Raw genomic sequence first — 140,919 nt, 5'->3', positions numbered from 1 at the left:
AAAAAGGACAGTCTCTTCAACAAATAGCGTTGGGAAAACAGGACAGCCACATGAAAAAGAATAAAACTAGACCACTATCTGACACCATATACAACAATGAACTCAAAATGGGTTAGACGCTTGAATGTCAGATCTGAAACCATAAAACTCTTACAAGAAAACAGGCAGTAAGTTCCTTGACATTGGTCTTAATGATGATTTTTTAATCTGACAGAGAAATTAATAGTAACAAAAGCAAAAAAAAGACAAGTGAACTACATTAACTAAAGACCTCCTGCAAGAAAAGGAAACTACAGCAAAATAAAAAGGCAACCTACCAAATGCAAGAAAATATTTGCAAATCATATATCTAATAAGGGGTTTATATCCAAAATATACAAAGGATGCACACAATTCAATAGAAAAAGAAAAATTGGTTAAAAAATGAGCAGAGGATCTGAAATGAGCAGAGGATCTAAAGAAGACACACAGATTGTCAACAGGTACATGAAAAGATACTCAACATCACTAATTGTCAGGGAAATGCATCTCAAAACAACAATGAGATACCACTTCACACCTTTCAGAAGGGCTATTATCAGAGAGATAAGAAATAAGAAATGTTGGCAAGATGTGGAGAAAATGGAACTCTTGCGCACTGTTGGTGAGAATGTAAATTGGTGCAGCCACTGTGGAGAAGAGAATGGAGGTTCCTCAAAAACTTAAAAATAGAGCTTCCATATGACCCAGCGATTCCACTTCTGGGCATTTATTTGAAGAAAATGAAAACACTAATTTCAAAAGATACATGCACCTTTTATCTTCATTTCAACGCCATTTACAATAGCCAAGATATGGAAACAACCTAAGCGTCCATCAAGAGATGATTGAATAAAGAAGTTGTGATGTATACATACATTGAAATACTATTCAGCCATAAAAAAAGAAGGAAATTTTGCTATTTGTGACAACATGGATGAACCTTGAGGGAGTTAATATTAAGTGAAAAAAGTCAGAGAAAGACAAATAGCATATGATCTCTCTTATACATGGAACCTTAAAAAAAAAAAAAATCAAGCCCATAGATAAAGAGAACAGAGGGATGGTTGCCAAAGGTAGGGGTTGGGGGATGGGAGAGATGGAGGAAAGGGTTAAAGGTAAAAAACAAACAAACAAAACATTTACATAGAAAGGTAAAGCAACTAGCATAGTCAAAATAGTTTTGCAGAGGAAAACAACCTGATTTCAAGACCTACTTTAAGGCTAAAGTAATCAAAACAGTGTGGTGTTGGCATAAAGATGGACATACAGATCAATAGAGCAGAATAGAGAGTTTCGAAATAAACCTATACGTATGTGGTCAGTTTATTTTCAACAAGGTACCCAAGGTAGTTCATTACCAAGAAAACTTCTTAAAAGTACACCTCAAAAAGTTAGAAAAGTTTTCATATATGAAGTTCTGAGCATCATAATGAGAGATAAGAAACATGTAAATGTATAGGACTACTAAAAAATGGTGGAATTGTCTAAAGAATCCACCAAGTTTTTGGTAGCATTGGTTTCTAAAGTACTTACATATAATAAGGGTATAATTCCACACATTTGATTAAATCAAATATCGAGTCCTCTACTGTGTGAATAATTTAAGTAATAACAGAAGAAGCTATATTTAAGAAAATTATTTTCTTTAATAATTTATTAATATATGACACTTCTGTTGCATATTTTTCATATTTATTTGTCCAAAAAATTGTGATCTCTCAGAAAAGACTTTAGTGTCTTTATTATATGAAATTGTACTGTAATCACTTTTCTTAAAATGAGAGCACACTATTGCATGAACTTTTCCACATAGATTTCATATGCATGCACACACACACACACACACACACACACAATCACCAACACCAACATCCCACCATCACCACCAGCAATAAAAACTTCTAAACAGTGATCTGTAGTCTTGATCAACCTCCCTGAACTGCTAAGGCTCCTGGATTACTGGGGAAAAAATGCTCAGTATTCAGTGTGAAATTCCCAGCTGTCTGCTTCTTAGAGGAACATGTATTTGGTTTTGATGTCAGCTAACTATGACTTCGTGGCTGTAACACAACTGCTGAATCAACAGCCAACACTAACATGTCTTTCAGCTGGGAGAAGGTCATGAAGGATTAGGCTGGGATGTTGAGACAAGGGTTATGAAGGTAAGTTTCTATAATCCATGAAGTTCATTGGTAAGGACCAACATGGCGACTAGCAATGACAGGAACACAATCTTACACTGAGTGGTGTAAGAGAAGTGTTTTACAACATTCTTTAGGCCTTCGGTTTCTCTCATCTGCCTTTTCTCAAGACATCTAGATTAATGGATGAAATTTTTAAATTAATTTTCATTTTCCCATACTTTTATTATAATTCTCATAGCCTGGACCTGAATAGGGAATTGAAATTAATGAGAAATATCATGAGTTGTATCATGACATGGTTAACAATACAATCATCACCAGAGACAGTGTGGGTTGGAATCCTGTCTTTGCCACTTGAGTCAATTAAGAGACACTTTTCCAGGCACTGGGAATGTGGCAGTAAACAAGAGACAAAAATCCTCGCCTTCACAAGCAATATTTAGTAGCTTTAGGACATGAACTACTCTGTAACACAGCTTCCTCCTCAATGGGATCTATAAAGGAACCTACTTCTTAGGCGTGTTTTAAGCCTTAATTGAGTAATGTACACAAAATGCTTAGACCAGAGTTTAGCACGTAGAAAGCATTTAATAAATGTTATCTATTACATCTAAGACCTTTTTTGGGGGGATGTTGTTAACTTGTACTTTTGTAAAATGTCACACAAGCTTTTATACCCTGGTCCTCTTCTTAGGCTCTGCTTTCAGGAGAACCCAAACTTTGATACAACTCTTCATTCATGTTGTGTGTTCCCTGTATTTTCACCTACTCTGTCACTTGCAATTTACCTTTTTATAGAATCTTTTAATGAAAAGTTCTTAATTTTAATATAAACTAATTTGTCAATCTTATGTTAAATGTTTTTTTGTGTCCAGGTTATGAAATCATTTACCACCCTAATATCATAAAGATGTTCTATATTTTCCTCCAAAACTTTATTTATTTTTAGAGTTACAGCTCATCGGGAATCAATTTTGTGTATGGTAAGAGGTAAAGGAAGTATTTCTTATTTTTTTACATAGGGATGCCTAGTTGACTGTTGTAGGCAGAGTGATGGCTTTACAAAGATGTTCGTGTCCCAATCATGGACATTTTCATGGCAAGAGGGATTTTGTGGATGTGACTTTGAGATGGGGAGATTATCCTGGATTTTCTCAGTGGGCCCCATTTAATCAAATGAGTCCCTAAAACAAGATAACCTTTCCAGGCTATGGTCAGAAAGAGATGTGATTAGGGAAGAATTATCAGAGAAATGTAATATGACTGGCTTTGAAGATGGAGGAAAAGGGACCATGAGTCAATGTGAAACAGTGAGTGGGGAACACAGGTGGCTTATAGAAACTTGGCATGGAAAGGGAATGGATTTTCCTTTCGAGTCTCCAGAGAATAACATAGCCCTGCCAATACTTTGATTTATCTCAATGTGACTTGTGTTGGACATCTGACAGAAAGAGCCATAAAAAATAAATTTGTGCTGTTTTAAGATAAGTTTGTGGCTATCTGTTATGACAACTACAGAAGATTAATGCATCGACCCAGCACCATTTATTGAAAAGACCATCTTTTACCTACTTTTCCGCAGCACTACTTTTGTCATAACTATGTAACCATCTAAGCATTATCTGTTTCTGCATTTTTTATTACGTTCCAGTTGTCTTTTTGTTCATTTTTGTGCCAGCACTCCTTTAACTTGTATAGCTTTTTAATATCTTGAAAATAATTTAAGGGGTGCATGGGTAGCTCAGTTGGTTGGGAGACCAACTTTGGCTAAGGTCATGATCTCGCAGTTTGTGAGTTTGAGCCCCACGTCGGGCTCTGTGCTGACAGCTGGGAGCCTGGAGCCTCCTTCAGATTCTGTGTCTCCCTCTCTCTCTGTCCCTCCCCTACTTGTGCTCTCTCTCTCTGTCAAAAATAAATAAAACATGAAAAAAATATTTTTTAAGAAGAATTTAATAATTCTCCTAATTCTCAGTAGGGCAAAGTTTCCCTGGTGGGAAAACCTGGTGGTCTTTAGGAGTGTTTTGGCTCCCCTTACCTCTTTATATTTCAACATAAATTATATAATTGCCATGCCAATTTCAACAACAATAACAAAAACTTACTAGAATTTTGGTTGGTATTGCACTTGCTTCATAGATCAATTCAAGAAGTTGATGTCTTCAAAATACTGATTTTGAAAAATCCATTTATAGCACTTGCATTTATTTGATCTTCTTAATTTTTCTTAATGATGCTTGTAGTGTTCTATGTAGAGGACTTGCACAACTTTGTTAGATTTATTCTCAAGCATTTAATCTTATTTTATTATAAACAAATAAATACAAATTTATTGTATTTTAGATTATTTCCATTTTTTGCTAATGCATATAATTTATTTTCGTATACTGTATATATAGTTTTTATATATCGACTTTTCCAGTGTCTTTGCTAATAATACATTTATCAAAATTAAAATTTGTCTGTAGATTCTTTTGGAATTTACATATACAACCACATGATTCGTGAATATGACAGTTTTCTAAAAATATTTTTTAATGTTTTATTTATTTTTGAGAGAGAGAGTGAGAGTGGGGGAGGGGCAGTGAGAGAGGAAGACACAGAATCTGAAGCAGGCTCCAGACTCCAAGCTGTTAGCACAGAGCCCGATGCGGGGTTCAAACTCACAAACTGTGAAATCATGACCTGAGCCGAAGTCGGACACTTAACCGACCGAGCCACCCAGGAGCTCCATGAATATGCCAGTTTTCTATTCTGTCCTTGTAACTTTTATTTTTTGTTTTGCTTTATTCCTCTCATACAGTGGTGAATAAAAGTGAGGAAAGAGGCATTTGTTTTGTTCTTTATATTAAAGTTCAATATTTCCTCAAGAAATACGATGTTTGTTGTTATGTTTTTTAGAACTACTTTTGATTAGTTTTGGAAATTCTCATCTATTACTAGTTAGTTAGGAATTATTTTTTAATGACACTTTTTATTTTGAGGTAATTTGTAGGTGAATATGCAGTTGTAAGAAATAACACAGAGAGATTCTTTGTACCCTTTATTGAGTTCCTTTTAATGATAACATCTTGCAGAGCTATCGTATAATATTCCAATCAGTTAACATTACAATCTACCCATTTTACTCAGATTTTCCAAGTTTTACTTGTACTCATGTGTATTTAGTTCTATACAATTTTATCTCATATGTAGTTCCTGTATATACCACTGTATTCAAAATACAGAACAGCAGCATCACCACAAAGATTGCTTCTGGCGCCCTTTTGTAAGCAAAACTTTTTCCCTTCCATTCTCCTCCTGCTTACTATCGCTAACTTCTAGTAAGCACTAATCTGTTCCTTATTTCTAAAATTTTTAGTTTTAAAATTTTTATGTAAATCAGGGGCACCTGAGTGGTTCAGTCGATTAAGCTTTCAACTCTTGATTTAGGCTCAGATCATGATCTCATGGTTTATGGGTTCGAGCCCCACATCGGGCTTTGCGCTCTATCATGGAGCCTGCTTGGGATTTTCTGTCTCCCTCTCTCTCTGCCCCTCTCCTGCTCATACTCTCACCCTCTCAAAAATAAAATAAACATTAAAAATTCTTATATAAATCAAGTAAGTCATACAATATGTACTCTTTGGGGAGGGGCTTTTTTCTTAGTGTAATTCCTTGGAGATTCATCCAAGTTGTTTCATATATAAATATGGTAGTTCATTTCTTTTTATTGGTGAGTAGTAGTCCATAGTACAGATACATCACATTTTGTTTAATATTCACACATTGAAGGGCATCTGGATTGTTGCCTTTTTTGATTACCATCAGTAGAGCTGCCGTGAACATTTATGTATAGATTCTTGTACAAACCTAAGTTTTCATTTCTCTGGGATAAATGTCCATGAGTGTAATTGCTGAGTAATATGGTGCCTTTATATTTAGTTCTGTAAGTAACTGCCAAATTATTTCCCAATGTAGCAGTACCAAAGAGGTGTTTTTTGTTTTTGTTTTTATTATTATTTTTTAATGTTTCTTTATTTTTGAGAGAGAGAGAGAGAGAAACAGAGTGTAAGCAGGGGAGGGGCACAGAAAGAGGGAGACACAGAATCTGAAGCAGGTTCCAGGCCCTGAGCTGTCAGCACAGAGCGTAGTGCAAGGCTCCAACTCACCAACAGTGAGATCATGACCCGAGTCAAAGTGGGACACTTAACTAACTGATCCACTCAGGTGCCCGTTTTTTTTTGTTTTGTTTTTTTTTAAATCAGGAATAAATGTTGAAGTTTGTGTGCTTTTATCTTCTCTTGTTTAGATGCTTTTTTTTTTAATGTGCATATTGTTTGAAGGAAAGAGAGACAGAGAGTGAGTGGGGGAGGGGCAGAGAGAGAGGAAGACACAGAATCTGAAACAGGCTCCAGGCTCTGAGCTGTCAGCACAGAGCCTGATGTGGGGCTCAAACTCATGACCCACGAGATCATGACCTGAGACGAAGTCGGTCACCCAACCAACTGAGCCACCCAGGAGCCCCTCTTGTTTAGATGTTTTACGATTTTTCTCCTTTATTCTGTTGCTGTGATGAATTATGTTGCTTAATCTTTGAATTTAAAGGAACCTTACATTCTCGGCTAAATGTATCTTGTTCAGGATAGATCATCCTTTCTCTATATTTTTGGACTTTGTCAATGTTTTGTCCAGAAATTTTGCCCTGTGTCGATTAGTGCAGTTGTCTTCAAATTTTCCTTTCTCATGGTGTCCTTGTAGTTTGGTATCAGGGTTATGTTGCTCCACAGAATGAGTTAGGAAGTATTTCCACTTTTTAAAATGCTCTATGAGTGAATTGGTGTGAGATCGGTGTTACTTTTTTTTAACTATTTTATAATATTCACTGCTGAAGTCTACTGGGCCCAGAATATTTTGTGGAGACGTTTTATATTTCAGATTAAGTAATCACAGATTTATTCATACTTTTTATTCATCATATTTGGAAAGTTGTATTGATTTTGACATTATCAATTCCATGTGTATGTTCAAATCCATTGGCATAAAAGTGTTCAGAATTTCATAGAACCCTATCTTTATTGTCTGTTTAGTTTGTCCATTTTTTATTCCTTTTATTATCTCTTTGTGCTTTCTCTCCATTTTTTCTTAACAGTCTTACCAGGGAATTATAATTTTTTTCAGAGAAACAACTTTGACTTTATAAACCTTTTAAGTTGAATTTTGTTTTTTCTATTTCATCATTTTCCATGCTCATTATGATTTTATTCCTTCTGCTTTCTTTAGGAATAAGTTGCTTTTTTTTCACTTGTAGAGAAGAATGCTTAGATAATTAATTTAAGGCTGTTTTCTTTTTCTCATCCTTGCATCCAAGGATATAAAATTCACTCTAAACCTCTTACGTGGATTTACATTTATCTGAGGAGTTTCTAGAAATGTTAGCAATGCAAGTTCATTTGATATGGTATCATAATGGAGATAGTATAAAGCTAGGCTAAATCTTAATCTCTATATTCGTATGGTTTAGACTCTAGGGTATTTACTAGGACCCCCTTGGCCCCCGCCCCATTCTTTGGTTAGTCCTCTTATCCAGTTTTTGTCCTCCATCCAGATGAGGGTATCAAAAACTCTATTCAACTTTTTACTCATCTCTTCCATAGTTGGTATATACCCTTAGGACAAAAGTGCCTAAACTGGCAGGTTCATCTCTATTATTCCACCCTTATTCTTTTCCTTCCTTTCCTCAATCTTGGCCCTAATGATCTTCACTGCCTTGTTAGCTCTTCAATACCTACAAGGAATTTTTTTTTTTTTTTTTTGAAAAAAGCTTGTCTAGATTTTCTGAGTATTTTCTGTGGGAGCAATTGGTCAAAATTATTCTGTCGGTCATTACCAGAAATTTAAAGTTAATTATGGATGGTAAGAAATATACCCCCTCTAGCTGTCTTTCAGCTTACCAAGGTCCCTATTGTAGGCTACTACTTCTTAAATCAGTTCCCAGAAAGTGTGTTAGATCCTTAGATGTTTTAACAAACATTTAATCATTGTTAATCTAATTTTAAAGAAGAATTCATTGGTCACTTACAATATGTGTCACCTAGGCTAGGTCTTATTGGAAATAAGAGAAGTACAAAACTAATTTTATGCTGTTCGGTGTCTAAGAAACAGGGAACAAAAAGCAATTTCTAGGCAATGAGGTATTGCATCATCCCACCAGGATCTATATAATAAAAAAGACAAATACTAATGAGTCTCAACAAGGATGTGGAGAAATTGAGATGCTGGTGGGAATGATACAGTTCCTTTGCAAAATAGCCTGGCAATTCCTTAAAAGGTTAAATAGAGGGTTACCATATGACCCAGCAATTCTACTCCTAGCTATATACCTAAGAGCAATGAAAATTTATGTCCCTAAAAAACTTGTATATGGATGTTCAAAATAGCGTTATTTATATAATGGCCTAACAGTGGAAACAACACAAATATCCATCAACTGATGAATAAATACATAAAATGGGGTATATCTACACAAGTGAATATTACTCAGCAATGAAATACAATGAAGTACTGTAACGTACTACAACATGGATGAATCTGGAAAATATTACACCAAGTGAAGAAAGCCAGTCACAAGGCACCACACATTTTATGATTCCACTTATAGGAAATGGTCAGAATAGGAAAAATCTTTAGAAACAGAAATTAGGTTATTGGTTACCTAGGTCTGAGTGGATTGAAGAGAATGAGAAGTTACTGTAGTAGGTACAGAGTTTCTCCTTAGGATCATGAAAATATTCTAAAGTTGGTTATAACAATGATTGTACAACTCTGTCAATACGTTAAACCTAAAAAAAAAATTACCCTTTAAATGGGTGAATTGTAGAGTATGTGAATTATATCTCAAAAAACTTGTTATATACAAAAAGCACAAATAAGTTATAAAATTTGCTATTGACTCCAAATTCAGAAAGTATGAGATTTGTGGTAATAAAAGAAAAAAAAGCGCTAAAATCCATGCTACATTCAATACTCTCTCTTCTGTTGGTTAAAATGAGTTGTTTTTCATATGTGTATCTATCTATTTTATACTTTCTGAGTAAAGTGATTTGGATGGTTTCAGATTTTAACATTGAATCATTTGGGTATAAGATTTTAAATATCGTTTGAAAATGCCCATGAATAGACTCCCAAGAGAAAATAAAATTTCAAAGAAAGATATTTGCTGTAAATTTTTCTTATGAAATGTTAGCCAAATAACTCCTTGACACTTTTCTGACCAGAAGTCAGCTGATGAACATCTATAGAGTTACTGGCTGCTTCTGTGGTGTAATTTAAAAATATGTAATGGGACTAGGCACTGAGTAAAGAGTATTTGAATAAATGCTTATTTCCTGGGTTTGCTTCTTAGTATTCTGCTTTCTCATACTGTAAAACATTTTGTTATGACTTTAGGGTTAGGTTTTACTTTTAGTAAGCTTTAGGGAAAATTAATTCATTTCAAAAAAATGCCATGTAGTTAATGGCAAATACACTTCTTTTGTCTTTTCAAATATGATGTGAAAATTAAGGGTCTAAGAAAGAATGTCCACTAGTAAATGCTGAAAGTGCATTCAGCACACCTGTACCTAGATCTTCAAGGCTCATATATAAAAACATTTTTTCCAAAGGTGTTTATTTGCAAACTACTACTCTGGGGAGCCCCCGAAAGAACAGTAGTAATAATGAAGTGAGTTCATTTACTCTTGGACCAAAATTAGCAAGTTCATCTCACCTCTTGCAGAGTGACTATGGGAACAATAAGAATTGATGAGCTTTTAAAGAGTGTTTTAGGGAACTCCATGTCAATTCATGTGAATAATATTGTCATAAATATGATGATCATATTCTCTAAACCTCAAATTTGAACACATTATCAGATAACTTAGAGTGTATTTATGGGATAGTTCTGGAAAATCCAGGGACTATAGTCAGAGCAAACATCAGCGTTATGACACTCTAAGTCAGGATCATGCTACATACCAAGTGTGCTGTTACTTCTCCCACCTGTACTCATGGCTGACAATAAGGCAATTGTGATATTCTTCTTTGCTGAGTGTGATGTGGCCACACAACCCGTTAGTTGGAGTTGGCCCTAATCAACAAGAAGCCTCTTTACCATCTTGTTTAGAGGTAGTTTTTGTGACCTCTTGATCAGTTGGCACCATATAGAAAAGATTAAGCCAATTGGCCAGTGGGGAAATAAGATCATTTGGAATATGATAAGTGTGTGTGTAAAGATTGCTCAAACTTACCCTTTGCTACTCGTTTGGGTTTTCTTTTTTTGTATTCACATGGAAGCAAGTTAGTCACTTAGAAGATACTTCAACTGAATCTTTAGTGAACTTGAAGGTCTGCATAGTTTTTATTCTCTTCTTCCATTTGGCCATGGTTCTCATCCTCAAAGAGCTTGCTGCCTAGTAAGAGGGAACAAACTGTAAACAAATAACTATGTTGCAAGGTATAATATGAACAAATTCTATGAGAATGATTAGGATGTTCACAAAAAGGAGCACTTCTATTCAAGATGAACAGGTAAATCCCTCTTGTAGTTCATTTTCTATTTCTCCAATTTGTTTTTGTTTCTCTATTCCTCCTTGTTTCCTTCTCTTGAATTAATACAAAAATTTGGCATTCTATCTTAATTTTTCTACTGTATTTGTAGGTCTAACTCTTTGTTTTTTTTAACTGGCATTCTAATAATCATATTATTCATCCTTCAATTATCACAATCAACTTGGAGTTAATATTGTAATACTTCAGGTAAAGTTAAGAACATTACAACAGCATAATCCAATATACTTCCTCCCTCATCCTTTGTGCTAATGTTTTCATAGATTTTATATATACATATGTTAGAAACCAACAGTACAATGCTATTTTTGCTTTAAGCAATTAGTTCCTTTTTTAAATTAAGAAATAAAAGTAGTCTTTACAGGGCACCTGACCAGCTCAGGTCATGATCTCATGGTTCCTTAGTTCAAGCCCCACATCGGACTCTCTGCTGTCAACACGGAATCTGTGCTTCACTCCTCTGTCTCTTTCTCTGTGTCTCAGCCTTTTCCCCACCTCAACAATAAACATAAAAAAGTAGTCTTTGATCATCTAATAATGATTAATTTTTTCAGTTTTTATTTATCTGCAAATTTATTTTCTCTTCATTTTTGAGGAAGATTTTCATTGGATATAGACCTTGGGGTTGATAGATATTTTTCTCTTGGAACTCTAATATGTAATTTCATTGTTTGATGGTCTCCATTAGAAGTCAGATATTTTTCATATTATTTTTCTTTTTGTATGAAATATGCCTTTTATCTTTGGTTTCTTTGGAGATATTCTCTTTATTTGGTGATCATTAGTTTGACTATAATTTCCAGGAGTGGTTTTCTTTGTATTTATCCTACTTAATGTTTGCTGAGCTTCTTATATTTATGAACTGATGTTTTTCATCAAATGTGGGGAAATTTGGGCCATTATCTCCTCAAATATTTTTTCTGCCCATTTCCTCCCTTCTCCCCCACGCCTGCTTTCTCTCCCTTTGACTATAAAGATATATAGACTTCTTGATATTGTCTCACAAAATTGAGGTTCACTGACGCTCTATTCATCCTTATTTCAATCATTTTTTTCTGTTGTTCAGTTTCTATTGAATTTGAATTATAATTTCTATTGATTTGTCTTCAAGTTAACCAATTTCCTTTTTATAAAATCTGCAATCAGTTGTGAAGCCCATTCACTGAATTTTTCATTTCAAGTATTTAAATTTCCAGTTTTAGCATTTCCACTTCACTAACCTGGGTTAATTTCAGCTGGTCTGGACTGACCAAATGTTGATCTGCAGAGACACTTACCCTTGGTCAAGGCTATATAATTAATTATTTACAGATAAAAAATGTTCTTTAACCATCTAGAGTTGTAACAGTCATGAGAAACAAACACTTCTGCTATGAATGTTTAAGGGAAAGCAATCTAAAAATTTTGTAACTAAAGGCAGATTACAGTACTGAATATTGGTGTCTGATTCATTCTCCACTTTGTTCTTAACAAATGAGTTAATTTCCACATTAATGAAAATTTATCATAGTTATTCCAGAATAAAAAGGCAGAGGAGAAGGAAAGAAATAAAGACTAAGACAGCCCAGAATTAGAGTGGATTCTAAAAGAAAAGGGAAGATATCTATAGAAAAATTTAACCCCTTACAAATTTTTATTAAGTTGGTCTATCAGAGAACCATCCCAGGGAAAAAACTGATCGTTTTTAAATAACCGTTATCAGGCACTGTGCTAAACAGCTAGTATATCTTATTTCCTTTTATTCATATAACAACACTGAAAAATCTTTCTTATTATCTGCACTTCATAGGCAAAGAACAGAGGTTCAGTGAGGTAAGTTATGAATAGAAGTTGCTGGGGTGCCTGGGTGGCTCAGTCGGTTAAGCCTCCAACTCTGGCTCAGGTCATGATCTCGTGGTCTGTGAGTTCGAGCCCTGCATCAGGCTCTGTGTTGACAGCTCAGAGCCTGGAGCCTGCTTCGGATTCTGTGTCTCCCTCTCTCTCTGCCCCTCCCTGGCTCATGCTCTGTCTCTCTGTCTCTCTCTCTCTCTCTCAAAAATAAATAAAGATTTAAGAAAAAAAAAAAGAATAGAAGTTGCTAGGCAATAAAAAAAGAATGAAATCTTGCCATTTGCAGCAACATGGATGGAACTGGAGAGTATTTTGCTAAGCAAAATAAGTTAGTCAGAGAAAGACAGATATCATATGATTTTACTCATATGTGGAATTTGAGAAACTTAACAGATAAACATAGGGGAAGGGAAGGAAGGATAAGATAAAAACAGAGAGGGAGGCAATAAGAGACTCTTAAATACACAGAACAAACTGAGGGTTGATGGAGGGGGTAGGGTGTGGTAAATGGGTGACGGGCCTTAAGGAGGGCACTTGTTTGGATGAGTACTGGGTGTTATATGTACGTGATGAATCACTGGATTCTACTCCTGAAGCCAAGATTACACTGTATGTTAACTAACTTGAGAAATAAATAAATAAATAAATAAATAAATAAATAAATAAATAAAAATAAATAAAACAGCACCTTAGAATTAAAAAAAAAAAAAAAAAGAATAGAAGTTGCTAAGAACAATAATGAACTGAATCAGGTGGGTACACATTTCCTGGACCAGGTAAGTTTTGAGTTTGATTTTGAACATAGATAAAAAAGTGAGAAAGATTATGTGGTGTGCTTCACTTGGATGGGTGGGGGGCACCAAATGTGGGGCATTCCAACTGGGTGTGGGCTAGTGGCATGGGCCAGTGAAAGAATTCCCCCAAGACAGAACAAAAGAGATAGAATTTTGTTGAATACACTGCAAGGGAATGGTGGGCAGGACAGCAAAGGAGAGACTGTCTGCCACAAGGCAGTGATGAGGGGCCATAGTTGAAGGATGGAGTGAAGGAGTATGGGGATGTATGGAATTCTCCTTTTTTTTGGTAACTTGAGGAACTGTGCCTCGTTGTCACTGGTCACTTAGGGCCTATGGCGATTTAGAGGTGTGTTGCTTAAGGAGCCTGTTTGCACTCAGCAGTGTGGTTGTCGTGGGCCCTTTTCCTTGCTCAAGTTTCCACTGCTCAAGCCTGTTGCCTAAAAGCAACCTCTATAGGTTGGAACTAGGGAATGTTTCTCCCATGAATTATCAGGAAATTGCCCTGTTGTTTTCTGTCTAAATTACTGACCTTCACAGTGTCTGCTGGGAAAAGCACCTTTGTGTTTAACTGGTAAAGACCTTTAATGCATGTTTGATAATGCCAAGGACGATGCTGACTAATGGTTGGGAGAGCTGAAGGTCTCCACTTCAAAGCAAGACTATAATTCATAGCTTGCTTTGATTGTCTCCAGACAGATAAGTAGCTTTGCTACATTAAACAAATTCTAGGCAGGAGACACCAAAGTTCCAAAGTTTATATCTCTTCCTATTGGAAATCCTCTTCTGGATCTAAGTCAAATCTTGTCCTCACTCCTCGTACATTCCAATTTGTCTTGTTCTTCTTGACATACTGATCCAACTCCAAAGAAACCATTAAGAAAATCCTTTCCAAATTCTGTTCTCTACCATGAATTTGAATAGTAACTTCAGTTTTATTTCTATGCATGCCCCCAATTGCCTTTACACTCTACCCAAATAATCAGTATCTCTTTGGGCCCCTTTTTTGTCCTCTGTAAAATGGGAGAATTGGTTTAATCGGGACTTTTCTTCTCTCTAGTCCCAAGGGGTTTGAAGAATGAAGTCACATGATATGATGTGGGAAGTCTGACAACCAGGAGAGGCAACTGCCAGCCAGAAACCACCTTCAATAGAAACAGCTCTTTCCGTTCCCATCTTAATTGGACTTTTTCACACGATTTCATTTCAAGGAATCTGATACCAAAACAATTTGAAAGCCACTGGATTAGGTTCTAGCTCAGTCTAAGATAATGGCTTATGATTCTGCAATCTTCAAAACTGTAACAGAGGGAAGAGCTCTTTTAGCTAATTACATTTTGCATGTTTTCAGAGACTTAAAAACAGATATGTTTCTAAGAGACACAGAGACTAGATATGAAGCTTGGCTCAGTGCACAAGCAGGAACTGATACAGCAGAGCCGCCCCCAGGGATAAATTCCTTCCTCATGAAGTCATACAGTCACTCTTCAGGTAGCTATTTTCCCTGGCACTGTTGACCCTGCTGATTTGACGGTAGCAGAACCCTGCTGGTGAATTCCAGGCAGAGCCAAGGTGGAGACTGTGTCCTCCCCTGTCCTCTCCTCCCCTGCGCAGCTCCTCCCACACTGGCTTGGGACGTGAGGGGGCAGAACTAAAGTTTATTCCTCTTAGGTCAGACGCTTCAAAGTTGCCATGGTTCCTGGAAATCTACCCCGCCATCTACAAGATCACCAAGCGAGATGCAGAAGTATCATCTCCCTTCTGAGCTTCTGGTGCTGTGGTGAGCAGTCCGGTTTTTCCTTGGTGACTGCAGAGCTTCCATGAGTCCTATTTGCAGGATCTGTGGCTTCAAAACCTAGAGAGAACGCCTACTGGGTACTGTATAGTATACAGTGCATGTAAGTCAGCGCGGGGGAGTGGAGAGAGAGTGTTTTATCACAAACTTGACTCTATTTTGAGCTCCTAAAAAGAAAGGACTTACGAGGTTCAAACTGTTATTATTAGAGTCACTTGTGTGAATAACCCCAATGCTTTCTAGAGACTCTCCCTTGGGAAGAAAAGGGAGCAGCCTTGCATCTTCCTGAGCTCTTCTATCCACCTGTCTCCAGCCTCCCCCTCACATTCCATTCTGCTTACAGAATGATCTATCTCAAATGTAAATCTGATCGTGCCACCCTCTGCCTCAGTGCCTTCACAGGATTTCCACTGACTCCTGAATACAGTACCAGTTCTTTGGCAGAACATGCGAATGAACGTCAGCCTTGTTTTGCCTCATGCATCCTGCTCCTTTGGTTCCTGCCGTTCCGTTATCACTCAGCTGAGGGGCAGAACCTGAAGTCTTAGCCTGGCTGCACAGACTATCAAGAGTATATCTTTTTTTCCTTTTAAAAGTAGTCATGTGTTTCTCAAATCTTCCCACAACAAAATCAGTGAATATCTTTACCAAAAATAACGCTTGTAAAATAGAGTGAATATTTATGGCCAGGCACTAGGTTGTATGTTTTAAGTTGGCTCATTTAATCATTACAACAACCCTAAGAGGTAAGTGCTATTTCTAACTTCATCTGATGGATGAGAAACTGAGCACAGAGGTTTGTTAAATAATTATTTACGCTCACAAGTAGCAAAACCAGGTTTCAAACCCTGGCAGTCAGGCTCCACAAGTCATGCTCTTTACCGTGCTCTCCTATAGCCTCTCATTAAAAATGAAGATTCTCAGGCCTCTCCACAGCCCAAAGGTATACATTTTAAACAAGATTCCAAGATGATTCTTCTACGCACTGATTTGAAAACCATTACTGTAAATTTTGTTCAAACAGAAAATAGTAGATGAGTGCCCTCTAGTGTATACATATGAGCATTACAGACTTGTTGGTGTTGGATCTGATCTTTTATCAATTTTGTACAAAACAGCCAAATTTCATGATGTACAAATTTTAAGGACTGTATTAGGATAAGTTATTTACATTTCAATGTCTTAACTTGTTAATACTATCTTAAACTGATTTTTGTCACAGAAGTATTATATAAATATTGCCAGATAACTGTCTCTCTCATCATACCTCAATAGCTCCTGGGAATTCAATTGAAATATTGGAAGGCTCCAATCCCACAAGTCTGGTTGTTAGGAATGGAGGCTCATATCCTTAGTGCACAGTAAGTGTTTATGGTAAACACCAAAACCTCTCTGTGCAAGAGGCAGATTTTGCTCGTCTTATCTGTGGTGGTTTCATCACATCATTAATTGTCCTCAGTAGGTCCTACTCAATTTGTTATGTCAGAAGGGGATTGGACCAAGACCCATCTGTTTTTCTCTTGTCCCTTCTAACTACTTGCAGAAGTATCTCCCTTCTGAGTTTCTTAAAGTTAGAAGGGGGGAGAATCCATTAACTATTTAGTATGATGTGTACAAATCCCCTGTATGACTATGACAGGCTATTACTTATTCCCAAAAAGGAAGCCATCCATGTGTTTTTGTTTTTTTTTTTTTAGGTTAGAGTTAAATGTCTGCAACAAAAGACCCTACAATGTAATGGCTAAACAAAGTTGACATTTATTCTCTCTGATATAACTGTCCAGAAATAGTAGTCTATATAGGGGAGTTCTGACACCTCCACTCAACACACAGATTCAATTTCTGGGTTCAAAGTGTCTGTTCCACTTCCTGCTCTTGCATCTGTATACCAGCCAGTGGAGAAAAGGCCAGGGAAGAGAACATCCATTCCTTTTAAGGACAAACCCAGAAGTGGCATTCAACAGCTTTGCTCACAACCCACTGGCCAGAATCTGGTCAAAAGCTTTAAGAAAAGATGGGAATGTGGTCCTTAGTGAGGCAGCTGTATCCCCACTAAACCTGGAGTACCATCATTAAAGGGAGAAAGGGAAAATAGATTCTTAGTAGTTGTCTCTACCGCAAACCACTTCCTAGATTTGGACACTTCTTATGTGATTCTCTAAGCAGCCAGTTATTCACAGAAAATAGTAAAGAAAATAAGTGTCAGGTATCTCAAGAATACCAGTTAATAAAATGATAGAACTTTTATAGAGATGCTGCTGATTCAGTTGAGAACCTTGTTTTCTTTGCTTTACGGTCCTTAATGGAAAAGGTTTCTAAATTATAGATCTAGACAACTGGCTTAAAAGTAAATACAGGCAGTCCTTGCATTGCATGGTTTCAATATGCACAAATTACAGTTAGTTACTGTGGCTTAGTTAAATACCACGAGGTCTCCAACAACACAGTTCAAATTTCAGTTACCACATCATATAACTGTGGGTACTTGCATGAAGTACACACTTTGTGCTACCTCTTCAGTCCGCAAATAACAACATAAATAACAGGCGCACACAATGTTCACTGACCAATCACGTTATTTTTCTGCAAGTCTGTTAGTGATCGGTCACCAAATGTCTGTTATTTAGTTTATGCACAGAGAGCAAAGTATGTAGCTATGTTGCTTCCTCGTTTCTCAGTGATAAGTCCACCTGACATTTTGCCAAATGGATTAAGGAAAGTGGTAATTGGGCAACACAGATGAAAGTGTAGTAAAGAAACAAAAAGTGGTAACGCTGGAAGTGAAATCCTAATTGAATGTACATGAAATTATAGAAGAAATAGCTGACCATGGAAATTTCATTCCTCCCACATTTTGAGACAGATATTCAGCCATAGGAACTGTATTAGTGAGGGTTCTCCAGAGAAACAGAGCCAATTAGGGGTGTGTGTGTGTGTGTGTGTGTGTGTGTGTGTGTGTGTGTGTGTATGTGTGTGTGTAAAGAGACATTTACTTTAAGGAACTGGCTCATGATTATGAAGGCTGGCAAGTCAGAAATCTGCAGTGAGCCAGCATGCTGGACCCAGGCAAAAGCTGATGTTAACCAAATATCTGGCACCATGGCCCCAACCAAGTTGAGACATAAAATTAGGTATCAGAGGAACTTGGTGAAGGAAAACATATTAATATAAAGGAATAAAGTGGTTATGGCAAGCCAGAAGTGATACTGATAAAACAACAACAATTTCACATTAAAGGAACTCTTGGGGGTGTGGGAGGGGCACCTGGCTGGCTCAGTCAGGAGAGCATGTGACTCTTGATCTCAAGGTGGTGAGTTCAAGCCCTGCATTGGCTGTAGAGATTACTTAAATAAATAAAAACTGAAAGGAACTCTTGGAATATTCCACAACTTTGAAGGCACAAGGGACAAAATGTTGGAAGGTAATTTAAACTTAGAAAGAGCATGACACTTCACTAAGGTATAGAAAAGATGCTCACTCTGGGTCAGAAATTACAGAGTAAGAAGAGAAGCCCAGCACTTTTCAAACTATTCTTGATAAGTACAGAGAAATAAGACACTTGAATTCTGAATATTTCTAAGCCTTTAAATAGTAGTGTACCAAATAAATATGAATTTTGATATTTTTTTTTCATTTCTAACCTACAGTAACTGAATTCTTAGTGTTTTGGCAGAAAGTTTTAAAGGTCACAGAACAATCATAATTGTTTCACATTGATTATTAAGATTGATTTGTTTGGCTTCTGTTTTCACAGTGATTTTTATGGTCCTGAAGTACCCGGCAAGGTGGGAACTGCCTGTATAGTATTTCACTGGAAGAGATTATCTGGTGGCTCAAATGGAATATCCATTTCTGGGAGGATAGGAAAAGGGAGGTAACTTTTTTGTGTACCCTGGTTCCTGGTAAGGTGTAGGTGTTAGATAATACTGCTTTCATTGTTTTAGTGGAAAACAACTCTGGATAAGATAAAGAACAGTGGAATGATGTTAAAAGAGCATTAGAAACAAGGTCCACTTTAGAAACTTGGTCTATGCCTAAACATAAGCTTCAGTTTCCTGATCCAGCAGGTAAGGGCAATACCAGTGTTTCCATCCACTTTATGTGGTTGTTTTTAACATAGCACATGAAAGTGTTAAATAAATGTCTACAGGAAAAATGAATGATCCAGGACTTAGTTTGACCAAGAATAGTCACCCCTACAAAGTTCTCATAGCCCTTCTATTACAGTTGAGCCTAGAATAGTAAGGCTGCTGGTTAGGGTGAGAGTGAGGGTGGGGGCAAACATTTGGAGTAAGAAGTCCAGATCCCTTGAAGGTACATATGTTAGGACCAGGAGCATTGAATCTTCTGGCCCAGCCCTCATTCCCATGCCCCCTAATCTTTGTGCTATCTGAATGGAGATTAAATGGTTCAGTTTGGGAAAAGTAGCAGAGAAAGCAAAGCTTGGTTCTGGCCATAAGGCTTCCTAGTGGTGCATATTCTTGAATTTTTAGTCTCGTTCAGTTGCTTCACTCCTTTCAGCAAAAAACATGCTCAAGTTTTCCACCTCAAACCAAAGATCAATCTTATAACTAACCACTCTGAGTTACTATTGTTCTATATACCCTTTCAATTTAGCATCCACCTCATCCAGTTCTCTGAAGCTCTGTCTCAAAGGCAGCCAGTGACTTTATAATTTTCATAATCTGGTACTCAGCACTTGTGTTCTCTGAGCAGAGAGTGCAGATCTCTGCCCACAGACCACATTCTCCTCTTTGATGACTTCTCCCCTTCATACTTCTGTGACATGGCACCAAAGGCCCTACGACTTCTTGTTTCCCTTGTCCCTAAATGTGTCTTATGCGCTGTGTTCTGACTTTGAACCCTTTATCCTTTTCTTCTAAAGGTTCCTCTGTGAACTTTCCATCATTCCAGCATGGTGGGTATCTCACAAATCTTTACCCTTCCAGCCCTCACTCCTCGGGATTCATATTTCCATTTGTAACCCACCAGCATCTCAGCATGTCTTGCAATAAAAGAAAATATTTCAAAAGTGCCTTTTTCTCCCTCTGTATTCATTCAACCTCTAGCAGCAGGTCCTGCTCTTTGCTAAACTGTTAGACATGGAAGAAAATGTTTAGATAGACGTAGAGAACAAAGGGAACTAATTCTTGACTCCTAAGTTTAAAAAGATGTTCATATGGGCTTAAGTTAAAAAGCCTTAGATGTGTGTTTTCCAAGAAAGCATTCTAGTTCACCAGATAGGATGAATTTGCCATGACGTGAGTGAAAGCAGCTTTGCATCTCTTGAGCAAATAACATTAGTTGAAAGTGCCACGAAAACACCATGGAAGCAGATACACATGACATTGGTTAAATGTCTTTCTTACTGCTGTCTGATGTCTTTATTGCCCTATGCCCATTGTCCCTTGATTGCCTAAACAGAAGAGATACCTGCATATACCCAAACACGTTGTCCCCAACATCTTCCCTAACGACTCTCCCTTTCAGTTGACCCATAGTGTTCTAAAGCCTCCTAGAATGGTTGCTGAGAGCATTATATGGTGAAGGGGCAGGGTGGCCAGGAAACTATCGTACCTAAGGCAAATGGAACAGCTGGATAGCTTTGGCTGAACCGGTAGAAATAACTTTTAATAACTGTCTAGGTTAAACCTATTACCTTCTGTCACACCTAACTTGTTAGTTCTTTCTGAATTCCATATTTGTGTTCATCTTAGATTCATAAGCTCAATACCCCAGAATTATCTTCAAAAATTTATCTCTATCCTGGGCATCAACTGTATTATCTGCTTACCATATTTCCCTTTTTTCTGGAAACGATATCCCATACTGACCATTCCCCTCAATTATAGTGGGAGGTCATCATGTTCTTTTTTTTTTTTTTTGATGTTTATTTATTTTGAGAGAGAGAGAGAGAGCACAGGGGAGGGGCAAAAAGAGGGAGACAGAGAATCCCAAGCAGGTTCCACACTGCCAGCATGGATCCCCTCACAGGGCTCAAATCTACGAACCATGAAATCATGACCTGAGCCGAAATCAAGAGTTGGACACTTAACCGACTGAGCCACCCAGGCATCTCTGGAGGTCATCATGTTGTAACACGATTCCATCCTCTACCCCTGGCCATTGTTGGTTGGCTCCAGGGTAGACATCGAATCAAGATGGGATAATTAGGATATTAGAAAGACTTAAGCTGAAGATACTGAAAATCTGACAAATTAATTTATTTATTTTTCTCATATAACAAAAACTCCAGCCCAGGAGTTCCATCTGCTCAAGGAAGTATCAGGATCCAGGCTCCTTCTATCTTACTGCTCTGCAAATTTTTTCATGTGATTTTTATAGTCTTCATCACAAATGGTTGCTGCAACTCCAGATATCACATGCATATTACTATAGAGAAGAAATATGGAGGGGCTAAAGGCAAAAGGTGAAGGACTAAGGAGCAGGCACCATGATTCCTCCCTTTCATAAAACTTTTCTTGACTATTTGGGTGGTATCTATACCTCTATGAGAAGCTAATCTTAAAATTACTTCAGATAAAGAAAAAGAAAGTCAGTAACAACAAATTGCATTGGATATTTAACCTACATTTAACTATAAGAACCAATTATTTTAATGAAATATGTAAATATTTGCCTCTAAAGACCTAAACATTTCTGGACACCTGGGTGGCTCAGTTGGGTTAAGCATCCAAATATTGATTTCCACTCAGGTCATGATCTTATGGTTTGTGAGACTGAGCCCTGCATTGGGCTCCACACTGAGCATGGAGCCTGCTTAAGATTCTTTCTCTCTCTCTACCTCTGCCCCTCTCCCCAACTCACACACACGATCTCCCTCTAAAATAAAATTATATAAAGACCTAAACATTTAAAATATAAATTCTAAAAAATTGAGGAAAAATATCAAAAAGTCCACTTCTTTGCTATCTCACTACCACTATATATATATAGTGGTATATATATATATATACATAACCACTATATATATACATATATACATACATATATACACGTATATACATGTATGTATATACGTATATATATATGCCTCATGAGTTTGTACAAGGCTATTCAAAATCTTTTTGTTTTGCAGGATCATATAGAACATAAAGCAGTGCAGGAAACCAGGCTCAAAAAAGGATGAGAAGCCTTACATTTTATGTTTTGTACCTTATTATAAACTTATTATTTGTCCTCACTAGCTTTAAAAAGCTTGAAATTGCTTGAATAGGGGATGTTTTTTTATTCCATGCTGACAAATAGGTCTTAAATCTCTTGGAGACTATTTGTAGCCACAGGAAGGTAATTTACATTCATACTAACCAGGCTGTGTGAAAATGAATAAATGAAACCCAATCCAAAATCAGGTCAGGAAAAAATTAAGGGATGGTTCTTATTCAGTATCAGTTACATCTTACTTTGCATACCCCTTCAGGAAGGAGGAAGATTTACTCTTCACCCAGCAACAACCCAGCCAATGAGAAACTGTCACAACTCAGCCAATGGGAAGCCACCACAACTCTGAACTCTCTTTCTCCTCCTATGAAATTTCCTTCCAAACAACCCTTCCCAACTCTCTCCTCTATAAAAGGAAGCTCCTTTTCTTTGTTCCTCTGTATTGTTGTTCTTGTCTATGGTGTGGTGTAGTTTGTATGTCTGGAGTTACAATTCTTCCGCTATGCCCAGATAAACTCATTTTTGCTGATTAAATAACTAGCTATTTTATTTTTAAGTTTGAAAGTTATAAAGGCCTTTCTTTAGCATAGCATAATAAGGTAAGGGTATGGAAGTCTCTGGAAACCGGAGGAAAGGAGAGCAAGCTCTTTGCAAAGAGAGGCCAAGGATGGGGAGGGATGGAAACCTGCAAATTAGTACACAGTTGGCTCAAGACCAGACTATCTGACTGTGCATATGTTCAAAGCGGCCTGTGTCTGCTGATCTTTTCCTAGCTTTATGAGTATTCTCAGAATCAGAGCAATAATGAATGGGGTTCTTACAGAAAAATGTGCTAGAGAGGTTCTTTCCATTAATGAGGTTCAATTGCTATCCCCAGGCCCAGCCAAACCCTATCACAGGCATCTAGGAGAGGCAAACAACTCTTACTGCAGTGATAGTTCTTATCTTCCCTTTCCTCCTGCAACTCAGCCTCCCAGCATGTTACACTATGGCTAAAATCCAATGGTATTCTTCCACCGAAGTAGTCTATTCACTTCTCAATCCAAACCTTTATCTTTTATTGAATCTGCTAGTGAGTCAAGCATACCTACCCAGCTAATGTTGTGTCCCACTTTGAGAGTTGCCAGATGCAATTGTGGATGGATAAGATACACTGGTTTGAACAGCTTGTCTGACCCATAGCCATGAAGTTCCATCACTGCATCTAGCCACTAAAAACTTGTAGAGACCACCACAAGTGGCTTAAATTATTATCTACTACTGGAAATTAAAATCATTCCATGACAGTCTTTCTAACACTTTCATGTTCAGACAACGCAAAACTGTGGTATGTTACAGGAACAATAAGAACAAAAATCTGTCAAATCTATGTTAGCTTCTTACATCTTTTTTGAAGTGTGTGTGTGTGTGTGTGTTGGTAGTAGCAGGGAGAAAGCAGGGCAAATGTTTGCCCCGCCTAGCTTACATGAGTTGTTGAAAGTACTAAAAGGTGAGAAATACTTGGCAGCACGCCACAGTTGTAGGGTGATATGTATTTTTAAGTCTAATGTTATTCTTTGATCACCCAAACACACCAGGGCATTACTTTTACGGGTGTTTAGTAAAATGATCACTTTGCTTTTCCTATTTCTAAAAGAATCAACTGGTTAGTGCAGGATCAAGAACTGGAAAGACTGCAATGATGAACTCTCTTAAAGTCTTTTACTAGGATTTTTTTAGCATCCCTTTACTACCTTGCGGACTCGCTTTAAAAACTGTTGGTACGGAAGGAGTCTCTCAGGCTCCGCCCCAAGCCACTCCTGCAAATTCTAGAAAGTCTCCTGGACTGGAAACGGGGCACGAAGGGGCCACCTATACACTCAGAGCCAGAATTTTCAACTCTGTTTGAAAATGTAACTTGTAAATTGTAAATGTAAATGGGGAAGGACTCTGGCCATATTTCTGCTCCATTGGTCCTCAGCGTCCTCAGTGTACTTTGTCTACACCCTGTGGTTGATTGGATAGCAGACCAGAGGTTGTACGTGACCAGAAAGCCTCTTATCTCATTACTTACACAGCCCTCTCGCACGTTCGGCATCCAGGTCCCTTGTCTTGGCACCCGCCCTTCTGGGGACTGGATTCTTTATCTCCCCGGCGCGCCCCTGCAGGCGGCGACAGGAGCCGGACTACAGCTCCCAGCATCCCCCGCCCCTCCGCCCGCCGCCCGAGAGCCGACCCGGTAGTAGCTCTTGCCCGCCAAGGTTTCCACTCCCAGAGCTGCTCCCCAGCTTGGGACATCCAGAAGCTCTGGGACCGATCTCCGAGACGTGGGCATTGCTAGAGGTGACAGCGCGGCAGTATGGCCTTGCACCTGGGCAGGCTGAGCGCGGGCTCCTGCTGGCAAGCTGCGCGGGGCGGTCGCGGAGCGCTGTGCGCCTGGCCGGGGCGCTGCGCCGCGGGACGCATCTGCCGGCCCCCGGGCTCCGCTGGCACCGAGCAGTGCCGCGGGCTGGGGCACGGCCGGACCGCGGGAGGAGCCTCCCGGTTGGGGACCGGGCTGACCACGGCGCTGGCGGGGCTGGCCGGGCTGGCGGGGCTGGCCGCCGCCGCCTTCGGGCACGTACAGCGGGCGGAGATGGTGCCCAAGAGCTCGGGGGCGCGGAGCTCTTCGTCGGGGAAGCCTGAGGAGGAGGACGAGCTGGCCCGTCGCTGCAGCTGCTTCATGGCCTTGCCTGTGACCGACCTGCGCGAGCTGCGTGGGAGACCGAGCGACATGAAGACCAAGATGGAGCTGCTGATCCTGGAGACCCAGGCCCAGGTGTGCCAGGCTCTGGCACAGGTAGACGGGGGCGCCCGCTTCTCCGTGGACCGGTGGGACAGGAAGGAAGGTGAGGAGGCCGGCGCCTAGCGGGAGGTGGAGACGGGGGTTAGAGATCGAGATTTAGGTTGCTGGCAGCAGATGACGGAGAATAGGGGCTGGGAGTAGGAAAGGGGTACCTACAGAGCGGCTGCTAGGTTAGAAGGGACACCTTTAGGAAGATTGAGACTGTAAGGGTCATCAGGCTTCTGTTTGCAGACCTCTAGATGCAGATCTGTTACTCTATTCCTGGACGTTTCAAAGTCTATGCGATTTTTTAATGGCGCTTTTCGTAATAGTTTTAGGGTTATTTTTAGCCAACAGACTTGGGTGTCCATATTTGTAATTGAGCATCGATTTTCCTCACATTTCATCCGCTTCTCTGGGTGCATTTCCCCCTTCTCCTCCTTCTTTAGAGATGGAAAGATTAACTTGCCTCCTATTTGCTAAGTGTTGGCCAGACTCCTCCAACTGAGGTTGTCATTGTGTCATTATGTCTTTTTCCCAAGTTGTGCAAGAAATATTTGGCTTGTCAGTAGTTCTACCAAAAGCACCCCTCAGACTTCCTGCTAGGACAATCTTCCCTTCCAGTGGCAAAACCCAGTTCTTCAGATTAGTAGTTACCAGATAGGAGGGGGGTGAGGAGAATGGGCAAAATGGGTGAAGGTACAAACTTCCAGTTATAAAATAAATAAGTCATAAGGATGTAATGTACAGCATGGTGACTACAGCCAAAAATATCGTATTGCATATATTACTGAGAGAGTAGATCTTGACAATTCTCATCATGAGAAAAAAAAAAATTTGTAACTCTCTGTGGTGTTGGATGGTAACTAGACTTATTTTGCAATGTATACAAATATCGAATCATTGTGTTGTACACCCGAAACTAATATAATGTTATGTGTCAATTGTACTTCAGTAAAGAAAAATCCAGTTTTTATAGAATCATGTATTTATGACCTTGTTATTGCCTATGTAGGGAAAGCCCACATCTTGGTCATAAACTTGAAGAATTCCTGGCTTCTTAGCTAGGAATACTACAGCATCCTTCTCCTCAGCTTTTGAGCTGTGATGCTGCCTCATCTCTATTAAGTGAGGTTAAATCTGATCTTTTGTAGTGTTATCTATCTTATAATGTTTTCAAGTGAAGACCATTGAACAAGGACCCAACCACAAGTACTAGAGTAACTTTGTGGCCTTCAGAAGTTACTTAATTTTTGATGTGCCTCTGTGTCCTCTTCTCTGAAATGAGATTAGATACTATATGAGGGGATTGTAGGGATGATGATATATGAAGTGCTTAAAATATTATCTGATGCATAGAAAGCACTAAAACAAATTGGACCACTTGCCAGCTGTGTGATGTTGGATAAAGTGTTTTGTCTTTCTGGGCCTCATTTTCTCACTTGAAATGTACAGGGGTTGCACTGGATAGTCTTATGTCCCATCCAGCTCTAAAAATTCTTAGAAATAAAGACAAACAAGTACCTCTATGAACAGTTGCCTTTGTGGTAACTCTAGTGTCTTAAGAAAAAAAACCTATTAGTAGTAAATCTCATCTACCTAAATATTAATGTGTATCTTATTCAGTTTAAAGGCCCAAATCCCTGAAGAGTTCAAATGTCTACTGTTTTTTAAGTGCCTATAAACAAAATTAAATGGTACACAGCACACTGAGAAAAAACAATTAATACAGAGCTCTTAAACTTGGTAATAACAGAACATTCCTCAAACATACCCATACCTGTTTTTAACTTTGGACTTCTCTCATGTATCATAAGCAATGGATGCCATTGTGAACAGTAGTATTTGAAGGGAAAATATTCCAGTGATTTATTTTATTTTTAAAGTTTATTTATTTATTTTGAGCGAGCAAACTTGGCCAGGGGAGGAGCAGATAGAAAGGGATTGAGAGAGTCCCAAGCAGGTTCTGAGCTATTAGCACCGAGCCCTTTGGGTGGGGGCTCCATCTCACAAACCTTGAGATCATGACCTGAGCAGAAATCAAGTCGGATGCTTAACTGACTGAGCCACCCAGGCACCCCTCCAGTGATTTATTTTAGATGTAGAAGAAATACTCAGTTTAGTGCTGTGGGAAAGATAGAATATTTGCCCACTAGGCAGTCGCAGTGTCATCAAGCTACGCTAGTTATCTAATTTCATTGTACTTTAAAATGCTAAATATCCTGATGGTCTAGAAGATTTGGACAGTAGAGGAGGAAAGTCACTCCCAATCCCACCACCTTCATGCAAGCGTTGTTTTCGATTTTGCATACACCCTTACCTTCTCTCCTCATCTTGTATTTCTATAAAAACAGGAGGTGGTGGCATCAGCTGCGTACTTCAAGATGGGCATGTTTTTGAAAAGGCTGGGGTGAGCGTTTCTGTTGTTCATGGAAATCTTTCTGAGGAAGCAGCGAAACAAATGAGAAGCAGAGGGAAAATTCTGAAGACGAAAGATGGTAAATCAGGCAGTCTCGACAGCCTTTAAAAGTCCCTGCAAACCTTTATTCCCCATGAGTTCTATTTGTACAATAAATATTGCTTCTGTGGAAAAAAAAAAACACGTTAGGGTGCACATGCCAAAGAAGCATGTTCACATTTACTTTTTAAAAATTGTATTTTAAGAGACAAAAAGGAGCTTTTGAAAATTGGTCCCGAAACCCAGTTGGAGTGATTTAAGCCCGATGAGTAAGTGGAGCTCACCACGTGTTTTGCTTTCCAGGTAAATTGCCGTTTTCTGCTATGGGTGTGAGCTCTGTTATCCACCCCAAGAATCCTCATGCTCCTACTATCCATTTCAACTACAGATACTTTGAAGTAGAAGAAGCTGATGGTAAGCATCCCTGGAGCTGTGGAAAATATTATTGTGCAAATATGAATTTTAAAACAAGCCGGGGGGCATAATTTAAGAATGTGAGAAAGAATATATAAATCTTAACGAGGTTTTCAGGAGGCGTATTAAGCCTTATTCCTTGGCAGGTGCAATGGATGATGCACGAGAGGTGAAAAGTGGAAATAGCATTGGCTGGGCTCTGAACTTCCCCATATTTCCTCCAACGCAGAAGGAATGATTTAATGAATCTCAGCCTCAAAGTGCACACAGGGTTCTTTGCACAGGAAAGAAAATCCAAAGGAAAACCTCGTGTATAAGGTCAAGTCGAAATGGAGAACTTGCTTTTGTGAAAATGTGAAAATATCTTCCAAATGTATTGCTCTGCTAGTCACCAGCGTGTTATTAGTGGGTTTAAGATAAGGTGGAGTTGATCATGCCTCATTAAGGACGTGTAGTTCAGCCCATGTCTCCAAATTAGCCGGACCTACTGTTACCACCCTGCGGAGCGTCTGTGCAGTGCCGCTCTATGGCTGGTGGTCTCTCTGGAGGTGGTGGTATTTAAAGTCGATGTATTTAACTTTCATTTTGAAGACATTTAGTTTGGTTCAACCTTTTAATGTTAGAAGTTGGTAACTGGCACTGACAGCCTATAGACCCAACTAAACGCATGTAATAGTTATTCTCAAATGGTAAGTTGTGTCCCTCTGTAAGTGTTTTTGCCCTTTCTGGGCTTAAGGCGGGACGGGCAGTGGTTTTTAATACAGGGAACATCAGAATCTCCTGGGGAACTTTTATAAACTGCAGATACCTGGGCCAGAGATTTGCTTGTTGTTTGTTTTTTGTTTGCTTGTTTGTTTTTTAATTGTGACCCAGCAGAGGCATTTTATGCTCCTCGTGTGATTCTGATATGCAGCCAGAGTTGAGATCTACTTCCTGGTCCACCCATGTGGTGTTTCATCATTCTCTGCCATGCATATCATTTTCCTGCCTGGACCTACTCTGTCACTTTTTGATTTCATACTTCTTTTACCTTTTCTTTCCTGCCTAGGCTTTACTGGCCATTCAGAGCTAAATTTAGTTAAATTATATATATATATAAATGTTTATTTACGTTTGAGAGAAAGACAGAGCATGAGCCGGAGAGGGACAGAGGGAGGGAGATGCAGGCTCCAGGCTCTGAGCTGTCAGCACAGAGTCCGATGCAGGGCTTGAACCCATGAACCATGAGATCATGACCTGAGGCAAAGTTGGATGCTTAACCTACTGAGCCACCCAGATGCCCCTAAATATTATTTGAGTGTCACCCACTTCATGTTAAACTAAGCTGATAAATTAAGTTTGCTAATACAGTGAATAGTGTGCTACATCTCAAAGTCCGAAGTCTGCATGAAAATCACACGTCTCGATTTTGTAGGTAACAAGCTGTGGTGGTTTGGTGGTGGATGTGACCTCACTCCAACATACTTGAACCAAGAGGATGCTGTCCATTTCCACAGAACTCTAAAGGAGGCTTGTGACCAGCATGGTCCTGATCTCTACCCTAAATTTAAAAAATGGTAGGTAAAGATGTCATAACACCTAAAATATATTCTGTTGCTTCCTCCTGTAGATCCTGAAGGCAATATTATGTCACTGAATATGTTTTTCAGCTTATGAAGATTGATCTGGTTTTTTTTTTGGCACCAGAAGTAGAATGCTAGTTTGAAGTGGTTTTATTATGTTGTTTATTTAGGAATATTTGAATAATTGGGTAGCAGTGTATTGTTTGATCCCAAATGATTTGGAATATAAATTTTAAGGTGATCTATGCTTGAGAATCAGAGGCTTTTTAATCCTGGGGTAGGCTTTTAACTTCTCATCCCAGATGAGAATGTTTGTTGCCATGGGAATATTCAGACATGGGAAGAGTCAGAGAACTTTTAGGGAAAGATACAGATATACCAGAGATTTGGACAAGAAGAAGACTGGGATTGGAAACTTTGGTTAAGGAAACTCTAATGGTAAAGAAAAGGGAAACAAATGAGTTGTGAGGAGATCCAAGATATTTGGCAGAAGTGAAATGGAGTATAAGCATAAATTGTTTGGAATAAGAATAACGTACTCAACTCTGCCTAGAGCTAATTGACATTCTTGAAAAAGGAAGAACAGGAAAGGTTTTGGTGTTTTTGTTGTTGTTGTTTTGCATTGTTTTTAGAGCTAATAATTGTGGGATGTTGATATTATGTAAGGGTATGGAGTTCAGCTTTAAAATTCTCAGAAAAGATATATTCTTTTGATTGATACTACTAATGAAAATTGCACAGCTATGGAAGCATGAATGTAAGATGGAGGGATTTTCTCTCTCTCTCTCTCTCTCTCTGTCTCTCTCTCGCACACACACACACACACACACAAACACACACTCACACAAATCAGCCTCCTTCCAGGAAGAGGACTGGTTTGGGTGACATTCTCTTTTTTTGGTTTCCTCTTATTGCCATTATTGAGATGACTTTATCTGAGTAATACTAGTTACTAAGACATCTAGGATGCAGACTAGCTAAAAAAGAAGTTTTTAGTATAAGTATTTAGCAAACTTCTTAATTTTCTGGTGATTTTGAAATAGTGTGATTTGGTTAAAGCTGACTTCACAGCCTTGCCCAGGATGGTCTTCAACTATGTTAATAAAATGTGCCTGTAAAGGACAGCCAACAAGTCACAGTCAAGGTGAATTATACCATTGCATCAGTTCTAGGGATTTGCATCTGCTACTGGTTTTGTGTTTTTTTGTTTTGTTTTGCTGGTTTAAACTATTAAGGCTATTTTTAATGGAACCTTTTAAATAGCTTTTAGTTTTTGTTTGTACAGGTTTTTCTGTTTATAGAGATCATCTAAAAAGTTGTTTCCACAATGTAAACTATTTTCTACAAATTGAGCATTTAGGAAATGACTTTTTAGGAAAGCTGGTCTAGTGGGCACAGAGGGGAAAGCCTCAGGAGCAGATGGATAGTTTCATGTGCTGCCTCACAGGGGTAAGCTTTCATACGTCCCTAGACGTTCTCTGAACCTCTCCTTCCACCAGCCCTTCTCTCAGTCATGCCCGCTATGGAGACTCCGCATTGTATTGCTGAAAGGAACCTTAGAGATTATTTGCTGTGCTTCCTTTGGCGAATAAAGGACCTGACTTGAGAGCCGAAGGGTTGGCACCCAGTCAGACCTGGTTGGTGTTGTTGGTGGAGGATTCCTGTCCTGCCTCTTGCAAAAGCCCCAGTGCTGCTGAAGGCAGCAGCATCACTTGTTTTAAGAAATACACTGTTGGGGCGCCTGGGGGTGCTCAGTCAGTTAAGCATCCAACTTTTGATTCCAGCTCAGGTCGTGATCCCAGGGTCATGGGATCGAGCCCTGCATCCAGCTCCATGCTGAGCGTGGAGCCTGCTTAAGATTCTCTCTCCCTCTCTCTCTCTGCCCCGCCCCCCACTCATGCTCGAGAGCACATGCACTCTCTTTCTCTCTCTCAAAATAAGTAAATAAAAAACACACTCTTAATACTGGACTCTGTTTCTTTTTCACTAAAGTTCTTAGAATTCCACATCCTTTAGATATGTGTTCTATTCCTTGCTTTGCAGATGAAAGCATAAGCATTTTCTACATGGTTGCTACTTACAGGAAATGTGTCTAAAGCCCTAGTTTCATTTTTCATAGTTGGGCAGAAAAGTAAGGACATTGCTTTGGCATCAGTCAAGGATAAGCTGAAATGCTCACATTGACATTCATGCCTTTTGTTCCCCCTTTGATCCCTGACATGGCCTTGCTGTGTCTTCCAGGTGTGATGATTACTTTTTTATAGTCCATCGTGGGGAGCGGAGGGGCATCGGGGGCATCTTTTTTGATGACCTTGACTCTCCATCCAAGGAAGAAGTGTTTCGCTTTGTGCAGAGCTGCGCCCAGGCTGTGGTTCCTTCATATATTCCTCTTGTGAAAAAGCACTGTGATGACTCATTCACCCCCCAGGAGAAGCTGTGGCAGCAGCTGCGGAGAGGACGGTGAGTGAGCGAGTGAGCGACAGGAGAATAGACCATCTCATTGCAAGACTTGGGGCGGGGGAGGGTGGAGCAGCGGTGGTGGGTGAATGAATGGAGGGTGATGTGTTGCCTTGGGCAGGTACTTTGTTAGAGTTGTATTAGTACTAACTGGAACTTCTTTTGGTAACTAGGTGAATATCAAATGAATATTAAGATTTGTCTGAAATAGCGTTGTAAAAACAGCAGAGGTTACCTCATTTGTCTGTATATGAGAGATTCGTAGGAGCCATGTATTAGTACTTGCTGAATTTAATTCAGCTGATTTCTTTTAGTCTTCTAGCAGTTCCTTGCAGCCTTACGCCAAGATATGGGCATCACTTAATGTTTTTGCTACTTTGTAGATTTGGAAGCCCACACTTTTCCATCCATTTTAAGGTTTCATGGAAGTTGTTAGAATGGAAATAACCATTTCAGAAATTATTTACACTTAATGGTAATACTTATTAATGATGGAGTCCTTACTGTGTGCCAGCCAGTGTTAGACAGATTGCATCTAGTTTTCTTTACAAACCTGTGAGATTGGTGTCATTATCATCATTTTACAGGTGATAAAACTTCCTCCCCGAAAAGTAAGTCTCTTGCCCAGGATTACAACTAGTAAATAAAAGATCCCAGATGTAGAAGCAGGTCACCGTGACCTCAAAACTGGTAGTCTTTCCCATACACAAAGGAAGTTAAGTAGTTGAAGCAGGTTTTGATTTCTTACTAGATACTCAACCTCAGCCACCCTGTTGTGTGCATTGAGCTTAGAGCCCAGTTGGGTGACCACATTGAGGTCGTCTTCACCCGAGGTATATTTGCAGATCAGCTCCAATGATCCACTCTGCCAGCTCACGTCAATTTCTCACTGCTGTCTTAATTTCATTTGTAATACTGGTCCATGGCTGTAACATGGATTTTCTCGTTCATGTCAATTCTATCTCAGGCAAATAAAACTTTCAGTATTTGAGGAGGTAAAGTTAGTCCCTGAAGAGGTCAACTTAAATAATGTTTCAAGTTTAAAGAGAAATATCTGTGTTTATTCTTTCTTATGGCCGCCTGTGTGATCTGGTCCTTTAATTTAGAAATTTGGGAAAATGGAAGTTGATTAAGTTTTCTTGTTAGAAGTTTCTTAGTGCATCTGTTTGGGACTCTTTCTTTGGTCCCATGATTTCTCAAATAATACTTTTACTATTCCTTCCTTTTTTCATTTCCTTGACATTTATTATGCAACCCTTATGGCTAGGCACTGTCCCGGCTACAGCGGTGAGTATAACATGCATCTGTGAAAAGAAGCTCATGGTTTAGTGGGGAAGGTATACCCAAGAGGATAATTTAAAACTCCATGCGGTTTTATTTCTTAAATTCCACGTTTGAATGAAATCATATGGTATTTGTCCTTCTCTGACCGACTTAACTCATTGAGTTTGATACCCACCAGCTCCATCCATGTGGTTGCATGTGGCAAGACACATTCTTTTTTTATGGCCGAATAACATGTACAATTTAAGAAACAAAACAAACGAACAAAGTCAAAAAGAAACAAACAAGAAAAACACACACAGAGAACGAACTAGGGGTTACTGTAAGGGAGGTGATGGGGGCATGGCTGAAATAGGGGAAGGGGATTAAGAGCACACTTGTGGTGGTGAGCACTGAGTAATGTATAGAATCGTTAAATCACTATATTGTACACCTGAAACCAACATAGCACTGTTGATTATACATTAAATAGCCAATGAAAATTTGCAAAAAACCCTCTGGAAAGTACAATATTCTAGTTTTGCCCAGGATTTGATGTGCAAAGCTGGCAGATTTTGTGAATACTAATGAAGTGAAGCCTTAAAACTTCTTAGACGTAGGAACAATGTTTTGCGTTCTTTTGTTTTCTGCTTTTTCATTATGTAATGACAAGACATTTTGAAAATTCCATTTGTGTGAATCCTTGCACATCAGGTATTTTTTGAGTTACGTATAAGTGTGGGGTGTTAGATGAATTTTCTGTGATGCGACATGGGAGTGTTTCTCACTGAGAACCTCCTACCCCCTGTATCTCTGGGCCTTAAGATGGCAGTAAACTCTGAGCCTTCAGATAACCCCAGGTCCTGACTACGGTTGTCAGCATTGTCTTCCCCTTTTTACACACTGCACTCACAGCCCTATCTGCATCCTTCACACGTTATACCTTGCTCCTTTCCTTCCCCTCCAAGTAGGAGTTTCCCTTGCTGTGGTCAGGCTGCTTCCTTTTCGACTTGAGTCCCTTACTTGGGAATTTCCTTTAGTCTCTTACCCACTTCTACTATTCTCTCCCCAGACCTTGAACTTCACTCTTGCAGTCTTCTTTTTCACAGGAGACCAGAAACTAAAGATCTTTTTTTTTTTTTTAATTAGAATTTTTTTTTTAAAAAGTTTATGTATGTATGTATTAATCTCTACACCCAACATGGGACTCAAACTCTCAACCCGAAGGTCAACAGTCACATGCTCTTCCAACTGAGCCAGCTAGGTGCCCAGGAAACAAAAGATCTTTAACTTACTGTTGTTTTGCTGTATTTTAGGGAAGGGAAACAAGATAAAATTTAGGCATCTGTTAAATTGAAGGGAATGGCTAAAGTTCATTCATGGTTTACAGGCACTTCAGAGAGGATAAATGTATGGGAAGGATCAGAAAGATCAGAACTAAGTGAAACCTTGTAGGAGTCAGCCTAATGTCAGGAAAGGGGCATCCTTCACTCAAAAAAAGGAAAGCAGTTCAAGGATCCTTACAACAAATTCATTTAGGGAGTTCCATACAGGAGTCTTTGAAAGAGACATTAGCACAAACTAGAGAATCCCAGCCATCCCTTAAATACCATGTTTTAGAAAGTCAGCATTGGGGTGAAAAAGGTGGCTGAGAGACCAATTCTTTTCTGTGTTCTTAGCAAGGAAGAAATTAAGAAGTTTCACTTACATTATCTTTTGAAACAGGCTTATAAGAAGGTGTTAAATAGTTATTAATGCATAAAATTCAATCCATGATAAATAAATGCTGAGGACTAAAAAGGGATCCATGGATATATTTAAATTTTTTCAAGGCCTTTGGCAAGTTTGCACACAGAAGGGTGTTTTCTAAAAATTGATGTACTGTGGAATTCTAGAGAATATCTTCCTCCACGTGTGATTAAAGACTAACCAGTGGGTAAACAAATAAGCAGGCTTCAGGCTCTGAGCTGTCAGCACAGAGCCCAACACGGGGCTTGAACTCACGCGTACCATGAGATCATGACCTGAGCTGAAGTCAGATGCTTAACCGACTGAGCCACCCAGGTGCCGCCTGAGGGAAGTTTAGACCAAGAAAGTAGTTTCTGAATGAGTTGAGAAATGATCTGAAAGGGTGTCTATTCATGGAATTTTCAGCTTTATGGATTGTTCTAAATTCTTAGGAGTAGTAAAAATTATCTTTGAAGTTTAAATGACCTTTTACAAGAGATCCCATGATGTTAAAGCCAATCACAGATTTTTTTCAGCTAGACAGAGTTTAGATCTGACACCATGTGGCAGTTAGTGGAAAACAAATTTACCAAACCAAATTTCAGTTGATGCTAAGGATAGTCTTCTTAGAAACATAAAATTTAGCCTTGCAACCCAACCAATGCTTTTTATTTTGATTGCCATTAATCTGCAGGAAGACTGGATTATATGACTGCGTTTCAGTGCTATCAACTACTTTAAGAAAAGGGAATATCTAGGATATATTAGTAATTATTAATAGACTGCTGTTAGCTGTGCCTGGCCTTTCAATTACGAACGTTTTGCACTGTCTTAGTAAATGGAAGTTAGGTAGTGAAATGAGGTCTTCTGAAACATCTCAGTTCATGGGGGAATACCAGAAAGAGCTGTTCTATCCTAATAAAGGATGTCGTTTCTTTTTCTTGTTTTTGTGCCTTAAAGTTCTCATCTTTGTGTCCATTCTGTTTTCTTATTGGAAAACATAATCTTCTTGTTTTGTAACTGTGCCATGTTGGGGCCGAATCTATATCCTGTTGTTTGTGGGTAGGATACCCTTTTATTTGTGCCTGTCCAGATGGGCAAGACTGAACTGACTGTAGATTGGTGTTCCCTGTGCCAGTTCAGCTGATTGGGAGGGAGAGGGGCAATGGGCAGGAAGAGGCCCCTCCCCACCCCAAGCCCTTGAGGTACTTGTTATGGGCCAAGAAAGATTTTACTCAACTGGCCGTTAATGTTATTTGTTGTCTTTACATCAGGTATGTAGAATTTAACCTTGTGTATGATCGAGGTACAAAGTTTGGCCTCTTCACTCCAGGATCCAGGATTGAAAGCATCTTGATGTCTTTACCTCTAACTGCTCGGTAAGAATAACTCATTATAGTAATTATTCCTCCACTCCCAATCTGCTAACCCATACAAAACATGAAAATATGAACACTCCAGTGTCTTACCTAACGACTTCAATGGTTTTGATATTGCTGATTTTATAATAAAATCACAGTCAAATAATTAAGGAAAATTAATTTTATTAAATTTTTTTTTCATGTTTGTTTATGTATTTTGAGAGAGAAAGAGAGAGCGAGCGAGCTGGGGAGTAGCAGAAAGAGAGAGGGAAGAGAGAATCCCAAGCAGGCTCTCTGCTGCTAGTGCAGAGCCCGACATGGGGCTCAATCTCATGAACCTTAAGTTCACGATCTGAGCCGAGATCAAGAGTTGGACACTTAACTGACTGAGCCATGCAGGTGCCCCGGAAAATTATTTTTTTTTTTTAACGAATGAATGGCAGGATGAATGATATGGCTCTGTGGGGGAGGGGTAAGAAAGTATAGAGGGAATAAGAAGATAGGGTGGATGATGGTGTGTAGGGGCCCAGAATGACCTTGCCCACTCGGTGATTTTCTAGGAAGAGCTGTGGGCGAAGCAAGTTTGTTAGCGTATGTCAGGTTTTTCAACTTAATTTTGTTAGTAATTTTTACACCTGTGAGGAAGTCTTACTCTCCACTATGAAATATCAAACATGTGTGAAAGTATGAGGGATTGTTGCACATGCTCCACGTTCTCTCTGTGCTTTACATGATGCTGTGGTGAGCTTCCAGAAAGGTTACTTGAAAATGGGGGGGAGGGAGATTTTAAAGACAGATATATTAAAAATAAATAAATAAAGACAGAGATATTTATGTTGGTGCTATTAGGTTAATAAAGATCTACAGTTGAGTTTTTGTGCATAAGAAAGTGAGAATGATGTGTGTCCAGACTAAATAGAAAACATTTTTTAAAAATTACCATTGCTTGTTTTATAAGCACTAGAATCTTCATTTCTCCATGAGGGTAGATGTCCAAATAAGAATGGACTGCCGACTTTGGCTCAGGTCGTGATCTCACGGTCTGTGAGTTCGAGTCCCACATCGGGCTCTCTGCTGACAGCTCAGGGCCTGGAGCCTGCTTTAGACTCTGTGCCTCCCTCTCTCTCTGACCCTCCCCCATTCATGCTCTCTCTCTCTGTCTCAAAAATAAATAAACATTAAAAAAAAATTTAAAAAAAAAGAATGGACTGCTGGATGGCACTAAAGGTCTGCCTTGCCTCATTCTGCCATCCAGATCTAGCCTGGTGAGATTAGTAGCCCATATAGTTGTCACTGTCTTCAAAATGGCATTGTCTCTGTCCTTGTATAACTGTTGTTCTTCAGATTTCATGTCTGTAGCAAAAGCTCATATATGTCACTGTTAGGTGTTCCTGACACCCTAGAGGTGAGATGTGAATAAGATGTAGAGATAAGTTCTTTTTTTTTTTTTTTTTTTAACTTATTTTTGAGAGAGCCTATGCATGCGTGCGCATGAGTAGGGGCGGGGCAGAGAGAATCTCAAACAGGCTCTGCACTGTCAATGTGGAGCCTGACACAGGGCTTGAACTCATGAACAGTGAGATCATGACCTGAGCCAAAATCAAGAGTCAGGAGCTGAACCAACTGAACTGCCCAGGTGCCCCAAAACTAGAGATAAGTTAAGGGCTTCAGGTAGTCCTCCTGATTACTGCTGGCCCCTGATTATAAGGTACATTGTAAGCTGTAGATATGGGTGGATTATAAATCAACCCCTTGCTCATTTGCATAGTTCACATGACAGGTCACTTTTAGCTTCTTCTAGTCTATACCAAGCACGTGCAAACTTGAGGCTGCAAGATGAATCCAAGTCCGCCTGTGATGTGTTTTTGTACAGCCCTTGAGCTAAGAATGAACTTTACATTTTTAAAGGATTATTAAAAACAAAAAAGAATGTTGTATTCTTTTTTTTTATTGTATGTGGCCCCACAAAGCCTAAATTAAAGTATTTATATGGGACACCTGGGTGGCTCAGTCAGTTAAGCATCCAACTTCAGCTCAGGTGATGATCTTGCAATTTGTGAGTTCAAGCCCCACATCGGGCTCTGTGCTGACAGCTCAGAGCCTGGAGCCTGCTTCAGATCCAGTGTCTCCCTCTCCCTCTGCCCCTCCCCTGCTCGCACTCTGTCTCTCTCTCTCTCTCTCAAAAATAAATAAACATTAAAAGAAATTTTTTTAATAAAAAAAGCAAAAATAGAGTATTTATTAATGTGACCCTTTGTAGGAAAGGTTTGCTAACCCCTGGTCTAAACGAGGTTTTGCCAGACTTCATACTACAGCTTAACCATTTTGACTATATTTGTATATTATCTGAGGTATTCACTTACATTTTATACTCTTATTTTTTCTGAGAGAGAATTTGTTTAAAAAGGCAAACTGGTATTATTGCTGTAAATAGAAAGTAACACATTAAAATAAATGCAAAATGCCAAGCTAAAAAAGTTTGCCCATGGATCCTCTGTGGTTCTACATTTTATGAAACCTGGTTTCTAGTAAAAGTGTATTTTAGCTCTGAGATATTAATATTAGCCAAAGGATGCTCAGAAATTATTAAAATATTTTATTTCTTTAGCAGCAAATATTTTTTAAAAGCCTAGTGGGTAAAAGTCATATTAAGTACATTGGAGACAAGGAGATACAAGAAATTTTTTACTCTTAGAATTTTAATTTTCACTTATTTTGAGTAAAGAGGTATGTGTGTTGTTTATTATTTTTATTATTATTACATGTTTTGCTTTTGTTTTGGACTCGTATAGATGGGAGTACATGCATTCACCCCCAGAGAACTCCAAAGAAGCGGAAATTCTGGAAGTTCTGCGCCATCCGAGAGACTGGGTGCATTAATGCAGGTGGAGTGGCCTGCCTGGGGCTTGGGGGACACAGAATGAGTGCCCCATTCCACTGGCCCGCAGCGTTGCCACTGTGTGGCAGTGAATAACCTGTGTGTTAAGCTCCAGTCTTCTCCACTCTGCAGTCTGCTTCCTTGGCAGACGCTGAGTGTGTTTTAAGTACTACAAGTTTCCATAGGATGCTGCCAGTGACAGGTGGTGATATGGCAGCTTGTCAGAGTCAATTGGTTGATAAAAACCTCATTTATACTTTCAGAATCATTTTATATGACTAGTTTACAAAATACAAAATTGAGTTTCCAAGTGTTGAGTTAAGGGAATCTAAATATAACTTGTGTCAGGAAACTTTTCATGCTATTTTTGTTTTATGTATTTTTTAAAGTTTTAGTTTCTGCCACCAAAAATCTGTGGTGGGATAAATTTTATTTTCATTAATTCAGTGAGGTTGAACTTCATAACAATTTCAGAAAGCAATTTGAAATGAAGGTAAAACATTTACTTTGTCATGACAGAAGTTTCGTTGATTGTAACCTTTATATATCTTTCTCTAGAGATAATAATATTGTAAAATGTTCATTTTTATAATGATATTTAGGAACACTTGAAATTTCCTAAGTATCCGCATGTGTTACAATTCAATAATTCCCTGTAGTTGTTAACTCTAAAGTGACATCACTGTTATTTAAATAAGGGACATCTAAGATGTAATTCTGATTTTTGTAGAACTATAATTTGTTAATGTTGGATTCTCTGCACTTTTGAATGTGAAAGCTTATAACCCTGGAGTCTGATATTTAAAATTTTCTATTCCAGACATTTCTATATACAAATTTAGACTAAGAACAATCCTGGGCATGTTTGAGTTAGGAAATGTTTCTCATTTGGGAAATGAGAAATATTTTCCTTCCTTAATTAAAGTCAACATAACTAGTGTGAAAAGCATGTAGGCATTTTATAAATATATTTCTTTGTAAGATGGACTAAAGTTGCCCTCTTTTTAAATTAGAGATTGTGTAGTAAATTCCAATAGAATAGTGTGTCTTCTTTGTTCATATAATAATGTGAGTGTATTTTATTTTACTTATAATATGTTGAAGTTTGTAAGGAATAGTATCTTCATATTATTAAGCATTATCTTGGAATATGTTAAATGTATGTGATTGTGTATGTGACTCTTTTGGGCTGGGAAATGTATGGACTCTTCAACTATCTTACAACAGATCTGCTGATAAATTTTATGAAATATGACTAAGAGATGTTTGTATTTTTCATTTTTTTAGGGGTAATTGATATAGGGAAGATAAATATTTTTTAGCACTAAAGCCATCATTCCTCAGCCCTAGGTATTTTACCCAAGAAAAATAGAAGTTTTGCACTCAGATTTCCATAGCAGCTTTTTTCGCGATAGCCCAAACTTAGAAACAACACCGATACCCATCAACAGATGACTGGATAAACAAAGGATGATTTACCAGTATGTGAAAATACTACTCATCAGTGAAAACGAACAACCACTCTGGTGAATAGCAGAACAGCATTATGCCAAGGGAATGAAGCCAGACACAGAAGAAGACTCACTATATGACCACAGGATGTGAAAACCGACAAAAGCCAAAATTTGAGCAAGGGAAAGCACATCAGTAGTTGCTGGGGCTAGAGCTGGGGAATTGATTGTGGAAGGGAACCAAGGAGTATTTTGAGGGGATGGAAATGGTCTATCTATTGATGGTGGCAGTGGTTACCAGACTGTTTACATTTATCAAAACTTATTGACTGGGGCACTGAAAAACATGGACTTTTATTGTGTATATGATTTATACTTCAATAAAGCTGATTCAATGAAAAAAATATACAGGCATATAGGAACAAATGTTCAAATAAACCTCAGTTTACCTTGTATGATAAAAATTGCCTTATAAAGATCTGCTAGTCTGTTTAGTTGTGTTTAGGGCTGTTGGGGTCTGGGCATTTGACTAAGATGAAATTTCAAAATTTCAGGGTATCAGTTCTTCATACTCTTCAATAAGCATGTATTCCTCTTACAGATGAGACTATGGCAGAAAAGACAGAATTGCATAACTATTGGAAAATAGATCATTCTGTTCCTCAAAATGAATTTCTCTTTTAAATCCATATTGATGTCTATTCTGAGTCTACTAGAGGCCCAGAGTGTACCTCCAAATGGCCAGAACACCTAACTGCTGGTGTCTTGTACATGCATATTAGTGGTCATAAGGGGTGGAAATTTGAGGAATGGTGTGTAAATGCTTTGGAGCAAATTTCTAACCACTATTTTATATCCATCACTAAACTCTGCTTACCCACATATTCAACTGAATGTTTAATGAGAGAAAAACTTCTGCATGCTAAAGAGCATCACATTAGAAGGTCAAACACTGTTCCCTTACAATCTATCCTTCCATGTGTCTATTGCTGTTACAGTTCATCCAGACAGGAATCATCTGACACCTGTATGCCTAGGCTGGGACAACTTCAAAGACTAGGTTCAGCTCGGTCTGTAACGTACAGGTGGTTGAGAACAGGTATTCCACCAAACAAGGCAGAGGCAGCGTGGTTTCTTCTTTCTCATCTAGCCCCAGAGGTTATGTGGTATCGCGTCCTCTAAAGTGCACTGGTTACCAGTGTATCATTAAGGCCAGCTTCAGATTCAAGGGGGAAGGGTATTAGATCCCAAAACCACAAAGCAGATTTGACTCTCCCTCTTTTATTGTCCTAATTAAATCCTGTTGAGTATCCCTTTGAAATAGTTCTTGGTTTCCTAATCTTCTGTCTGCTGTCAGCACTCTACTGTTCCCTTTCACTTCAACTTTTTCCAACGCCCTACCTGTCTCTGGACACTTGGACCTCCATTCTTTCCCTTCACAATAACTTCCCCAAATCCCATGACTACTGCTTTCCTCAAATATTCTAGTCATCCTCCACTTCTACAGAAAAGATGCAAAAAACCTGATATTCAAGGCTATCCATTTGAACCAAGTACTTTCTTTCTGCCTTTTCCTCTACGGTTCTCCCTTGCCCTTCAGCCTCAGCCTTCATGCTCCCTACTCATTATTCTGAACAGTTTCTAAATCTCTCCCATCTGGCCTTTAGTCAGGCTGCTACAACCCCTGCTTGCAATCTCTTATGCTCTGTCCATCCTTCCGTAGCCAGTTCAGACTTCCAAGAACTTTCCTTGGAATCAATCTCCACCCCTTCAGCACATTTTATGTTTAGTATTGCTTTCACCACAGTGTGTATTCACAGTCATTTAATGTACACTACACTAGAAAATATTTAAGGTGGCTCTTCCCTTATTTATAATGCCTGCCTACTACGTTGTGGGTGACTTGTTAACCCTTCCAACGCTGTTTTGCAACATATTGTGTAATCAGGCTTGGTATTGCTTGGCTTTCTATGTAGTTGTCTTATTCCTAGTCTGTGAAGACAGAAGTTCCCTGTATGCATCTCTTAGAACCCATTTAGAAATGGTTCTCAGGTGAGGATTGATGGGGAGTGGGAGGGAGGGGAGGGTGGGTGATGGGAATGGAGGAGGGCACCCTTTGGGATGAGCACTGGGTGTTGTATGGAAACCAATGTGACAATAAATTTCATATTAAAAAATAATGGTTCTCAGGGATGTATTCTATTATCCCTGCCACAAGTACTATGTATTTGAAATCCCATATTTAAAAAAAATTGATCCTTCTTCCTAAAGAAACACTCGTGTAAAATTCCAATTTCATAATAAACCTAAATTAGCACATTTAAGTAGAGAAGCTTAGATATTTACAAATAGCTGAGTAGATTTGGTATTGTTGCCTGAAACCAAGTCAGGTCGTACGGCATAAAACCTCACAGACCTGTTTCTACAGGTCGTTAATACCAGATACACACTAGCATACCAGCTGAGTAAGGTAATTAAACTGCCTTTCACCTTCCAATCAACGTACTTGGTTTTGATTCTAGAAGTTAAACTCATTCATCGGTAATCAGTATTATAAAGAATGCTGCACCTATTAAATCAGTCCGTACTTCAAAACATGCTTGCACAGAAGTTGGCACAGTTCAATCCACGTTGGTTTCAATGAGCTGACACAAATAGGGTCATTTAGGAAAGTCATTTAGGCTTTGCAGTTGTTTAGAGTTGCAACATCGACTCCGTCATGGACACGTTTGCTTATGAAATGGTTAGGGAGGTATCAAATTCAAGTTTATAAATAAATTTGCACCAGTTGGATGCCTGTATTTAACAACAAGGGAATAATGCATCTGTAGATAAAATGCAGGTTTGGTCAAAGTTGCTTCCCTTTGCTGATTTGGTGAGGCAGCCTGAGACTTTCAGAATGTTCCATGCCTGCTGTTTGACATCCTTCTAATAAGTTTAATATACACAATTTCAACCCAGCTTATCAATTTCTTGCAGTTAAAGTTGCAGTTTATTTAAAAATTTCAGTAGTCTCAAAGAACGTTTTAAGTTATATCATTACAAATTAACTTTTGCTGGGAGTAGTTTTTATTCTTTATTATGAACTTGATCTTCTATGCCATTTAACAGTGTAGTACTTAAATAATGTGAATATTTCGAGGAAACAAAGAATAAGGACCCACTTTTCATCATTACCTCTCTCTCTCCTTTGTAGTAATGTGAAGGAAATACGGTATTTTCCTTGTAAGGGCAAGACAGTCTTCTCAGAGAATGCCCAGGCATGTGGAGCAGAGACATGCTGTGTCAGAACTCTTGACTCACGGAATCTGTGAATATATACAATGGTTGCTGTTTTATGTCATTAAATTTGGGGTGGCTTCTTCAAGTGCAGTGGACACTGGAACGGGTTAGATGCCATTAACAAAAGAGGAGAGCAGTTTTGATGGTCTTGACGTGCCTTCAAGCCAGTATTTAGAGATGCAGGTCTAAGGCTCAGTAGAGAAGTCCAGTCTAGAAACAAATATTTACCAATTATTTGTATTGATAATTGAAAAAGTGGAAGAAGGGGAGTCATCCAAGGAAGTGCATGCAGTGTCATAAGAAAGCAAAGTCAGAGACTGAACTGGGTACAGAGAAATGAGCTTGAGAAGAGAGGTCAGGGAAGGAGGAAGAGAAGCAGCTCCTGGAGCAAATGGAACAGGGAAGAAGGAAATCAAAAGGGACAAGTTGGATGTGATTGTAATGAGGTTTAAAACATTATACAGTGACTGTGTTTCCACATATGAGAAGACATTAAAATAATACATGTTCTACGTAAATAAGTTTGATAAATCACATATTAAGTTTAGATTTTTAAAAATGATCTTAGACTCTAAATTACCAAGATCTTCTGAGATACTAAAATTTAGGTGATAAAATAATTTCCATTAAGTGTCAGTGTTTCCAGTTTCCCAAATTGTATTTTTTTTAATTTTTTTTTTTTAACATTTATTTATTTTTGAGACAGAGAGAGACAGAGCATGAATGGGGGAGGGGCAGAGAGAGAGGGAGACACAGAATCCGAAGAAGGCTGCAGGCTCCAGGCTCTGAGCCATCAGCCCAGAGCCTGACGCGGGGCTCGAATCCACGGACCGAGATCGTGACCTGAGTTGAAGTCTGACGCTCAACCGACTGAGCCAACCAGGCGCCCCCAAATTGTATTTAAATACAAAATTCTTTAAAGTACCAGTAGGTGGAGCACATTTGTTGAAGAAAATCTAATCCTGGGTTTTGGAGGGTATATTTTGGGGTGGGAGGAGAAGGAAGAAAAAGTAAAGGGAAGTAAACAAGGAGGGAGAGAGAAGGAGAGAGGGAGAGGAGGAAGGTGAGAGAGGGAGAACAGGAAAGAAAAGGAGAGGGAGACAGGAGAGAAGATAGGAGAACTGTGAGATCTCTCCTTCATTCAACTACGGGACTATTGGAGAGATTATCTTAAACAAGTTGCATTACATATTTAATCACAGAGGGTTAGTTTAACTAGGATGCTTGTGTCTTGTCAAATGGCTCCACTATGTTTCATTTTTCTCTTTATTACAGATTCTAGAGTCGGCAATGTCTATAAACCCAGCAAGGTTGAATTCCTAGGGAGCTCCTGAGTTGTGGTTTGCTTGAAACCATGTGAAATGTGTGCATTTTTCTGAGAGTCCATAATGCTAATTTGATGTTCAAAAGGATACATGATCCTGAAAAGACTGAGGACAGTTCATCTAAATCAGGAAAGCACCTATACCACAGGGGAAGTGCATGATATTCAGTGAAGAAAGGTAAGAAAACATTTTTTTATCCCTTCAAAAGTTCTATTTTTGTGTGTGACTTAATGATTTGTCCACAATAAATTAGTACATTAATGCATATATTTAATTTATAAATAAGCAAGACTATTTTAGGGGTATAAAATTAGTGGCACATAATTAAAAATTTTCAAAATTCACTTATGCATATAAATGGTGTGCATTTTTACATTTTTAAGGACTAAACATGAAAGTGGAGAAATCAGCAGAATATATTGATAAATCAAAGAAAGAAAACAATAACAATGCATCTTGACTTCCGGTTGGAGTTACAGGGGAGAAAATGTAAATATGCTAATTTCTCATTGATTTTAGAGGGAACTAATGGATACTGTCCAAAGAAATGAAGGGGCACCTGAGTGGCTCGGTCAGTTAAGTGTCTGATTCTGGATTTCAGCTCAGGTCATGATCTCACAGTTCGTGAGTGCGAGCCCCCACATCGGGCTCTGCGCTGGCAGTGCAGATTCTCTCTCTCCTCTTTCTCTGCCTCTCCCCTGCTCACTCATTCTCTCTAAATAAATAAATAAATAAATAAATAAATAAATAAATAAATAAATAAAAATAAAGAAATGGAGAGCTAAGATGTTCAATAAAGATGTGATAATGGAGGTATTCACTAGAATAGAAATATAAATACCACAATTATTCACAAAACTCACAAACATGGAACGAAAAATATCCCTGTAGAATAAGGCATACAGTATGATTTCATTTGTATAAAATTCAAAAGATACGAAGCTAGACCACAGACTTTTTTTCTTATTATTGAAGTTTAGTTGACATACAGTGTTAGTTTCAAGTGTAAAACATAGCAATTCGATTGAACAATTCTATATGTTACTCATTGCCCACCACAGTAAATGTGGTCATCATCTGCCATCATATAACATTATTACAATACTACAGACTATATGCCCCAGGCTGTAATTTTCACATAGACTGTTTTTAAATGATAAAACTAATGAAAAACCAATGATAAACACAAATTCAGGTGAAGGATTGAGTCAGGGTTTATGCAGGGCTTCCAAGTTCTCAAGTGGCCATTTTAATATATCAGCATATCGATAGGAAATTTCTTAGCATCTTACTCATATTCTTAATGTTAATATATATTAAATATTTACTTGTAAATCTTTTAAGCTAGGAGCCGAGAAGCTTTTTTTCTCTGATATCAACATACACCTCTGTAGGTTTTCTTGTTGACATCTTTTTTTTTTTTTTTTAATTTTTTTTTTTCAACGTTTATTTATTTTTGGGACAGAGAGAGACAGAGTATGAACGGGGGAGGGGCAGAGAGAGAGGGAGACACAGAATCGGAAACAGGCTCCAGGCTCTGAGCCATCAGCCCAGAGCCCGACGCGGGGCTCGAACTCACAGACCAGACCGCGAGATCGTGACCTGGCTGAAGTCGGACGCTTAACCGACTGCGCCACCCAGGCGCCCCAGTTTTCTTGTTGACATCTTGATACGTGTTCTTTAAAAACCAAATTTTTTCCCTAATATTTAAATGAATGCCAATGCTTTGTAGAAAAATTTTGTAAAATAAGCAAAAATATCAAGAAGGGAATAGTCATCACATTTTATAGCACTCCTCAGAAAGTCATAACCACTCAATATTCTGGTGTATTTCTTTTTAGCTATCTCACGCACATTTGAATATAGTTAAATCATAATGTGTATATAATTTTGTATCCTGATTTTTCCCCTTGATGTCTTAAGTATTTCCTGCTGTTATTTTAGACTTTCAAGGGCAGGGGATAGGCTGAGATGAAAATGGGTTTCTTGAAAGTGAGCTATTTGCAGGGGGCTCAAAGCCATGGCTCACCCTCTTTCTCCCAGAGAATTTGGCTTCCAGCTGGGCAGAAGATTCAAGGGCTGTTTTATAGAAAACTATTTTCTAGTGCAGTTCTAAGGAAAAAAATAATACTTCACCACTGGGAGCATTGGTGTTTTCATCACAAAAGGATTAGCTCTATCCTTTGTGTCTCCCCCCCCCCTCGCCCCCCACCGCCAACCCTTTACTCCCAGAGCTTCCAATCCAGTTTTTAGTGCTCTTTAAAGGAAGGGATCATCAGATATTTGGAGGAAATCTCCAAATATGAGAAAGAGAGAGAGAAAAATAAGCAGAAACAATAGACAAACATACCTGTAGTGCAAATATCCTCAGATAGATAAGAGCTTAAATTTATTATTTAGAAATGTGGAGGCAAACAGAAAATACACATAAGAGATTTAAAAGTGGTTACTTCAGGGGGGCACCTGGGTGGTTCAGTCGGTTAAGCGTCCAACTTTGGCTTGGGTCATGATCTTGCAGTTCATGGGTTCAAGCCCCGTGTTGGGCTCTGTGCTGAGGGCTCAGAGCCTGGAGCATGCTTCAAATTCTGTGTCTCCCTTTCTCTCTGACCCTCCAGCACTCATGCTTTCTCTCTTTTCTTTCTTTTCTCTCTTCTCTCATGGTTTAAAAAAATTTTTTTAATAAAAAAAATAAAAATAAAAGTGGTTGCTTTTGGAGAGCAGGACCAGGGGTGGATAGAAATGGAATAGAAAAAGGCTGTTTTTCATTATAAGGCTTTATTTATATTCAATTTTTTAAACTGCAGACATTTGTTTATTAGATTAATACAAATATTAAACAGTAAAAGCCATGGATTTTTTTAACGTCTCAAACCATCATTTCTTTATGCATATTTTCCCATCATGTAGGTTTTTCTTATCAGAAAGAACTTTCCATTCTGATACATTAATTTTTTTGTCATTATCGGTGCTTTTGAAAGACCTCTTCCTGTTTTTAACCTCACTGTTAAGATTAATTAAATGCATGTTATGTTCTAACTATTTCTAACTTTAAGAGATCAGATATGGTTAGAAAAAAAAAAGAATTATTTAACAGGTTCTAATAATTCTTCAGGATTCATAGAACTTTCTTTCTGGCACTCAAGTATCTTTTCTATATATGCTAATATGCTTTAAGTAAAATTATTGTTCATAAAATTCAAACTGTATAGTCACAGATTTCATACACAATTCATACACATCAAGGTATGTGGGGAAGGTATTTCAGAGGTTGAGTGCTGGACAATGCCCCAGATACGTGACCTCTTTAAAGTTTAAGCTTGGGAGATTAGAAGTTACATTGAAATCAATGACCATCTAACAACTTGACCACAGTTTCTGGGTTATGTTTTCTTAATGCAGTAGCCTTCAGGCTCAACCACAAAGGCATGTCATGGGTTATAGAGGAACTTGAGCATATTTGTGTTTGTAAAGAAAGAAACCTAAAAAACCCCCGCATATTCAGTTTTTATAGCTTTACTTTATGTTTTCTTCAAACTATATTTTAATGACACTTGAAGGGCCTGCTACCAATGGTTGAAAAACCTCCACATGGTTTCCTTGGCAATCACTAGAATGGGGAAATGAAGGGAAAGTTACCCAATTAAAGAACAAAAACCCACAACTCCTCATGCTCCCCCTTGATTCCCACCAAATCAGAGGAAGCTGTATGGAGGAAATGAGCCAACCCAAGGTCTTAGAGAAAATATCTGGCTTCCTCCCTGGACTGTCACACAATGCATGTGCAGCCACCATAATGCCATTGCTTCATGGTCGGATTGGTATGAGATACAACACAAGTGAGCAAAGAGATGAGATTGAAGGACACTTTCTGTTTAGGAGAAATGAGTTATAAGCTGAAGAATGCTTCTTTCTGAAACCTTTGGGCGTTCCTGCAGTGCTGTTACAGGGTTGGGTTTGCATGCTGGCCAGGTTCTCATGTGGACAGGTGGGCTGGAGTCCTCACTCTTATCTTATTACCCTTTTGTGGTGGGACAGTCTCTCACAGTTGCTTGTTCTTCAGAATTTTTCAGTGCCTTGCTATAATCTTACATAAAGTCATGAATGCCTCAGACTCCTCCTGATGGCATAGCATGAAATTGTACCTGAATTATTATTAATTTAGAAAAATATTTTATAGTTAGAAGTATACACATTTGAAAAACAGATGTACAAAGACAATATAGCACAATGTTTCATTACTCATATATATGTCTTTTCCTTGAACCTTTTAATTTTCTCCCACCATAAAATATTTTTAATTCCATAAATCTCATAAAAATTTAGGCAGATAAACTCACACAAACTCATTTTCCCCTTCTTGTAAACTGTCCTTTATTTTTTTTTAATGTAGAGTTTTTGGTTCTTTAACCCATCTCTGTAGCTTGATGTTTTGTCCTCTGGATTAATTTCAATACTTTCTTTTTTGGGGAGCACCTGAGTGACTCAGTCCAATTCTTGATTTTGGCTCAGGTCATGATCTCCGGTTTGTGAGTTTGAGCTCTGCGTTGGCTCATGCTGCTGACAGTGCGGAGCCTGCTTGGGATTCTCTGTGTCCTTCTCTCTCTGCCCCTCCCCTGCTTGTGAGGGTGTGCACCCTCTCTCTCTCTCTCTCTCTCTCTCTGTCTCTCTCTGTCTCTCTCTCAAAAATAAATAAACTTAAAAAAACACTTTCTTTTCTATTACTAAAATATTTTTCCTTGCACACACACTAGGACTTCATTGAACATCTTTTTAAATTCTGGGAATTTATCAGCTATATCTCATCATTTCTTCTTCCATTTAGATAGTTCATATGTTCTTTCCTTATATGTAGAAATATAAATCTAGCCTTACATAATGACTTCAAATGATGAAATCTACTTATTTATTTATACTTCTAACTTATCCTAAAAAAGAATTAAGGTGATTTATAATAACACATAAGATATGATGGGATCAATTCAATTAAAAATAAGAAAGGTTAGCAAAGAGAAACTGATGTTGAGAAATTAAGAAGCCAAGAGTGTAGTCAGTATCTGTATGCTTGCCAAACAGAGCCACAGTTTGGCTTCTTGGTGCTGTATCCCTGGTTTTTGTTCACCAGCTGCAATTTTCTTTCCTGTAGCCTGAAGATTACAACTCACTTGCATTAGTCAGGGTTCTCCAGAGAAGTCAAACCAACAGGATGTATATATATTGTGGGACCCAAGAAATTTAACAAAAATCCCCTACCCCTGGACAAGCAGAGCAAGACTAACTCCATTTTGTGCTACACCCACCATCTCATGTATAACCCCCACATGACCTACTTATTGCTTAAGACACTCCCCCACCCTAGTCAAGCCGCTGAGCACACCCTTACTGGAAACCGGCTCATTTAGGAAGATGGAACCCCTAACCGCCAAAAAATGCAAACCCCGCCTTTTGCCCGCCAAACTTGCGCGCCAATTCTGACCAGAGTGATAGGCTAGTTCAAACAGTTACTATAGGGTAAATTGTAATTCAATTGGCCACCTGCGTGTGGACTGACATGAATGTGCAACTTTCTGTGTGTGTTACAATCTCATTGGCTACTGGCCCCCATAAAACTGCTACCCCTCTTAACCTAGGGGTCCAAGTCCCTGCTCCGCTGTGTCGGGTATACTTGGGCCCAAGCTCGCGCTTGTAAATAAACCCTTGTGCGTTTGCATCGGTATTGGCTCCTTGGTGGTCTCTCGGATTCGAAATCGGGGGCATTACATATATATATTAAAGAGATCTAGAAATATATAGATGTATATATGTATTAAAGAGATCTATTTAAAATTTTTTTTTTAATGTTTATTATTTGAGAAAGAGACAGAGAGCAAGCAGAGGAGGGGCAGAGAGAGGGAGACACGGAATCGGAAGCAGGCTCCAGGCTCTGAGCTGCCAGAACAGGGCCTGACCTGGGGCTCAAACCCACAGACCGCGAGATCATGACCTGAGCCAAAGTCAGCCACCTAACCAACTGAGCCACCTAGGTGCCCCTTAAAGAGACCTATTTTGAAGAATTGCATTATGCTATTATGGAGGCTGGCAAGTCCAAAACCTGCAGTTCACCTCTTAAGGCCCACAGACTGGAGACCTAAGAAAGAGTGGATGCCTCAGTTCAAGTCCAAATGAAGGCTAAGTACTGCAGAATTTCTTCTTGCTCAGGGGAAGTGGGTTGGGTGTTTTGTTCTATTCAAACGTTCAGAGTGATCAGGTTTTGGAGTGGTGGGTGTCTGGAGCCAACAGCCAAGAAAGAATTCTTGAGATATCTTTGGTGCAAAAAGGTGATTTTATTAAAGCACAGAGACAGGACCTGTGGGCGGAAAGAGCTGCACTGGGCTCTTTCTGGTTATATACTATGGAGTTGGAGGCAGTAAAGACAAAAGGGAGGCCTCCAGAAGGACTTTCATAAACTAAAGAGGACTGATAAGATGCCAGGGGGCTTGCTATTGTCAGGTTAAGGTTGTTTTCCCTCCTTTAATGTTTTCCCTCCATTAACATGGTGACACTAGGGGGGTTATACTCTGTATTTGCCTCAAGTATTTGTCAATGGGCTGCAAGTTATAAAGAAAGTTAATTTTACCTGTCATTTCCATCTTGCCTTTGTTCTCCACATCACTCTGGGGGGCGGGGAGGGTGATATTAGGGGTTCCAGGAAACTGAGTCTATAGGTTTCTAGAGATTAGGCTATTGATAAGATTGCCTTTTCCTTGTAATTTACTAAGACATTTGTAAACTGGTGAAGACTCCTGTCCTGCATGACTGTGATCTCTATCAGTTAACCATCTGTTTTCTTCCCTTTCCTTTGTTCTTGGGCATCCAGGAGTGCCTGAGGAATAGCATACACATCCCATCTGGGGGAGGGGGAGTTGTGCTAGCTTGTGCTTTGCCCTCAGCTTGCCTTATGGTCCCTCCTCAAGAGGACTGTAGGAGGCCCACCCACCTTATGGAGGGCAATCTGCTTTGCTCAAAGTTCACTGATTTAAATGTCAGTCTCACTGAAAACACCCTCACAGAAACATCCAGAATAATTTTTGGCCACCTATGTGGGCCCTGTGGCACAGCCAAGTAGACACATAAAATTAACCATCATACCACTAATGCCTGCTCCTTGCCTTTACCCTCCACCTGCCTTTGTTTTCCTCTGTACATGCCCCCTTTCCATTTTCCCTAATTCCTGAAGCTTCTCTCAATCCTTATTTTCTGACATTTTACACTAAAGAGACTCAATTCCAAGGGTGCCATCAGGCCACAAGTTCATATTTCCAGGATTGGGTAAAGCTCCTCACCTTTTTGGTGGCCAAGGACTGCTTATGAATAGGCTCCTGGGGTACCTTGGGCTTCCTGCCAACCTCTCCTCCAGTGTCCCTCCTCCCACCCCCCCCCACCCCCCAGGCTCTTGTAAAAATCCTTACATTGTTACAGGCCTGTGTTGAACCACCACTTCTGCCAAAGTGTTTCATAGTAGGAAGTAGCTTTACGAACCTAGGCTGTATTTTCTAGGTGCTAATGCAGCCAGTTCACAGGGTTGTGGCTTTAATAATTTACTTTAATCCCTAATGAGGATGAGGCAATGGGGCAGTTCTGGGAAGAGTTTCCCTGGACCCAGCAGTCCAGTGTGTCCCTGCTGCTGGAGCGGGATTCTGTTCCATCACTACACCTCTTGCTCCCCTGAATACAGACCCCAGAGCACAGTCAGGGGGTTGTGGGAATTAGTTGCTCTCTCTGGCAGGGTTCTGAAGCTTGTGAGGAAAAAATAACCCTTTAGCTTTCTTTCAGATCAAAAACGAAATCAAAGTAAGACCAATAAATGGCAACAACCACAAAATTACAAGCAGAGACTCTGTATTATCCCCCCCACTTTTCCTTTTTTAACCAGACACCAGGGGACCCTTAAATGCCATTTCTGAAACCTTTTATAAGATTCCCATACCATCCAGCCCCACATAGACCAGTCACCCCTTTGTGATCTAGGGAAAGTCACATAGACTGTCTTCTCAAGTTACCTACTCTGTAGACTAGAATGAGTAATATGCACCTCTCAACATTACTGTGACATAATGTGTGGGAAAGAGCTCAGTAACCTGGTTGTTGTCCAAACATTATTAGGTACCTAGAAAATCAGTTAAAACCACACCAAACACATTAAAACAAGTGATGAGATAGAAAAGTAGATGAATGAGTAGTTGACACTTGAAAGAGTAGATGAGATTCATCAGGAATCCCCTCCAGGTGGGAACTATAAATGCCCACACGTGTTTAGATTTTACAGAGAGAGGCTTTGGTAAATTGCTTTTCACTTTTTCTAGTCAATGTCAAAAATAATCGTTAGTTTTAAAAATAAGAAATTTGAGTCATCTGAAGGAGGAATTTAGCTGGAAAAGTGAAAAACAATTCAGTAATATATATTTACACATACATCAAAATATTAAACACACTTATATACAGTAAAACCTTGGATTGAGAGTAACTTGTTCTGCAAGCCAAGCAAACATTTCTAATAAATTTCAACTTGATAAATGAGCGGTGTCTTGCAATACGAGTAGTATGTGATGCCATACATCACATGAGCATAAGTGACCCAACAGTTCTCTCTTTCTCTCTGGGATTTGTGGATGATCGTCTTCCATGATCGGATGCTTGGTCTCAGTCTGTGGTGTTTGGCAGAAATCAGTGAATTTTCAGAACATTGGAAGGTGCCCACAACTGGCACTAGGGTATTTTTTGTCACTTCAAAGCACATATGGACGGCCCTTTGCTTTTCCATGTAAGGGTAAGCTTAGGATTGCTCTGCTTCATTCTAGGTCAGGCTGCCTGCAGATATAGACCCTTTCCTCTGCTGCCTTATTGCCAGTTACATTAAATACAGTATATGACAAGAGTTTATTAATACTGTACTGTAGTCAACATCTGTGCGACTGTATGCTTATATACTGGCCCCCATGCAGAAAAAGATTCCATTTAGCAGTGATTCTCTTAGTGATAGTGAAAGTCGCCCTACACAATAACCCTCCTCTCTCTTGTCTCCCACACACCAGCCAGGAAGGTTTTCAAACATAAGTGCAGGTTCATTTGTTTATTTTTCTTTCTATTTTGTATTTTCTTTATTATTTTGTATGATATTATAGTATTGCAATCATTTTTATATGAATATTTTTGTGTTGTGGAGCAAATCATCTGAGTTTCCGTTATTTCTTATGGGGAAATCAGCTTTGATATACAAGCGCTTTGGATTACAAGCGTGTTTTCCGAGCGAATGATGCTTGCAAACCAAGGTTTTACTGTATATGTATATATACACATATCTATACAAATATATACACACATACATACATATATTTATTTACTTATTGCAGAAGGAAATAACGTGTTAACCTTTGTGTGTCTTCTTTTATTTAGCACTGTTTCCCATCTGTTGTTTAACTTTCTAATTCTCTTTGTATTTTGTTTCTTTCCCTTATGGTCCAGTGTGCAGCACAGACTCCTAACAGCATTTGAAACTATGCCACATCAAAGGTGGGCAGAAGAATTGGTTTCCTGGCCCTGCAGGAGCCTCCCCACCCTGACAGCCAGCCCCAGTCCTCTCTCCATATTCATCTCACCCAGTGTTGACCCCAGGCATACTTAGTATCTGAAACTCATCAGATTCTTACACACTGCTCAGCAGTATCATTTATGTCTTTGTAAACTTAGATGTACATTTAAATGGTCTATTTCTGGGGCGCCTGGGTGGCTCAGTCAGTTAAGCATCCAACTTCGGCTCAGGTCATGACCTCACCGTTCGTGACTTCGAGCCCCACGTCGGGCTCTGTGCTGACAGTTCAGAGCCTGGAGTCTTCTTCACATTCTTCACCCTCTCTCTCTGCCCCTCCCCTGCTCATGCTCTGTCTCCCTGTCTCATAAATAAATAAATAAATAAATAAATAAATAAATAAATAAGTAAGTAAATAAACATTAATAATAATAAATGCCCTATTTCTCCTCACACTAGCTAACATTAATAGCTAACCTAATTGGCGATTTACCGTGTACCAGGCACGGTTCTAAAATTACATGAGGTTACTCAGTATTAAAATATTCCTATGAGGGGGCCCCTGGGTGGCTCAGTGAGTTAGGCATCTGATTTTGGCTCAGGTCATGATCTCACAGTTTGTGAGTTTGAGCCCTGCGTCGGACTCTGTGCTGACAGCTCGGAGCCTGGAGCCTGCTTCGGATTCTGTGTCTCCCTCTCTCTCTGCCCCTCCCCTGCTCATGAATAAACGTTAAAAAAAAGAAAAGAAATATTCCTATGAGACAGGTACTATTATCCCCATTACATGTGTGAGAAAAACTGAGGTGTGGGGGGGCGGGGTGGGGTTGTGGGGGGGGGTGGGAATATTTGCCCCACAGGAGGGAGTCCTGTGTAGAGCCACATCTGACTCTGAATCACTGAGGTGGGAAAGGGCCTCCGCCTCCGAGTGGAGTGGAGAGACTTTGCCTCACAGTTGGCCACGTTCAGCACTTAACCATGGTTTGCATTCAATAAGGGACCTGTAAATGTGCCTGTGAAAACAAATCCCATTGTTATGCAAAAAAATAAAGAAAAAAAGGCTAGGGAATTTACACTCTACTAAGCTATTCTTATGATTTTCTCCTTATCTTTTTTTTTTCTTCATTAAGTTAAAAATTTTAGGTTAAACTGACTTGTACTGAATCCAGAAACAAGGAATGTTACTGATATCGAGGCACTGATTTTTTTCGAAGTATCAACCTGTGATTTGGAGACAGAACTAGAAACATGGACAGAAACTCCCTATTACATAACAAACCACTTCCTGTGTCTGTTTATTCTTTTATCTGCAGTGTTTTAGCTAAACTCTTCTCCCTTTGTAGGGATAAATTGCAACTATCTCACTGCAATATCACAGTGTTGAAGAGCATGGATTTGGTAGCCAGATTTTGAGGTTAGGATCTTAGATAATTCTGTGTAAATAATACATGCTTCATTAGGGTGATAGAAAGGATCACGTATGTTAATATATGTAAAGCACCTAAAACAGTGCCAGGCATATAATTAAGTGTTTTGTATGTATTTGCTATTATCACTAAAACCCCCCAATCTTAGGAAATATATTTAATCACGTCTTAGGAAATATATTTAATCACGTCTTCTGCAATCAGCAGCTTCAGCTCAGTTCAACCTGAAGGGTAACAGATGTAAAGCCTCTATTCTCAGTGGTAACATCAGAGCTTAGCTATGAAAGGAACCGATGGGGTGCTGCTCACCCTTGTCTAGAAGATACCTAACAGGTGGCGGGAGCGATTCTGCTTGAACATTTCCAGTCATGGGGAGCTTTCTATCTCAGGAAATGTCCTTCCATGATAGACACTTCAATTATGAATAAGTTTATACTGAACAGAAATTTACCCTTCTGTAAATTGTGCTCACTGGTTCAGTGTTGGATCAGCAAAGCAGTAGTTTTCAGATTTCTTGAGCGGGAGTGCTTACTTTTAAAATATTTGATTCAGGAGTGCCTGGGTGGCTCAGCTGGTTAAGCATCTGACTCTTGATCCCTGCTCAGGTCATCATCTCATGGTTTGTGAGTTTAAGCCCTCATTGGGCTCTGCACTGGCAGTGCGGAGCCTGCTTGGAATTGTCTCCCTGCCCGCCCCCCACCCCCTTGTGCATGCACTCTCTCTCTCTCAAAATAAATAAATAAAACTTTAAAATGTTAGATTCAAAATGTTTTTAAATTACATTTTTGAATTATTTGTTAAAACTGAAATTCCAAAATAAGTTATGTAATATCCTTGGGAAGATCGCTTGGCTTCTCCTATTCTCAGCATTTTAAACTTTAAAATGGGCGCAATTAGTAAATGAATAATCAGCATTCAACAAATATCAGCTGCATCTGATAATATAATTATTATCATTGTGTTTTTGGCATTTTTATACAAGCTCTTGGGAAGATTCCTTAAAAATCTATAACTCTATCTTGCTCATGCTTGCTGCCCACAGTTCTCAGCTGTCCTCTCCCTCAACCCAGCGGAGCACTTCTTGACCTTGTAACACAAGCTTGACCTCGTAATAAACTTAGCATGGGCTTTCTGTGTCCACATCCCCATCATCATAATCCACCAAGAGTGATCACTTTTGCAGTGGTAGTCCCTGAGGATCTTCTAGGACACAGGTTCACATGCCCTGCTTTCCTAGCAGCAGATGATGAGGGAATCCACGGGCACTGAGTTTCACTAACATTAAGGTGTGGAGAGGCTTTCCATGGTTGAATGACCCTGTGTAACTGCTACCCACTGCAAGCCTTGACATTCCTGCACGTTCTCAGCTGCCAGACCTTCCATTGGACTCTGTGGCCTCAGAATTGGGAGAAATCGGCCACAGCAGATTTTTCCTTTGGGATAATTCCTGTCTCAAGTAATCCAGTTTTGCAGAGTCTGGAGACCTGGAGATCAGGGAGACTTCATAGCGCTCAACCCTCAATTCAGAAAACCCTGTTGTGTTTTTTCCTGCATATCCCTCAGCTCCTCTGAGCAAGGGCTAGAGTAAGGAGGAAGTCTGTCATCTGACCTTGGCTAAAATGATATCTCCCTTTGTTTATCTGTCCTGTAAATATCTGTGAAGCATATTGTTAAACTAACTTTAAAAATTATGAATGTATTATATGTGCATAGTAACATTTTTTCAAACATTACCAGTGCATAAAAAAAGTTACCTATCTTTAACCACTAACCACTAATAAAACTCCTTAGAAATTGTTGCAGAAATTGTGTACCCTTATGCATATAATTATGCAACTGTGCATATATGCCTATATTTCTAAGAATAGTCAGAGATTCGTATTATAAACACATAAATGTGTGCTTCAAATTTGGGCATTTTCCCCATAGCAGCGCATGTAGGCTGCTCCCGCTTCCTTCTTTTCAAAGGTTCTATGACATTTCATTAAGTTAGGAAATTTATTTAACCTGCACCTTATTAGTGGCTGTTGGGATCAGCCTCAAAAGATGGCCTCCAGTGACTTTCATCCACTGGTATTCATGCCCTTGGTATATTCTCATCCCTCACTGGATTGGGTTAACATGTGTAACAAGAAGGTATTATGGATATGGTGATGTATTACTTCCAGGAGTAGGTTATAAAATGCATTGGGACTTCTGCCTTGTTCTCTCATGGGTCACTCAGTCTGGTAGAAGCCAGTTACCGTGTCATGGGGACACTCCAGCAATCCGACGACTTAGGTCTGGGGGGTGAGGAACTGAGGCTTCCTTCAACTTGTCAGCCATATGAGTGAGTCACACTGGAACTGGCTCTTCCAGCCCCAGTCAATGACCTTCAGACGCCTCCGCCCACACCTTGACTACAATCTCCTGAAAAATACTCACCCAGCTAAGCGGCTTTCCAACTCCCAAGACACAGAAATTGTATAAGATAATAATGTTTAACATGACTTCAAGCTTTTCAGTCTTGGGGGCATTTCTTATGTAGTAATAAGTAACTACTACACACACAGAACCGTAACAGTCATCCACGTCTGCTCATTTTTATGAGACTGTGAGAGCCTATAAAACAAATTCCTAGATGTAAAATTACTGAGTTGGAAAGAGTGTGAATTGTAAATTTTACTTAATAATGTTAAATTTAATTTAACAATGTCCCACAGTGAATGAATGGGCTACATCACTTCTACCCTCAACATTACAGCCTACACTAGATTTTTGCCATTTTATAGATTAAAAAAATATATATATGTTTTTCATTTTGGATTTCGCATTATGCATGAGGTTGAGCATGTTTCTCATGTACTTATTAGCCATTTATATTTATGTTTCTGTTAACTGTCAATCGCTGTCTGTCATCTTCATATTAAATTGCTCAGCTTTTCCCCATCAATTTGTTAGAGCTCTCTGCATAAGAAAATGAGCCCTTTTTTATATGTGTGTTTATTTTTCCCTCTTTTGACATTTAAATTTTAACATGACTTATAGAATTCTTTCAGAGTAGGTTTTTGCTTTTTGTCAGTGTATCTTTTAAAAAATATTTTGGATTGTATAAAAAACTTTCTCTACCACCTCTAAGGTTGTAAAAAGAGAAATCTTCATGTTATCTTCTGCTTCGTATCTTGTATGATTTTTTTCTACTAGCAGTGGTGACTGGAAAATTGGGTCTCAAAACACAAAAACAACAGCAGCCCTGATCTGTAGTATTTGCCAATTACTGAAGTGTAAACATTCCCATCCTGCTCAATTATCAGCTATCAATGTGAACTGAACACAGAGTTAGTTAGGAAAAGATGTGTGCAATGGGCTCCTGCCAGCTGGTATATGCCAGGTCTAGCACATCACTGCACCAGAAATGTATTTTGACATAAGGGAGGAGAGAGATCCAGGTTCTTTTTTTGTTGTTTTCCATATGGCTTTTTCCCCCAAGAAATGGTAAAGGCATCTTTTTTATACTGAAGTGCTCAACTTTATCATATTCATATCTCATATGTATATATTTATGTACCCTGTTCTCTTTCATTGGTTGACTATTTCAACACACCGTTTAATCACTAGAGCTTTATAATATCTTCTAATATCTGGTAAGGCTAGTCCTCTTTAATGGTCTTTTCTTTCAGAGTTTACCCTGGCTCTGCTCATACATTGCTCTTGCAGATAAGAGATTTGTTTAAAAAAGTTTATAGCTTCACATAAATGCACACCACTAAGTATACCATGATAATGCTTACATGATTGTTGTCCTGGCAAGACCCAGGAATGCCTTTCGGTGAATGTTTTCCTCGTACATCAGTACTCAGATAGAAGCAATTGAGCACATAACTTGGTCATATTTTGATATTCTTATACAGATGGTGTTAATGCTAACTGTGCATTTTAGATATGTGTCAGACTTTTGTATTTACACTAAAGAATGCAAGAAATTAGTGTCCTTTAAAAGTTCTGATTCAGCTTAATGGAAATAGTCCGAGACTGCAAGTTGAGTTCTTTGAAAGAATCACTTGCAGGGGTGCCTGGGTGGCTCAGTTGGTTAAGCATAGACTTCAGCTCAGGTCATGATCTGACGGTTCGTGAGTTCAAGCCTTGCATTGGGCTCTCTGCTGTCAGACCTGAGCCTGGAGTCTGTTTTGGATTCTGCGTCGCCTGCTCTCTTGGCCCCTCCCTTGCTCATGCTCTGTCTCTCTCTCTCACTCTCTCAAAAATAAATAAACAGTAAAAAATTTTTAAAAAAGAACCATTTGCAGATATTTATTATTATGAATTGGATTTTTTCAATGCCATACAATAAATAAAAATTTAAAAAGAATAGATCGGATGCTGCCAGCAGAAGTTGATACTGAGGTACATGTAACAATATAACTTTTATTAAAATAGTTAAACTTTCATTCTAACAAACTCTTAACAATCACATTTTTAGTTAATATTCTATGTATATAAATGTAAGATATTGTTTCAACGTAGGTTTTCATGGCTAAAAAGTTTGAATGAGGCGAGTCTCAGTAAGATGTGGGCAGGGGTGAGGTAGAGAGAGTATCTACCTCACTTATAAGGTTGCTAGAGTTTGTTAATCTTTAGATCTTCAATTTCCCGACCCACATCACCCTGTATACCTTAGGTACTAAATGCCCTCGTTTTTATGTTTTTTGTTCCTTTGTGTTGTTTTATGCTCATCTATGCCTATGAAAAACTGATTTTAAAAAGAAATAAGATCAATGGTTTCCAGGAGTTACGGTGGAAAGAGGGATGAATAGGCAGAACACAAACTATTTTTAGGGCAGTGAGACTATTCTGTGTGATAATGTAGTTGGGGACACACGCCATCATGCATTCATCCAAACCCATAAAATATGCAACACCAAGAGTGATTCCTGATGTGAACTATGGATTTGGAGTGATAATGAAGTGTTACTGTACATCCATCAATTCTAATGAATGTTCTGCTTTAGCAGGGGATATTAATGATGGGGGAGGCTGTGCATGTGTAGGGGCAAGGGGCATATGGGAAATCTCTGTACCTTCCCTTCAATTTTGCTGTGAATTCAAGACTGCTCTAAGAAGTAACGTTTATTTAAGAAAACCTGATCTCAAGGGCACCTGGGTGGCTCAGTCGGTTAAGCAGCTGGCTTCAGCTCAGGTCATGGTCTCACGGCTCATGAGTTTGAGCCCTGCAATGAGCTCTGTGCTGATGGCTCAGAGCCTGGAGCCTGCTTCTGATTCTGTGTCTCCCTCTTTCTCTGACCCTCTTCTGCTCATGCTCTGTCTCTCTCTCAAAAATTAATAAACATTAAAATGTTTACCCTTGGTCTCACCCTGGTCAGACCCTTGGTCTCACGGAAGTGCAAATGGCTGATGAAAGATTAAAGTGCCCCTTCTCATAAGGACCTTTATGTTTTAACAGGAATTGAAGCTGGAAAGCTGATGGACTAAAGCTTCAATTTTGGCTGCAGGTGGATGTGGGAATTTACAGACATCACAGCCTTCCCATGAATCAGAAGGAGAGGAGGGGAGCAGAGATGAAAGGCAAGAGGCTAGACTGAAAGAGCAGAAGAATTGAGGGCACAAAATTTGTGTTCTGGTCGGGGCTCTAACCATTTCCTGGATGAACGACTTGAGACTCATTTTTCTCACCTGAGTAACAAGCTTACTAACAAGAGCATCTTTTCAGTGCTTTAATGAAGATAAATTGAGATAATATAAGAGAATGTGCTTCATTAGTTGAAGTAATACAAAAATGTTGATTAGTCACATAGAACGCAGTTGTGGTTTTGAAACATCGAGACTGCAGAATGGCGATGGGATGAGTCTGCCTGGATGTCGGAGTTTTACTCGCCTTCTCCTTCAACTCGGTGTCTCAACTTCCTCATCTCTAAAACTGGGATAACAATATTTACTTCTCCAGGTTGTGTTAAGAATTAAAATTGATATTCTTGTAAAGTATTCAGAAAAGTGTCTGTCCCAGGGGTGCCTGGGTGGTGAAGTCCTGTTAAACATCCGACTCTTTGTCTCAGCTCCCTAACGATCTCACGGTTGGTGAGTTCGAGCCCCACCTCTGATGGTGCAGAGCCTGCTTGGGATTCTGTTGCTCCTTCTTTCTGACCTCTCCAGTTGTGCTCTCTCTCTCTCTCTCTCTCTCTCTCTCTCAAAATAAATAAATAAACTTAAAAAAAAAAAAGTGTCTGTCTCTCCCACTCCAGTTAAGTGCTCAACCAGGTTGTTCTTGCTGTTTCCTTTCCAGATCCACAGGGAAACACATTAGTGTCTGTCCCTGCAGCTCAGCTCAATCAAAAGTCCAGCCCCACTGCCCCAGGAGAGAAGGAACTTTGACCTTGCCATGACTTCTCTTAGGACACTTATCACTTCCTACCTTCCTCTGCTCACTGTGCCCATGCTTGTTCCTCAACACTCTGGGTGGGCGGGTGGCCTTTGCCCCCACTATTCTATTAAAATTGCACCTGTTTTAGAGGAAGTAGACTCTAACGGGTCCTTTGGACAGTTAAGAGTGAAGTGATGCATTTAGAAAGGGAACTTTAAAAAGATAGAACTTTAAAAACACGGTGATCAAATCTATTTTGACTTGCAATATGCAGGTAAGAAAACTGGAATAATATTCATTATTTGTAACTGCTGATACATATCTGAAAAAGATGTTTATTCTTCTTTTCTTCATTTGTATTTTCAGTTGCCACCTGTCTTCTTAGATAGAAATAACTTCCTTTCTATAAAGCTGCTGGGTTTCTCTGGGAGTGGGGAGATTTTGAACATCGCGTGTGATTGCTTTCCTCATTTTAGTAAAGAGATCAGTCACCAAGTCACCCTTCACTCTTCAGTGATGGCTGCCACCTCTCATTTTCACAAGAAATGATAAAATAAATGAGTCAGCCCTAGGGTCCTTCAAGAATGGCACGCAATGCTCAGGCTAACCTCAACCTTAGCTGGAGCCAAAGAGGTTTTAAAAAAAAAAAAAGCCTTCAGAAACATCTGGTTTCCTTCTTTTTTCTCTATTTGTCTCTTATCTGCCTGTCTGGATTTGATTTAACTTTTTATATGCACCAAGATATGGTTTTTAGTTTGAATAAAAGAGCTGTAATATAGTAAGTAGCCTGTGATCATCCCCTGTAAGGTAAGATTCTGCATTATGTGTTTAAAAGGGAAGGTGTTTTGAATAGTAGAAAAGGGTGGATGTGTTTATTCTTCTGTCAGTCACCCCAGAGTCAACAAGTACAATATTAGAAAAATCTTTTTGCTTAAGCTGCATTGTTGGCTTTCCTTTCTTCCTGAGATAAATTTGGTTTCAAGAACGTTTTCATAACCAGTGCCATGTTTTCCCCTCTGTTGTTTTTCTAACTACGTTTTTAAAAACTCACACCAAAGTTTAAGTACTTGGAATATCATGTGCAATAAAATAATTTTTAAATAATAGGAGAAAAACAAAATGTGTGGCTGAGAAATTCTAAATGAAACCTAAATCTAAACTCCTTTTAACCAACTTTGCAAATAATCACTTGTTTATAAAGGAGGAGGTTAATTTATGTGGTGAAAGGGGGAAGAAGGATTTTGGCTTTTTTGAACTTTTATTATTGTTCCTGGGTGTATATCCTCTAGAGACAAAGGAAACCAATAGCATTTTAAAATGGTTTAGTCACTAATCATCGTATTCCTTGAGCATTCTTTCTTGTTGGCAAGCATTCAGTGTATTATCATCGGATTGCGTGGTATCAGACTGGTATCTTTAGACCCAGGACTTTGGGCAGCAGGACAGTGAATAAAGTTGGTGGAAAAGGAAACTTTTGATATGAGAGAAACTGATTTAGCCCTTTATACAGGATAGAAAAGTCAACTATTTGACCAAAGCATCCATCTTTCAAAAAAATAGAATTTTAATCAGATGAACAGATAGGACTTCAGTTGGAATGTTTATTTTTGTCTATTTATACATATTCTTTATAATCCCTCAGATCAAAGGGTTTGGATTAGGTAGTATTATTCTTATATGTTTGAGTAAATCAATATCTATAATAGAAATGCTGCAAGATTATAGGAAAGGCCAAATTGGGCCAGATCTATGATCTAGCCACGCTGATCCCCCCTGTTTCAGACTGATCCAGCGGTAGTATGTGAAGTTACCTGGTAGTTGTCCTTCTGGCAACTTCGAAAGTTTAGGAAGAGCCTATATGCAGTGCCAAATGTTTGGCTTGGTAATGATTAACATTTGTTGAACAAATGAATGGACCATAAAGTAAATCCTCATGTAATTATCTACATTTCCTTGAAGCTAATCTTGGTTTATATTTATTACCTATTTATTGTATATAACAAGCTTTTTAAGTGTCTTGCATTACCTTAAAAATTACCTGTCTTCAGCATCAGGAAAGCTTCCTCATCCCCCCACTCCAACGTTGGTATTTCAGGATTTCATCTGATGGATCTTAAAGCATAAGACAGAGAAGGAATGCTATATCCCCCTAAACTGATGTTCTCCTTGCTTTAATTAAACTCTGGTTTTATTCTGAAGTGGAAGAATTCTGGCTTGGGTTGTAAATGACAAACCGGTAAGAAAACAAATTGTTTACTGGAGTCTTTATAGCATGGCTCACCTGAAGAATAAATGTTAATTAGTTAGGATTACTCCTTACCCCCAGAGATGTTACAAGATTAACAGGAAAAGATAAGAAAGAGAAGCATAATTTATGAGCCATGTCAAAAGAAGGTTAATTGTAGGGGAGTAAGCAATTATTATGTAGTAATGACTCATTGCAATAGGCTGTAACAAGGCTTTTGTAGTAGGTACTAATACCATTTTGAAAAGCCTGAAGGGACTAAAAGAGGAAGGATGCAGAAGCTAATTCCTTTGGTTAACAGAGAATTTGTTGACAGAGTCACTATCATATTTCAGTTTCCAGGAACTAGAAACGGTTGATTAGTCACATCTCTTGTGAGTATGGGAGTGAAAAGTGGAAACCCTTTGCCATATATTTGCTACCCCAGGTTCGACACTGCAGAGAATTTGGCTTATGCTCTGGGAGGGGGGTTGAAATGCAATTAAAATAGATCCAACACACAGGAAGATTCTCGGACTGAACTAGCTCTATGCTAAGACTGTGCAAGTGGGATCCCAATGGCCTTCTGAAACAAATGCTGGGTATTTAAGAGAAGGCTCAAGGGGCACTTCCCCCTGTTATCAATCATTGGTTAATTGTATTCAGATTGAGTGTATCCAAAGGAAAAAAAACAGTCTCTCTTTTACTTAATTACAAAGAATAACAAGTAGCAAACTTTTAGAACTTTTTTTTTTTTTTTTTTTGACGAGTTTTTAATCTCAGGTAGAAGAGCTTATTCTGGGAGTAAGGAATCATTTCAGATTCGCCTACTTATATCTATCCCACACCAAAAATTCTGCATTGCTTTGGCACAAAAATTTTCTACCTCTGGCTTTTTCCTCAGTAAGGATACATTTTTACCAGATTGGGGACATTAAGAGAATTATTTCAGGAAGTACTTCAACTGGCAAGGATTGAAATGTTTTCAACATGCCTATATTGGCTTCCAACGTATTTATTCCCTTGGCTCCCTCTCTTCACTGTTGCTTCAGGCTGGCAGCCTCCGGGCTGAACCACTCTTCCTTCCGGGTTCGCAATTCCTCCCCGACCGCTTCCTTTGGAACACAGATACAAGCTCTGTTGTCACCAATCTGGGCTACCTGCGCTGTCCTTGTTATCGTCTTTATTAAGCCCCCTTGAATTATTGTAATTTTGGCAAGCCATCTCTTGCCTCCTGGGAGCCTGATACATCACCTGATCTCATGCAAGACTATAAGAGGTACCTTCAGTGTGAAGTAAGAGTTTTGTTTCATCTGGAGAGTGAGAGAGAAAGACAGAGATGGAAAGAGTCTATATTCCACTCATTGTAGCAGGGCTTTGCGCTCAAATCTGGGGGAACGTGAAGTGCGGAAAGTGAGCCAGAAAGAGGGAGAGATACCAAGGTCTCTGCTTGCCCGGTGGGACCCACTGCCTGGGAATGGCTTGGTCTCTTGCACTTGCAAGTTTTAGCTCTCTATTTCCCTGCAGGATCATTTCATGTTGTAACACTTCCCTTCGGAATCTACCACAAAATCCTTCTACTCTCCTTTGGTAATGTCTCCATCTTTTTAGTGACGCTGCTTCTTTTTTTCTTTTAAAAATTAATCTAAAGCGTGAGATCGCTAATCACGAATAATAACAAACACGATAATAATGAAAACATTTGAAATTTTGCCAGGATTACCAAGACGTGGTAATTGCAGCATCCATACCTTCCTCTTTTTTTTTTTTTTTAAAGTTTATTTATTTTGAGACAGACAGAGAGAGAGATAGCATGAGTGGGGAGGGGCAGAGAGAGTGGGAGAGAGAATCCCAAGCAGGCTCCGCACTGTCAATGTGGAGAAGCCTGATTTGGGGCTCTAGCTCATGAACCGTGAGATCATGACCCAAGCTGAAATCAAGAGTTGAACGCTGAACGGACTGAGTCACCTGGGCACCCCATACCCCACTCTTTTGTGAATAAGGAATCAAAATTATAGGATTTTCAAGGTGCAAGGGTCATAGGAAGCCATGCAGTACAATTTCCTCCCTTCATAGATAGGAAACTGAGGTCTCTGAAACCAGATGGTGAAGTCCTCATGCAAAAGCTCCATAGCTACTGTTTGTTGCAAGTGTCAGATCCCATGAAATTTACAGCCTTATTTTCTTTGGTCTAATCTTTCTGTCCAGAGACCTTGGACTTGACATGTGCCCCTACTCTGATTACAGGCCTGAGGAGTAAAGTCCTCTGTAGGATGTTTTGCAAGAAGAATGAAGAGAAGAGAATAGAGGAAAAGGGAAAATGTTTTTAACTCCTGTGAGAATTTTCTGAGGTGTGCTTTGAGGAATGTGCTTTACCAGGAATCTTACAACAATGCAGCCACCAAAAATTTCTGCCATTTTTTTTTTTTTATAGGGAAGACATTTTCAGCAGATAGCCAGGGGTCAGTCAGGTCATGCTGAGGCAGGTAGCCCGTGAAAGCAACTCACTTCTTCCCTCTGCTTTGCTTTAGCCTTGCCCAGTGAATGAGGGCACCAGGGTGGCTCAGAGGCTGGCAAGTTCAGGGCCGAGCCAGCTCAACCTTCTACCTGTTAGTTACTGGGAATGGAGTCACGCTGGTAAAGGCTGCAGCTTTGCTATCATTCCTTGGATCCCAGGATTGATACATTATAATTAAAATTTAGAGGCACCCCTTATCTTATTGTGTGCTACTTTATTGCACGTCACAGATACTGCTTTTTTTTTTTTTTTTTTTTTTTTACAAACTGAAGGTTTGTGACAACTCTGTGATGGACAAGTCTATCAGCGCCATTTTTTTTTTAAATTTTAAAATTTTTAATGTTTATTTTTGGAGAGACAGAGACAGAGCACAAGCAAGGGAGGGGCAGAGAGAGAGGGAGACACAGAATCTGAAGCAGGCTCCAGGCTCTGAGCTGTCAGCACAGAGCCCGATGCAGGGCTTGAACTCAAGAATCTTGAGAACATGACCTGAGCTGAAGTCAGATGCTTAACCGACTGAGCCTCCCAGGCGCCCCTCAGTGCCATTTTTTGCAAACAGCATTTGTTCACTTCATGTCTCTGTGTTACATCTTGGTTGTTCTGGCAATATTTCAAATTTTTTCATTATTATTGTATTTGTTATGGTTTGTGATTAGCGATTATGACTTGTTGAAAGCTTAGATGATGGTTTGCTTTTTTTTTTTTAGCAATGGAGTATTTTCGAATTTATAGTATTATATTATTTTTTAGACATAGTGCTTTGTGTACTTAATAAACTATAGTATAGTGTAAATGTAACTTTTATATGCACTGGGAAACCAAAAATATACTTGGCTCTATTGCAATACATGCTTTATTTCAGTGGTCTGGAACCAAACCTGTAGTATGTCTGAGGCATGCCTGTATTCGTATGTAACATGGCTGGTTTCTAACACCAATATTTTCTTTTTAAATGTGGCAACCTCAGAAGAATATACCTGTGACCCCTTCAGTAAAAGAGATACTCTCTTAACCATTTGAAATAAAAGTTGAGGGATGCCAGGGTGGCTCAGTTGGTTAAGCATCCGACTTCGGCTCAGGTCAAGATCTCGTGGTTGTTGGGTTCATGCCCCGACTCAGGCTATGTGCTGACAGCTCGGAGCCTGGAGCCTGCTTCAGATTCTGTGGCTCCCTCTCTCTCTGCCCCACCAACCCAGATCATTCTCTCTCTCTCTCAAAAATAAATAAACTTAAAAAAAGTTGAGAGTACTAAAATGGCATTCTTGCCAGTTTAATTTTACCTCCCTTGTATCTTCATGATGTGGTGTGGGCTTCTTCTATGTGGAATTTCTACCAACTTCAGAGGGGAGGTCCTGAGCTTTGATGAGCTGTTGACAGCAGGCAGGAAAAATTATAGGACAGCCATGTTTAGTCATTAGCATGTTGGGAGAGACATACTTTCATACAGTGTATTAGTTTCTTGGGGTTGCTGTAACTGTACTACAAACTGGGTGTCCTTTCGCAGTGCTGGGGGCCAGAATTCTGAAAGCTGAGTGTCAGCTGGGCCATGCTCCCCCTAAAGTCTCTAGGGAAGGATCTGCTCTCTGTCCCAGTTTCTGGTAGCTTCCATCATTCCTTGGCTTGTAGATAACATCTTTTCCCTGTGTCTCTTCCCATCATGTTCCCCCTGTGTATGTCTGTGTCCAGATTTCCCCCTTGTATAAGAACATTAGTCCTATTGGAACAGAGCCCACCCTAAAGACCTCATTTTAACTTGATTACCCCTGGGAAGACCCTGTCTTCAAATAGGGTCACATCCCAAGGTGCTAATGGTTAGGACTTGAACACATCATTTTTCTTGAGGGTCGGGTAGGCACAGTTCATTATACAGTCTGTCAAAACTGTGAATGAAATTGCTCAAAGTTTCTCCGTTACTCAGAACCAAATGTTCTGACTGGGACTTTTCACTGGCATATCCAGAGTGCACCTTTGTTTGTTGTGCTGTTTACTGCAAGCTAAGATACAGCCATGTGTCTAAAATGAGTGGTCTTGAGGTGTGGGCTGGCTGGGCTTGGTGTTTTTGGTGTTTTCTCTCTGCCTTTCCCAGTTTCATATGCAAGGGAGGCACCGCTCAGTCAGGGGACGGTGGCCTCGGGCAGAACTGCAACTGATGAAAAATCACAGGACCCGAATGATGGTACATGTTTAGAAATTTGGTTATATAGTACACAACTTTGTGTATCGCAATCATTATTCTCACCTGAAGTTGCTAAGGATGTTCTTTTTCTTTCAGATTAAGCCCTTTCTCTTCTCTAAAAATTACCCAGTGATAACAATAAATGTAATTCCTACTTATATAATCTTCTAACTCTGTGAAAATGATGCTCGACATTTCAAAAAAGTTTTGCATTTCTAAACACAAGAGGATACAAACTTTGTAGTATTATTTGAAGGACTCTCCCGGGCACTTTGATTCACTTAGCCATATTCAAATGTATGGAAACATTTGCTTTACATATCTGTAAAATTAGAAACCCGGGGATTTGCACAATGACACAGTGTCCCAATGCATTTAAAACTCTGCCATTTTATAACGATCACCTAAGGAGCCCCAGGACTGCTGCTTTTACTGCTACTGATGTGGTTGCTACAAATAGCAGCTGAGGTTTATTAAGCACATGTTCTGTGCCAGGCACTGTTCCAGGGGCTTCGCCATGTTTTGACTAATTTCCCTTCCACAGCAACTCAGTAAAGTAGATATCATTCTCTATAATTAAATAAAGAAACTGGGGCACAGGGCCTAAAGGTAAGTAAGTGGAAGAGCTGGAATTCAAATATGGACTCAGACCTCTTAATCTTGCTCTTGATCACCAAAATATATATGTTCTAGGACAATCCATTCCCAAGTCTGTGCCACAAAACAGCAATTTTATTCAAATCTCCTGAAAAAAAAAAAAAAAAAAGAAAAAAAGAAAAAGAAAAAAAGTTTATGTAATTAAAAACATTTGGGAACCACTGCAAATTCCCACCCCTTCTTGTAGACTCATAATGTATGCTATATTAAAAGTTGTGAGAATTCTCCCAGAAAAGAAACCTATATAACAGAATGTAAAATTGAAATTTCAACTAGGCATCAAGATAAAGTAAATGCTGAATTCTCAAGCGAGTTGCTAAGTCACCCTGCACAGACTCTACAAGCAAAATATCTGGGAACCTATTCCACAATTTTTGGATCCTTTCAGAGGAGGAGGTTTTTTTGAGATTTTCTGAGGAAAGACTAGCAGCTGTGCGATGGGGCCCCCACCTTTTCCCCTGGGGAAAGTTGCTGCCTCCAACACCAAACCCAGTGGCTTCACTGTGACAACTTTAGGAGATATGTGCTCCCGTATTTCAGGGACACTGCAGACTGAGGTCGATGCCCTCCTCGAAACGTAGATGCAAAAGTTGGCTCATTAGCGCTTTGGTGGCCAATCTAGGAGCTTGCTGCTGCATGGGGGCAAAGATGTCTCATTGCTTCCCATGAGACAATGCAGAGGGTTGTAACTGCTGTGGGGCCCCACAGCTGGCAGATTAAGGGCTACATGGGGTGGGCATCCTGAGGGAATGAGGAATATCCTTCAGATCTTGAGAGTTGATGCTAGAGAGGTCCCCTAGGACCAAAGAACTTCCCAAGTTGGCACAGAAGAATCATCTTCACCATTTGCCCTGTCCAAGGAATGTGAAGGCACTCAGGAAAGTAGGGACTATAAAAGAGGAACCTCTTTTCCCTGTGCTTACCTAGGGCTGCCAGATAAAATACAAGATTCTCAGTTAATTTTGAATTTCAGATGAATGATGAACGATTTTTTTTTCATTTTTTTTAATGTTTACTTATTTTTGAGACAGAGAGAGACAGAGCATGAACGGGGGAGGGTCAGAGAGAGAGGAAGACACAGAATCCGAAGCAGGCTCCAGGCTCTGAGCTGTCAGCACAGAGCCCGACGCGGGGCTCGAACTCACGGACCATGAGATCATGACCTGAGCCGAAGTCAGACGCTTAACCGACTGAGCCACCCAGGCGCCCCAACAATTTTTTATTATAAGTATATCCTCTGCAATATTTGGGACATACTTATATTAAAAATTATTCGTTATTCATCTGAAATTTAAATTAAGTAGGGATCCTGTATTTTTATCTACAAAATCTGGAAAATTTACCCCCACCCCACCTTTACCCTGGCAGCTGGTGAGTAGGTGAATGGTGAAGGGAAGGAAAGAACAGAAGTTGTTCTGTTTTCTGAATTAATGCTTTTTAAAGAGATTTAAAGGTCTTCCCAAAGAAAAGTAGAAAAGTCAACAGACCTGTCAAGGTCCTCCAGCGTGGGCAGGGAATCAATCTGCTCACCTACCTCCCCTCTAGTAATCATCAATTCATTCTCTACAGTTAAGACTCTGTTTCTTGGTTTGTCTCGTTCTCTCCCTCTCTTTTTTTTCTTTGCTTGTTTGTTTTGTTTCTTAAATTCCACATATAAGTAAGATCATATGGTATTTGTCTTTCTCCAACTGACTTATTTTACTCAGCATGATACTCTCTAGCTCCATACATGTCATCGCAAATGGCAAGATTTCATTGTTTCTATGATTGAGTAATATATATATATATATATATATATATATATATACACACACATATATATATGTATATATATATATACATATATATATGTGTGTGTATATATATATATATATATATATATATATATAATATATCACACCTTCTTTATCCCTTCATTTGTTGATGAACACTTGGGCTGCTTCCATAGTTTGCTATTGCAAATAATGCTGCTATAAACATAGGGGTGCATGTATCCCTTTGAATTAATGTTTTTGTATTCTTTGGGGAAATACGAGTAGTGTACTTGCTGGATCATAGAGTAGTTCTATTTTTTTTTTTTTTGAGAAACCTCCATACAGTTTTCCACGGTGGTTGCCCCGATTTGCATTTCCATCAACGGTGTGAGAGGGTTCCTTTTTCTCCACATCCTTGCCAACACTTGTTTCTTGTATTTTTTATTTTAGCCATTCTTCAGAACACACTTTGAGAAATTCTGCTTTGTTTCATAACTTTGTGGTATAACTAACTAAAGGGCTATACTGGAGACCTTTGGCTAAACTTTGCTAGTGGACCAGTGTATTAATATATGAGGTCCCATAAACTTTCAGGTAAAAGAAAACCCAACTCAGATGAGCTTAAACAACAAAAGAAATACTTAGGTTCAGGTGACTGGGAAGTCCAAATTCGGGAGGACTTCAGCATTGGTTGATCTAGTAGTTCAGCCATGCCAGGAAGGACTCAGTTTATTTTGATTTGCTTTGTGCTGCTTAGTTTTTCTGTTGTATCTCTTTAGTGTCAACAATGTTAATTTCATTCCAAGACTGGGTCTCTTGCTCCTAATAAGGTTGTTGCAAATTTCAACAGGGCCTGGGAGGGGAGAGAGCAGTGTTGTCCTAGCATTCCAAATAGCCTGGTTGGCTGGTCACATGCTCGCCCTGTGATACCTGTGGCCAGAGGATGGAAGGTACCAAGGACCTGAAGTTTATCGAGTCTTTTCCATGGAGCTCAGAGTGGGTTCAACCTTTACCACAACACATGAGCTGTGTGAGGAAGAAGAGATAGATGATCGCCTGGGGGTGGAAGCGGAGTGTGAGAATGCATGCTAGGTCAAACAACAAATGTCCAGTACAGCTGGGAATTTAAGTTGCTGTCATTGGCTGCATGCAGGGACAATACTCAAAACTGTTAACAGCCTGCACCCTCTTGGGCACCAGCCAGTCTGAAAAGACACTCTCGCCAGGGGGGGTGCCTGGCTTCCAAAGGCCTCTTGCTTGTAAAGGGTTAACCTTTTAGTTGTTTAATGTTGAAGGGTCCAGGAGCTTTTGAGGAAGATGTCAGAAGGTTTTGATAGGTAGACACTCAGAGGACGCAGGGCAGTAGCACTTTATTAGCTGAAATAAAAATATATCGTTATCTTAATTTAATAATGTTTATAATTATGTCCATGTGTACTAGCTCAATGACTTTAAAAAAATACCAAAAAAAAGTTTTGTTTCTGAATAAGATTCTTCACTTAATTTCCTTGTTTGAAAAATGAGTGAGTCAAATTAGATGATTTTACAACTCCTTTGACAGCAATGTTTGTGTTATATTCTGTAAAAATATATATAAATAAGCCTTTAATTTTATCTATCATGCACATTGTGACATGTCTGCATTAAATAGAATATTGTAAACAGTTATGCATTTTAAAATGCAGAGAACCAAATTGTCATCTAAAACTTGGCACATTAAAGTTAACTGAATTTAAGTCTGAATTTAACTAGATCTTTATGTTGAAATTTTCAAATGTGCTATTTCTAAAGACCCTGAGAGGGTTCTTGTTTCTCATTTTCTGTGTTTTTTGGTAAAACAAGGGGGAAAACTACCATTTAACATGTTAAAAACCATTAATGTTGCTTTGGCCTCAACGGCAGAGAGGTACAAAAACAGATGGCTAAAGAAAAATCAGAGTTGAGATGGAAGCTGTGCATTCACCTAAAGATGGTTCATTAGGGTCACCCAAGGGGAGGGATCGAGAGGGAGGAGCAGCCACGGGCCATTCCCTCTCCCATGGGTCAGTGCCGTCAAGGGCAGAGCTGATGTGCAGTTTGAGAACGTGAGTTTTTCTCCAGGGCTTCACCTGCCTGCTCTAACCGTCCCGAGAAGCCTTCCCAACCTCTTAGGTCCTCAACTGGCCAGTCATCTCAGATACAAAAAACCACAAGGAAGGAATATTTTCCTAAAATAAATGGAAAATCAGCAACAATGATGATCCTTTTTCCCATTTCATATCCTCTTCCTCATCCCTTCTACGTCCCCCCTCCCCCAATCCCTTGCCCCCATACAGAGTTAATTATTCCAGAGGGCAGTGTTGTTTATAGTCACCAGAACTGCAGGCAAGAGGGAAGAGTATTGTATATGTTTCCTGTTTTTTTCTGCATAGAGACATGCCTAAAATATTTGTGATATTTTGAATTTTTAGACTGAGGATCATTTAAAATATTTGCAGACCTATCTTTGTAGATTTTTTCCCCCTGAAATTAAGACATCAAAAATGTCAAAGCTGAGAAAGGTTTTGACTTTCAAAGAGAGAACTTTATGACAACAGCCAATATTTTCTTTTATCTTCAGAGCAAAAAGCTATCCTGGTTTGGTGGAGCCTTAGGTCGTTCCCTCCTTCTTTATACGTAATTTCTGATAGATTTATAGGTATACACACGTCTGCGTTAATTAAACCAGATGAAAATCCTACAGAGACTGCTAAGAAAATACATAGTCACAGGGATTAAGACTGATCATCTTATCCCTTTAAAGGTATTTTCTGTTATGGCAATAGCTAGAACTAAATAATAAATGTATCATAATGCTTTGAATAAAATAGTTTTCAAACATAATTTATAAAATTCGCTGCCCAGAGGCCACAGTAAATTTATTAACCATGAGTGAGGACCCTGTTTTTGGGGGTCTGCATGTTTGGATATGTATACAGTCTGCCTAATATTTAATGGTATATATATATATATATATATATATATACACACACACACACACACACACACAAACACACATATGTATATATATATATATATATACTGCAAAAACATCTTCATAAATCTTAAGTCTCCACAATTAAATTATTTTAAGTTAAAATTTGTTTTTACAATATATATGTATTTGTATCTGTGCATACAGGATTAATAAAGAATTTAAAGACAAAACAAACATTACTCTCATGACCTTCATAAGTTTGCTCATTTATTTAATGCTCAATAACCCCAAAGAACATAGTGTTACCTTCATTTCACAGGTGAGAAAATTGAGGCAGAGAATGTCAATAACTTGTGCAGTTCACACAGACTTCACCAGTGGTTTGTTGTTGTGGTTTCCAAAACAAAGTTTGCTAATTCTAAAGCCTTTATGTTTTCCATCACCTCGCACCATGTTTTTTTACTCCATTATTTGAAGGCATTCCTCATTTTAGTTTTCTAGGGATGTGGGTGAAAGGTTGGAAATAGTGGAAAGGTGCAAATAGATAAAATCTAATAATGGCTACAATAGTAACCATCACAATAGTGGTGAGAATTATTACCTAAGGTGTCATCGACACCTTAAATGTTTTTTTTAGTAAATGTTTATTTGGTTTTTTTTTTGGGGGGGGGAGAGAGAGAGAACAAGTAGGGGAGGGGCAGAGAGGGGGTTACACAGAATCCAAAGCGTGCTCCAGGTTCTGAGCTGTCAGGACAGAACCCAAGGCAGGGCTTGAAATCATGAACTGTGAAATCATAGACTGTGAGATCATGACTTGAGCTGAAATCAGACGCTTAACCGACTGAGCCATCCAGGCACCCCCATCAAGGGCTTTTCTTAAGACAGCTAATCAAGATACTTCTCAGAGGCACATTTTTAGAATTCTCGGCTAAATATATGACTTCAGCAGTATGAAAACGCACAAAACACTTGTTACTCCAAAGCATAGCATGCTCCATCTTTGACATGTCTGAGAGAAAGCATTTTCCAAAGGGTTCTTTAACTCTAGAAAATTTATATTCTGTCAGAAAAAATTTTTTTTTCTCTTTATGTGTTCAAGTTTGCAGAGAAACAGACCTCAAGACAGGAGTAGGAAAGATTTATTGAGAGAAGAAGCTAGAGAAGCTGGGGAGAAAGCTTCAGACTGAAAGGAAGATCTGACCACTGTGGAAAAAGAGAGAAAAGGAAGGAGGACTGGGTAAGTTTTTTTTCACAGGTTGGTTTATGGATTAAATTAAGTGTGATAACATATGTGAACCATTTAACAGCTCCTTGGTACTAAATGAATACTCCATAAACATGGGTCTCATTCTTAAGCTCCATTTTTAAAAATCATTGCAAGGAGAACCATAGATACCTGTTGCAATTTATCTGCCCTGTGCATTGTTCTTGGTAACAGAACTCTTACTGTTACAATGGAAAATTGATGTCAGGCTGGTGGTTCGGCTTCCTTGAGAACTTAGCAAACAATGTTTACACAGCCTCAACGCTAGAAAAGTTTGTAGATAAATCCACATGACAGAGAAAGACGTTAAAAACCAACATTCCTCCTCATATGATTGCTCAAATTAAAAAATCATTCCTTTTATTTTAGAAATCTTTCATTTGGAGGCATTTGCACTTTTCAAGAAATATGTTATTTGCAAATACTTTTCAATAGAGCATTTGGAATAAATGGTATAACTCACAGTCAACTATTATCCAACCAATTCTAATTTGCACTTGATTGAAAAGTTGAAATATTTTAAAATAAGATAAAGAACTGCATCTATACACACAACCTGGCCTGACCTTTGACTTAACGGACAAGCCAATTTAGTAAAAGTAAATTAGAAGCTTTGAACCAAATAATGACTTGCTGCATTCGATATGAGAACAAATATGATTTGGTCGAATTTTAATTTATTGAGGCTTTGTCTAAAGTTAAATCATCTCAAAGTTATGGATATTAAACTTAAAACTGAGCATGACATTTAAAAAAATCCTATTTTGACTTTAGAGGAAGAGGTAAAATTGTGCTGAAATATTAATATATGCTTTATGCCACATATGACATTTCTTTCAGCATCCCTTAAACTTTAAGAAATACATATTCATTATAAAAAATGGATAACATTCATAAAAATATTTAAAATTAAAAATGAATCTGTCCTTGGTTCTACTATCTACAACAACTATTGTTAACATTTTAATATCCTTCCTAAATAAAGCAAGCTGAGGTAATTATGCTCCAAAAATATATATTTAGAAAATAAATAGCAGGTTTAATGTTGGAACACTATGCTTTCTTATTCTTAAAAACTATGTTTCCTTTTCTTCTTGATTGCGGTCGTTCAGTTATTAACCTTATTATCATTTTACTTCAGAACATTCTTAACTGCCCCTCCGAAAAATGCTGCATGGAAATATTATTTCTTAATTCAAGTAAATGTAAATCAAGTTTCAAATGTTTGGGGCAGTTTATAATGTTACTAATTTGAGAAACCACTATGTTTTTTTTAAAACTCCTTTTGGAAATCCTTATGAAAATTAGGAAGTCATTTATACAAATGTGCTTTCTGAACAGTGTAAACAAGTTTCCTGGAATGCAGGAATAGTGTGTATTCAAATTGCTCTCTGTGCACGTAGACCAGTGAGTGCAGCTTCTTGGCCTAACAAACAGCACCGAATAGGAAAGACGGTGGTACTTACAGTGTCTCATACCAGTTTGGGTGGCAGAGCCCATAGGCACACAGTCTATAGTGGGAGCTTTGGCACTGGATCTATCTTTTCTTCTTGCCATAGGAATATTACAAGAGATCTGTGACTAGAACAAAATGGAAAAATAAAGAAAATGAAACTATAATTCTTCCCTCGTATGTATGTGCTCTGTAAAAAAAAAAAAAAAAACAGTTTTCCTGTGAGGGTAACTGTCATAGATGTTACTGTCCTTTAATGTGGGATTGAATGTGAGAGGGAGTAAAAGGAGACAGCTGTCCATTTCTTACATGCAACATACATTTGATTGCCTATATAAGATGTTTAGTGACCACTAAGCAGGATGGGAAATGTCATTTCTAATAAAACGGGATGAAGAGGGAAACATGCTACAAGAAAATATGATTCTTTTGAGATTGTATTTTCAATAAAATGGACTTCCTCTTCCCTTGAGCAATATCTTCACTATTTAGCCACAAATAGGCAGACATTTTGGTGATTTGAGGTATTTGCATTAGAAAAAAATAAGAAACATGTTTGAATTTGCAAAGGATTTGGAGACGGAAAAAAATAAACCAAACCAAGTTTGTGATGTTAACAGAATCTATTGAAAAATCTGGGACTCAGAGGAAAAAAATATGAAGTGGAAAACGCATGAGTTTTGGAATCACATAGGTAAGCGTAGATTTCATTGAAATCAAGGTTGCATTTTTGGTACACTTCACTAAGAATTATGTGAAGTCTGATTTCTTTGAATCCTATTTCCTTTATCTATAAAATGGAGTTCTCAGCAGTGACTTAACAAGCTCTTAATATGTACCAGATACTGTGCCAAATTCCTTACATTCTCACTTTAATTTCTTAGAACCGCCGTGATCTAAGGCAAGTATAACTGTCCCCATTTTGTAGAGAGAAATAGACTCAGGAATACTGAGAAACTTGCTCACCTTTCACAGACAATAAATAGCAAATTTGGATCTGTGTTCTTTAGCCACAATGCTATACCATGCTCCCTGCAGTAATAGCTATATTACAATGAATATCACAAGCTAATGATTTAAATGTTTTATGTCATGGTATTTGAATTAGCTCTGCTTTTTCCAGGTAGTGCCAGAAATAGATTATTAGTTGCTGTTGCATTTTCCTTAGTTTTTATGGAGATTATCTTCCAATTATGTGACCCTTAATGCTGCTTTCATGTCCTCTCAAAAGTACGGAGTCACATCTGTCACATCTGGAATATAGGCTTGGAGTTTGTGAAATGGTTGACAATATCCTTGCAATCACAGGAGGAATGTTCAACTATCACATGAGTATAACTGCGAATCACTAATTTTTGTTACAAATCATATCAGATTTGCACTAAGAAAAGTCTTCCATTTAAATAGGACATAAATGTCACAGAGAGAAAGAAATGACTAGGAATCAAGTGCAAGTTACTATACCACTCATTTTGCTAATCATAATACCACTAGAATGACCTACAAAATTCAAGGAGAATGGAAGGATTCATGTTCCTAAATGAAGTGTAACTGGTATAGTCTTCTAGCCCCTCATAATTACAACATATAAGAAGTAAAGTAAAAATTAAAAATGGGAGTATTTAACATTTGTAAAAATCCTTAAATTTAATTTAAGCCAGAGATGGCATGTTTCTAGGATGTTCTGTTTAGTTCAACAATCATGAATGCCTGATTTGGAATAGGATATAGACATACAAAAATGAAGACATGGCTCTCCCCCTCCCCCTGGGGGAGCTCTCTCCCAAGCTCCCAAGCCTGGGGAAAGACCACCAATGATTCCATAGGCAGGTTGCAGGAGCTGCTGTGCTGAGGGAAGGCACTGGGAAATGGGGAATGAATGCTAAAACAGCCAATCTCTCATCACCATTTAAAAATTGTAAACGTGTATGGGGTGCTTGGGTGGTTTAGTTGGTTAAGCATCCAACTTCAGCTCAGGTCATGATCTAGCTGTTCATGAGTTTGAACCCCGTGTTGGGCTCTGTGCTGACAGCTAGAGCCTGGAGCCTGCTTTGGGTTCTGTGTCTCCCTCTCTCTCTGCTCCTCCCCTGCTTCTGCTCTCTCTCTCTTAAAAATAAACAAACATTAAAAAAACTATAGATGGGGGCGCCTGGGTGGCGCAGTCGGTTAAGCGTCCGACTTCAGCCAGGTCACGATCTCGCGGTCCGTGAGTTCGAGCCCCGCGTCGGGCTCTGGGCTGATGGCTCAGAGCCTGGAGCCTGTTTCCGATTCTGTGTCTCCCTCTCTCTCTGCCCCTCCCCCGTTCATGCTCTGTCTCTCTCTGTCCCAAAAATAAATAAACGTTAAAAAAAAAAAAAATTTATAAAAAAAAAAAAAAACCAAAAAAAAACCCAAAAAACTATAGATGTCTGATAGCTCTGAAATTGTTGCTCTTAAGGAAACAAGCACACGTACAGGTAACAGAAAGGCCTTACGAAAGAGAATCAGCAGATATTCGGGAAGGTTTCAAGGTCAATGTAGGGGTTATACTCACTCAGAAATCAGAAGAACCAGAGGACCTGTGATTGCAGAATTGATATTTTACAACAAATTTACTTTTAGCTACTATTTTTACCTGTGTACTTCATTTTTAAAATTTTTTTTTTTTCAACGTTTATTTATTTTTGGGACAGAGAGAGACAAAGCATGAACGGGGGAGGGGCAGAGAGAGAGGGAGACACAGAATCGGAAACAGGCTCCAGGCTCTGAGCCATCAGCCCATAGCCTGACGCGGGGCTCGAACTCACGGACCGCGAGATCGTGACCTGGCTGAAGTCGGACGCTTAACCGACTGCGCCACCTAGGCGCCCCTGTACTTCATTTTTAAAAAAATGGAACTAGCTTTACTTTTTTTTTTCCTTAATGCGATATTAATGCATATTCTTTTTGGAAAATACAAGTTATAACAAAAATAAAAATCACAAAAATAAAAATCAAATAAAATATTAAAAATCACCTACCTAGTGAGGAACAAAGTTAACATTTTGCTGTATAGGGTTCTGGTAGTCCTGTATTCTTATATAAATGAAATAGTCATAAACATGCAATTATTCTGTAGAATATTTGTAGAATAGAATATTCTACAAATAGAATAGAATAGAATATTTGTAGAATATTCTGTAGAAAATTGTACTATTTTGTAGCCTGCTTTTCTTTTAACTTAATTTTATTTAATTTATTATGAAGATTTTTTTCATGTCAGTACATGGTACGGTACTCATAAAGGCTGTGTAGTCCTACATTGTAAGGATGTGTAGGAACCTTAATTTATTCAGTCAATTCTCTATCAGTGACATTTAGATTATTTTCACTTTTCTACTTTTGCAAACAGTGTTGCAATAAAAATGCATGTACATATATGTTTGCACATGGCCATAGGTATATACATAATTACATTAAAATCCTAGAAGTGGAATTGCTTTTTGTAAATGTTTCTAAATTTTCTCTAGCTTAATCAACTTCCACTCAGTAGACTGTCCAAGAATTTCTACCCACACCCCACCCCTCCAATCCTGGTCAACCTCAGTATTTAATGTTTAAATCTTTGCCAATATAATAGGTAAAATTTGTATTTTGTTATTTTAATTTGGCCATCTTTGATTATTAGGCTAAATGTTTTCATAAATTTATTGGTAGTATCTTTTCTATATTTGAATTATAGAGTTGAAATTACTGTTATTTATAATCCTAAACGCTGCATAAGTTATACACTTCTGCATTTACTTTTTAATTAGAAATAGAGTGGCCATTTCCATCTACCTTTAACTGGTCTGAATCTGTTTTTGTTCTTTTTCTTTTTCTTTTTTTTCTTTCTTTTTTTTTTTTTTTTTTTTTTTTTGCTTTAAACATAAAACCACAGGCCAAGTTTCATTTCTCATTTACCACTTCTCCTCCTGAGTTGTCAGTTTTGCTTTTGGTCTAAAGTGAGGGTAAGTGAGAGGGCATCTCAATAAATCACTGTCTTCGGGCAAGATTTGTATAGAGTTATCTTCTTTGCATATCTTATTTTAGTTCGTCATTTGAAAATAAATTTAAATTTAATACTGCTCTATGTGCGTTCTCCTGTTTAAAATCATCATTTACACTTGAGACCCTTTTAAAAACAACAAAAGAATTTTTATTTGGGGATGTCAGTGTGAACACTTCTTTAAGGAAATGTGACAACATTTAGGAAACAATCGTGTCAAAATAGCACTTACCTGAAATAGCATTTATCCAATGACTTGGATATGGACTATTTATGGGCCTTTCCCTAAACATTAGAAAAGATCAAAGAAAGTGATTTGACTTATGGAGCACCTGCATGGCTCAGTTGTTTAAGCGTCCAACTTTGACTCAGGTCATGATCTCACAGTTCGTGAGTTAGAGCCCCGCATCCAGCTCTGTGCTGACAGCTCAGAGCCTGGAGCCTGCTTTGGATTCTGTGTCTCCCTCTCTGTCTGCCCCTCTACTGCTCACACTCTGTCTCTCAAAAAATAAATAAATGTTAAAAAATTAAAAAAAAAAAAGAAAGCGATTTGACTTATAATTATTATCATTATCTAACAAGCTCTTCTTGAGCATTAGTACTTCATTCTTTTGTTCAAAAAACAAGTAACAATGGGGATTATAAATTCCATGAAGAAACAAGTTCTACTTCTTTACATCCTACAAGAGTCTAATAGTGCTATATATATATATATATATATATATATATATATACACACACACACACACACACACACATTTATATATATATGTATATAGTAAATTATTGTGGAAACAGGCTACTTGTTCAACTTTTTAATAGGGAATGTGATGCACTTATATTTTTATTGTAATTGTTGATATATTTACATATTTATATATGCCATTTTACTATATGTTTTCTTTGCTTTATTTTTATTTTCTTTCTTGCACTCTTTCAAGTACTTTAGACTGAGTATTAGCAACAAGATTCAACAGATACTCATCAGCTGCATTTGTACATAACATGTTTGTGTATTTGTGTGTGTGTGTGTGTGTGTGTGTGTGTGTGTGTGTGTGTGTCTGGGTGTATGTATGAGAAAGTGAGAGAAATTTTGTAAGTGACTTTTATTTGCCTATTTTGAAATCCGTCACTTATGCTAACAAATTTTGGGCTATCATAGTGCATTGTGTACAATAGACACTTTGCATTAACAGTTTGATTTTTTAGTTATTGACTATTTTCAAGGAACTCCACAAGTCTGTGGCATAAAAGGCATCAATTTAAGCCACTGTCCCCTGATGTGATGAACAAATAACCCATCGGGAAAGGCCCAACACCCAGATTGACCTTTCAATTCTGCTTCATTTTCTACACCTCATACAGTAGATCTGCACAGGCTACACTGTATTAAGCTTACATGAAGTAATCATATGTTCTTCTAGAATTTGCAGGTTTAGAGATTTGTGACAATTTTGCAATACAAAGTTCTTAAATACTTTCTATACTCTATAAATAAAAAGAGCAAAGTTGTTTGTTGAAGACTCTGCCTGAGAAAATTTTTTACAAATTAAAAATAGTCTTTTCGTTGCATGTATTTTTTGATGCATAATATTTTATTTCATCTAAAAACATCACAAGAATATTTATATCTCCTGCTTGTATGTAATTAAGAGCAAATGGAAGAGTACATTTATAAAGTACAGGTCATAAAGAATTTCTAGCAGGGAGAACCATTTATATTTCATTTTGAACTAATTGTAATATGGAAATGAAATCTTTCTAATTAGAAATGATAGGAGATAGCAAATAAAAATGTTTTTTCCCATCGGTGTTGACATCACAGAGTACTTGTAGATGAAGCCTAACTCTTTGTAGTATGGCAATGATAGGAAACTAGCTAATTATTAAATCTTCTTAATTAGCAAATAAGAAAGTCACTGAGTGATGTCAGATAGATAATGATAACCTATACTAGATCTGTAGAACATTATAAAGTATTATGAACATTGTATCATAAATTCTTTAAACAGGCCACTTGCCTAAATTAACAACAATTCAACTTAATCACATGTGGTCAACTTTAAAAAGGCCCACCGTAATTTAAAAGATTTTTTTTAACGCTTATTTATTTTTGAGAGAGAGGGAGAGAGAGAGAGTGGGAGAGAGCCAGAAAGAGAGGGAGACACTACATCTGAAGCAGGCTCCAGGCTCTGAGCTGTCAGCACAGAGCCCGATGCAGGGCTCAAACTCAAGAACTGTGAGATCATGACCTGAGCCTCAGTCAGATGCTTAACTGACTGAGCCACCCAGGAGCCCCTAAAAGAGACAACTGTAATTTTTTTTTTATTTTTTTTTTCAACGTTTATTTATTTTTGGGACAGAGAGAGACAGAGCATGAACGGGGGAGGGGCAGAGAGAGAGGGAGACACAGAATCGGAAACAGGCTCCAGGCTCTGAGCCATCAGCCCAGAGCCCGACGCGGGGCTCGAACTCACGGACCACGAGATCGTGACCTGGCTGAAGTCGGACGCATAACCGACTGCGCCACCCAGGCGCCCCAAGACAACTGTAATTTTAAAGTACCTTTGGGTCTTAGAAATTTGTTACTTATATAGTTAAACCGAGAACTTTTTACTTTAATAATGTCTGTCAACTAACAGAATAGTTCCCCCCACTTTTAGATTAGTGAATGGGAATTTCATGTAAGTTTACATTTTACTGTGACTTAAGTTGCCATAAGAACCTTCGCTTCATTAACAGTTTGGCACATTGAATATTTAAAGTAGGTTTGTTTGGTGTTTTTTTTTTTTAACGTTGCAGGACGCAGTCTTAGGATGCAATTCCCATTTAGGAAATGTAACTCTACAAAGGAGATGACAAAGACAACCAGAAGTGCCAAGAGTAAGTCACAGGTCACTGTTACTGTTGATTTTCCCTGTCCGCTTATATGTAAAGTCTAGTCATGATTGTTTACTCATAGACTTGATAAAAACAGAATGTTGACTCAAAGAAAAGAACTTAAAATAAAAACCAGCATTTGCAACAGACAAACCATCCTATCCCAATCTCTGTGGAAGGCAAAATCCAATAACCATTTACAAATACTCTGATGGTTGGAATAATCCTCCCGCTTTTTCTCCAGATGACACTTCTTTCTCTCACGGTGCTGGAGGCCATCATCTTGCTAGCTGGCTACACCAGTGGCTCTGCTACAGTAAATTCATAATTCTTCTAATATTGCTTGTCTTTTGTGAATGAGCTCTGCAGGAAAACTGAGACCTCCTGTTCACTGTGGCACACACACCTAATGAGTCATTTCTCACTTTTGAGATTGCCAGGAGGAATAGAGAATGATTGGAGGAGCCAAGATGAATCATAGGAGAAGAGTTCTTTCACTCAGCTCACCATCATACTGTGCATTTCTGCATCTATTTAAAAATTAACTCGTGACCCCTAGTAATATTCCACCCTCAGTCACGCACATTGGTTTCCTTTAAGACCATTATTCTCACTAGCGTTACTCTCACTCAGAGGTGATTTTGGCTTGTTAGAGGCGACAAATGGTGGGCCTTCCAGAACTATCAGCTTAGTGTTACTCTTTTGGTATGGCCTGAATGGAGTAAATGTGTGTTTGTGATATGTGAACCTTGAATACATGGATTTTAAAATTAATTACAAGTTATTCAACGACATCTTATACAGACTTTCTTGGAGAACTTTTTTTGTGGTGAGTTCAAGAAAAATTGTTTGAGAAATGTTTGGGAGATGACTATCCTTTTATACTTGTCCTTAAAGACCTGGCAGTGGCTTTGGATCACTTTAAAAAATGACAACAAATGAGGTTAATCTGTAGTGATTTCCACATATACTTATTCTTGCTAAGTTTTATTTTGTTTTTCTAACTTTAGATGTAACTGGCCAGATGTGGTTGTTAGGATGTCAGATTAATTTTCTAGAAATTCATGGAAACGTGTGTTGATTTGTTTTACTAATGACATGAAATGACCACAAAGCAGCTCTCAGAATAGTTTGAGATAACAAAAATCTTGATAAGCTATGTTTCTACATGTATCTATATGTATATAAGTATATAAATGAATTTGTCTTAAAATGTGGAAATATCCTGGTTTAAAAATCTGCAAAATGAGACCTATTGATACAATTTATAATAAACCTTTTAATGCTATTATAATGTAAATTACATTTCATACCAGAGGACTCCATATATGACATCGTAAAATACCAACTTAATCAAGTTTTGAACTTTTTACTATCAGAGTTATTCTATCTATAAATTTATATCTGCTTTTCCTTCCATCATTGGAACATTATGAGTATAATATATGCAATATGCTAAGATTTTTGTAAGGCATATTCTTAATATTTGTTAAATGAGAGTGATTGTCACTTGATACTGTAGTTTGGAAATTTTCTTTCTTTCTTTCTTTCTTTACTCTCATTTTAAAAATTTTTTAGCATTTTTATTTATTTTTGAGAGACAGAGAGAGACAGAGCACGAGCAGGGGAGGGGCAGAGAGAGAGGGAGACACAGAATCTGAAGCGGGCTCCAGGCTCCGAGCTGTCAGCACAGAGCCCGATGTGGGGCTCCAACTCACAGGCTGTGAGATCATGACCTGAGCCTAAGTCAGATGCTCAACCGACTGAGCCACGCCGGCGCCCCTGTAGTTTGGAAATTTTAAAGTAACACTCAGCAATTAATAATAGGAACCAATAGCTTTATATAATAACTTTTACCCAATATTTAAAAACACTTTTGTATTTATTAGACTTATAATATTCTTGACAATTCTATAGACATAGATATTACCAACTACTTTAGGTATGAAAGATTACAATGATTTACTCAATGTCCCAACATTAAGAATGAAGCTGAATCTAATAACCCATTTTTTTCTCATTTCCTAACAAATACTTTACCTGATTTATTGAGCTATTTTTTAAAAGTAGCATTTCTCAAAGACATTTATTTCCCTGATTAGTAATAGTGTTTTTGCTGATTTGTTTTTATAACGTGAGTGGCTTCTACCTTTTATATTTTGTTTTTATTTAACTTTAGGAGATCTATTTAACTGTTTTCAATTCAGTTTAAAGTTTTCCAAGAAACCTTATTTCTTATCATTTACAGTCCTTTTTTTCTATATCTATAATAAAGTATTAAAAGCTTTTATAATATCAATATTAATAATAACTGTGTTGGTAGAAATTAACACAACATAGAAGAATACTTAAGAAAATTATATTTTTATTTAATACAGGTTAATAGAAATTAATAAATAAACCAATTTATAAAACAAAACACTGTATTTTCAACTTCTAAATAGATTATGGTATGCCCAATATTTGAGATTTCTTTTAATGTGAAAGATACAGGGGATGAGCTTGAATTACCTAGTCTCTGAAAAGATTCTAAGCTTTCTCTGATTTTCAAACCTAATATTTAGAAGTAAAATAGTAATTAATTTGCGTCAACACTGAGGGTCAACACATAACCCACTTTCTCTTGAATCAAAAGATATTTACAATAGTATGTTTTTTGTAGCAAAAGCCTTTTGTGGTTGCTGCTAATTACATGTTTTTCACTTCAAAGTCTTTAAAAGGAATATACGTGCAAGTAGACTTAATAAATTTTTATTGGGTGAAAGAATTCAGCAAAGTCTCTGGGTTTGGAAAAATGTATATAAAATATCAGTAATATCTTCATTTTGTATTTTTCACTTCAGCTAAATACAGAGCATACTGTCTTCCTATATTACTGAATCAAGTCTTGAAATGATATACACCAAGCAAATGATGCTATAGAAAATGTGTAGCACTAACATTTTAATTAAAATGTAAAATGATAATACACATGGTGATGTAGCTAAGCATTTGAGGACCTCCAATTATATTAGTAGTTACATTTCATTTGATAACTCAATAACTAGTAATTAAAAACATGTAATTAAAACAAAGTCATATCCTAATGTATGAAGTCAATGAAAACAAAAGAGCATAGTAAAACCCTCTTGAAAAGTAGTTACTATGCCATTATAATGAGATATATTTTTACCAATATATCTTATAAGGAAAATAAAGGTCAAACTTTGCCCTGAGCTCTCTTGTTAAAATACTCTAGAAGACCAGGTGATAAAGGAAGTCCTAAATCATAAACACAATACAGAATGATTTTATCCCCATGAATTTTTTGACAGTCCAAAGTTATTGTGAATGGCTTAGGGTGAAAGATAACATTGGAAGGCAGTAAAGAATCGCCATACAAAGTTTTAAAGATTAAGGCCAGACTCTCGCTTTGTTACTCAGTAATAATGAACTAAAGGGCACACGTATATTTTTTGCTACCTGTATTGTTAACACATTTCTCACCAGATGAAAGTGGGCAGAATCCTTTAGATGTAGTCCAATTGAAGCCCATTATGAAGGGCGGTGTGGGTCAAGGTACCATTGTTCTTGAGAGAGGAAAAGGCCTGAATGTACATAAACAATCATGAAGAAAGGAATTGATCCAAGCCAGCCTTTATGTCAGAGTTCAAGGTCTACAGGAGTCGTATTTTGCCGGGTAAACTAGATTGACCAGAGTTAAAAGAAAGCCATTCAGCTAAACAAAACAAAACAAAACAAAACAAAACAAAAAAAAAAAAACAAAAAAAGGAAAACAAAACAAAACAAAAAAGACAGCATATGGTTTAATTATAGCCATGAACACAGGGACTTTTCATTCATCTCTTTAAAAATAAACTCTTCCTTGTATTCGTGAAGTGATGCGAATATGAATACCAACAGCAATACTTTTTTTCCTTCTTTATCGCTGACACAAGTTAACTCTCCAATCTACTAACAGAGCTTGAAATGTCACAGTGACTTTTAGAGTGACACAGACCTCTTCCTCCTTCTGGCCGAATCTTCCACATGAATGAAGTTGGAGAGAGCCTTGGGGAGGTGACTATCTGATGTCTCAGTGCTGCTCCCAAAGTCATAGTTCTTCAGGCAAGGGAACAAGCAGTGCAAGATAGCCCGGCGGATGTAACTGTCAAAGATATAGTAAATGAAAGGGTTGACACAGCTGTTGGCAAATGCCAAAGGCCCACTCACCTCCACGCCTAGCTGGATAAAAGATGAGGAAAAGTAGACTTCCTGCTGCAACCCAGAGACAATGGCCAGGAGCTTGAAAGTATTGAAGGGCAACCAGGAGAAGACAAAGGCTGCCACAACAATAAAGATGATCTTTATGGATTTCCTCAGCTTTTTGTTATGTTTTCCCGACTGTTGGTAATGGGCATACAGCTTCCTTGTGATGCAACAATAGCATGTCACAATGCTCACCAAAGGGACAAAGAAGGTAAAAATTAAGGCCACCAGGGCCCAAGTCAGTTTGATTGGAGTAGCGCTCCTCTCTGCACAGTATGGCTTATCATCAATCAGGGTGAGCTCCCTGGACAGAAGAGTAGGCAAACCCAAAAGGCAGGAGATAAACCAGACACTGGCACAGACTCCATATGCACAGTCTCTCCTCCTGAATTTCCTGGATACGGCTGGGCGCATGATGGCCAGGTAGCGGTCAACACTCATGCAGGTGAGCAAGAAGACATTGCAGTGCATGTTGACTGAGATCATGTAGGAGCTGCCTTTGCACAGGAAAGAGCCTGTCCTCCACAGTCCTAAAGATGCTTCTTTATCCACCCAGAGAGGCAACGTGACAAGGAAAATGAAGTCAGACACAGCCAGGTTGATGATGAAGATGTCGATCAGTCTTCGGCTGCCCCGTTTGAAATGCAGTGCACTCATGAGGACTAGGTTCCCCAACACTCCCGTCAGGAACACAACTGCGTAGAAGATGGGAAGGAAGACAGATGTGTAAGCAACACGGGAGTGGGTCTCCTCAATATCAGGATTTTGGCTTGTAGCATAGAAATAATCCAAATAAACAGCAGTTGCTTCTGGGTCCATCACTAAGGTCAGCTGCCAGATCCGATTAAGTTTCCTTACCTAGGAAGTTTTTGTATAAAGGTTTAAAATCGCAGGGCAGCTTCTTTTATATAGTGGCTACCTCTTCCCCACCACCCCCACCACCCCACCCCTTAAAAGATCTTGGGACAAGCATAAAAACAGAGATTAAAAAACACAGTTTCTACCAATCCTCAGAAAGAACACCACCCTGGTTGGTGTTTGGTGGTTGTGGTTGTGGTTTTCTTTATTTGCATTTGCCCTGGAGACGGGGGTGCTTTTTTGACTTCTGTCTTCAAGATATTCAGTTTGTTTATTTAAATCCAGAAATTAGAAAACAAATAAACTTTTTTTCCTTACCTACTTTAAAGACATCCTTTGCTTTTCTGACACTGAAAATCCTTTTGATCTGGTTTGCTGTTTCACAGACAAGGTACTATTTTCTTTTACAATTTTAAGGTGGTGATGACAAAGATAGTCCTTTTATTCACATCCCTGGTAAAAGTGAGGAAAGTAGTCTTTCACTGCAGAAAGAGTGAATTGAAAATTTCCCGAATCATACCAGTCTACATCTACAGCAAACATAACGATTCTAATTAGGGTATGAGATTCTTTCCCCTTACTTGCTTCTTTCACTGTTTACAAAATTAATCCTGTTTCATTCAATATGTTTTTAAAAATTCTCAAGAGACTGGGACCATGTCTTGTGCTGTTAATACTAGTTTTAAAAATTTTCCACTGTCATTAGCACAGTACCTTGCACGTGATAGGCCCTTTGGAAATGTTAATTTACTTGAATTATTCAGGAAAACTCTTGGTTTTGTGATCTAGTATAATCAACAAGTATGTATTCATTGTGGTTCAACTGCAGGCTTATGTAGCTTACAAACACAGGTTTAAAAATGGCAAACTGCTATTTTTACACTCTTTTTAAAATTTATTTATTTTGAGAGAGAGAGAGAAAAAAAAAAGAGTGCATGAGCGGGGGAAGGGCAGAGAGAGAAGGCGAGAGAGAGAATCCCAAGTAGGCTCCACACTGTCAGTGCAGAGCCCTACATGGGGCTCCAACCCATGAACCATGAGCAGAAATCAAGAGTGGGCCACTCAGTCGACTGGATAGTGAGCCATCCAGGCACCCTACACTCTTATCTGCTTTGTAATTCAACCAGCAAAGTTCCTTTTTGTTAGAAAAAACATCCTTGATTAGGAGATTTTCTCTCTACCTCCAAGTAACTCCCCTTCATCAGACTCTGGGTCCCCCCCCATCTTGTCTTTTTCATACCTCACTACTGGAGCAGTGATTTTTTAGCTTTTGAGCTGTGACTTATTTTTAAGTACCTCCACAAACCAGTGAACTTCACTTTTGGGATTATTGACCTAGCTGAGACGGACCTCTAATAAGTGACATTATAATGGAGTTGCCAGTGCAGGCACTTTAACAGAAAGATTTGGGGTTCATTCAAAGCATTTGAGAAACGGGCTAACAACAGACGGGTCCTATCATATCTTCCTGTCATCTGTTCCTTTTCATATTAGGAAAACTGTCGTGGAGTACAAATCCTGAAATCGACTCCATTTATTTCAGTTCTTTACTGGTCAAAGTGGCTTAAGGCTCTTTCCTTCTCTCTTTCCCTCCATCTGGTTACATAGCCAAAGTTACAGTTTCAGGCTGATACTGCTATTGCGTAGAAAAACGCATGCCTGTGAATTAAAACACCATTGTTTAACATTTGAAGTCCTTTCTACTGAATTTTTATTTTACCCATAATTAATATATTGAAAATAACTATCTTGCCTTTTGTACCCCTTTCTTGTCACTGTTTCCTGATGTATTCTAATGTGACCTGAGTCTCAGGCATGTGGGTCTAGGTCAGGGAAAGACGAGGGCTCCCCTGATCTGGGGCACCCCCAGCAAGTCACTCAGAAGTTGATTTACAACTGGGCTCTGCCTTTCTTTGTGTCCCTAGCATTTCTGTGTTGTTCGTGGGGGGCATATTTCCCTAAGTGTAGGCTGCAGATGAGAGAAACTAATGCTTTGACATTTCTGGAATAGAAATCTTTCCCACCGAGTAAGCCTTAAATACTTAATGTAATCGTTCATTTTGTCAAATAGTTTGATCTAGGGCAGTATTTACTTGACAAGGATCGGTGGAGTAAACATAGAATATTTAAACACTATATCTATCCATAGATATATCTGTATTTTTCTTGTATCTCAAGAATTCCAATAAAAGTATCATAAAATGAAAAAAAAAGTTCATGCTCATATTCCAGAGAAAAATGTCTGGCCTACATTTATTCTGCAGGTCTTAAATTTTCTTTCAGCATTCAAGTTGTTGGCTTGTTGATGTAAACTATCTCAAATAAATCTGACTGCCTCACTGAACTTTGGAGCAGCTGTGGACCAAATATCTTGCTTTATCATATACAGTCACTTTGGAATATGGTAGTTCATGGTAGTATGTTGCAATGTGAGAATATCCACCATGGATCAAAACGATCCTGGGACTTGAGTCAGAAAACAGATTAAGTATTTTGAGGCAAAAAGGAAACAAACAGCATAGTCCTGGGCTTTTAATAACTCAAAGAGTACAAAGCTATTATAAGACAGAATCCACAATAAAAGCTGACTAGATAAAGTAGGGGAAGTCATCGTTCCAAACAAACAGCACAACAGTCATGTTTAGAACTTTGAATGCTCTTTGAAATAAACATGAGGATACTAACAATAAATAACCAACTACACATAGACCAAAACCCAGAAACAACACTGGATACCATAAGCCTGTGGGAAGGCAGCAAGAACAAAGTGATGACAAAAAAAAAAAAAAGAGTAAGATGTAAATATTAATAACTGAATGACAGCACACACACATGCCCCCTTTTAAGAACTGTTTTCCCAGAAAAAAAATGCTCAACTCTCCTTTATTTTATAAGTACATAAATACAGTTTATATTCAACTTTAGATATTATGCTTTCCATCCTTAGCAGGGATAATTACTTCCACCTTTGTGTTCTCTAAGATATTTTACAATACTGCTTATTAAATTCCCATTACTTCATTTCACATGATTAGTTGTTTTGGTGTCTGACTTCCTGAGCTGATCATGAGCAACTTGAAGGGAGAGGCCATCAATTTCCTCTTCATCATCTCTAACATAAAGGAGTTACCTAGCTGAAGTCTTCTTTGGACTCTCAAAGTCATGTTTTAAACCTCTGAATGCCAGGCCACATTACCCATTTAGAGTTACCTGAGTGCCTCCTAGACCTAGCTTTCTGAACCCTGTCCTAGATCTACTGAATCAGAATCATCTGGAGACGACTCCAGGTGATTCCTAACAAGGTCGCTTATTATACAAGCCTCCAAGGTGATTCTCACACACACTGAAGTTTAGAAGCACTGTTTTAATTTACATACCTTCACCAACTTTACATGTTATGCTTTGTTATGATTTTGGCTAACTTTTTTTTTTTCAGCTTAAAAATCACCTCTAAACTCGAACTTCTTAGCAACCTTCTAGTCTGATATCACAAAATTTTTGGAATTAATTTAGACTTCTGGGCCCTACCTATTCTGCACCTCATTTCCTGAGATATGTTCAGAATTGTATCAAACGTTGAAGATGGGGAGACAGTCGGGTGTTGTCCCCTGAGATGTCTGCTCAGCTGAATACAGTATTATCTGTCATACAGCCCTAGCTGTGACTTGCAGACTTGCTTCACAGGTGGGCTGATGATTTTGTGAGTACAGCCACCCTAACTGGCATTTTGGCATATTCTGCTTCTGCCTTTTCCCTATCAATCACTCTGGCCCCTCTATTAGGTAGGGATTAATCAGATTATATAGCCAGTAGCACAGGAGAAAGAAATCTCTATTCATACACCCTACTGATTTGTTCCTGAATAAGTGGCAAAGATTATGAAGCAAAGTTTTTGTTTTTCATTAAACTTATTACAGTGATTGCATATTCATTTGTTAGAAACACTCTCTTGTTCATTTCTTACTTGAATATCATAAAGTGTATAGCCATTTAAACAGTCCAGTTTAAGAGATCAGTTCATATTCTAAGTCTCAGTGGCTTTTTTATTTGGACCGTTACTTGGAGAGTTTAGTGTAATGTACTGTAATGTAATATATCATGCCAAATTAAATGGCATGTATTTGCTGTTATCAGGGCCCTCCTCCCCTTCACTTATTAGATTATTTCCCTTGGTACCCCATATTTACATAAACAAAAGTGATATTATTTTAGGCACATATACTTTAGGTTTCTTCATAACAGTTGATTTAATCTGGATTTAGGTTGTGCGTAACAAAAATTGTGTTTACTTATATTAGTGTCCCTGGTACCCAGCACAGTGTCTGGCATACAATAGGTGGTCAATTAATGTTTGTAGATCCGGACTGAATTATGCTTGAATTTTGAATTATTTCCAATGAATAGGGAGGTTTCACAAACTTTTTAGCTTCCGTTTTCCATGATTACTGTTTATTGTTGAAACAGCAATGGTCTGTGTTGCTGTATCTTTTCTAATCAGAATGCATAGAGCCTTCCTCCTTTTCCTTTGTCCATCTGCATTTCCTGTATCTCTATCTTGTACATTGCCCAGCTTGGAGGTGTAGGAGATGAGAATCTCCCAATGAAACTTGAACATTGTGGATCTACGACAACTATATTTTGGAGTTACATTATTCTTCTTCCAGCAGAATGGAATTTTATGAATCATAAAATTTTAGAGCTTCAAGTGATATTACTGATCATCCAGCATAACCATTTTGTGAATGAGGACACTGGGACTCAAAAAGGGTCATTTACTAAAGACTCACACTGATGATATTAAAATAGAGGACAATTTAATTTTAAATTTTTTTTTTCAACGTTTATTTATTTTTGGGACAGAGAGAGACAGAGCATGAAGCGGGGGAGGGGCAGAGAGAGAGGGAGACAGAATCAGAAACAGGCTCCAGGCTCTGAGCCATCCGCCCAGAGCCCGACGCGGGGCTCGAACTCACAGACCGCGAGATCGTGACCTGGCTGAAGTCGGACGCTTAACCGACTGCACCACCCAGGCGCCCGAGGACAATTTAATTTTAAACTTCTCACCTACATTTGGTCCATTCACTGTCCTTCAGAAGCATGGACATCTAAATAACTATAGTTTGCTACTCTGTGTAGCATTTTACAGGAATTGCTAGAAGGAAAGAACCATTTTAGATGCACTTTTCTATTTGCCTCATCCTTGATTAATTTTGCCGTTGTCTAATGGATTGGTACAAGGAAATTCAAAGATTGATGCATTTTTTTCTGCGGAAGGTTATTGATTGGAAACCACAGCTTGTGTATATATCTATTTTCCTTCTTTTTGCCTTCCACAGTTTATAAGGAAAACAAGCAGGACAAAATTATATGAGAAAAACATAATGTAGATGTATCTTTCTTCAGGTAATTTTTAGTTTTTTAAAAAAAAATGTGATTAAAAATGAAATTTAAGTATATTAGGAAATTTGGTATTGAAGGGAATTCTTGCACAAGGAGTTTTTACCTAAGCACATGATACAAACAAGTTATAATATTTGCATATCTAGATTTGCAGCTATTGGTTTGTTTAAAATATAGTGTAACCATAACACCTTTGTCCTGAAACTAGAATCATCATTAGCAAATCAAGCCAGAGTTCTAGTTCAACTTTAGTTTTAAATCTAAATTTCCTAATTGGTACTTGGTTTCACTAAATCATCCCTTATTTGTGAAAATATGTCAGGCTAGCTATTGTTTCCCAAAGAGCAGAGTAATGAATGGGAGTAGAAATTTAACTCCATTAATTTATTAAGGACTTGTTTTGCCTACCCACACCATAAGCAAGCACCCAAAACAGAAAATACCCAAGATGCGGAGATAAATGAGAAATATGGTTATGTGCTTGTTGGTACTGGTGTGGTCAGGCAGTTCGAGTCTCCTGTGCGGAGTGGGTAGGATGGTCACAACCTCAAACACGCAGACACATCCAGGTGCCCCCTAAATTGAGTGAAATGTAAATGTGTCTGATGTATTTTCTAGGCATTCTGCAGACCTGATGAATGAAAGCAGCCTCTTCCTTTGCAGGCTTCCCCAGAAACATCTACCTCCTGAATCACGAAGATTTATGTATGCCATGAGCCCAGCCTGGGAATGCTCTGAGCCGAGCTCAGCAAGGATGCCTGAAATGTGGTCGTGGCAAGTCTTTCCTAGTCATCTGCAGTTAGCCCTGAGTTTCATAAACCTCCTGAAGTAAGCAGGACACCTACCTCTATAAATGGCTTAGTTCCAGCTTCTAGGGGAATTGGGAGCATTTGCTGTTTATATTGACCCTACCCATACATTATAGATATTCAACAAATATTTGCAAATACTAATAATTTAATGATTGTTTACTATGCCCAGACCCTGTGCTGGGCACTTTACGTGCATTTCTTTTTTTCATTTAATCTTGCCAATGGTCACTTGGGATAGGGAGTTTATCAACATTCATATTTTGGAGAAAAGAAAACTGCGACTTAAGAGGTTAACTAACTTGTCTAAGGTCACAAAACTAGTTAGTGCACCCTATTATCCAAGCTTGATTAGTCAGTTATTCACCCTGGGATCAGCTTCCTTGACTATGAATTGAGGTAGTGTCTTCCTCTTTCAAACTTCCCTTCTACCTGGGTTTATTTACCATGTGACTTCACCAGAGAGGTAGTTCTGAAGATAGGGGACTTGTGATGAAGGCCAAAGGACAAGGATATTTTCTGGTACATGACTCCTCCTTTCTGGTAGGAGTCAAATTGCATATTAACAATTTGCCTGTACATCTCCACCACTTTCTCTAGATGGTGCCTCTGACAAAGTTCTCCTTTAGTCAGACATTCTACATGAAAATCCAGTCATGTTTTAATATTATATTTGGCTAGTACCTTATTTTATTTATGTGCTAGATATGAATATCAGTTTGCCAACTCAGGTGAAAGAAGTAGAACCACAGACAGAAAAACAGATACTGTGCCTGCAACCTATCAGGACGGTAGAAATTTAGTATCAACTTTGAGCTAAATTCCAAGGCATTTGGGGATGGGGTAGGGTTTGAGAGCTTTTCTGGTCCTTGAGTAAGCTGTCTCTGTAAGTATGTGTTGAGAAATCCATCATTTACTGGTCTTGGGCCGTGTTCCTGGGTCCACATGCATTATTGCAAAGATTTCTCTGCTTTCTATCCATGAACTTCTGTGCAATACTTGAAGACTTAAGAGTCATTCTGTTACTTCCGTGACACATGGCCATCTGCACTCTCAGAGGCTGTCCATGACCTTATCTGCTTAAGACAACGTTCCCCCAAATCGAGTCTTTTTCACATTACTTAACAATTTTTTAAATTCACGTTTTTGAGGGGCGCCTGGGTGGCGCAGTCGGTTAAGCGTCCGACTTCAGCCAGGTCACGATCTCGCGGTCCGTGAGTTCGAGCCCCGCGTCGGGCTCTGGGCTGATGGCTCAGAGCCTGGAGCCTGTTTCCGATTCTGTGTCTCCCTCTCTCTCTGCCCCTCCCCCGTTCATGCTGTGTCTCTCTCTGTCCCAAAAATAAATAAACGTTGAAAAAAAAAATTAAAAAAAAAAAATTCACGTTTTTGACATATCTGGTACCCTCAGTATTACCATAACTTAATATTTTTCTTTAATTAACTGGAATTTATTTTAAAGTGAAACTGTACTGGGGCGTCTGGGTGGTTCATTCCGCTAGACATCTGTTGATTTCTGCCCAGGTCATGAGTTCACATTAGTGAGTTGGAGCCCCTGCATCCAGCTCCGTGCTGACAGTGCAGAGCCTGCTTGGGATTCTCTCTCTCTCTCCCTCTCTCTAGTCCTCCCCCACTTGTGCTCTCTCTCTCTCAAAATAAATAAAATAAACGTTTAAAAAGCATTAAAATGAAACTCTACTATAATAAATAGAAAATTTGTATCGCTTGCCATAAAGAGAAAGTAGCCATTAACATAGATTATATGAAACCCAAACATTACATTCTAGATGTATACGGTCAAGTCACATCTTTCTTAGTCTAAACTTACTAAATCCAGAAGGACTATCTGCTTCAATGGGAGTGAGATTGTGGGAGAGGACATAAATGGGTTAATATCGCAGAAGTATCTTACTGCTATTGACATATTTAGAGGTAGGGCTATGTCACAGGGAGAGCACAGAACTGGAAAACCTGTTATATAAGTCACAATCAATGACTGTCGGTGATCAGAGACAGGTCGCCTTTGCAGACCTTCCTCCCTTCCTTCATAAAATACAAGATTCCATCAGCCCAGACGCGCTGCCACCCCCCACCCCCCTTTTGCGCACCTACTGTCCCCCCGGAGTTGAACTACATCCCCCACAATGCACCGCCCGCGGCGCCAGAAATGGGGACCGCCGCCACCTCCCGCAGCTTTCCTTCTGTCCCTCCTACAACTCCCACAAGCCCCCTCGGCCCCGGGCCTAAGCCCAGCCTCGGGTGGAGGCGGAGGCGGAGGCGCGGGAGTTATGGAGGGGGCGGGATCTGCAGGGAAGTGCGTCAGAGGAGGCGCGGGGAGAGTAGGGTGCTGTGGTCTGAGCTTGAGGGTGAAGCTGGCGGAGCAGGAGGATGGGCGGTGAGTGAGCGGGGTCGGCGTCTCCGGGCAGGGGTCGCGTAGCCGTTGGATGTTTTCAGCAGTTTGAAGAGGGGCCCCTCCCGGGGAGCGGCCCGGGCGGGTGGGTGCCCCGCCGCAGCGCTGCGGCGGGGGTTTTCCCTCGGCCGAGTGGTCTGGGGAGGGGCCTGGTGTCGTACATGGGGCCCCTGGCCTGGGGTGGCCCTGGACTGCGGGGGCCCCCGGCTCGGTAGTGCGCCCTGCGAGGTGATAGCGCCAGTTGTCCTGCCTGGGTAAACAGCCGCTCTCGGTGCCGGGACCTTTTAAGGTCATTTGAGAGCACCAGGATGAAAGAGAATTAGAAAGAACAAGAATACAAAACCAACTCCTGGAGTTATTGTTAATCAGTGTAATTGCCCCATCTCTCCTGTGTCACACTTGCTATCTTCCAAACTCGGCAATCCCAGTTTGCGAGCCTGTTTTCGTGCGCCTTTGTAAGGTGTTTGGTGCGGTCACGGTGTATACTTGGCAGGATTTGACTCAGCTTGATCCGCCTTGAGTCATTTTACTGCGGCCATTTACTACTACTGCCGTTGAGTCCTGTCCACACCTTGGTGTGGTAGAGCCCCTCCCTAAGGAATGTGGTGAAAACCTCAAGAGGAGGGAAGGCAACCTGGCTCTGTGCCGGTGCGTGACATTCCTCAGGACTCTGTAACGTAGCTTATTCAGACTGTATGTTACCATATATGGGAGACAAAAGAGCAAAAATTGTACAAAAGGCAACATCCCCCCCCCCCCCCCCCCCCCCCCCCCCCGCCCTGCGCTGGGGGCTCAGCCTTTTGGGTCTTAGCCCGCCGAATAAAGCTGTTTCCTGGAAAGAAAAGCCTCAGTGTCCCAACTCTTTCTGTGTGAGAATCCTGCTACATTGGGAGTATTCATATTCTGCCTAATTCAGTTTTCTTTCTAGCTGAGGGGGAATCATTTAGTTTGCAGATGAGGAGAGTCAAAAAGTGTGAGGAATGGGGAGAGTAGACAGGAGTGGAGAATTTGGCAGCGTAAGGGAGTTTTCCTTAGCTTTAATAGATTAAGAGCAGATTGCTATCTAGCATTATCATAGTTACTGTTCTCTTTGCTATTCTGTGTACCCAGAACTACCTTTTCTGTGTGGGTTAAGGAACATCTCAACTCTGTTTTCCAAATAGCTCCTGATTCTTAACCTTGGTTTAGAAGGTTTTCCTCTTCAGAGGAAACTGGGAGGAGCCAACTTCCTCTGCTTCCTTTTCTAATGCTCTGTTCGCGCTCAACCCCAGAAAACTTAATGCTCTGCAGCTTGCATAAAAATTCAGCCTGTAATGAAGAGTTTATGTATGGTACACTGCTGACTCTGAGCATGTCTATTGTTTGTATCTGTAATGTGTATGTCCATTTCAGTGTTGTCTGTTTTAGTGTGCAGGTGATAGACTAGAGAACAAGACCTCTGTCTCCGTAGCATCCTGGGTATGTGAGCATTCAATAAGTACTTTTCATAATAATGAGTTTTATTTTGAACTTAATTGAGAACATGCTTGCCTTTATTTATTTTTTAATGATTATATATTACTTTAAGGGCCAAGGGATGGGGACTAGGATAAAGGGTGGTTTTTGAGATAATTCCTTTCAAAGTAACCTCTATATGTCCATGAAGTCTAACATTTCTTCTTTCTCCGACTTTTAAACAGAGCAGTCTGAATGCCAGAATGGATAACCGTTTTGCTACAGCATTTGTAATTGCTTGTGTGCTTAGCCTCATTTCCACCATCTACATGGCAGCCTCGATTGGCACAGACTTCTGGTATGAATATCGAAGTCCAGTTCAAGAAAATTCCAGTGATTTGGCCAAAAGCATGTGGACCGACTTCGAGAGTGATGAGGCAGATGAAAAGACTTATAATGATGCGCTTTTCCGATTTAATGGCACAATGGGATTGTGGAGACGGTGTATCACTATACCTCCAAACACATATTGGTATAGCCCACCAGAAAGGACAGGTATTTCTCTTATTTTAACTTCTGTCTCCTTTATCTACTCAATAATAAAGTGATGGTGATGACCCAGTTATGTAAAAGGAGGTTTGTGGGTTCTTTCTCTCTCCAAAGAAATAAATCTATGTGTCTCTTCTCTCTCTACCACCTTCTCTGCCCATCTTCCATGAATTACCGTGATACTTGTTACAATTGGTTGGATAAGTAACTGTCCTTATCTTGGGAAAGCCAGTTTAAATCTCTGTACTTATCAGTAAAATTATTTTTATTAGTCTCACACATGTCATGAGGAAATAATTGGGAAAGTACATTGGAAGACTTTAAATATTTGGTAATTGGTGAAAGAATTAGTATCAGTATCCAGAATCAAATCAACAAATATGAATTGATAGTCTTTTAAGTGTTAGCTGTGTTTTAGTAGTTATTATCATTTGCCCTGTGAATCTTAGAGAATATAATTTGATCCAACTCTACGTTTAAATCTGTGTATATTGAGTCTGTTTTACAACAACTTGATAGAGTTTGTAGGTTAAAAATATGCATTACGGAAATAAAAACCTAAGAAATTGTCTCATTTATTTTGCAAGCATTCTTACCATTAAAAATGTTTAATTTCCAATTATTGAAATGGAAACTTTAGAACTGTTTCTAAGGAACAACTTTACAATTTGTTTCTACTTATGACTACTTCTGTTGACCACTTTGTGGGAAGCACTGTATTTAAATCACAGCACAACAGGCTGGAGTTACCATATATCAGAAGGACAATAGTTGTGATTATATAATGGGAAAAAGAAAGTAATTGGAAGGGGGGGGGTGGTGGTTAAAGTTCATTGTAAAGGGTTCATTTCTACTTGTGAGGGCATAGGAGCACTTGATGGTTGAATCTTACCAATCGTTTATCATTCATTCAGCAAATATTTATTACATGCCTCCATATTCCATGTAGAACATCAGAGAAAAAAAATACTTTTAGTCCAAGGGAGCTAACATTCTTGTAAGGGATGCATGCAGTAAACTGAATAAATAAGTGTAATAGCATGAACAGTAGTTATTTATATAGTACGTTAGGTGACACATGCTATGAAAAAATGCAGGAAAATACAGGGGATTTGGAATATGTAGGGAAGGGGATGTTGGTGTGCATAAGTTATAATCTTCAATAGCATAGGCAGGATAGGCTTCAACAAGAAGACATTACTTGAGTAAAGACTTGAGGTGGGTGAAGGAGTTGGCTGTATGGAAAGTTGCAGAGGTAGGGGGAATCGTGGGTTGGAAGGAAAAGCTACTGCAAAGGCTTTATGGTGGGAGCATGCCTGAATTAGTCAAGGACCAGCAAGAAAGCCACTGGGCTGGAATGGAGGGTAAGGAGGGGAGAGTTGTCAGAAAGGTACTCTCGGGGTGAGAGTGGGGCAAACCTTGCAAGATTTTCTAGGCGTGATGAGGGCCTTGGTTTTTACTCCACATGTGAAGGAGCATTGCGGAGCTTTGAGCAGAGGACAGATGGTCACCTAGACGCATGTTTTGAAAACAGGTAGTAGGCAAAGGTGGAAGCCAGGAGACTTTTGCACTGATTCAGGTGAGAGATGATTGTGGCTTAGACGACAGTAGTAGCACTGAGAAGTGGCTGGATTCTAGATATGTTTTGAAGGTGGACCCTCAGGGATTAACTGGTGGGATGCATGTGGGCAACAATGACTATAGTTTCTGGTCTGAGGACTAGAAGAATGGAATTGTCATTGCCTGAGATGGGGAGGACAGCTGGGGGAGTAGGTTTCGGGGAGAAGATGAAAGTTCCTATTTATTTGTCTTCTCCTTCCTAGTCTTCTTGCATATCTGTTCGCATTCATTTTACTGCTCCTACTTTTTTTTCCCCTTCCTTGTACCAATGTCTTAAGCCCACTGCTGAGAACCACTGGCATCCATTGGGCATCAGTGAATCTTGTGTGTCATTCAAGGCCAAAGAGGTTGCTGTCCTCTGGGAACATCTTTCTATATCACTTTTTATTTTAGAGAATAATTACTGAAAGGGATTTTTGTTAAATGTTTATAATTAAAGCAATAAGCAATCATTGTTAATTCATGTTCCAGAGTCATTTGATGTCACAAAATGCATGAGTTTCACGCTAAATGAGCAGTTCATGGAGAAATTTGTTGATCCTGGAAACCACAATAGTGGAATTGATCTGCTTCGGACCTGTGAGTACATTGATTTCAGCCGGACAGTTGGGAAAAAAAGAAATAATTTTGCCATTTGTTGATTTCTGTTTTGGGAACAAGATGAATCAGTATGTCATGTCAACTTGAAATAAGATCTCTAACGGTATCCCGATGAACTCTCTTCTGTTGAAAACATATTTTAAGGTTAGGTACGTACCTAACCAATTGCAAATATAAAGTTCAGAGAAGCAGCTAATACATTAGGTGACAGAATCCAGACCTCCCCAAAAGATGTTATTAGTGGGCCCTTTTGAAGAGTAAATTTAATAGGAATAAATAATAAATTTTTGTATTAGAGTTAAACATTTCAGCTACCTGAGTTCAGATAGGGATATGTAAAAAAAAGTTGACTATAAGCTCTAAGAGTCAACTAAGGATTAGGGCTACCAAAAACGTTAATGTAGCCTTAGGTGGTAATAACAAAAGTATAGATATCAAAAACAAATGAAAGTATTTATTAGGAGCATTCCACTCCTTGATGGTCAGACTGCATAAGAAATACTGTCTTCAGATTTGCACCTGGTTTTCCGGCTGTAGAGGCTTACTGGAGCTTGTCCAAAAGAATGACCGTGTTGTGAGAGACCATGAAATGGCAAGTGCAGTTGACCCTCGAACAGCATAGGGGTTAAGAGCACGAACCCCTCCACGGGGTTGAAAATCCACATATAACTTTTGACTCCCCAATACATTACTAACAGTCTACTGTTGATCAGAAGCCTTACCAATAACATAAAATAGTCGCCTGACACGTACTTTGTATGTTATATGTATTATATAGTGTATTCTTAACATAGAGGAAAAAGTTATTAAGAAAATGATAAGGAAGAGAAAATACATTTGCAGTATGTTCTGTTAAAAATCTGCATATAAGTCAACCTGCACATTGAAAAAAATTTTTTTTAATTTTAATTTCAAGAGCAAGAGAGACCGAGCACAAGCAGGGAAGGGCAGAGAGAGAGGGAGACACAGAATCCGAAGTAGGCTCTAGACTGAGCTTGTCCGCGCAGAGCCCCACACAGGGCTCGAACTCACGAACCGTGAGATCATGACCTAAGCTGAAGTCGGATGCTCAAACGACTGAGCCACCCAGGCGCTCCTCAACCTGCACATTTAAACCTGCACATTTGTATTGCAAATATATAGGAAGAAGTATATTTCTAACAGAGTTTGAAGAGAAGTTGGAGAAAAGACTTTTATGTAGTTCCAGAAAGTAAAACTAGCACTATAGGGTAGAATTTGGCTTAGAGTTGATATTAATACATTACTAATAATTAAAGTAATGTAAGAGTGTAAGGGGGTGCTTTGGAAGATCATCAGCTTTCTTCCCACAGCTGTTGTTGAGGGAATTTATGATAATTAAAACTGCCACTTACTGAGTGCAGAGATCCTCTGCTTTGTGTTTCATGTATATTCTTTCAACAGGTCTTTTATAATCACCATTCATTTACTTGTTATTCCCGCCTTGAGATCCTATAAGGACTTAGATTCATTTGTATGTAGAGCCAGAAGGTTTTGCTTCAAATGCTGGCTCTCCCGCTTACTGTTTTACCTTGTACAAGTTAGTTATACCTCTTGCCTTAGTTTCCTCATTCATAAAATGGAGATGATAATAGTACCTCTTCATAGGGATGTTGGAGGATTAACATGCAACGCGTGTAAAGAATAGTGCCGGATGCATAGTAAGCCCTCAGTGATTGTTAACTGTTAGTGTCCTTTCACTTTTATCAGGACAAAGGTAGCATCCTGTTGAACTAAGTGCTTTAGAAAAGAAACATCCGGTATTAAAAGTACTCCTTTCTCACTTGTTGAGAAAAGATCTATTTAGTATATGACAGAAATTGACATTGTGAGAACACCATCTGAAATCATGGTAACATTTCTTTTTTTCTCTTTTTCAAAATCAGATCTTTGGCGTTGCCAGTTCCTCTTACCTTTTGTCAGTCTGGGTTTGATGTGCTTTGGAGCCGTAATTGGACTTTGTGCTTGCATCTGCCGGAGTTTGTATCCCACCATTGCCACAGGCATTCTGCATCTCCTTGCAGGTGGGTCTTGTCAGGATACTCGCTTTTCTCCTCTTCCTGTGTCCATAGAGACCAAAGAGTCGTAACTCTTAAACATTCACGCAGTACCGTCCTGTCGTGTTGCCCGAGAAGCTCTCACTGTGCTCTTACCAGTTATGTTTTGTTCTCCTCCAAGGGCTGTGCACGCTGGGCTCAGTGAGTTGTTATGTTGCTGGGATTGAACTACTCCACCAGAAACTAGAACTACCTGAGAACGTGTCTGGTGAATTTGGATGGTCCTTCTGCCTGGCGTGTGTCTCAGCTCCCCTACAGTTCATGGCTTCTGCCCTCTTCATCTGGGCTGCTCACACCAATCGGAAAGAGTACACCTTAATGAAGGCCTATCGTGTGGCATGAGTGGGAAGTTGCCTGCTTTGCAATTGCCATTTTTATTATGTTTTTAATATTAATATTTTCTCTTGTCTCCCCTCCCGTTGTTTTTAATTTAATTTTTTTGAGTGGATCTACCATTTTATCCTGAAAATCTATTTTATTTATTCACACAGACAATTGTTTCTTAATACCACTAAAATGTATATGGATTATTCTGAATGATTCCATCTTTTAAACAAACCAATGTGGGTTCAGAGTCCAGAGAGCAAGAAGTGGGTAGACGGTTGGCACAAATTTCTGAAAGAAAATTGATAGTGGGAGATTGACCCAAAGCAAGTCCTACTGATGTCGGTTAGACTTTTCAGTAAATAGCTAGCTGTTCACTAGAAACCCTTTAGTGTCTCTGGGAAACCTTTCATTGTCAAACCTTAATGGCCACTGTGCTGTTGTAGATAGCCAGTCAGCCAGAAGTATTAGTGCTATTTTCAGACTTAAGCTATATAAAATAAGGAGATTAGCTAAGAGCCTTTTCCCCAAATATTGGCATATAGCTTTATTCAAGGTGAGGTATGGCAGCTGTTTATCTATACTGTGTTTGTCTACGAGAAAGGAAGTGAAAAATACAGTGTTTACTTGAAACTTTAACTTCGTAACTGCAGGAATTCCAATTCAGCCAGACAAGAGGATTAACCTTATTTTACTTTACCTTTTTTTGTATTTTTTTTTTTTTTTTTAACTCTCCTTAGTATGTCAATAGGATTTTCAGTACCACCAAACCATTTTGGATTTTTGCTCCTTGCCTCTTCACACATCAGGCTTAAGAGTGCTTTCTTTCTAACAGTACTTTGGGGTCATAGAGTAAAATTCTCCAACTGCTGTCTATGTATTCCAGCTCAGTACCATAAAGAAGATTCCACCGTAATGACCCTCCGGAGCTAGGAAAACTACCACAAGACCTAAAGCTTTGGCTAGTCATTAACTTCCAACTATGGTCTTTATTTCTTGTGGTGAAATGATGTGCCTTTCCTTGCCTAAATCCCTTCCTGGTGTGTATCAACATTATTTAACATCTTCTAATTCAGTCATTTTTTTATAAATATGTCTATATATAAACATTGAACTTTAAAAAAAATCTTATTTACTTATTCCATTACTGTAGCACTTGACAGATTTTAAAAAATGTAACTTAGTAATTTCTTACAATATCCTAAATCTGTCTTTTTTAAAAAATAAAAAATGAGAAGAAACTCAATATTGTATAGTGTCTGAGTTGATGTAAATCTCAATATTTTAGGATAAAGAAGTGCAGGATTCTGAATGAGGATCTCTGTGTTTCTCTGGAAAATGCGTTGTTGCTAGGGTCTCTGTTTTATCTTCCAAAAAATATGGGAACCCCTTACGCCCATTAGAAAATAAGACACTCTTCAGAGTTTTAAAACATGTTTTCAAAGTAGTTTTGTGACCTCTATGTATCGTATTTAATGTGGCTAGAGTTTTCTTAAGTTATTTAATGGCTGCGGATGTTTGTGTTCTATTGTAAAATACTCCACTTTCTGACTTAAAGCCAATATTACTCTGCCACCAGTTATTACCTGTGCAATTACTGGCTATCAGTTTTCTACCTCTTCCTAACTCTTGAAGTTCACTGCCTTTCAGCACCTTCTGTAGAAGGCAGAAAAGCTAAGTAAATATACACAAAGCACTTAGGTATGGGATTTTAAAGTTATTGACCAACATGACATTTTTTATTGGGAAGTTACTTATCTTAGACAGTGTCCCTGCCACTTGTCCCTCCAAAGTTGTCTGTGATTGTCAGTCCACCACCAATCTTTCACATGCACTGTGAAGACTCCGTCAGAATCGGACTTGTGAGTTACAGGCTCACTGGTAGCCTCCTTGAGTATGGAAGCCAGCACCAGAAGCTCTGGGGTTGAATATGTGTTGTAGTTGATATTTTAAGCACATTTCAGAACATCTGAGGTCATCCTCTCTTGCAAAGACTTTTTTCTTTGGAACATAGAGGGCCGTGGTTGTATCATTTGAGGTGAAAATTAGTTTTTCACCTGTCTCTTGTTCTAACCAGGTAGAGCCATAGGAAATTGCTGATATTTGACCCATTTTTGATTAAAACTAATGACATAAAATCAGTGGCAAGTAAAGTTTTATTAATCTCTTTTCACCTAATCTTTGAAAGCAACCCCCAAAGTAAAAACTTAATTTTCAGGTTTTTCAGAACATGAGTTCCACGGTAATTTAAGAAACGCATTAAAAAAATTTTTTTAAATGTCTTTGTGAGAGAGACAAAATGTGAGCGGGGGAGGGGCAGAGAGAGAGGGAGACACAGAATCTGAAGCAGGCTCCAGGCTCTGAGCTGTCAGCGAAGAGCCCAACACAGGGCTGAAACCCACAAACTGTGCAGAAGTTGGTTGCTTGACCGGCTGAACCACTCAGGTGCCCCTAAGAAATGTGTTTTAAAATCTTAATTTTATAGTTCCTAACTAATCTTATTAAATGATGTGAATAAATATCTTTTATATCCTTTTTTTGGCAAAAGATGGAGTTCAAAAAATTTTAAGGTATAGCCGTAAAAGTTGACACAATAAAAAGGGCAGAATAATCCTGGAAGAATTTATTTGTTCAGTTAACACCGTGCCTACTGTCTATGTCATTAATATAATAGTAATGTGTTACGGTTTACCTGCTCAAAGTGTTTGCATGTGTGTGTGTGTGTGTGTGTTTTGGGGGGAGAGGACAGAGTTGAAAAGTCACTTAAAGGTGAACTGATTTAGTCACACCGGTGAGAAGAATGAGATGGCCATAGGATAGATCAATTTAGTTTTCCCATTCCAGAGACAAGAGCAAATTGCAGACTAGCACTATTAAAACTTATAATATAGATCCAGTTATCTTCATTTGACTGTAAGATAGTGTGAGGGCATTTTAAGAAGTAAGCCTCATGCAAACTTTCACCAGAAATGAAAACCATCTGTTGAATTAACCTGATTTCACCAGTTACAACACTCCCCGAGATTTCCTGGCTACTGAATGGGTGCAGCCCTGAAGATGCAAGTTGTAATTTCACAAGCTTGACGGAGCTCTGTGCTGGCAGAGCTGGGTGGGGTCCTGTCCTCCTTTCAGCCCTCTACTCATAAGGGAATCATGATTCATACTTTGAAAAGAGAGGAATAAAACAAGGAAACACATCTGTGTGTAATTATTTTTCTGTTGCTCATTAGGTGTTCCAACATACAATTGTAACGAGATACATTTTTCCTGGAATCAAATTATGATACATGCCAGTGTCCTGCAGATTCATCATAAGAGAATTTTAAATTGCAAAAAGAGTGGGTTATTTGCTCTATAGAGGAAATTGCCACACGACTCATTTAAATGATCTTCCGTGCTAAAAATTCTATGAGCAAAGTTAATATGCTATTTGACATATTAAGATTTACACACACTCAGCAAATTTACATAAAGTGAGATCTAATTCATATTACTTTATACCTTTGCAGAGTTTTAAAAATATGAAATATGGAGGGAAAGATAATTCTCTTTCTGTTTTGTCTTCACCTTTTAAAAATACTTGGCTTGTTGAGTAATGCATCACCTTTTATCTTCTGACTCAGTGTCTCAGGGTGTGAACTTGACCTCAGCTCTCCTGCAGCCTTTCCGGCCCTCCCTGTCTTCCAGCCTTCTGTTCTTGTTTCTCTCTATGCAGCTTGTGTTGTAGTTGGTATGTTCATGAGCAACCTAGACTCCCTTGTTCTCATAACCTCCCACGGCCGCTTCCTTCGCATTGCATACGCTGGCTTATCTTCATAGACTGTGCTATCCAGTTTTCTTGTCAGTCTCAAGATACCAAGAACGGCTGTTCAAAACCATTAAACCGACTGTGTAAAAAGTGATGCTCTTTGACTTTAGCTGCTCGACAATTTTAACCATCTCCAACTGTTGATTTATTACTACTTCCTACCACACAGTCTCAAAATCTCTATGAAAGTTAGTTGTGAGAAACACTCTTCATCCTCAACTTCCATGGAAGGAGTTTTATGTTGTTTTTTTTTCCATGAGGGAGTACTGGAATGAAGTCTTCCAGTTTCTCCAACTGTTTCTGCTCGCCCCTAAAAAAGAAGGAATATGTTATGATTGGAGATATTGCTAGGATCGTGGCATCCGCAAAAAAGCACAATGTATGCTGGTGAAGGATCTAGTTCAGAAGACAGAATACTAAATTTGTAATTCCAGGTCTGTCACTTAGCCTTTCCAAGCTCCACTTTCCCCATCTGTGAAATGCTAGGATTTTTATACCTGCCTCATACACTTGCCGTGAGGATTATGTAAATTGCTGAACATAAAGTAGCCACTCAAAACCTGCTAGCTGTGACTGGCTGCATGAGGAGGGAATGAGGTTACCAAGCCTATAAAGCAGTGGTTCTCAGCCTAGCCTGCACATTGGACTTGCATGGAGAATTTAAAAACAATATTTGTGCCCCAGAGATTTTCTGATTTATTTGGCCTGGGGTGTGACCAGGTCACTATGGCTTTTTGTGTGTGTTTTTTGTTTTTTTTTAATCTTTCAAAGTGATTCCAGTGGGTAACTATGTTGAAAACTATATCTGAAACTACATTTAAAAGCAAGAAATAGGGGGCGCCTGGGTGGGTTAGTGAGTTAAGCAACCCACTCTTGATTTCAGCAAAGGTCACCTTCTTACGGTTCATGAGTTGGGCTCCTTGCATTGGGCTCCGTGCTGGCAGTGTGGAGCTTGCTTGGGATTCTCTCTCCCTCCCTCTCTCTCTGCCCCTCCTCTGCTTGTGTGCATGTTCTCTCCTTCTCTCTCTTGTTCTTTCTCTCTCTCCCTCAAAATAAATAAACAGAAAATAAAAATAAAAACAAGAAATAGGATTCCCTCTTTCCTAGACAGATTGTAAGAAAGACAGTCTAAGTAAACAGTTAAGTAGACAGACCTGGTACAGTGCCTGCTTTCTAGAGGCCATTTCTTTCTTGTGCTTTCTAGCACTCTCTTCTGCTGATCACTGGCTCTTTGAGACAGGCCCCAATCCATCACACCACTGCTGGTTGGAGATGTGTAGGGAGAGTGTGCCTGCACACCCAGTACACCCCCGTGGCTCTTCCTAAGGTTCAGATTTGGCAGGAGGTGTTAGGAAGCCCCATTTGTTTTGGCTTCACTACCAAATTACTTTCTTTAATCCAGTACTTTCTGGGACCCTGTACTGTGGCGTAATTAGGCCTCCATAAATAAAGTGAATACTTTGACCCCTGTCTGCTTATCAATTCATTGCACTCCTACTCTTTTGGTTAGAATCACATAGGACAGGGCTGCCTGGGTGGCTCAGTTGGTTAAGCATCTGACTCTTGATTTCAGTTCAGGTCATGATCTCACAGGTCGTGAGATCAAGCCCTGCATCAGGCTCTGCACTGACAGCACAGAGCCTGCTTGGGATTCTGTCTCCCTCTCTCTCTCTGCCCCTACCCCACTCATGCTCTTTCTCTAAAAATAAGTAAGTAAACCTTAAGAAAAAAAAAAAGGATCACCCAGGACAGAGGCATGAGTGATTGACATTAACCTCTACACTTGCCAGAAGCACTTGACAATGGACACATAAAATGAGTATAAAATAGTATGTGCCTTGATAGGTTACTGTGACAGTGAAATAGATCCTGAAACGTAAGAGCTGAATAAACGTTAGGTGTTAGTGTCTGGAGGCCGACAGAGCACAGGGAGAGAAGGCAGCCTTTGCCTGGCATGTTCAGGAGTTGCAGCTGCTGTGGCTTGTCCTGTGACTGCAGTCTGGTGCGGAATAGGGCTGGGGCTGGTGCTACATTGACGGAGGCAGTCTAGTTTCCAGTTTCAGATTCGTTTCAAAATGGCGCTTCATTCACTACATGGGCTTTTAAGCCATCCTTGCATCTCAAAGTGGAAGAATTTTTAAAGCTTCTGTTTTTATCCTTTGTCTCACACAAGATGGCACTAATGTGGAATATTTGTTTCTTCAAATATTGAGAAGCATCGGTTGGTGATTGAAGATCAGCCGCATCATTATCTTGCTTACATTGGATCCACATCCATTGACGGAACGGGAAGAACTTGGATTTCTGTGGCTTATTCTCAAGCTCCTAAAATCAGCTACTGCCCCCTGATATGCAATTGGATTTGGATGGTTCATTTTAAGTGCTAAGCTTGTCAACAGATGTCAGGAACACACACCTTAACTTCAACCTCTGGGTATTATTCACGAGCACTTATAATAAGTTGCAGAGCAGCACTTATTGCCCAGGACTTAAGGGAGCATTCAAGGACATGTAAGATAAGAAATTAACCAGAAAAATTCTAGAAAGACTTCAAACATTTGGGGTTATAACCCCCTTCCAGCAAACTAAAACTAAAACTAAAACCACAATGAAATATCCTCTCATACCCATCAGAATGACTAAAATCAAAAACACAAGAAACAACAAGTGTTCGTGAGGATGTGGAGAAAAGGGAACCCTCATACCCTGTTGGTGGGAATGCAAATTGGTGTAGCCCCTATGGGAAACAGTATGATTACTCAAAAAATTAAAAATAAAATACTATATGATCTATCAATTCCACTACCCCGTGGAGGTAAGTGATGCAGTCACATTTCCAAGCTAAGCTCTGAGCTGACAGTCAAGATCATCTTCTAGCCATGTGCTCAGCTGACTTGGATGTCTGTCTAGTCTTGCTGAACTCTCAGATGACCCTGGCCCTCCATTATCTTACAATAACCTTTGAGATTCCAGTCAAGAACCACTCAGCTAAGCCCAATCAACCTACAAAACTGTAAGAGATAATAATGATTTGTTGTTTTATGCTGCTACATTTTGGGGTCGTTTGTTATGCAGTCATAGTATCTAGAACAATGCTCTTTCCCACCATAGGCTTTTAAAAGGTCTTTTCTCTTCTTGAACGACTTTTTCTGATACCCCTCCCCCTCCCCCTTCCCACTTTTTTACCTGGCTAACTTCTATTCATTTTTCCAATCAAAGCTTAATATTTTCTTATTCAGCACAATTACCCTGACCATCTACCTTGGGGCTCATTCTCCCTCTTACTATTTTACACTCTAAAGTTCTCAAATGTGGCAGGCAGTAAAATCCAAGTTAATCCAAGTTGAGAAGTGATTCTACTTGTCATCCTTTCTTTTATTTTTTTATTTTTTGAAAATGTTTATTTATTTATTTATTTTTAGAGAGACAGAGAGCCAGTTGGGAAGGAGCAGAGAGAGAGGAGAGAGAGAATCCCAAGCAGGTTCCGAGCTATCAGTGTAGAGCCCAAGGCGGGGCATGATTTCCCTAACAGTGAGATCATGACCTGAGCCAAAATCAAGTCAGATGCTTAACAGACTGAGCCACCCAGGCACCCCTGTCATCATTCCTTTTAAACTCCTTGGATCCAATCTCCCCATACCTTAAAATAATCTGAGGGAAGTTCTAGGGTTGCTAAGTAATAATGAAATCCTTTTTAAGAGGGACGTGAAAAAAGTTCAGTCCAGTCTGATAATCATGTTTCAGGCCAGTTAGTGAAATATTGAAATTAAAACACCATTCAAAGTTGAAACTGCATCTTCTCTTAGCTTAGGCTTGTCTCTATCTGGAAAGCCTACAATAGGGGAGGGGACTTAGCTTCTGTCAGCTCTCAGTCACTTTCTCCTACATGGACAGAGACTTTCTGAACCTCCATGGTCAAACCATGGAAAGAGTAGATTAGGAAGAAGGACAGTTTAATATGGCTGGTACAGTTGTCATCTGGCCGTGGGGCATGTAGCCCATGCACAATTGCTGGCTCTTTCTCTTTTAAAGACTGCTTTTGGGAGTTTCTCAGAGACCCTCCCTCTGCAGACCTTCAGACTATATTTCTTTTAACAAGTAAAATCAATGTCTCTCCTTTAGCTGTGTGCTTACCACTCTTCCCACAGTCCCTGGGATCCTGGCAGGCTGATTTCTCTCTGTTAGGGTCACACTGCCCCCAGGTTGCTCAGGAGTTCTCTCTCTCCTCTCTCTCTCTCTCTCTCCCTCTCTCTTAAACAGGACGCCAGGTCAGCTCCTGTTGTGAGAAAGACATTTAGCTCCCAAAAAACAAAAACAGCTAAGTCCCTCTCAACTCAACTTGGGATCTTGCTGCTTCAGAATTATCTGGCCAAGCCCTTTTATTGTCAGATTTTTCAAGAATGAGTCAAATCTTCTTCTACAGATTTCTCAAACGTCAGGGAGCACATGGCAAGCTCTCTGAGTGAATAAAGCCCCTCTCAACTGGCTTAGTAGGGTGAGGAGGAGGTCAGCTCCCTCCTCACCACAGCGGGTGGGACTTTGGGAAACCCTGTGAGCTTGCAGTATCTCTCCCCAGAGATTCTCTCCCAGTTCTCCAAATTCTGATTAACCTCCAAAGCACTTACAGATCCTTGTGGGGAGTGATTTGCTGAAAGCCCCAAGATGGGTTTTAAGACCACCTTCTGCGAATCCTGCACAGGGGTCTAACCTCTCATTTTAGCATGTGGAGCTTCTGATAAAACCAGACTGAAAAGAGAGGATAAGTTTTATTTAAATCCTGTTAAACATTATTGAATTGTAATCATTTTTAATGTCTCCTTCCTCCCCTGGGTTAGTTAAAGCCCACAAGAGCAGAAATCCTGTCTGACTTTGCTCACAGTAAGCAAGTGCTTAGCACAGTGCATATTATATGGTAAAATACTCAATGGGTACTTACTGAATAAATAAACATTATGCAGCTGACTTGCCACCTGCATGAACTAATCTTTTAAGTCTGGTTATCCACAATACTCACTTTCCTGATGCCATGACGTAGATAGACACATAATTATTACGTTGTGTGCTTCACTATTTCCTCTTATTGGTTATTGGTGCATATTGCTTCAGGAGGAGACTAATATGTCTTCTATCTCAAAAATTAGCATTTCCCTCTAAGTAGGGGCTACATATTTAATTAAAAAGTTGGTTAAATAGAAGAAAAAAACTGAGAGAGCGGAAGCACTGTGGGGAATGAAGTTCTATGCTGGTCAATTACACTGAATATACTAGAAATATCCTATGCCATTTTCTTTCCTTCTTTTTTTTTTTTAAATTTTTTAGTGTTTATTTTTGAAAGAAGAGAGAGAGAGAGAGAGCTAGCTTAAGTGGGGGAGGGGCAGAGAGGGGACAGAGGATCCAAGGTAGGCTCTGCGCTGACAGCAGAGAGCCCGATACGGGCTCAGACCCACGGACTGTGAGATCGTGACCTGAGTTGAAGTCAGACACTCAACGAGTTGAGCCACCCAGGTGCCCTTTCTTTCCTTCTTAAATAGCCTGCATTGGATACATTTCTAAGGAACAGGGATTGTGCCCATGTAGTTCTTTTCACTGTGTGTGGCACTGTGTTATTTCCTACACTAACAGGAGCTCAGTACATGCTTCCCTGGGGATGGCAGGTAGAAAGAGGACACACTGTATAAGAGGGGTGGAGGAGGACACTGAAGATCAGTAAAAAGGAGGACAACCCTCAGGGGAATTTATGCCAGAGATTTCATCACTATGGTCGTTATAGCTTGCTTCTGCAAGAATCCTTGACATAATAAATTTCAGTATTACATTGGTTTCCTGTAATAGTATAAGAGTACAAGAGAGCTCGGGTGATGTGTTCTTTAAAGAGTCACACTTCCAGGGGTGCCTGGGTGGCTCAGCTTAGATCATGATCTCACGGTTCGTGAATTCGAGCCCCACATCAGGCTCTGTGTGGACAGCTCAGAGGCTGGAGCCTGCTTCAGATTCTGTGTCTTTCTCTCTGCCCTTCCCCTGCTCGCACTGTCTCTCTCTCTCTATCAAAAATAAACTTTAAAAAATAATAAACATTATTTTTAATGTTTTAATGTAAAACATTTAATAAACGTTAAAAAAAGAGACTCACTTCTAGTGCAGCCAACATAAAACTGAAAAGATAATCTGTTTCAGGGCCCCTATCCCTCCTACGTTTAGTTCTGTTTCTTTCCGTCCAGCCCGGTGTCCTCAGGCTGTCCCTGGCCTTCCAGGAATTATGTATTTGGGGTGTTATCTGGCTTTTGGTGTGTAAGAATAATGGCGCCTCATTTCCAGATTTGTTCCTCATTCCTCTGGGCTGTTTCCCTCCGAATCGCCTGTCAAACCACCTATTAAATTGATCTGTACTATTAGGATAATGAGTCACACCTTCCAGGTAAGTGATTTCCATTTTAACTCTGGATTTCCAAGACCTTATTCTTAATTTTTTGTTTCCTGTATTTCTCCCTTCCTGCTTGCCTTTCTTTCTTTCTTAATATAGTTTTTGAGTGTCTCAGTCGGTGTCAGGAAGATGAGATGCCCTGGGAATGCAGACTGCACGCTGCCCTTAGCATGGGCTGCCACTAAAAACACAACGCAAATCATTTCCTTTAATGTGGAAGCATAACATACTTCATTTTTGAGTCCGTGGACCATATCCTTCATTAATTAATCGTGCTATTGCTTGCTCATTTGGCAGGAAAGATATAATCTGTTCACCATGTTCGTCTCAATATTCTAATGGTGGGATATGTCACTGATCTAGAGATGGAGAGATATTTTGACTAGGAGAATAGCTTGCAGCTCCTGAATTTACATCATTTTGATGCTCACAGAGCTAGTCTATATGTAATTGTCTTCCCGGGGTGAATAAATCAATTTTCCCTGCCTTGTGGTCCCCAGTTGTGGTAACCTCAAGTAATTCTTTCAGTCTATGTTCACACTGAAGGCAAATGTGCTGAATGTATGTCCCACAACCTCCTTTGAGAGGACATACTAGTGAGCCTAGTACCTGCCTAACCTGCTCATCCGTGTCACAACCCAAAGGCGGTTCTTTTCTCACGTTCCCTCTTTGCTTTTATGAAGAATTAGTTCCACGCAGATGCATATTTCTGCATTTGAAAAAATTCCCAGCAGTTTTTTCTCTTAACAGAAAGTTTTGGATTTTCATCTCAGTCAGTTTTCCTTTATTTCATATGTGCTCTTTCATTCTTATCTTCTTATTAAATTATTATTAAATTAATTATTAAATTATTAAATTGTTAATTATTAAAGAAAGTAGATCTGTAAGTAATATCAGTATATAATGATTCAGTTCTCCGAAATTAGCATTCCAATTTGATAATGCACTCTTTCCCACATCAACGTTTGGCTTTCATTCCCTTATGAAAGAGAATTGCCTTGTGAACACATTAAACAGGACTAACTAGTTTTGTTGTGTCTGTCTTCTGGGATTGGCATTGATTCACCAACAAAACAAATATACAAGCATAAGGCGAAGAGTTGAAGATAATTTAAACTAAGTAAAATAATAAGTTCATAGTTAATAAAAAGAAAACATATATTTGCCTAAAATAAATTACATTGACTTTTGTTCTACCATATTTCTATCAAGTTCATACCTGTACCTCCTGCCCAATAAAACAAATAATTTTTTAAAAAACAAATGTATAGCTCAACAGTCAACTGTCTGCTGTAGAAGATTTTCCTTTTAAAAATAAACTTAGGTGAGACTGGGTGGCTCAGTTGGTTGAGTGTCCAACTTTGGCTCAGGTCATGATCTCACGGTTTGTGAGTTTGAGACCCGCGTCAGGCTCAGAGCCTGGAGCCTGCTTCAGATTCTGTGTCTCCCTATCTCTGTCCCACTCTGCTCATGCTCGGTCTCTGTCTCTCAAAAATAAATAAACGTTACAAAAAAGCTTTTTTAATAAGTGTAGATAAACTTATTTGGCTTATTTATTTACCATTAGTTATTTATTTGCTTTTTAAATAGCCCACTGTATATCTGATTATATATTAATTAATTAGTGAATTAAAAGATTATCCCTTCTGAGCCTTTTTGGTTATTTCTCTTCTTTTTAGTGTTTTCACTATAAAAAATGAGCTGAGACAGCGAGAAATTATTCAAACAGCATATTTTATAGTTTATAATAGCAAGTTAGCAAATATTTTTACTGTAGTAAGTATTGGAATAATTAAGTGTGAGGAGAGGCAGTATTTTGTAATGCAAAATTACACATTCGAATGTTCAAAGGGACATGTAGGTGGCATAAAAAGAACGAATTGTTGCCAGAACTCTCAACTTTTCAAGAAAAGTTAAAATTTGCTTTTATGAATGTTCTCCCAATTGTTAAATCTTGGAAATGAATTTTTAAAAAGTACTATACCGTTCTCTGTACCGCGTGGGCTAAACTAAACAAGTGTGTGCCACCCCTGGATCTTCTGTGACTTCCTATGTGACCACAGAGGATTTGGTTTTGCAGTTAGCCTGGAGATCAGATCACAAATATTACTGTGGGATATTGATCCAGTGACTAAACCATACTGGGCTTTATTTTCTTGCCTGTCACATGGGGTGATAATCATGTGATAATCATGATAATCATACCTCCCGCGTAGTGTTCTCGCTTATTGGGGACATAGAAGTGAGGGAACATCTGAGGAGCCCAGAAACCAAGGCGACAACCTCAGAGTTCACCTCTTTTTGTTTCAAAACAGTCATCTTCCCTTCATTCAGGGGAAAACAAATTTTACAAAGAACGAGTGAGTCAAGTAGTCCTTAGCATTCTGTGTCTAAACTCAGCCCTTGATGTATCCACACCCCTGCCCAATTATCTTTCTCGACTCTTCCTAAACTCTTAAACTTTGTATAGGTTGTGATGGCCAACATACCGTATCTCATTCCTCATGCTCTTCTTACAGTGTGATGCTGATGCGTTTCCCATCAAGGGGTCTCTGGCCCCTCCCTCTGAATGTGAGTAAAACAGTGATGACTGTTGTGACTGTCTCAGTGATGAAGGATAGCAGAAGTGCTGTTACGGGACGTCCAAAACCAGGCCTTCAGAGTGCCATGCACTTCTGCCTGGTTCTCTTGGTCCACTCATTCTTGGAACCCAGTTCTGGCTGTAAGGAAACTCAGATGTATATGTTTCCTGGGACTAAAGTATCACAAAGGGCTGGCTTAGAAACAACAGCAATTTATCATCTCACACATCTAGAGGCTAGGAGTTTGAAATCAAGGTGTACGCGGGGCCATGCTCCCTGTGAAACCTGTACAGAAGAATCATTTCCTGCCTCTTCTTAGCTTTGGGTGGTTTGCTGGCATTTTTGGATATGTTTTGTCTCACATCTGTATCACTCCAGTCCTGTATCCTCACATGACATTCTCCCCGTGTCTCCCTACATCATCTTTCTTCTGCATATCTGTCTCTGTGTCCAAATTCCCCCTTTTATAGAAGACACCAGTCATAGGGGATTAGGGCCCACCCAAGTGGCCTCATTTTAGCTTGATTACCTCTTTAAAGATCTCATTTCTCAATAAGGTCACATTCTGAGGTACTGGGAGTTAGGATATCAACATATGTTTTTAGGGAGCACAATTCAACCCATAACACCAGGTCCCAAAGAGGTATCACATGTTGACTGAGATCCCATGTAGCAGCTAACACCATGGCCAGTCATACAAGTGGAAAAGCCTTTAGGATTTTTTAGGAAAAGCCCCAGCCATCATCTGACTGTAACTGTGTGATAATATTGAGTGAGAACTTGCCTAGGGAAGCACAGTTGACCCCCCAACCATGAGAGAGAAAAATATAGTGATTATTACTGTGTTAGGTCACTGAGTATTGGGGCTGTTTAGCAATAACTAACTGGAGCATAAGTCACAGCGGGGTGGTAAAGTTTTCCTCCCACAGTGGCCCAATATATCTTACAGTTGCAACATTTTGTAGCACCTGGGGCTGGATCAGGCCCTGTCTGCGTTCTGCTTAGGACAGCTCTAGCATTTTTCAGGATGAACATAATAAAGTCCTGCCCTTTTTAGATATTGGAAGTCTCATCTCTCACCTTTTACCAAAAATTCTTTCATTCCCTGTATGCACCTTTTCTTTAGGTCCTGCCTTGGCAAATATGATGCATATTTTCTTGTCTCATCTTGTAATAGAATACTTTTCTCAAGGAGTTTCTGTTATTTTTGATGGGCACAGAAGCCAAAAGTAGCTTGGAATGTCAAAGGTTTAAAACGAATATATCCTTCCTCAAAAATGCTAACTGAGCTTTCTACCATAAACAGTGCAAGCGGAAAGGAGCAAAATGTTCAAGCTTAATTGTTACCCGTGTTTTAAAATTTATCTTTTATTTTTATCAAAACAATTTATATGCAGATCTTGGAAATCATATAATTTTACATTACTTAAAATGAAAAATACCCTCACTGCAACTTCTGCTGTCCCCAACTCTTAACCACTTCAACTCTTTTTAACTTTTCTGGATTTATTTTTATATTTCTAAACAAACATAGGAGAAAATGAATGCCATTGGGATTGGCAATGACTTTTTAGATAGAACACCAATGGCATGATCCATAAAAGAAAGAATTGATAAGCTGGACTTCGCGAAAAATAAAATTTCTGCTTGCAAGATACAGATTATTTTTGTGTGTGTGTGAGTTTTGGCAGACTGTGTATTTCATGGAATTGGTCCATTTCATGAAATTTGTGGGCATAGAGCTGTTCATAATATTTCTTTATTGTCCTTTTAATGTCCACGAGACATGTTTGATTTTTAAGAGTTTGAAATGTTAACCAGGAAGTATTTCCCTAAGAAATATTTTAAAAAATCTTGTCTTGGTCATTATAGAATCTTAAAGAAAATTGTTACATATATTTTAAAAGTTATCTTTAAAATTAAGTTTTCTGAAGTTTTGAATGTTGTTTATCCATTAACTACAAGATCCACAGAGTATTAGTAAATTTTTAATGATATCAGTACAACGTAAATGTTTGTAGTAAAACATAACCTCTTTTACTTATGACTTATGAGCTATGGAAGATGGCACTAAGTTATGTCTATATCTATTAAGTGTATACATAAAATAGTTTTGAATAAACATAGTTACTGTGCTATATTGTATATTCGTATTGTTTTGCACCAAAGTATACTTCCTTTCCTACCTCATGTGCCCAGTGCTGGTGCCACAGACATCTTAATAAATATTTTTTCAAGGAATGAAAGAACCCAATCCACTAACAAGTTCACCTTTTTTGAAAACTAAATAGAAAAATCATGTCTTCATTTAGCTAAAATTCTGTTTTGATAAACAAATTAATGAAAACTTCAAATTAATATGAATAATACATTATATTAGCTTTACATTTCTAAAAGACATACAAGACACACAGGCACATCCAAGTACGCAAGGAGGTATTTTATTTGCTCTGATGTAGGAAAAGTTATCTACTAAAACGTGGAGTTTTTTTTTTTCTCCCCTGTACACAGTCCAAATATAGTCCCATTTCGACAGATTATAAATATGGCCTGAGAGTTATGGTATTAAACTGAACTAAACTTTTAACAGTAAGTATGATTTCTGGAGTTGAATGGGCTATAGATTTTACATTCTGCTTCTCTGATACTTTATCAGCATCACTTATGAGCCAATGTTTAAAATCATGTGGTGAGGGGCATCTGGGTGGTTCTGTCAGTTAAGCATCCAACCTCGGCTCAGGCCATGATCTCATCTCGCAGTTCGTAGGTTCGAGCCCGGTGCCGGGCTCTGTGCTGACAGCTCAGAGCCTGGACCCTGTTTCAGATTCTGTGTCTCCCCCTCTCTCAGCCCCTCCCCTGCTCATGCTCTCTCTCTCAAAAATAAATACAAATTTAAAAAATTAAAAAAAAAATCATGTGGTGAAATTGGCTCACTGATAAGGCAGACCTGCACCAAAGCAGCAAGCACTGTCAACTTCAGAGTAATTTTTCTGGGCTGGAAATGAGTAGAAAATGAGGACTAATCATCCGAAAAAAGGAATGGTCTATAAAGGGCAAGTAAATGACATGCCGAGAGGTGTATGTATAGAATAAATATTCTTCATTTCACCAAACTCTGGATACTCAGATAGTTGGAGTCAGCTGGTAACAGAAAATGGCATATTAGGGGTAAAACCCCAATAATTAAAATGTAAAAAAGAAAGTGTTGCAAGTGTTAAAGATGTCTACAAATCAGCTCAAATGTTAATCTCTATATACATAATGAGGTCACACCTCAATATTAACTGATGAACCCACACAAAGGTTCTTGCTATCACAGTAACAGTTTGTAAGTCTCTGAGGTGACAATGCTTTCTTAGGGAAGGAAGAATTGTCATCACACACAATATCCCTGAATGAACTAATCACTCTTGGAGTTAATCTCCCTGTACACATTCTTCCCTGCTTAGCACCACTGTCTTTATCCATGGTGCCAATATATTACTTGCTGATATTCTGATATAGTAAACATTATTCGAATCCAATGTGAAATGACCTTGAGAAAGATGCAGTAGACTTCATGAAGTTGATGAATGTGTTCTTGGAGACCTGCATGAAGGAAACACAAAGTCCCATTGACAAATAGGGCCTGGTAGGATCAGGACAATAAAAACAGATTGAATGGATAAGAGTTTGTGCAGTAAGAATTAGGAAAGATCCTTGGGAGACTTTTGGATATTTTACAAAATTGCTCCATTATTAGCATTTGTTACTATTAGCCCTTGAATCCAAAAGTGAAGTAAAGGTTGTATCTGGTTATCATACTTTATTCTTCTGGAAAATAATGCCAGGGAAAAACAATGCTTGATTCATTTTTTGCAAAATTAGTATGCGTTTGTGATTATAACTGAAGTTTGGTTAAGTATAAGATAAAATATTTACTTCCATAAGCTTTAGTTTTATTTTTTAAAGTAAAGTCTTAACCAAATCTCTTTTCTTTGGTTACTATGGAATATTGGCCAAGATTTTAAAAGGCCTAATTTTATGAGACTTTTCTCTCTATAACCAGTAGTACTTAGATGAAAACAGTCTGTGATTCTGTTTTGCCCAGTGATCATTTCTGACGTTTTAGAGAGTAGCTTTTCCAGTTCAGATTTATTACTTAAGGAAAGATTAGAGCACAACAATGTGAATCTCACATGCTTTTTTCCCTAAACATAACTTTGAAAATCCAGACAGGAAGAATAGATTGAGAAAGCCTTACTTTTAAGGACAGCTCCAAAGTCTAAATTTATTTAATAAAAGTACCTTTGGGAAGTATTTATAAGGTAAGTACAATGTATCACACTAGAAATAAGGATGTAGTGAGTTGCGGGATAAAAAGAAAGCCAGAGAGAAATAATTAGTGTTTGATGAGATGGGATTCTGTGACTTATATTCCCAGCAGGTGTTCTAGGAATGAGATGGGGAGACAATCAAATGCCCATTGAAGTTTGGAGATATATGGCAAAAGGAACCTTCCGGTGGGACCTATGAAAGCTTTCAAAATCCTGCACTGAGCCTACGCCATGTGTCATCAGAAGTACAAAAATGGTGCCTTCCAGTCTTCTTGTGGACCTTTCCTTCATTTAGGTGCTAGGGTATATCAATAACCTCTAACCCAGTTTTTCCATCTTCTTAGATATCCTAGAAGGGTGGTCAAGAGAATTTACTCAGAAATTAGCAGAGTGAGAGAGCAAGACTGAGTTGACAGACATGACAGGAGCCTCGTGGAGTTAAAAAGTAGATGCTTTAGCTGAAATCACGCTTCCATGTCTAGCCTGGGAACTAGATGTGAATGCAGAAATCAAAACTGGTAGTGGCACCAGGAGATCACCAGAAAGTTAGAGGATCAAACATCTCAGAGGGATACAGATTGGGAGAGCTCAATCTGTAACATGACACCTGTCTTCAGTGCCATGATATCAAACAAGTACTTGTACATTTAGATGCAATCAAGGAAGGTTGGAGGTAGGGTTGGGAAAATCTTAAACTGATGGGATTTAAATTAGAAACAACCAGGAAAATCTTGAAACGTCTCCATTTCAAATCTTGTAATGTCTAAGTCTATGGAATTGGCTCGATTAGATTTTTTGGAGGTTACAAATAGAAACAAAGAGGTTATAATTTTGTATGTGTGAATTAGAGGATTGGAAATACTAGATCTATGTTCCCACAACTTTTTCTAAATAGACTGAACATGTTGATTTTCCATGCAAAGTTAGCTTTAGGGACCGGCTAGCCTGGACCATAACTGCAACCTGACAATTGCCTTTGGGAATTTATTTTTTTTAATGTTTATTTATTTTTGAGAGAGAGACAGTGTGTGAGCAGGGGAGGGGCAGAGAGAGAGAGAGAGAGAGAGAGAGAGAGAGGGAGACAAAGGATCCAAAGCAGGCTCTGTGCTGACAGCGGGGCTCAAACCCATGAAGTAGTTTGAGACCACGACCTGACTCCAAGTCGATTGCTTAACTGACTGAGCCACCCAGGCACCCTGCCTTTTGGGAATTTAGATGGGACCTCAGAGCATCAAAAGAAGAGGTAGAAGAGGGCTTTTTTCTTCTTGATACAGGTCCTCCTTTATCCAGAAGTTAGTCATTAAAATCGTGGCAATGTTCTATTGTTTAAGAAGATGAAAAAACTGATATTTTGGTAACAGATATATCCCAGCACCTACAGCAGTGCTTCCACATAAGAAGCTGTCAATAAATCTATGTTGAATAAATAAAAGTTATTCTTTCATTTTGTCACATCAAAATCTTTAATTCTTAAAAAAATAAATGGGATCATTTAATTCTACTTACATTCCACAACTTCAGGTTGTGCAGTGGAGAAAAAGAAAAAAAATAAGGAATTATTATTGTAGGTAAGTCCTATCCATGGTTCAACAATTGTGCTTTTCTTCATGTCTATGTATAATGTAGTGGTGTCCTCGTTGTTGAACCCCTTCCTCACCTCTCAAGATAGAGGAGTTTAGTGTAGCTCCCTGACCATGGAGGTTCTTCAAATCTTAGATGAAGTTTGACTACTTGCCTGGAACTTTATGTTATGGACATCTTTATGAGTGTACATGGGAGTAAATAGCCCTCTCTCATAACTACTCTTTTTTTTAAGTTTATTTATTTATTTTGAGAGAGATAGTGCGTGGGAGAGGCAGAGAAAGAGAGAGAAAAAAATCCCAAGCAGGCTCTTTACTGTCAGCACAAAGCCCAATGCAGGGCTCAAATCCACAAACCATGAGATCATGACCAGAGACGAAATCAAGCGTCAGAAGCTTAACCAACTGAGCCACCCAGGCGCCCTTGAAGATAACCACTCTTGAAATCGGCATTCTGTGTTTAACCATTTAACCCCAAGGGAACTTTAACTTGAAAATATAATAATCACTTTTACTTGACACCTTCATTTCCTCACACCTCTATCCGAACTATAGTGTTGCCCAAAATGCTATTAAAACTGCTTCCTCAAAATTTACTTGCTTCAACTTTGCCTCTCATGGTTTAGTGATTTCATTGGTCAAAAGTTCTCATGCCCTTAAAGTCTTTTAGCCTAACTGGAGTGCTCATGCTCCAGTTAAAGTGGACTGGCTGTGAATGTTTAATAGAATTTTCCTTTATATGTGTAACTGTCAGTTTTGTTGTTTTCTTTTTGGGTGCTGATAATCCAAATCCCTGATGCTGACATAGTCCATGAGCTTGTCAACATGCTAAATTGCTTCTTGAATGAATTCAAAATTTGGTTTTGATTTTTGTTATTTTGAATTAAGACTTAGCACAGTTTATTTTTTCCTGTATATTTTCTACCATATGTATTGCTTCCTAAATTGATTGTATTATGATATATTTTAGTATTTTACATATAATTTGTGCATTTTCTCTTTGTAATTTCACTTGGAAGGGTTTCTTACATCTAATTCACTAAGCTACAGTAGATGTCATTTGTTTCCAATTTTCATGAGATTTTTTTTTCTTCATAATTTTTCTCAGGACAGTTATTACTTCCTTATTCCTCAGGCTATAAATAAAAGGATTTAGTAAGGGAACTACAATTGTAAACAGAATAGCAGCTGGTATATCTTTATCCCCCTCTTCGAGCAAATTTGGTCTAATGTACATGAAAAAAAGGGATCCATAGAATAATGAAACAGACAAAAAGTGGGATGCACAAGTAGAAAAGGCTTTGGTCCTTCCTTCTTTGGATTTCATTTTGAAAATAGTAAAGAGAATGTACAGGTAAGATATTAAGACACTGCTTATGGTGAAAACTTGAATTGACCCTGAAAAGATAAATAGTACCAGTTCATTGACATAAGGGTCAACGCAGGAGAGTCTGTATAAAGGAAGAATATCACAGTAAAAGTGGTTGATGTGATTAGATCCACAGAAAGCTAACCTAAATAGAAGCCCTACATGAATCATGGAATGTAGATTTCCAGCTATGAAGGCTCCTGTGGTCATCTGAATGCAGAGTTTCTTTGACATCATGGTGTGGTACTGTAGTGGGCTACATATGGCCACATAGCGGTCATAGGCCATTGATGCCAGAAGAAAGCAGTCTGCAGTTTCAACGGTGCAAAGAAAATAAAATTGTGCCATGCATTCATAGAGAGAAATCATTCTGTTCTCAGAAAAGAAGTTCCCTAACATCTTAGGAGTAATGGCACAGGCACAGCAAGAATCCACAAGAGCGAGGTTGCCCAGAAAGATGTACATTGGCATGTGAAGATGAGGCTCTTTTGAAATCAATATCACCAGGCCAAGGTTCCCTACCATGGTGATCAGATAGATGACAAGGAACACCAAGAAAAGAAGCGTCTTCAATTCTGGGTGATCTGTAAATCCTGTCAGGATAAACTCACTTTTCATGGTATGATTTTCTTCAGCCATTCCTGAATTCTCTGTTGAGAAAAAAATTGTGGAGAAATTAGGTACTAATTTATAATATGTCCAACTTGACTGCCAATCTAACTGGTTCATAAGGATGAGGAACATATTCTATAATGCTTTCGCATGTTATGTGGATTTGACACATGCCTAATTCTGAGTTAGTATCAATCTCCTGAAGCTATTACCTATGTAGCTACTCTTTAACATTTTTCCAGTATATTTTCTATATTTTCAGGAAATATATCAGATTATATGCACAGAGATGGCTTTTGAGGTCTTAAGAGGAATATTCAGTGCAAAAAGCTTCTCTCTATGGAGTAGGGAAAGCTGATTCATAATTTCAATGTCAGCAATTGATATCAGTGTTCCCAAACAATTTCAGGGACTGTATATGTATTAACAGTGATGTTGAAAAGACGACTTTCATACACTTATGTTCACAGCAGCATTATTCACAATAGCCAAAGCTGGAAACACCCCAAATGTCCATCGATGAATGAACGGATGAACAAAATGTGGTATATACATACAATGAAATATCATTCAACCTTAAAAAGGAATGAAATTCTGACACATGTTAAAACATGGATGATCCTCAAAGATGTTAAGTGAAGTAAACTAGACACAAAAGGACAAATACTTTATGATTCCACTTACATGAATTAAAGTAATCAATTTATAGAGACAGAAAGTAGAGAAATGGATAGTTATTGTTTAATATGTATGGGGTTTAATTCTGGGAAGGTAAGAAAGTTCTGAAAATAGAGAGCGATGATAGTTGCATAATAACATAAATGTACTTAATGCCACTAAACCTTATACTTAAATATGGTTTAAATTTTGTTATGCATATTTTATCACCACACAAAAAAATTTTAAGACGATTTTCCTTTGCATATTCTTAGCAATTCACTATTGTCAATGCTAGTGGTATACAAGTTTTTTTTTTTTTTTATTTTTTATTTTATTTTACTTTTTCAATAGGCTTTACGGCCAGCACAGAACCCCATGTAGAACCCAGCTCTGAACCTGAGGCAGAGCCCAATGCAGAGCTTGACCTCACTACCCTGAGATCATGAGCTGAGCTGAGATCAAGAGTCAGATACTTAAGCAACTGAGCCACCCAGGTGCTCCTATTTAAAAATAAAATGCTTTGGGGGAAAAAGTAGGGCTATCTGTGAAGTATTTGTACCCCTTTGGCTGGGAAGGGAAACTGATATGGATAGAAGCAGAAAAGAGAGAGAAGAAGGAGGGAAAAGAAAAAAAAATGACTGTATTTAAAATGTTTCAGGTCAATGGGGTGCCTGGGTGGCTCAGTCGGTTAAGCATCCAACTTTCGTTCAGGTCACAATCTCCCAGTTCGTGAGCTCCAGCCCCGCATCAGGCTCTGTGCTGACAGCTCAGAGCCTAGAGTCTGCTTCCGATTCTGTGTCTCCCTCTCTCTCTGCCCCTCCCCAACTTGTGCTCTGTCTCTCTCTCTCTCTCTCTCTCAAAAATAAATAAACATTAAAAAAAAAAGTTTCAGGTCATTTATAATACCATTCACACATGCAACGTAAAATTGTTCATATATGCATGTGCATGAATAAATTTAAATGCTATCAAAAGAAATTGGAGAAATCTTAAGGGCTAAGAATTGATAAATTCATTTATATAATTACACATCAAAAACATCATGAGTAAGATCAAATGTCAAATGGAAACTGAGAAATTATTGCAATAAATATGATAATGCTTCTATGGCTTTATTCTAGAAATAGCTTATAGAAATCAGTATAAATGATCGCTAGAAAACAGATAAAGGACAGGAACAGAAAAATCTCGAAAGAAATACAATTTTGAAAAAATAAAAATGTCTTATTTTGTTACTAATCAGAAAGATATCATTTTAAATGAGAGGGCAAATTTGTTTTGCTTTTCAAAATAGTAAGAATTTTTTAAAAAACAAACAATCCTTTCTAGTTCTGTCAAAAATACACTGAGATGGGAACCCAACTGCATCCCTAGTGGAAGTATGAATTGGTGCCATCACTGGAAAATAATTCGGTAATTAATTGCAGAAAGAAATATTTACAACCTCAGGAAAAGACTTACATATAATGTCCATTGTAAAAAATTCAAAACACCTGAAGGGTAAACATTTGCTCAGCACGATTAAGTAAATGTGAATCATCCATGTGATGGGATACTGTGCAGTCATTATTTAATGTTTAATATGATGATAAAATAAACATAAAAATGTGTGAAAAATAAAATATAATGTTCATATCCAGAATAATCCTAATTTTCCAAGTAAATACTTACATAAATATAAAGGAAAGGCAGCTTGGAAACACATCAAAAATTAATACTGGTTTTCTCTGTGCAATGGGAATTATAGGTCACTTTCTTCTGTATATTTTACTCTATTTCAACTTCTCAACAATGAATATTGCTTTTATAATCAGAAAATACAATTTTTATTAAATAAATTCAATGACATGCTCTTAGGTCTGCTGTGTTTTATAACTTATTACTCCACAACAATCATTATTGTTTTCTGCATGTTATAGTCCTATTGCGGATAACATCACAACGGATGCGTTGAGGAAGTATCTGCTCCATCTTCGTGATAATGACATTCAGTTATAAATGATAATAATTTGCCAGCACTCTTGGGTGTATCTCGAGTCATTCAGGAGTACATCCACATCTTGTGGTGATGCATTCTTTTTCTTTAAAAAAAATTTTTTTTAATGTTTATTTATTTTTGAGAGGGAGAGAGAGGGACACGGGTGTGGGCAGGGGAGGGGCAGAGGAACAGGGAGACACAGAATCTGAAGCAGGCTCCATGCTCTGAGCTGTCAGCACAGAACCTCACGCAGGGCTTGAACCCACGAAACCATGAGATCAGGATCTGAGCCAAGACACTTAACCTACTGAGCGCCCAGGTGCCCCATGGTGATGCATTCGTAAGGACATTTTTGTCTATGTAAAGCAATGAATTTTTGGTATTAGGTTTTTCTCTTTGGAGTGTCAAATGTTAGCATGATATTTTAAGCTTCTATAATCTATTAAACTTTTAGTATATTTGTAAAACTTCAATTATCTATCCCTTACATTTTGCGTTATTGATAGAGTTCTAATTTGTTGGAGAATGTTTTATTTCAATCTACCTTTGTTTATTTTAGTTAATTCAAGAATCATTTGTTCACTGGCCTGGTATTTACTAAATGCCTGCTCTGTGCTATGTACTTTCTTAGAAGATCAATTGATCCTCTGGACATTTCTATGTTGATAGTTTTCTGGATATTCATTGACCAGAACCACACTTTGTATTCCAGGAACAGAGGAAAGGTGTTTTGGAGAGATGTAGGGAGATCTCTTTCTTTTTGCCTTCCTGAAAATATTATTAACTTTTAAATCTCAGACTATTTTGGATTAATTCCTTTAGGAACAATATTTAAAAAATGAACATTTGAAGTCTCTATAATTTGAATTAGATTTTCATTAAATGACTTACTCTTGGCAACCTGAAGTCTAGAAATGAATATTTTAAATCTATATAAGTGTAATTTGAATAATTTTTTTTCATTAAATGCCTTACACTTGCCAGCTTGACGTTACATAAAATAGTAAGATTTTCTTCAGTTTTCTCAGTTGCTTATAATTAGTCTGACAAAAGTAAGTTTTACACTGGTATTTTATTTCTCTAAGAATCAAAAGAGAAACTAGAAATTTCCCACACATTACATCAAGGTTTTAAAAGAATGGCTTAAAATTACACCTGACTCTTGAACAACACCGATTTCAACTGTGCAGGTCCACTTAAACGTTGATTTTTTTTCCATACAGTACAGTACTGTAAATGTGTTTTCTCTTCCTTATGATTTTCCTAATAATATAGAGAAAACTCTTGCTGACTTTATTATAAGGGTTCTAGTGAACAGTTCAGGTGAACTACTACTATTTGGGGCTCAAAAGTTCTATGAGGATTTTCAGCTATACACAGGGTCAGCATCCCTAGCATCCACTTTGTTCCAGGGTTAACTGTCTATTCATTTCTCATACAATTTGTTTAATATAGAGGGAATGTCCAACACAGGCATCTTAAATACCAGTTCACTATAGAAGCAAGCGAACAATCTATTTCATCTGTTAAGTTGTAAAAGTGGCAAACCCGTATTATTCAAAGAAGTTTCAAAAATATTGTTAATGTTTCCTGTTATTACCATGATAGTGCACCTTTACTTATTTATTTTTGGTAACTTAGGCTTCTCTTAAAATCAGAAGTGATACAAATGAACTATAGTCATTTGTTGAATCTTATACAACAGACTTTACATTTAAGGGAAGATTTAAAATAAAAGATTGAAAAGTAAGAATTGCAAAAAACCCCCCCAAAACCTTGAAGAATTTAAAGAAATGTTTCTAGGGGCGCCTGGGTGGCTCAGTCGGTTGGGCGTCCGACTTCGGCTCAGGTCATGATCTCACGGTTCGTGGGTTCGAGCCCCACATCGGGGTCTGTGCTGACAGCTCGGAGCCTGGAGCCTGCTTCGGATTCTGTGTCTCCCTCTCTCTCTGCCCCTCCCCACTCATGCTCTGTCTCTCTCTCTGTCTCAAAAATAAATAAACGTTTTTTAAAAAAAAAGAAATATTTCTAGAGGTTAATATTTCCATCAAAAAAAAGAGAGAGAGAGAGAAAGTTTTAAATAGTTTCTTACCTGGTTTTTTCTGATAAGAGTTTTATGGAAGCTAGTTGGTTGTCTGGCGCTGATTTCTAAAGTAGATGCAGAAATAAAACTCTATCCTTTTGATTGTTTAGGAAAATATTTCTACCAACAAGTCGGTGCTAATGTTTATGTCTTTGATAGAGAATGGTTTAAATATTTTAAATAATTCTGAGGGGATTTACTTGGCATTGACATCAGAGCCTGGGAGACCTAATTTCCTACACATTACAGACATACTGAATAGAAATAATGTATCCCTTGAGACCTGGATAGTAAAGCAAATGCCCATCTCCAAAAAAATTTTAAGGGCTATATTTTGATTTTAGTTTATGTCCATTTATACCGTTTTCCTTATCATCAATCTGAATATAGAATTCTAAGTGGGAGGAAAAAATTCCCACTGGATTGGTCATTAAAGGCTTATGAAAGAAGTGGAAACTAAGCTGGGATTTGTTGCCACAGAGAGAAGAAGGTGTGGAGTGAGCAGAAGTCATAAAGTGACACCTTTCCCACCTCATTTTAAAATCAGTTTACACTTTCTAGAATCTTCCTTTATTAAAAAAATTTTTTTTTAAATCTTTATTTATTTTGGAGAGAGAGAGTGTGTGAGCAGGGAGGAAGAGAGAGAGGGATACACAGAATCAGAAGCAGGCTCCAGGTTCCGAGCTGTCAGCACAGAGTCCAACGCGGGGGTCAAGCTCACGAACTGTGAGATCATGACCTGAGCTGAAGTTGGACATTTGACCAACTGAGCCACTCAGGTGCCCCTAGAATCTTCCTTTAAAAATATATTCATAATGTGTTTAATCTTACATCTTAGTTACTAGAATAAACTTTACTTTTTTTTCTTGCAAATCCAGAAGCAGCTTCTCAAAAAGTCTCCTTTCCTCAAACTAGTCCCTTATTTAGAACTCCCATCATTTATAGTTTAATGAATCCCCATTACACTATTGAGATTGCCCATCAATCTCAATCTCTGTTTGGTTTATCGTAACTCTTAACCATTTGAGCTTGTTTTCTCTCTTTATATTCTGCCCTCCTAATGTATCATCTCTAAGCCAAGCCCTTCTCATGGTTCTCTGAATATGTCACTTCCATTCCTCATTTTGTGACTTTTGTCTCATCTGTATTTACCTCTTCTGTATTACTGCCACCATTTTCTTTCATCTATGAAAATCCTACCCCCCCCCCCCTTTAATATTTAGACCAATGTCTATATAGCTTTCCTGGGATAAGCTCATCTACCTTCTTCCCAACCTCCCAAGCTCTTGTTACCCATCTAATGGCTCCCAAGTCTCACTATTTGCATCGTGTGGTCCCCTGGCATTTCATAGGTTAACTGTGGTTTTTCTCTGCTTGATTACAGACTCATTGACATCAGGGTCATGCATATTTCTGAAATGTACCCAAGGACATAACAAAGAACAAAGAAGAGAAAAAAAAATCCCTCCCATCAGAACTTAAATTCTAAAGTGGTGCCTGGGTGGCTCAGTTGGTTAAGCATCTGACTTCAGCCCAGGTCATGATCTCATGATTCGTGGGTTCAAGCCCTGCACTGGGCTCTGTGCTGACAGCTCAGAGCCTGGAGCCTGCTTCAGATTCTGTGTCTCACCCTCTCTCTCTGCTCCTCTCCCAACCATACTGTTTCTCTCCCTCTCTCTCAAAAATAAACATTAAAAAAAAAAAAAGAACTTAAATTCTAGAGTAATGTGATTGTTTCAGGTGAGGACCACAGTTCTCTTTTGTGCTAGTATGGCACCAAGGGGAAACTTTCTCCTATAATGAGAGCTAGTTAAAAAATGATGGATGAAGACACTACCAAAGGAAATGTAGAAGAATGAAGAATGTTGCTCCTAGCTTACTACTCCACTCACCTCATGATATAACGTGGGGTCAGTGAAAGATTCACGGAATCAGTGAAAAGAATCATGTAGCTCATTCGTTGGTATTCTACTTTTCTTACAAATTTGTGAAAAATTTTATGCTTACTTAAGAATTTTGGCAAGTCTTGAAGTTTAGTACCACAGAACGCCTGCCATTTATTGCTCTATTAGTTCATACATTCATGTGATAAGCACTTTACAGTGCCTACTATGAGCCATCACAATGATAGATTCTGTTCTCATGGAGCTTACATTCTAACAGAGTGGGAAAGCAGACATTAATATGTGCATATGTAAATAAGAACAATAGCAAAAATTAGGAAACGCTATGCTGAGGGTAAAATAGTGTAATGTGAAAAGGAATGGCTGGGAGTTACTTTGGATCAGATGGTTTGAAAAGCTTTATAGGAAAAGGCTAGCAGTCAAGCAGAGACATAGGTAGTGAGAAGCCAGACCTAGCAGTTTGGGAAAGAGTATGATAGGTACAGAAGAAGTAGTGAAAATTCCTTAAGGCAGAAATAAAATTGGCATGTTTGAAGAATCCACAAAAGCCAGGGGAAAGTGGTTGGTGATGGGATTGAAAAGTTGTTCTCACAGGGTTTATAACACTGAGTATAGGGTTCTGAGTGCATTGAGAAGCCTTGGAGGGTGTATTAGTTTTCTATTGCACTGCAACAAGTTGCCACACACTCAGTAATTTAAAATAACACAAATTTATTCTTTTGCCATTCTGGAGGTTAGAAGTCCTAAATGAGTTTCATTGGTTTAAAATTAGAGTATCGATATTTGCCTTTCCTAGTTTCTGGAGTCCGCCTGGATTTTTTGGCTCATGGCCCCCTTCCACCTTCAAAGCCTGAAACAGCCAAATGTTTCTCACATTGTTTCACTCAGATTCTGACTCTTCTGCTTTGTGTCAACATTAATAAAATTGCATTGGGCCCACCTGGATAATCCAGGAATATTTAATTCCCTCTTGCTTGTAATATAACATGTTCACAATTTCCCAAGATTAGGATGAAGACATCTTTGGTAGGCCATTATTCTGCCTACCAAACCAGATTTTTAAAGCAGAGAAATGGCATTACCTTACTTACATTTTAATAACAAACACTCTATCAGTCCTTCAGAAAATGGATCATGAAAGCTAAGGGTGGAGGTGGGGAGACCAGGTGGGAGGATCTGACAGTATCCTGTTCAGAATAAGGTTGACAGTCATTGACATGAGAAATGTAGATGGATTTGAATTACGTTTTGAGGATGAATCAACAGGATTTGCTGACAATGTGGATTTAAGAGGCAGGTGTGAGGGGGTTAAAGAGCTAGTGAAGAAAATGCCTAGATTTTTTTGCCTTGAGCATCTGAGGGGAAGATAGTAGCATTTCTCGAATTGAAGGAGATGAGCAGAAATATTTTCTTGGCAGGGCTGGGGGAGCTAGAAACACGAGTTTTATTTGATCACTGTTATGTTTCAGATGCATAGCAGTTATCTAAGTGAAGATGTCAGAGAGGCAACTGAATGTGAAAGATAAGGCTAGAGATTAGGAGTCATGTGCATATGAACATGTAAAGCCTTGGAACTGAGTGACATCATCTACAGAAAGCTGGAAGGCAAAAGAAGGAAGGGTGATTGCGAAAGAGACCTCTGGGACTTTCTGTTTTGGATTAGACCAGATTATCTAGCATACAAAATGCCTGGTGGGAGTAAAATACAGTGATATCGAAACAGGAAGTATCCTAAAAAGGATAAGGTCAGAATGCCAAATCAAGGAGCTTGAATTTTATTTAGTAAGCCCTGAATAAATTTGCCAAGAGACTGACTCCATCAGATCTGAGTTTCGGTAAAACAATTCTGTGTGTGACTCATTGCTTTATTCTGTATGCGACATTTTGTATGTTGACATGACAAGGATGACAAATGAATCAACAAATGTTTGGATGCCCCTTATGTACCATGTAAGACGAAAGCTGTGGAATGAAGATGACGCTAAGATTTTTATATATAAAAAATCAAATATAACAAAAAAGACCCAATTTAATGTGATGAATGTTGTTTTGCTTTTCTGGTCATGTTCGACTCATGATCAAAAATTAGTAGTGCTTGTAAGAATGCCAAGCATAGTGCTAACAAGCCATAGTAATTCATAGCAGTATAAGACCCCAGTTCCTGTTTGCTGTGACTTACAACTTACTCTACTGGGGAGGCAGTTATGTAAACAAATAATTATAATGCAAAGTGATAGAATCTATAGTACAATCATACATTCAGAACGCTGTGAGAACAGATGGGAGTGACTTAATTTGCCTGGGGGTGTTAAAAAGGCTTTCTGTAAGAAAACTGTCTCTTCCCAAATAAAATAATACTTTAGGTTGACAGTAGAGATCAAATTTCCATGTGGGAGAAGCAAATCTCCACACCCCCAAACCTTTTTCCAGATTCTCATTTTCCTCCCGGAGAAGTAGTCACCACTGCTATGAAACCCTTGGGAGCCACAAGAAGACATTGTTCTTCCATTCACTCTGGCCCAAATGAATCCCTGCAGCACAGAGATTAAGAGGGATCCATTGTATATATGTCTTGACTAGACTTGGAGATAACCACTGGGAAATAAAATGTGTTAATATACCACTAGAAGAGCAGTTCTCAACACTTTCTCTCTACTGAGAAAGCAAGTCGGGAGATGATGTTGACACTCCTCTCAGCTTCCTCCAGTAATGAGCAATTGCCTGCTGGCTAGCTATGACTCTTCTTTATTTTCTCACATTCAAGATATATTGTGATGCAAAGGAGTGAGAAATGTATTCCTGAGATAATCTGGAATTGACTCTAGTTATATTTTGAAAAGGTAAATCGTATTAAACTATGGTACTTTATTATTAGAAATGCATCAATTGTGATGCATCGCATAACTGATTGTGACAGATCAGAGTGCTGAAATAGTCTGAAGCCTGCTGATCTTGATAATCTGGTTTACCTGAGTGAGTCGCTCATCTTACACTTATGGTTCGCTATGGCAAGGCCTCCTTACCTATCTCCAAATCTACTTCTAAGAGGCAGATGTCTTTTCCCAGTTACCTGGAAGTTCAGACCTGGCTCAGCCCCAAGGTATCCATTTCTAAAAATGTGAAAGATGAAAGAGTGAGCAGGCATTCCACTCCTGGGTTCTGAATCTGAGGGCTTAACCCTTCCCCCTGTGACTGACACTGCATGCCCAGCTCTCTGGTGGACCTTCCAACCTTAACCACAAGGATACAGACATATCCTCAACTGAGCAATCATATTAAAATATCCTCCAGTTAGGTCTAGCATCTCTATAAGACACACACACATATGCAACAAAAAGTGATAAGGGGTGTTTTATTATAGATTACCCAGGAGAGGACATTTGACCCTGGCCTTGAAAGATATATAGACATTTTCTTAGCAGAGAAAAGTTGGAAAGGGAATGCTAAGCAAAGTGTCAGAGGCATGAAAGCTCATGAAGTATTGGAGGACTAGAAAGTAGCCCCAAATCTGGCTGCAGTATGGGTGTAATTAGAGAACTTGGTACTCATAATTATGTCATAGCAGATTACTTAATGGCTGATCCGATTTTGACATGCTCTGCCTAAAATAATATTGAATGAATCAGCTATCCATAATCAACTAATTGCTCAGAAATTCTTAAGTTAGTACATACCAGACAGGACCACTGAATTTGTTGTTGCCAGAGTCTGACCTCCTTAGACACATGTAGGATTTGAGAAATAGAAAGTAGTAGATTAAGCTGTGCTCAGTAGAGAAATCCATAACTGGGGATATGGAGGAACTTGCCCTTCCATCCTTCTTCCCTTCCTTCCTTCCTTCCTTCCTTCCTTCCTTCCTTCCTTCCCTCCTTCCTTCCTTCTTTCATATATTGACACATTTTGTATACTTGTATTCAACTATATTGTGTGTCTACTTTATGCCAGCTACAATGCTAGGCATTATGGTTAAACACGAAACAAAAGCAGATATGGTATCTGCCTCCCCTTTCCTTACATAATTGGAAAAAGTTATGGGAGAGAGATAATCACCTAAATTAATTATTAAGTAATTACAACTTCACTATTGCAAAGGTAAGATTATTGGAAACATAATAGAGAAGCTTAGCCTGGTCTGAAAAGGCAGTATAGTATAGTAGTTAACCCCATGGGTTTTGGAACAAGAATGCCTAATTTTGAATCTTGGCTAAGCACTTTCTAACTGATCTCAGGAAAATTAGTTAATTTCTCTGTGAGTCAATTTGCACATTAAAAAAAAATGAATTTTTATAATGGATTATAGTCTGAAAATGGGGAATGAAAAGGTAGTTTTGAAGATTTAATGAATTATGTTTAAAACAGTAGAAGGATTCCAGTATATAGTAAATGCTTACTAAGTGCTAAATGTTGTCATCACTCACCACCACTATGGTCACCACTGTCATTAGTACTTGTGGAGGGTAAGGGTGTGGGGGAAGTGATAGAAAGATGTCCTTGAAGAAGTGATGACTAAACTCAAATCTGGAAGCTGAACAGATTTTACCAGGAAAAGGTAAAGTGGGTGAGTTGTGAGAAAAACATACAAAGACCTGATTTCTGGAGGGAGCATGACAATTTCCAGGTAGTGAAAGAGGGTCATGAGGCAGACAGTTGGGGTAAATGGTGCAAAAGAGGGTGGGGAGATGGGCAAGGGACCCACATAACAACACAGTAAAAAAAATGAGATTAATTTTAATAATATATTTTATTTAACTCAATATATATAAAATATTATAGCCTCAACAATCCATAGGGAATTATTAATAAGCTATTTTAACTTATATTCCTTCCAAGCCTTCAAAATCTGGTGTGATTTTTTACATTTACTGCACATAATAATTCAGACTATATACATTTCAAGTACTTACTAGCTATGTGTTTACAAGCTACTATTGGAAAGCACAGCTCCAAGGTGGGGGAAGGGGAGAAAAAAAAGAGAGGAGAGAGAGCTAAATGAAGAGGAGGAGAGATAGTGTAATGTAGTAAAAGCCAAGGAAATAGTATTTCTTAAAAAAAAAAAAAAAAGAGTGGTCAAAAGATTCAAGGGACTTCAGACTCCCACTGTGAAAGTGGCATTTGTTTGTTGTTGTTGTTGTTGTTTTTCCCCTGTAGCTGCACAGTTCTGCCCTATTTTGGAAAACCTTAATTGATCTCACTATCACCTCTTTAGTTCTTGTCCCATTTCTCTCCATTTTTAGCACCACACTTTTCAAAAGAATTCTATACCTGCCGTTTTCATTAACTCTCTTAAGTTACCTGCAACCCAGATTTCGTTCCCATCATTTTGTAAAGACTGCACTCCCCAATGACCTGTCCATCAAGTCAAATTATCTTTTCAGAACCTTTGTTCTCTTTGACCTCTCTAAAATATTTGAAAATTCAACCATCCTGTCATTCTTAACATTGTTTCCATCTCAACATAGGCATTTTTGAAGTTCCATCTGACCCTTTCTTTTCTCTTAGAAATTAGTAACTCACAGTTGGATGCAGCTGACTTCCAGATCATCATCTACAGCCCTGATCACTCCACATAACTGATGTCTGTGGGATATTTCCATAATATCTAATCATGCCTCAAACTTACCACACTTGCAAGGGAAATTACCCGTACCAAGAAAGAGCTTTCCCTATTAACTTCCCCATGTTGTCACAGAATGTAGAAGATGGGAGAGGAAAAGTATCCCTGAGGAAATAACACATAAGGTGAGGGCAGTCTCCTGGGATGGGCAGTGAGCAAGTCTAACGTGGTCCCTGCCCTCATGGAACTTATCATCTTGTGGTGCAGAGAAACACACTAAACAAATCATTACAACTCTACTAAGAGCTATGATGAGAAGTATATATAATAGAGGTCTTACCCCAGTCTGGGGATAGAAGCTGGGAAATTTTCCCAGAGAAAACGGCACATAAGCTAAAGCCTTGACAATATGTGAATTAACCAGATATTGGGGAAGAAGTGAAACAAATGGCATTTATAACATAGATAGCATTTGTAGGCTCTGAGTTGGGAAGTAGCCTGGTGTATTCTGGGAACTAAGAAACCAGAGTGTCTACAGCACAGTAAATTAGTGGAGTAGCGGTGGCAAACGAGGTTAGAATGGGAGTCAGGGGGCAGATATCACAGGACCTCATAGTCCAGGGTCAAGATTCTCAAGTGTATCCTAACAGCAACAGGGCGACATTCAACACCTTCAGGTTCAAACCTTCAGAACCATCTATGACATTGACATTATCCTCACCCCCCATATCCAACTTATCATCAAGTTGACATCAAGTTCCATGGATTCTTAAAACATTTCTCACGTCACTCAGGACTATGTCCCGTGATTCTCAGCTCATGTTTCAAATTCTGCACAAGAGGATCACAAACTGGAGATCAATAAGACTGATTTTAATCAAGTTATTTTTACATATTTTGGCTAATTTTTAAACTTAACTTTTTGTACAACTCACCATACATTCTGAGATGGTACTACCCATTAACTGACTGGGTCCTACGGCATAGTAAAGCAAGGTGTTGCCTACAGCAAATAGGTGGTCAGAAGTGAACCATAACACTGAAAAATGTTAACACTTTATCTCACAAATATGTAAGAGAGCTTGGTAACACCAGTGAACAGGTTTTTTTTCAAGATAGAAACACTGTATGAAGGACCACCAGGGAAAGTTTTCATTAATAGTGGATGTTTTATAGATATTATGAAGCTTTGTTATACTAGTATAGTATTTTTGTTGTAATTATTGCTGTCTTGTTAATGCTTTTGCGTCTTTTCATTTTTTAGAGCATGCTGCTAAAATCATTAATGTCTTTGTATGACTTGGTTCATTTTAACTGGTTAGCTGAAGAGATTTGCATGAATTAATAATACCTAGTGAAATTTTTAGTAAGCCTGAAGGTCCTCACTAGAGACTTTATTAAAAGTTTGACCCTCAGAGACTGGGAATTGGGTAAGTTCCGTAACTGCAAATAGGTTTTGTTTTGTTTTCAAACAATGCACAATGGACATTATTAGGAAATAGATAGGGATTTCTAGTAAAGGAACATTAGTGTGAAAGAATGAGAAGGGAGTTTGTACTGAGGCAGCCCTTTGGGCCAGAGACATCATTAGCAAGACTTAGGGCTGAGTTTATTTTTCAAAGATCATACTTTGATTGTATGAAGCAAAGAACGCTAGAAAGTCTCTCCTGAAGGCTGATAACCAATCTTTTTATTAAAGAAAATGACAACAATCCAATGTCAGGGAAATCACATTAGTAGCCTAACCCCAGTCTATATCAAAGGTTTGTTTTATAAAGGACCTCTACACTCTTGAGCTTTAAACTGATAATGGCTTCTCTAATGAAGAACCCAGAAGTATTATTGGCCTGAATTTCTCCTAGTGCCATCAAACCACAATAATTTAGTCGACAAATATTCCTGCCCTCCTCCTGAAAATGTTGTGAGAGCTTCCAACTACAAAAGCACTCAGCAACAGCAATAACAGTTCAGCGGTGCCTAGCTGGTTCATTCGGGAGAGCGTATGACTTTTGATCTCAGGGTTGTAAGTTCAAGCCCCACATTGGGTGTAGAGATTACTTAAAAATAGAATCTTAAAAATAAGACCAGTTCTATTCTCTCCTTTGTTCTCCTACCTAGTCTCTCTTCTACTTATGCAAGTATATGTGGATGTTCCTGGGCTCATTATAGCTGATCACTCAACCTTATCACTCACTATCTAGGTTCCTGCTAGAGCTCTGGATGGGCCTGAAATCAAAGCACTTTCAGAGAAAGTAAAGTGGGATGACTACGATTGGCCACTTCAAACCCTCAATGCTTGGGAGAAAGAGGCTGGCTCCTCTTTTAATGAATGAGCGACACACTCATTCCATCATATTGACTCAAGCTGGCTTTCAAACCCGAGGATCAGCTGCTAACTCAAGCCAGCCAGACTTGACCAGATACGTCCATCTGACACTGCCATAAAAACATTAAATGAAGGTAGCTTCATGGACAGCAGATAATGCCAATATTCTCCAGTTCTTTATGTGTTTACATTTATCAACATGAAATGTCAAATAAAAACCAGAAACGAATAAAAGGAAATTAAAATTAAAAACTATACACACACGGTGGCTACCTAAAACAACTACTAATATCACTTATGCATATCTTTTCAGAATTATTTCTCATATTCATTTAGGAAGGTGGAATCATACTGGAAAGAGTGTTTTAACTTAACAGTATTAAAAAGAACTCTGCTTCTAGCAACAAGCATAAATCTACATCACAATTAGCTTCTTAGGATGAGAAACACCTGGGTACCCAGGTGTCAGGAACCCTTTCTCTCCAAATGGAAGCAGTCTGGCTCACACCACCTATCAAGCAAACCTCAATCCATGCTGAAGGCTCCCCTCGCCCCAGTCAGAGTCGCATTGCTGAAACTCCTCATCCCAGGGTGCCTGGCTGGTGTCTGGGACCGGGTCCCCAGCCGGCAGCCTGGGTAGGGGTGGGACTGCCAGAGACCAGAATGAGGGAGTGCACTACGCATGTGCGGGACAAGTCTATGCATTTCCTTCCAGGAGCCCGAAGGCCAGCGGTCAGCAACGTGGGCTTCTGGCCTGGCATGGAGGCCTCAGTCTGAGGTCTTCCAAGGTTTCGGGGTTATAGCATCCTCAGTGCTTCATTCCATGGCATATCCTTGGGGCCAGT

The 140,919-nt window shown here is 38.7% G+C and overlaps 4 protein-coding genes and 2 long non-coding RNA genes across 9 annotated transcripts; 4 read left to right on the top strand and 2 right to left on the bottom strand.

Moving 5' to 3' along the window:
• The first annotated feature begins 23,623 nt into the window (after nucleotides 1–23,623).
• CPOX (coproporphyrinogen oxidase) lies at nucleotides 23,624–41,128 on the top strand. The gene is made up of 7 exons (XM_045501746.1): nucleotides 23,624–25,216; nucleotides 27,507–27,650; nucleotides 27,914–28,024; nucleotides 29,439–29,580; nucleotides 31,828–32,046; nucleotides 36,309–36,413; nucleotides 39,188–41,128. The coding sequence occupies exons 1-7, from the start codon at nucleotides 24,688–24,690 to the stop codon at nucleotides 39,273–39,275; spliced, it is 1,338 nt and encodes a 445-aa protein (XP_045357702.1). The 5' UTR covers nucleotides 23,624–24,687; the 3' UTR covers nucleotides 39,276–41,128.
• Nucleotides 41,129–45,072: 3,944 nt separating this feature from the next.
• LOC123610774 lies at nucleotides 45,073–76,779 on the top strand. The gene is made up of 3 exons (XR_006718291.1): nucleotides 45,073–45,508; nucleotides 61,755–62,386; nucleotides 76,054–76,779. It is a non-coding gene; the product is annotated as an uncharacterized LOC123610774 (long non-coding RNA).
• GPR15 (G protein-coupled receptor 15) lies at nucleotides 69,782–90,586 on the bottom strand. The gene is made up of 3 exons (XM_045501745.1): nucleotides 88,044–90,586; nucleotides 77,685–77,799; nucleotides 69,782–70,332 (listed from the first exon to the last, which is right to left on the bottom strand). The coding sequence occupies exon 1, from the start codon at nucleotides 89,622–89,624 to the stop codon at nucleotides 88,542–88,544; it is 1,083 nt and encodes a 360-aa protein (XP_045357701.1). The 5' UTR covers nucleotides 89,625–90,586; the 3' UTR covers nucleotides 69,782–70,332; nucleotides 77,685–77,799; nucleotides 88,044–88,541.
• On the top strand, nucleotides 89,131–96,655 carry LOC123610773. Its single transcript, XR_006718290.1, has 3 exons — nucleotides 89,131–89,250; nucleotides 89,362–89,531; nucleotides 95,682–96,655. It is a non-coding gene; the product is annotated as an uncharacterized LOC123610773 (long non-coding RNA).
• A 1,476-nt stretch (nucleotides 96,656–98,131) lies between these two features.
• Nucleotides 98,132–106,127, top strand: CLDND1 (claudin domain containing 1). 4 transcript variants are annotated; one of them, XM_045501740.1, is made up of 6 exons: nucleotides 98,184–98,264; nucleotides 99,687–99,737; nucleotides 99,959–100,268; nucleotides 102,354–102,461; nucleotides 104,387–104,524; nucleotides 104,679–106,127. In XM_045501740.1, the coding sequence occupies exons 3-6, from the start codon at nucleotides 99,977–99,979 to the stop codon at nucleotides 104,897–104,899; spliced, it is 759 nt and encodes a 252-aa protein (XP_045357696.1). In that variant the 5' UTR covers nucleotides 98,184–98,264; nucleotides 99,687–99,737; nucleotides 99,959–99,976; the 3' UTR covers nucleotides 104,900–106,127. The 4 variants fall into 4 exon arrangements, with proteins under 4 accessions (XP_045357697.1, XP_045357696.1, XP_045357698.1 ...); XM_045501742.1 differs by having other exon boundaries at nucleotides 98,189–98,264; nucleotides 99,694–99,737; XM_045501744.1 differs by having other exon boundaries at nucleotides 98,220–98,264; nucleotides 99,672–99,737.
• Nucleotides 106,128–124,523: 18,396 nt separating this feature from the next.
• On the bottom strand, nucleotides 124,524–125,596 carry LOC123576095 (olfactory receptor 5K1). The gene has a single exon (XM_045437099.1). The coding sequence runs from the start codon at nucleotides 125,594–125,596 to the stop codon at nucleotides 124,628–124,630; it is 969 nt and encodes a 322-aa protein (XP_045293055.1). The 3' UTR covers nucleotides 124,524–124,627.
• Nucleotides 125,597–140,919: the final 15,323 nt, after the last annotated feature.

This window comes from Leopardus geoffroyi, chromosome C2 (assembly GCF_018350155.1).
Source record: "Leopardus geoffroyi isolate Oge1 chromosome C2, O.geoffroyi_Oge1_pat1.0, whole genome shotgun sequence".
Lineage (NCBI taxonomy): Eukaryota > Metazoa > Chordata > Mammalia > Carnivora > Felidae > Leopardus > Leopardus geoffroyi.
This window is presented reverse-complemented; position numbering and strand designations above follow the sequence as displayed.

Coding starts and splice junctions, on each gene's coding strand:
- CPOX (XM_045501746.1), top strand. CDS start 24,688: ATGGCCTTGCACCTGGGCAGGCTGAGCGCGGGCTCCTGCTGGCAAGCT. Junction 27,651..27,913: donor AATTCTGAAGACGAAAGATG/GTAAATCAGGCA, acceptor TTTGCTTTCCAG/GTAAATTGCCGTTTTCTGCT. Junction 32,047..36,308: donor CAGCAGCTGCGGAGAGGACG/GTGAGTGAGCGA, acceptor TCTTTACATCAG/GTATGTAGAATTTAACCTTG.
- GPR15 (XM_045501745.1), bottom strand. CDS start 89,624: ATGGACCCAGAAGCAACTGCTGTTTATTTGGATTATTTCTATGCTACA.
- CLDND1 (XM_045501742.1), top strand. Junction 100,269..102,353: donor TAGCCCACCAGAAAGGACAG/GTATTTCTCTTA, acceptor TTCATGTTCCAG/AGTCATTTGATGTCACAAAA. Junction 104,525..104,678: donor CATTCTGCATCTCCTTGCAG/GTGGGTCTTGTC, acceptor TTCTCCTCCAAG/GGCTGTGCACGCTGGGCTCA.
- LOC123576095 (XM_045437099.1), bottom strand. CDS start 125,596: ATGGCTGAAGAAAATCATACCATGAAAAGTGAGTTTATCCTGACAGGA.